This window comes from Myotis yumanensis, unplaced genomic scaffold (assembly GCF_028538775.1).
Source record: "Myotis yumanensis isolate MYYU_CA2020_CCGP unplaced genomic scaffold, mMyoYum1.0.hap1 SCAF_2, whole genome shotgun sequence".
Taxonomy (NCBI): domain Eukaryota; kingdom Metazoa; phylum Chordata; class Mammalia; order Chiroptera; family Vespertilionidae; genus Myotis; species Myotis yumanensis.
In genome coordinates, this window is record NW_027223753.1 from 140798607 (window position 1) to 140942785 (window position 144179).

A 144179-nucleotide genomic window follows, 5' to 3' on the forward strand; every position below is an offset into this window, starting at 1 on the left:
TTAATGTTGCTTGAAGAAAGAGGGTTGACAGGAGACTCTCCAATCAATGTATCAATCAGTCTTGTGCTGATACTCACAAATAATCTAGGTACCTCCCTCAGTCATAACTTGTAAATGAGTAGAAGACTGATAAGGTATTTTAAGGGTTGAAGTCTCAAATTTTCAAAAGCAGGGACATTTAGAATTCTTATAAGGTTCCTTCTACTCTGTCCCAAATGGTGCATCTCTAGGTCTGGTTCAGCTGCAGGAAGTTCATGCCAGTGACTGCTCCTTATTGCTGGGTGAATCTAGAGGATGGACTTACACTGTCCATCTGGATGCTACCTTACTCATATTCCCTTATTTGAATGCACACTGGAGCTCAATGAAATTATAGCAATATTTTACTAAAGCATCTTAAATGACTTGGTGTTTTGTTTTCATAGGATAGGCTATACTCTTTGCTAATCACCAAGGCTTTTAAATTCTCCCATTTTGGGTTACAATACTTCCTCTTAGGTATTTGTAAAAACCTTTACTTGCTCTAAAAATATGGTAAACTGAATGATAGTTTCTCTTTAGAAGCATTTTCTGCAGTTGAGTTAATGGTGACAGATCACTTCCAACCTGGAGACAAATGTGTATGTGAATGTACACATGTACTACATAGACACATAGACATTCAGGAGGGCAAGGAGGAAAATTTTGATGTCATTTAAATAAAAACCTTTCATTTTAGAAAAATGTTACAAATTAGAGACAACTCTCAAAGAAGGAAAAACATTTTAGAACTTGGGAGAAACCACAATTTTTGCCTTTCTCTGACTATTGGTATATTATTTATCTAGTAGTGTGCCTCGAACATTAATATTTAGAAAAGTTCATATGAAGAGCCAGATTCATGTAGTGTATTTGAATAATGCATACAGCAGTGTCTAGAGAATTTGTGTACTTAGCTTAGAAAGCCTGATTTTTTTTCAGCCTAGTCTCATATCTGCCCCTGATTTGTTGTTTGACCCGAGGTGAGCCATTATTTTCTTTGTCTGTAAATGGTGATAAAGAGATCTCTTCTTTCTCTTTCTAATATAGATGTTGTGAAGAATGCAACAATCTCACAACTAGTCCTTCCCCTTTATATACTAACTCCTAGAACTACCTATCTACTACTGCTTTCCTAAAACACTGCTGGGCATACTTGCCCACTTCTCATAAATCCCTAGATCTTCCCCTATGGTATGATATTCAAGATTATACCCATTTTTATCCCAAGAAATTGATAACCATTCAATGTACTAGAAATTGTACTGTGCACTTTTAATATTAACTCTATCTTCATACCAGTATGTAGCTATGAATATTCATACCCTGTTACATATAAAGAAAATAGTTATCTTTAAAAGCACAAGTTTGAAGTCAGGTCTGTTGGATTTTTGGCTTTTTGCTCCTTCATATGCATATTCATGCTGTTGCTACTTAGCTTTTACCTTTATATGTACACAGGCACACAGGTAGACTCTCTCTCTCTCTCTCTCTCTCTCTCTCTCTCTCTCTCTCTTATGTAAAACTTTATATTTATATCCCACCTACTTTCAAAGGTGAGAGTAAAATACAGGTGTAAAATGACACCATTACATTAGAAATAAAAGACTGTTATGTAAAGGAAGAGGAGACCAGCACTTTATCTCTAGAATGTTTCCCCAAGCAATTTACTCCACAGATTTGCATTGCCTGCTCGCCAGGTCTCCTGCATGAACTGCTGCAGTGGCCACCTATCGGTATCCCCACTCCACTGCCAGCCCTGTCCAATTCAAGCTCCATACAGAGGGTAGAGTGACTATTTTATTTGTGTGGGGTTTTTTTTGTTGTTGTTGTTGTTGTGTTGTGTTGTGTTGTGTGTGTGTATTTTAGAGTGACTATTTTAAAACATAAACCATGGCCACTGCTTAAAATATTCTACTGGCTCCCACTATAATTAGGATACAGTGCCACTCTCTACCATCACCTTCAGGGTTATACATGATCTGTTTCACCTTTAGACCTCTATTTTCATCTCTTCATCCATCCCACTTCCGTCCTTGGTGGCCTTCTTAATAGTGCATCCCGCCCAGGTTGTCTTGCTTTTGCTGTGGCCTAATCTGGCACATTCTAACCCTTCAGGTGAATAGCTCCTCCTCATGGTTCAGGTGTCAGCTCTTAGTTTGCTGGTTCCAGATCAATATTATATGGCATACACTGCCCTTTCCTTATTGGCTACAGGGTACTATTATCTGGATACAACTTAATTCACTCAACTTGTCTTCTGCCAATTGGCATTAAGATTCTGCCCAGTGTTTTACAGTTACAGAAAAGAAAAAAAACCCTGCAATATGAATGATCACCTGTACATATGTACACACTTAAAGGAGGTTATTTATAGGAATAATTGCCTGAATTGAAACAATCAGATAAAAGGATACAAGATGGTCATTTTTGCCAAGCCAGAGAGTTTAATTTTATTTTTTTCTGGCTTTATTGTTGTAAAGTTAACAAATAAAAATTATATACATTTATGGTGTGCAACATGATGGTTCAAAATATGTATGCATTGTGAAATAATTACCTCAATTAAGTTAATTAACACAACCATCAACCCATCACCTCACATAATATCACATTATTATTATAATACTAGAGGCCCGGTGAATGAAATTCATGTACAGGGGTTCCTCAGCCCTGCCTCTACCCTCTCCAACCTGGGACCCCTCCGGGGGATGTCAGACTGTCAGTTTAGGCCCAATCCCGCAGGGGATTGTGACATACCTCTTACAATCCAGGTCTGCTGGCTCCTAACCGCTCACCTGCCTGCTGGCCTGATCCCCCTAACAGCTCTCCCCTGCCAGCCTGATCCTCCTAACTGCTCTCCCCTACCAGCCTGATCACCCCTAACCACCTCTGCCTCGACCCCGCCACCATGGCTTTGTCCTGAAGGACGTCTGGAAGATGTCTGGCCTAATTAGCATATTACCCTTTTATTAGTACAGATTTTGGGTGTGTGTGAATGCTTAAGATCTATTATCTTAGCAAATTTTAAGTATACAATATGTATTGTATCAACTATAATCACCATGCTGTACCACAGATCCCAGAACTTGTTTATCTTATAAGTGAGAGTTATACCTTTGACTAACATCTCCACATTTGCGCCACTCTTCAGCTGTTGGTAACCACTGTTCTACTCAGGGAGCTTGATATCAAGGCATAATTCAGTGAAGGACATTTTAGAGGTGAAGCTAAGGTGTCATGAAATGCAACTTTATGAAGCTCTAACTTGAGCCAAGATAGAGCTCAGAAAGCCTTCAGGAGTGGATGGCTTTAATGATTTTCCTTGATTTACACTTTTCTCAGCAGGTTTTTAGTTAGGAATTTTTTTCTGAACACGACCTCCTGCATTCCCTTGTGAACTAAAGGATGAGCCACAGGCTCCTGGTACTGGAGCTAACACAAGAGTTTAGCGATCTCCTGCTATGCCCACTGGAAAGCTTGACCTGTATTTTTGCCTGGATGGAGGGTCCCGAGCTTCTCTGCGGAGACGAGCCTTTACTGAATGCCCACCCTTTGCCTTCTCCATGCTCTGAGAGCTAGCACCAGGGTCGCCTCTTCCAGAATGTCCCCCTTACTACACCCAAAATTGCTCTCTTTCTTTTTTCTTCACTCCTTCTATGCTTACTGGCTGCACTATTTAATTGGTCCAAAAGTATGCTGTACTTCATCATTTATTATTTATCTCTTTCATGTCTTCCTTCCCTCACTTGAGTGGTGCTCAGAGGCAGAGATGTTGCCACACTCTTTTTCTCCTTTCTAAACCTAATTCAGCGACTCACACATTCTAATGAGAAAAGTAAGAATGACCATGTTACGTTACTGACTGTTCACCTCAGCTGAGGGGATCTAGACCTCTCGCCACTCTTCAAACCAGTGTCCCTTTGGCCTAGGATATTCCAGCAGGAGGCTACTGACCCCGGGCAGAGCTGATGCCAGGTGGGGAATACTTTTCTTTCATATGATTTTATACCAATGAGCCTGTGACCTTGACTTCATTAGCTGTTTTCTAACCAACTGAACTCATGTCTAAATATTTTTAGGGCAAAATTTCCATTACAGTTCATTGTTAAGCTGACTCTAAGAAGAAAACAAACCATAGCCTGGAAGGAAAAACAGCATCAAAAAGTTCCAGCGAGAGAAAATTGGGGTTATATGGTCAGTTTGCATGCCTTGTCAGCTACAGTATGCTTCCTCTGTAATGAGCTATACAGATGTGTATATATATATACACACACATATATATATATATATCCATACTGCTGAAATCAAATTTCTAGATGCAATCATTATTGATATTTTTATGTCCTGGCATAGTAACATAGTAACATTTGAGAAGCTTGCACAATTTTATGCTTCTGCTGCTCTGAAACTAAGTGTCTTAACAGTTGCATATGAAGTGCATACAATGCAAGGAAGCTTTTGTTGTGATCTTTTCTGAATGTTTTGCATAGTATGAGCACTCCGTCACTTGATTGACAGGTTGTCTTCACAATATACTTTAAAAAGCTGGGTACTTTCTCCAGTTCTTAGAAAGAGAGCATTGACTCGTGCTCTTTGAGATGAGAGATCAGGCACTGCTTAGGCACCAGGAGTCATGACAGGACCCAAGCCAGCTAATTTTGCCTACATTTTAATTTGGTAAGGTTGGCCTTTGACACTGCTAATTATTGTATTGCTACTGTTTGTTATGAAAAGAAAACCACTGTGTAGAATGCCTAGTCCAGGTTTGACATCACTCCTTGATTATGAGCGGTTACAATTATCTAAGCCCTCTGTTGCAGTACAGGGGGATAAACAGTGAAGGAGAGATGAAAGTAATTATTCGGGTAATTTAGGCTTCACAAACCTTTTTGTCTCATTTTAGGTTTCAAAGGTTAGATTTTTTGGAAACCAATTTTAACAAAAATCCAACTTAAACTAAAGTTATCCCCATAATAAATGTACTGTAGGGAAAAGCAAGTTTTTCCTAGAGATTTGACTACTTCTCTCAGCAGCTCTTCAACCTATGATCCTTCTTAGAAGTAAAGAGCATTATATGTAAATTTTTAAAACCTCAGTGTATTGTGGCATTTCTTGGCCTGCAATATCTCCATAAATGCTTTCCAATGACAATTTTAAAATATTTTCAAATGCTCTTTTTTTTCTCCTTAAGTATTTTACTGGTTTTCTTTATTTCTGCCTCTGAAGTTCATTATAACATACTTTCATTTATTTAAATATGTCTCTTCTACCATTCATTCATTTAATACACATTTATTGAGCACTAACCCTTTCTTGTTTAATATGAAAACATGCCTGCTTATAAAGCAGTTTTATCTTTCCTTGGGATGGTACCAAAGCTTGAATATCAAGTAAACATTTATAGGAAGACTTTAGTATCTATATGTTGGTACTTTAAATGGGTTACTGTGTAATCGTACAAAACCCGAGGATTCCTAATATGAAGACATTGGAAATAGTAGAATACATAAAAGCTAAGTCAGTAGTGAAAGGACTTTGATAAATCTACATATACTCTGTCTCTACGGTGTAAAGAAATTACATATAATGCTGCAGACCAAGAAAACCCTAACTGTGCAGAGTTGTTCACTTGGTGCCCTGGGCTGTCTGAGGCGATAGAATAGTATTTGATGATTATGAGAAAGCTTCTTTAATGCCCCATATTTATTCAAGCAAAGACCCAGAAATGAAAAAAATGTCAAGCTTTTTCCTTCAGGTTGGGTTGTGTGAAAGTGATATCTTCAGCTTGTCTTGTGAAATGTCAAACATATGAGTGGATTTTAAACATGATTTTCATATCAATAAAAGTTGTGGCTGTGGGTTTGTGATAAAAGTGAAACAATTAGTATTTTTAGCCTTTAGTTGTGGGAAATTACAAACATATACAAAAAAAATAGAATAATATCATGAACTGCCATGTCCTATTGCCCAGCTTAAAATATTTTCAATATTCATCCATTCTTGTTTTATCTTTACTTCCACCTACTTCCCGCCCCTACTGATTATTATTATTTACGTTTTTGTTTTGGGGATATAAATTAAAGACATTGAAATGCAATAATCTTTATCTGTAAAATTTTTGCAAATAAGTACACTTAGCTCCATCTATGATCAGCTGGGGGATTTACATTTATTATTATGATGCTATAAATTCTGTAGTATCCATATGGGAGAGAGGGAAATTCTCCCTTCATCTACTCCCTGATGCTCACACCTGGTAATTGTGTCTTATGTAAAGGTTTAAAGGACATTAAATGGGTAACAGGACCACCAAGATGGTGGCATAGGTAAACACCGGAGACTGCTGCCGCAAACAACCACTTCAAAAATACAACTAAAAGACGGAACGGACATCACCCAGAACCACAGGAAGGCTGGCTGAGGAGAGACTCTTCAACTAGAAGGAAAGACAACTCAGAGCAGGCGCAGTGTGGAAAATTTAAAGGTGCGGAGGTGCGAGTGCAAAGTGGGCTGGTGGCTGAGGGCACGGTTGTCCTTTTCAATCAGGAGGGAGTCTCAGACTCTGAGCTCCAGATCCGGGCGAGTCTCTAGGGACTCAGACTCAAACGGGAGAAGCGGGATTGTCTAGCAGCAGTTGGAACGTGAGGGCAGCTTTTTCCCCGAGGTTTGCAGCAGTTGCTGGGGTTCTGAGAAGCAGAGCCTCTGGGAACGGGACTGAGAGCAGCCATAACTGCTCCCTTCACCCGCCCTGTTGATCCCACCCCGCCCAAGCCCTGCGCAGAGCCATTTGCCAGATCGCCTCAGGCAAAGGCTAGATTAGCACCTCCCCAGAAGATAGAAGTTTTCCCGGGCAGACACAGCTGATTCTTACAGCCAGTTGGCCTGGTGGTCAAATCTCTCTAGTATTAACTACAACAATCAAGGCTTAACTAGAACAAGACTTTGCACAAAGACCACAAGGGGGGGCACCAAGAAAGCATAAAAAATGCGGAGACAAAAAAACATGACAGAAATGGAGGATATAGAGCTAAAAAACGCAATTTTGGGGGCTTGCAATAAACTTGAGGAGAGCCTCATGAAAACTAATGAGACCCTCGATGCTATGATAAAGAACCAACTAGAAATTAAGCAAACACGAACAGAAATAAAGAATATTATACCCAATAGCAGACCAGAGGAGTGCAAGAATCAAGTCAAAGATTTGAAATGCGAAGAAGCAAAAAACACCCAACCGGAAAAGCAAAATGAAAAAAGAATCCGAAAATACGAAGATAGTGTAAGGAGCCTCTGGGACAGCTTCAAGCGTACCAACATCAGAATTATAGGGGTGCCAGAAGATGAGAGAGAGCAAGATATTGAAAACCTATTTGAAGAAATAATGGCAGAAAACTTCCCCCACCTGGTGAAAGAAATGAACTTACAGGTCCAAGAAGTGCAGAGAACCCCAAACAAAAGGAATCCAAAGAGGACCACATCAAGACACATCATAATTAAAATGCCAAGAGCAAAAGACAAAGAGAGAATCTTAAAAACAGCAAGAGAAAGAGACTTAATTACCTACAAGGGAATACCCATACGACTGTCAGCTGATTTCTCAACAGAAACTTTGCAGGCCAGAAGGGAATGGCAAGAAATATTCAAAGTGCTGAATACCAAGAACCTACAACCAAGATTACTTTATCCAGCAAAGCTATCATTCAGAATTGAAGGTCAGATAAAGAGCTTCACAGATAAGGAAAAGCTAAAGGAGTTCATCACCACTAAACCAGTATTATACGAAATGCTGAAAGGTATCCTTTAAGAAGAGGAAGAAGAAAAAGGTAAAGATACAAATTGTGAACAACAAACATGCATCTATCAACAAGTGAATCAAAGAATCAAGTGAATAAATAATCTGATGTACAGAATGAACTGGTGATTATAATGAATCAGGGACATAGAAAGGGAATGGACTGACTATTCTTGGGGGGGAAAGGGGAATGGGAGATGCGGGAAGAGACTGGACAAAAATCGTGTACCTATGGATAAGGACAGTGGGTGGGGAGTGAGGGCGGAGGGTGGGGCGGGAACTGGGAGGAGGGGAGTTATGGGGGGGGAAGAGGAACAAATATAATCTGAACAATAAAGATTAAAAAAAAATAAAATAAAGCACTTTAAATGGATGAGCTTTTGCTTCCAAACTTTTTCATATTCTTCTTAATTATTGACTCTGAAATATCTTCTCCTGTGCCTCTTCAAGGTATAAAGAAGAGGAGGTAGTTATTGTGAATTAGAGAAAGGGTAAGTAGAGGAAGAATCTCCAAGTTCCATGTTAATTTGCAAGGTTTTTCCATTGTTACAAAATATTTGTGATTAAAGTAAAATTATCTATCTGAGGTCTTTATCTAAGTGAGACTATATTTGCTGTTGCTTTGATCCCTAGTAACTTGTTTTTGAGATACTATAACTGAGTAGCTTGATCATACGCTTAGATTTCTAAAACTTCTTAATGAATCAGGAATTGATATAATTCTAGTTCATTGTGGTATGTTTTAGCTGTGATTGTTGAAGTTGTATCATTGTGGTTGAGTGGAGGGCGGGACATAGAACCTCTGGGGGCATATTGGGATCTGTGAGCAGCATACAGTGTGGCTTGAAAAGGTTCTAATCTTCCTGTTTTCTCCTCCTGACTTTGTTCAAAATAGAAGTTTCTGCTGATGAATAAGCCCTTAATTCTATGTATCAGAGATATTCACAATATTTGCTCTGTTGGCATTGAAAATTACAAACACAGGGATATTTTTTAAAAGAAGTCAAAATTCTTCACTTATTTTTAAGATATTGTTATTTATTCATACTCAGTAGCTATTTGAAAGACTGATCGTTATAATTCTGCAGAAAACTGCCTATATTCCTGTGTTACTCTTGAATAATCATAATCCAGAGCTTCAATAATGGTGCTCCTCATTTACAAGGTTAATTCCTTCAATAATGATGTCTATACCCTCACACACATTTCAGAGCTGATGATGTATTGCATGGGGCACAAACTCATTGAAGATGCAGTGCAAATAACCTTATCAAGAATGCAGTGAGAGGGTATACATTACTGTTCTGTTGGGTCAGAAGGGTAAACGCAACAAGAAAATGAGGGATTTACCACTAAGAAGTCTAAGTGATTTATTTTCCTGTATCTTTTTTTTATTGTGAGCCTTTGAAGCACAGATTGCCTGAGTACTCTGCCCTCACTGAGGCATTCATTTAAAAATTCTAAATTCTAGAGAGTGTTGGGACTGTCCCAGAGAACAACTCCAGGGACTATGTGTTAACCACAGTGAGAACTGAGACAACGTTTCAGGTAAGGGTGAGTTGATAGTAAATCTGCTTTTGCTCTTGTGCTCCAGGTGTTTCTGTTAGGATTCATTATAACCTATGATGAAGAATTTCTCCCTGCCAGTGTCAATAAAACTCTCTTGATCTAGATCTAAGCAGTGACATGGCTCTAAGTAGAGACCAGAACCAAGATGAAGCAGGATGTACTTCAGCTGCCTCCTACATGGTCTGTATTTCCAGTTCAATTCTAAATGCTTTGATAGAAGAGAGTTGCTATTTACTTTTTTTTTTTTTGCCAAGAGATGGCACCCAGTATAGCGGTGTGCCAATGGGAGGAAGAGCTCCCTCAGTCAAGTGGTCTTCTGAGACATGAAGTTACATTTTATATAACAGAAAATCCCATATCAGAGCTATAATATCCTCAGGATCCTTTACCCCAGGGCCATTTAGCTTAGTAGTATATATTTTTCCTAGTCCTTGCAACAGAAAAAAATTTAAGTATATTAGGAAGACATCAGTGTCTTTCATATTAGTAACAACTGCTCTAATATTTATTTATCTGACAATTCTAATGATTATAGATTCTTATTTTCTGTATTACAAATGCCATAATCTGGAATGGACTCATAAGAAAAGCATTTGGTATTATGATGATCACAAAATAAGAGTCATAGTGAAGGCATCTCATAACCTGTATGTTTCTCTAAGTAAATAGAAAAAGCTTTTTCCTTACCTTTTGAACAAGGGGTCCATATTTTCATTTTGCACTAAGCCCTGCCAATTGTGTCCAGCCCTTGTCCCTTGTCTCAGGCCTTTATAAACTTTTTTTCCTTTTCTTTTTTTTTAAAGCAAGGATTAGGAATTAGCAAGAGCATCACTCTTTCAATATTGCTTTGTATACTGTACAACATATAAAATATGCAATGTATAATTATATGTATAATGTAGTGCTATTTATGTTAACATTATAATCCCAAATCTTATTTCTTGATTTTTTTTTCTCTGTAGGTATTAGCGTCTGGAAGACTAATTCATGTCTACCAACCTACAAGAATCTCATGAATTAGTTCATTTTGAATTGATAAATGGTTGAAAATACTGATATTGAGGGGTCAGTACCCTTTCTTCTCAGAAGCGATATCTGTTTGGGAAATCAGATGATTTTAAGAAAACTGAGACAAACAGGATTTAGATTATCTTTAGAAACAATGTTAATGGATTGGTATGCACCCCTCTTTATTGCAATGATATCACTGCTGAGAAACTTAGAGGCCAATCTGGGTGTCCTGTTTTATGAGGTATTCTAGAGACACAGCTACACAATATTTTATGTTCAACTCTTATTTTCCCACACTTCACCCTTCTGAAGGTATTGGTTGTTGCAATCTTACAATGTCCTATAATACAGTTTTTCTATCAGTTATATTTGGTGGGTATGCTCCCAATCAGATTTTAGTCTATACACCATTATCCACAGTTGCAAAACACTTGTAAATAATCTTTTAGGATGGATACTTTTCTAAATGGTTGGGTAAATATGTAGGTTCTGATTAGCTTCACTTTCTAAAGTTTACATTTTGCTTGCTTCCTCCTCAAATTCTAGGTCATTTTGACTAGCTTTTTATGATAGAACTTTAAAAAAGCTGCCACATTTAGCATTTCTTAAAGAATAAATTATTTTTACTGTAAGAAATAGTTAAAATTAACGTTTAAAGTTGAAAGAGAATGGCTAGTTAATTCTAGTCATTTCCTAAGCTCCACCATAATTCAGATCCTATTTTTCCCTTTGAGTGGATCTTTAAGTATTACATTTTCCAAATACATATGGTGTCAATATATGTATTTTATTTTGACAATGGGATGGTCAGCTTGAACAAATGGTGCAAATATTATGAGAAGTAAGTTCTCAATATCGACTCCACAAAGATGAAAATTATTATTTGAAGATATTTTTCAATATTCAAGTGAATGGTACTTAACAAGTCCACTCTGCAGGTTCTGCAAAGAGTATTTTGGGAATAACTCATCTTCAAATAAATATCATTAAGGTGTAGTTATCCACAAATTTAAATTATTGTCTATAATAGAGATTGATAATTACTAGTGTATGCTCCTTTAAAGTTTTCCAGCTAATGTGTAATGCAGAACTCTGAGGATTTAATTGTGAAAAAGGGGACTTATGTAATACTTTCAACAATAAAGATTAAAGAAAAACTTTGGGAAGAACTAAGACTGCTTTTTGAGAGGAGTCTTGTGTCTGCCCAATTTAGTTTCTTGACAGCTGGGCATGAATACAGATAAATTATTCAATCTATATAATAAAGAGCCGGGGTCCTTAAGATGGAAGGCTCAACCAGACCGTAAGTCACTGCGGGTGCCCCACCCAGCACTGACTGCTGAGGGGGCTGTGGATCAGGCCCAGAGAGAGGCCCTGCAGAGAAAGAGGCAGGGTCTGATCCGTAGCCTCTGTGGCAGCCCTTGTTCAGAACTTGCCTCTCTTTCTCTCCCAGCCTGGCCAACAGCTGCACCTCCATTTCTCTCCAGGCCTCCATGGGGCTGCTGATCAGCCACACCTTTCTGATCAGGCCTCATTGATAGGCCCAGAGACACTGACTGGCATAGAAACTGACCAATCAAAACCAAATCTGGGTGAATGGAAAGAGCCAATGGCTGCCTAGGAGGCAGAGCTTTTGAGGCTGACTGGCATAGAAACTGACCAATCAGAACCAAATTGGCCTGCAGAGAAGGGCAGTTGGGGGCTAGATCAGACCTTCAGGGGAGGGCAGTTAGGGGTGAGATCAGGTCGGCAAGGGAGGGCAATTAGGGGTGATCAGGCAGGCAGAGGCAGTTGGGAATGGGATCAGGCTGACAAGGGAGAGCAGTTGGGGGCTCGATCAGGCCAGCAGGGGGGGGGGGGGCAGTTAGGGGCAATCAGGCAGGCAGGCAGGTGAGTGGTTAGGAGTCAGCAGTCCCAGATTGTGAGAGGGGTGTCCGACCGCCGGTTTAGACCCGATCCCAGCAGTTGGACATCTCCCAAGGGGTCCCTGATTGGAGTGGGTGCAGGCTGGGCTGAGGGACCCCCCCCTCCATGCATGAATTTCATGTACCAGGCCTCTAGTATTTATATAAAATATAAATACAGTGGAACCTCGGTTCTCAAATTTAATTTGTTCCAAAAGGCCATTCTAGAGGCCATTTGTTAAAAAAAAACCGAATCATTTTTTTCCACTAGAAATAATGTAAATTGAATTAATCCACTCCAGACCCCCAAATTATTCCCTATTTTAACCTTTCTTATATACAGTACATGTTTATTGTACTGTTTAATCTATAAATTAACACTTATTTTCTTAAATTTATCAAACCACTCCCTATTAGCCTTAAAGGAGTCACTTTTAGCACTTGGTCCAGTGGTGCCTTTCAGGTCAGTATGTAGCATCTTTGCTTGTTCATAAATCACTGCCTCTGAAATGGTTTTCATGGGCTAACTGCTTTTTCTTTTATCCAAATCAACAAGAGTTATTGTACCTCTTCAATTGCCTGTGATCATTGTTTCTTTCGCACCCTTAGCAACATTAGCACTCTTGATTGACCTCTTTATGTTTTAAAAGTGTGTTAATCATTGATTTCCTCAGCAACAAAAACAGTCTCTCTTTTGTTTGTTGCCTGAGAGATACTTTTTGTTATGCTGAGGTTTCAGCTTGAAAGGGTTGCCAGTAAGAAAATCAAGTCTGACCCACAACAGAAACATTATTTCTGTGAACAACTTGGTCCAGAACTGAATTGTTTGACATGGGAGATGTTCAAGAACTGAGGTTTGACTGTGTCATTAACTCTACAACTAGTACCTAAATCAAGGACATCAATTCGTTAAAAAGACAAAATGTCTTCATTTCAGGCATCTATAAAACCTTAATTTTCAAATATATGGTTACATACATTATTGTTTCAGAGGCCATCTGAGATAAACAACAATTTTTCTAAAATTTATGATCTCCCCTCTGCTATAAACTAAATCAGTATAAAGCTATACAATCCCATTCTCAAAAAAATGTCTTTTAGGGATTTATTTATTTTTTTCATTCACCTCCTACTATAAACTCTTTTTGGTACTAGTTATAAACATAGCAAAGATTCTGAACCCCTGGACCACCATAGTATAATGTGCAATACCCAGTAATAGATGATGTCAAGAATGATTTAAAAAATAAAGGAGATGTTAGCTTTTAATACTATATTTATTAATGTTATTCATAAGGTTTCTGGAGCAGAGCACATTTATTATTTTTTACTTATAACAAATAATGTGCTGGTTCCCTTGTGCTACAATGTCCTCCTTCTGGGGCCATGCAAAGAGAACAGGAGGTCACTCTACTCATACTGTGTCTGTATCAAAGGTGAGTAATCTCCCTCCCCAATCCTCCCCCCCGCAAAAAAAAAATGCTAAACAATAAATCTGGGCATTTATACATGAACAAGAGGTAGCTGTCTTCCATCACCTTCTGAGAGAGTTTTTTTGAAAAGTAATGGGAAGGATCTTGGGTTCTCACTGTTTGGAATATCTCCATGGTCCTTGGTCTTATGTCCCCTTGAAATGTAAACAAATACGTCTGGAATTCACATTATATATTCAGTCAGAAATTACCTCCTAAGAATTGTGGTTCAGCCAAGGTTTCAAGGTTTAGTAAACAATTTCTCAGAAAGCCCTAATTATGCAGAAACAGAAATATTTTCTCTTCAGCCCCACAGGAGAGTTATGGGGTAGACGCTTGATGAGGTCTTTTAGATTGAAGCAAAAAGCTGTCAGCCATGTGAAAATCTGTGGAAATGGAACATCTTGCATAAAGATCATAAGGTGAAAATTAACTTGGAATGTTTTAATAACTGAAAGAAATCTAATGTGACTGGAGTGTAATGGAGAGAAGGAAAGGAACGATATTCAAAGTAGAGCGTAATCAGATCATGCTAAGCTTTACAGAACATCAAAAGGATTTGGATTTTATTCTAAGTGCAATGGTAAGGGATGGAAATATTTTTAAAAATAATTTGTTTCAATTACAGTTGACATAATATTATATTAATTTCAGGTGTACAACATAATGATTATACATGTGATCACTTACAAAGGGATCACCCAATAAATCTACCCATCTGACACCATACATAGCTATTACAATATTATTGACTATATTCTCTATGCTGTACTTTATATTCCCACTAGAGGCCTGGTGTACAAAAATTTGTGCACTCGGTGGGGAGAGGGGTGCCCCAGCCCAGCCTGTGACCTCTTGCAGTCTGGGACCCCTCGGGAGATGACCTGCTGGTTTAGGGCAGATCGGGAGGTTGCGGCGCCACCCCCTGTCACGCACAGAGCAGGGTCGATCGGGGGGTTGGGGAGCTCCCCCCTGTCACGCACAGAGCAGGGCCGATCAGCGGGTTGAGGAGCTCCCCCCTGTCACTCACAGAGTAGGGCCTATAGGGGAGTTGGGGCACCGCCCCCTGTCACACACAGAGCAGGGCGGATCAGGGGGTTGGGGAGCTGCACCCTGTCACACTCAGGGCAGGGCCAATGGGGAGGTTATGGCTCTACCCTGTCACACACAGAGCAGGGCCCATGGAGGGGGGTTGGAGCGCCACCCTCTATCACCCACAGAGCAGGGCCGATCAGGGGGTTGGGGCGCTGCCACTGTTACACTCAGGGCAGGGCCGATGGAGAGGTTATGGCTCTCCCCCGTCACACACAGAGCAAGGCCCATGGGGGGTAGGGGGCGCTGCACCCTGTCACACACAGAGCAGGGCCGATCAAGGGGTTTGGGCGCTGCCCCCTGTCATGCTGATCCCGGTGCCTGGTGCAAGGGTGGGGGCCGGCTGGTTTGCCCTGAAGGGTGTCCTGGATCAGGGTGGGGGTCCCCACTGGGGTTCCTGGCCAGTCTGGCTGAGGGGCTGAGGGCCGTTTTCAGGCTGGTGGGTGACTGAAGCTCCCAACTACTCCTTTTTTTCTTTTTTTTTTTTCTATTCTGGGCCGGCTTTAGCTCTGAGGCCTCGCTGCTGAAAGCAGGTTTCTGGCCTTTACCTTCTGTATTTGATACAATGTTGTGGTCAGGCTGGCTGAAGCCTGGTTGACTGAAAGCCGGTTTCTAGGGTTTTGTTTAACTTCTATATTTGCAACATAGTTGCTTAGAGTTGCAGCTGAGAGGCCGGCAAGTGAGGCGGGGAACGTTGGAGTCCGCAGTCACTGGAACAAACAAGCCTCCCTGTTTGCTTCAGTGCATGGCTGCCGGCCGCCATCTTGGCTGACAGTTAATTTGCATAAGGATATGCTGATTAGCCAATGGTAAGGGTAGCGGTTGTACGCTAATTACCATGTTTCTCTTTTATTAGTGTAGATAGCTGTTCTTATAACTGGTAATTTGCACATCTTAATTACGACCTCTTTTTCATCTATCTTCCCAAACCCCTTTCCACTGGCAACCATCAAAATGTTTTCCGTATCTATAAGTTTATTTCTGTTTTATTTGTTTATTTTATTTTTTTGGATTCCACATATAAGAGAAATTGCATGGCATTTGTCTTTCTCTATCTGACCCATTTCACTTAGCACAATACCCTCTGGGTTCATCCATGTTGTTGCAGATGGCAAGATTTCATTCATTTTTATGGCTGAGTAATAGTCCATTATATATATGTGCCACCTCTTCTTTATCCATTTGTCCATCGAAGGACACTTAGGTTGCTCCCATACCTTGGCCATTGTAAATAATGCTGCAATAAAAACAACACCCATACATATGTTGCCCACAAGAGACGCACTTCAGATGGAAAGACACACAGAATGAAAAAAGGAATGGAAAAAGATATTTCAGGCAAATGAAAGGGGTTTGAAGCAGGGGAAAAGCAGGGAGAACCATGAGGAAGCTACCTCAGTAGTCGAGATAGAAAAAAAAAAAAGAGGGATTTTGGACTCTGGTGTTAGTGTAGATGTAGATAGAAGTGGGCATTGTACTTATTCAATAATTTCTTTGTTATTCCCTCATTCAACAAATGTTTTGGGACCTTATTATGTGCTATATAGACATGACCAAATTTCTGGGGACATGATTGATTGAAAGGTTGACATGATATCACTTTTCCTGAAATTTATGGTGTAGTGAGGGACAGAAAGTATTGTGTTTAGGATTCTAGGAGATGCCATGGAAACAAGGAGGAGCACCTAAACCAGAGTGGAGCTGAGACACATAGAGGAAGTCTGAGTTACAGTTGCATTCAGCTGTATGTCATAGAAATTTGAAGTGCTTTATTTCATCGTATTTGTCATGAGTTTACAGGCAGATAGTAGTGCAGAGTTGTTATGGTGACATGATGACATCGAGGTCCCAGACTCCCCCTAGTTTTCAGCAATGTCTTCCTTAGTGAAAGTCCATTCTCATATTTACAAAAATGTGATTGCCCTTCTAGATATCACTTTTCAACTCTATGAAGGAGGGAAGGGAAAAGGGAAAGAGGATAAGATATAGTTAGCAGTTTTGCCCATTTTTTCAGGAAGACAATAATACTCTGAAAAGCCCAATTCTTAACTGCCCCTTATACCTGTTTGCCCAGAACGGGATCATAGGACCATCTTCAGATTCATGGAAGTGTGGAAAGCCCAGTGTTTTTAAACAGAAGCATTACCCACCAATGTTTAAGTTGTGTTCAATTAGAAAGAGGAGTGGAGTGAATCAATATTAGGAGGATAATTACAAATGACTGGCAGAGTGATGATTTCTGAAGAAAGTGAGAGCAAAAACTTGAAAAAAAGAAAAATTCTCAGAAAGCCATTGAGAGATTAACAGGCAAAAAAAAGTTCCTATCACTTAACGTTTTTTCTCATTTTTTTAAAAGAGCAGTGGTAAGACACAATATAAAAAGAATGTATGTGCTCTTTATTTTCTGTAAAGTTGCTATTGAAGATACTATTTAACTTTAGTCAATTGTCCTTTAGACTGTTAAACTGAATTCCCCTTTTATTGTCCTTTAATTTTTTATAATAGCTTTATTATATCTATTCCTGTTACTTAAATATCCTTTAAATCAGTTTAGAAGTAGGTGAAAACCACCTGCTTCAGCCATGACTAAAAAGAAATAAACAAATGTAATAATATTGTGAACTTGATGGAAAAAAAGCACACATTTGAACATTATGATTTTCTTAACCAAATATTTAGTACAATGGACCTTGAGTTGGTCAGCGATAAACAGAATACATGGCTATTAACAAAAACAGAGCCACATATATCATTGGCCAAAATATTACCCTTGTAATATAGAAATCATGCAAATTAAGACAAATTTAAAAACATACTCAAATATAAAAGATATTCATCTTATCTATTAATTTCATATTATGTGAAATATTTGTTTCCTGACCCATCTTAATCTTTCTAGCTTGCATTTCTTTAAACTTGAAAAGAAGGAAAATGATTTAGGAAAAATATCAGTAAATAACTCTTGCCTATGGATTTCCACATCTTGCTGAAATAGTGATAATAAACTGATCCTCCCAACATTATTTGTTCCAGCAATGATCCCCCCTCTTATTTTGAGTTAAGAGCTCAACGGTAGGTTTAAGCCCAATGTATTTTTACACATGATCTTGAATGATCACATGATTTAAATGTGGATATTCAGCATTCCCATGCCTCAGAGAGCACAGAAGATGCTGGGCAATGCTTAGGACAAGAAATCACTATGAATATGGCAATAGTCAAGGCTTACACAAGCCTAACAGCATTGGTGGGACTTTGCACAAATTATTATTGGGGATTCATTATATCTGTATAAAACTCATTTTTCAAGTGACTGATTATATATTATAAACACAGTAGTTTTAGTGTTTTCTCTCCTGTTTAATTTCACATTTGATAATTTGGTGAGTCCCCTATTCAAGTGTGAGTCATGTTTCATTTTTATCTTGACTATATTTATCTAATTGAACATGAATATGTGGAAGCATTCCCACAATATGGCCTTTGGCATTTATAGACTGGACATTCATTGGTGCATTCCCACCCTGAAGACTTTTTTCTCTTTCAATTTAGTTCGTAAGTAAATATTTACTTAGAATGGAGTTGAGAATCCATATTGGGCAAATATATGTATTTCTTTATTTTTATCTTTATGTTACTATATTGATTATTACTTAAAAGTACAATAATTTTTATGTCACATTCTTTCTTTAAACATGACATTTTAGAACATCACAGAAGAATTGTTTTCAAAAGACAAAAAGATGCTCAAAAAGTGTGTATGTGCCTTTAACAGATTGCTAGCTACTCCAATATTTTACACACACACACACACACACACACACACACACACACACACAAATCATTACATCACTCACTCAATTTCTAAAGCCTCTTAGGCTCTGATGGTACAAATGAAGTGAACATTCAGCAACCTAACACTGGACTTCAGAAATGGTGAAGTTGGGGAGCCACTTAGAGTTTAATCCCCTCTCTATTAAGAATTCTTTTGGAGAAACATAAGAGTTGCTGTCTGGCACCTTAACATGCATAGGAAACCTGTTGAGTGGAAATTGGCTCAGGTATCCAAGTCCTGAATGGATTTCTTGTTCCTAAAAGCCTTGCTACAAATGCCTGTGCCCAGAAAGAGGGTAGGGGGATCAGATGGGTGGTCAGATAAGAATACCCATGGATTTCTGTGACATTTCAAAATCTAACGTTCACCTTCCAAAATAGTAATTGGGCAAAATGGAAATAATCATTTGACCTAGTAATTGTTTATATTAAAGTTAATACATGTTTCAGGAAATAATTTTTAAAGGACATCATATTCTGTGGAAGAACTGTGTCTGTTTCAACAATACTCTTTCAGTGTTCTTAATATATCCATCTATGTTCATTGTGGGGAAGAAGTACATTGGGTTCAAATAACACAAGGTGGTTGCAAAAGTTTGTGTTACATAGTCAAAGTAATTAACTGTGGGATGAAAAGATGGGAGCTGGAGGAAAATTGGATTCCACTTCTCCAAAGCTGAGAGATGTAGAAGCCTTTGCCCAGCAGAATGAGCAGATGGTCTAAATCCCCTTGGAGTACAAGGGCTCAATTCAATACTTGGAATTATTTGGAATTATTCATTTAAAAGGTTTGGTCTCCTTTGAGAATGTAATAAGCCAAGTAAGAATAAACTGTGTCATTCAGTTTTACCATTATAAGTTGTCTAGTGCAATTCAAAATAATTATTAAGGGAGCTTTTTATGCTTGGGAAAAACAGTAACAACATCCAACACTCAACATTTGCTGTGGCTGGGGTAGACCATTTTTTTTTAGAATGCCAAGTAACTTACATTGATTTGATTTAAAAAGCTAGCCTGGATGAAGCAAGTATGATTCTATTTGAAATAAACCTGGGCAGACAGTGAAGACGTGGGAAACCAAAAGAATCATTCAGCCAAGAATAATGAGTTGGCTCTAACAAAACAAAGTTTATTGTAAATAAATACAAATTCCTTAATTTCCAGTGTGGACAAGTAAATACTAAAAAGAAAAGAGTGTGTTAAGTTATAAGACAGAGGAGAAGGTATTTAGCAGCAATATGTATAAAATTAACTTGCTATATTAATTCTGGGTTCTCTGAAGAAACAGAAGGAGCTTTTCCTCTCTCTTTCATTGTTATATTTAATGCTAACTATATAAAGAGTGTTAGAAGGTAGACACATTTATTTTTATCTTCACCTAAGGATATGTTTTTGTGTTGTGTTTTTTAAAATTGATCTTTAAAGAGAGAGGAAGGGAAAGAGAAACATTGATGTGAGAAACATTGATGTGATAAACATTCTTTGCTTGCCTCCCATACATGCCTTGACCAGGATTGAACCCACAACCTAGGTATGTGCCCTGACTGTAAATTGATCCAGCAGTCTTTTGGTGTATGGGACGATGCTGCAACCAACTGAGCCACTTGGCCAGAGAAATATAGAAACATTTTTAAATGATGATGCAGAAAAAGTTATTAATATTATTCCGTTCTTGAAGAAAATACAGGGAGTGAATACTTTTTCAAATGATATATTTCTATAGTTCAAAGCTGTATGTGTAAAAAAGTAGGAAACATTAGTTTTGTTCTTAATTTCCTACCCTCTGTTTTTTATGATGCTACCAAATACCTTTTGAATGTGCCAAAAATTAACTATGATGGTATGATCAATCTACTTTGAAATAATTACAGTAAAACTAATATCAAGGGTACATTTGGACTTACCATTTTTTCCCTCCAATGTATTGTACTTTTTGTTACAATAAAAATATATGCATAAACCTGTGATGTTGGGCCTCATAAACATTTAGTATTACCTATATATACTAGAGGCCAAGTGCATGAAATTTGTGCATAGGTGGGGTCCCTAGGCCTGGCTGGTGATCAAGGCCAATCAGGTTCCCTGCCTCCCCGCCTCCTCCTTCCTTCACTGCCTGCATCTGCTGCCACCTACCCCTGGTTCCCTGTCCCAGCCCAGGGTCTGGTCCTGATCAAGCGATCAGGGCCTGCTGCCTGGGGGGAGAGACAGGAAAAGGAACTAGGAGGTTGGCCGCTGGCCCCAAGGAGGGAGCTGGACCTCGCCCCCTCTGGGAAAGGGGCCACGTCCACTGCCAGCCACCCCCAGTTCCCCATCCCAGCCTGAGGGTCCAGCCCTGATTGGGCAATCAGGGCCTGCTGGCCAGGGGGAAGGACCGGGAGATTGGCCAGCAGGCCCCATTCGTGATTGGGACCTGTGGGCTGGGGGCAGCTCCTGCATTGAGTGTCTGCCTCCTGGTGGTCAGTGCGCATCATAGCGACTGGTTGTTCTGGTTGTTCCAGTCGTTCTGTCGTAATGGTTGCTTAGACTTTTAAATATATAGATAAAAGCCTAAGTGACTGAATGACCCAATGACCAAATGACCAAATGACCAGATCACTATGATGAGCACTGACCACCAAGGGGCAGATGTCCAATGCAGGATTTCTGCCCCCCCCCCCTCTTCCCAGTGGTCAATGCGCTCCCACAGCCAACCTCCTGCAGCCAGCCAACCTCCCACGGTCCCTCTCCCCAGGCCAGCAGGCCCCGATCGGCCCCCATCACTGGCCAGGCTGAGGGACCCCACCTGTGCATGAATTCGTGCACTGGGCCTCTAGTGAATGTATTAATGGACATAGGAAATTCACTCGTGATTCACGAAAATGCCACTACTGGCTAATTAGTCAGAACCACCCCAAAAGAACAAGATTTTAGCAGAAAACTAGCTTATTTTTCTTTAGTAATAAATGGTTTTGACTTTTCAGACTTCTAGACAAGGTGAAAAACTGGTTTTTCAAAAGTTTAATCCAGTCCAATATGTGCAAATGATTTAAAAACATGAAATGATATATAAAATTAGGGTGGTTGCAAATAAAACAAATAATCACTTTTCTTAAAATACAGAAATTTCTGGCAATGTTGGGTAATCTATTTCTGCATGACAACAACCTCCTGCAAGAATGTAGTCATTGCTGCCTTCAGGCAAGCTCTGTGTTCTGTAATTGACCATGACTCCAGCTATTCACTTGATGTGCCCACATGTCCATTTGCCAGGTGGCTCCCATCACTTACATTGCCTTCCAGCCCTTGTAGTTCTTGAAGTTTGTTTTCTGTTCAAGAAAAAGGTGTTGCGCAATTTAAATAAGGAGTTCCTGGCAAATTCCCACCTTTTTGAATGTATACTGAAACTATTGTAATAGCCTGAGTTTCTGTCTTCGAAATTCCTTAGAATCCTTGATTTTAAAAGGAATAGGCCTATCTTACTATGACAATAGAGATATGATTAAAACAATTTTCCTTACCATTATCCAGTTTGTGGCTTTCAACAAAGATTTGCTGGAAATACAAACCACAATCTCAGTGCTTTTATTGGTAAATAGGGTTGTATTGGTGAACCGATACAGTAATTGCACTTTTATAACCATCAACACTCCAACTTACAATTATTTTAAATTTAATGCTTTTGGCTAGGCATTTCCAGAAATGAGTGTGCTTATGTAATCCAAGAAATAAGGAAATGCCTTATAAATCTAGGGGTGATTTAAAAGCTTTCTTAAAGTTCTTCAATATCAGATACCTAGTTAGTTCCTGGAATTGATCATCTGTAAATTAATAGCTACCAACCAATTAGGTACTATAAATACTGTAATAACCATGAATTCTTCATTGAGAGCTTCTTGCATATATCAGTAAATCTTGTATATAAGGGGAAATTTCTAAAAATACCTGAAAAAACAAACAAAGGCTTAGGTATCATGTGATATATGAGCAGCAATATATCAGTATTTCCACTGGTGGTTATAAGCTAATAAATTCAGCATTTCTTTAATAACATTTTCCCCTTTTGTGGTACAATAATACCTTCAGTACAATAAAGCTTTACTCTTATATCTGCTTGCTAACTTATCAACTAACAATTTATGCTGATCAGGCTAGTTTATTCCGTTTTGGGGCTCTTGAGATTAGAAATATTTGGTTAAATTACTTGCACTACTGAGAAATTGATTGAACTTATGTGTAAAGCTTGTTTGGGCCCTCTTTTGAGTGTAGCTGAATCTGTTTTTACAATTTATGAACAATGCTGTGTGGCCTGAAATTTCATTAGAACACAGACTCAATCCATTTGTGTGTAAGAGTACATGGCTACAGCTGATCCTGTAAGCACCTGAAAAACCCACAGTTCTACAGTCTAGTCTGCAGTCATAAAGCTGTTAGGCTGTATCTAAAATATAGCCACAGATTGGTGAGAGAAGATTTATGAGGTCAAAATTATTTTCTGGCTGCTGGATTAATTGAGCGATCAAAATTAAAATCAACATCGATGTATTTTCTGATTTTCTTTATATCATTGGGTTCAGGTCCATTTTAAAACAAAAAGGAACTCTATGAGTGAAGCTAAACATGTGGATGATACAAACTTCATCAATCCTGAAGGTATAGAGATACAAATTTTTCATATTTTATAACATAATTTTTAGTATGAAGCTAAAAGTTTGTTTAAATAGAAAACTATGCTAAAACTGGTCTTACCTACCTTTTCCTTTAACTTTATTTTACCACTTTCATATTGTATTGAAGCATTATATAAACCTTCTGTAATCCCTTATTGTCTTTCTTCATTAATTTATTTATTGAAATATTATTGAGTGCCTCACATGCCAGGCAGTCTTCTGACTACCAGGAAAGTATTAGGGAACAAGGTGAACCCACACAGGGATTGCATTTAGGTCTTGTCTGGAGGGAGAAGACCTATAAACAAGTGCATCATGGAGTACGTGGGAAAATGGTAGGTACTACAAAAGCCGATGAGATAGAATCATTCCGGAAGTAATTTAATATCAGATACCTAGTTTATAGCAAGGTGAAGAAGGAAAAGACAGCTCTGAGTTCCATCACTGAGAGGTAACATCATGAGACGGTGGTGGAAATCTATCTTTATTCCTTACCCATTGTACCAACTGCCGGTGAATGTCAATTTCATCATTCTAGGTTTGATTCTAAAAAAAAAATCTCACTTTCATGTCCCATATTGAAAATATACTTATATTGCATGCTGGAAAAGATGTAACTTTCCTATAAGTAAGATCCTAAAATACAGACTCATTCACTATGTTTTATAATGGCTGCATCTGACCAAGAGGGCTTTTTACGTTCATTTTCTAGCTGGGGCAATTCAGTCACTGTGGCTTAGTTACATGATTTCTAAAGGAAGTTACGAATGAGCCAGCTAGTATGAGTCAGGGTGCCTTCCTAGTCTAAATTCGTTTTTTTTTAGGAACTGAAGGACATTGGTCGCTTTCCTTCAATTATGAAACATTACGTCCTTTCTGGGCAGGATAACTGCTTAGATTTCCACTTCTGGTTGTATCAGGTACTAATGAATATTTTATATGGCTAAAATTATTTCCTGATAATAGCATATGCTGCATGTACCCCTAATCGAACACTCAGCCAAGTCACAAAGCCTGTAAGACAAAATATCCTCTAATAAAGAACTCAGAATTTTCAGAAAGCTGGTAAAATTTTCCCTTGAAAGTTTGTGGAAAGTAAGACATGGCTGTTCATCACATTTTAAAAATGAAATAGTAACAAATAATGTCAGTTACTTTATCTCAACTATTTGATCTTTTCCTTGCTGAAAGCCTCTAATGGAATTACTATCTTTTTAGCTAACCAACTTGTAGAGTATGTGGGTAGAGGTATTCAATATTTATGAAATGTCCATTTTCTCAAAGGATAGAAGCGACTGATATTTTTCATAAATGAAAGAACATATCAATTGCTACTTGAACCCGTTACATTTTCATTTTAATTCAAAGGTAGTAGAGGACGTAATGGCCATGCTTTCAAAGTAAAAGCTGAACATTTCTTGAAAGCATCTCGCTCAAAAGCTTCAGAGTCAAACAGCCTCTGGAAGAGGAAGGAAAGCTGCAGTTCCTGTCAACACAATTAGGAAGAGGCTTCCTAGAATCGTTTTTATGTTTTTAATAAGAGTGCTTAACCACAAAAATGCAAGGACATTTTCATTAGTGGTATTCAAAAAATTGGTAGGTTCAGGTATCTCATATTTACTCGAGTAGAATGGTATTATAACTACGCTTGTTTATGGAGCTGACATGCCCCTGAAAAATATGAGCCTGGATTTGATGGAGAAAGCACTGGAAATCTCTCTCAACACTAAACAGGAGGGTGGAGGCAATGTAAATGGCCTCTGGCTACTAGTCTTTTTCAGTAGTTACATCAGCTTTAAATTCACCTACCCTTTAGGGGAAGAGTTTGGTTAAGGGGGATTGATTAGAAATCTTAAAAAGCTGAAAACTCTTGTATTTTAATCTCCATTCACAGTAGCCATAGGCAACTTGCTTCTATCACAGAAGCAATTCAGAATGTAAATGTTGTTCAAGTTTCCTAAGCCTATTGAACAAACAACAATTTTATCAAGGTATATTCCCGTGCCTTTTTAGGGTAGCCATTCTTATTAAACAGCAGGGGGAGTGATATAATGGGTTCCAGTCTTCCCCCACAGTCATCCCTAAGAACGGTAGGACATCAAATAAAGCCTTAGTCGGATCAGAGTATCTCAAAAAGTTTTCCCTGTGGCACCTGAATCCCAGCTTCCCACTTTGCTTCCCAATGAGAAATTATAATAGCTATTGGAGTGGAATCCTTAGATGACGTCCAAACTGGGTCCAAGGCTCCAAAGTCTGGTGGGGTGAGAGTCGTTTGGAGGCCTCTAAACAAAAGCCGAGCTCATGAAGCAGGTTCAGTGCCTAGCTCATTCTTCACAATTGGGTCCTGTTGAGTTTTTTGCATTGACAGCCTCTTAGTCATTATTTTCTCAATCAAACCCGTTTTCACGATGATATTCCATATCCCATTTTCATCGCTACATGAAATGTAGTATTGAAAGGACCAGGCATCTTTCACAAAGCACAACGGGACATTGATAACTGTGCAGATTAACTCTCGGTCCAATCTCAGGCCTTGTTTCTTACTTTATAATTTTTTTTTTTTAGACCAGCAGCCTTTCCCTCATCAGGCTGACGGTGGCTCGCTTCACACATACCCCTCAAGACTTCTGTACAGTATAAAATAGAAGATCAAAAACAGATAGGAGAAAAAGAGTAAGGGAATGAAATGAAAACTGAAAGAAATGTAGTGGGAAGGAAACAAAGGTCTGTAAAAGACGAGCTCAAGTTTCATGTTGGTGATGATTAGTCTTGCAAACCCTTCTGAGACCTGTGGAAGCATTTGCCTAGTAACCAGTTTTTTCTTTCTTTTTTGAAGACTTCTAATAATGAGCAATTATTCTCTCATCTGAAGGGTTGAATCTTTTCTGAAAACGTTTGCTAAGGCCAGGCATTTGGACACTCAGTCACATGCGGCAGAACCAGGCACATGGAGGACAGCTGACTCCACAGAACCAGGGACTTGGGTAAGTGCCCAGCACTGAAGCCACCTACAGTGACTGCAAATGCTGTCTTTTTAGTAAGCACAGAAAACTCATTTTGATTTAATAATGTTTTTATAACACAAGGCAACTTCTGGTGACTCTTCTGGTGGTGTGGTTCCAGGAATGGGTAAGGGTTGGGCTGGGAAATACCTTAAATATAGCAAAAGGAAGAGAAAAGAATCTTCCCATATTTGGATATAGAAAGGTAGAAACGAAATTTTGCCATGCCAAACATTTTGATTAAATTTGGAGAAAGGACGGACTCTTTTGGTAGCTTCTTCAATTTTTAGGTCAGAGCTTGAGGTCAAAGTTGTGTTGGATTCACCACACCATTGTATTTCTGTCTTAAGTCCTATCCACAGTCCACCTCCAGTCAGCTACAGCTGACAGATGCTCCATTAATGGAAGCAAACAGATAGTTTATATTTGAGATTTCTTATCAGGGTTCCATCATACCAGAAAAGCTGGCTGAATGTGTGGAGCATCATCTCTAATTACAAAGATGGTATGATCATTGAAAATAATGATTTGATTTCCTTTCAAATGAAAATTATTTTAATGATTAACCTCGCATTGTTACAAGTGACATGGCGCTCACCTAATCTGGGAGAAGTCATCCATGACTCAGAGGAAACATTGTGATTTTCATTTCTCAGGGGATCTCTAAGGCTCCTTTCATTCCAAGATTGCCCCTTGATAAAATCAGTTGTTTTTGATATTAAGGAAGAAACCTTGCTTCGTGGTTTCATGTACTTAAGATAATAATATTTTTGGTTCTTAGGAGCATGACATTATTCATTTGGCTATTCTGAATTGGCCTCTTATAATTCATTTTAGGGAACTAAGAAAAAAATCTAAACTGTCAGTTTAAATAAAATTGGTAGCAACAAAAGAAGGCTTGAGTATAGTTAAAATCTAATATTTCTTTTACTACACAATAGAAAATACCTATTATTTTATTTTGCAGTCACTAGCTTTACAGTATGAGACACATATCAGAACTATTATTTGAACCATTGCTTCTGGTTATACATTTTTAAAGTCCCTAAGTGATTTTTGAGTTTTCTTCACTGACTATTATAATACTTAGATAAATATAAAAATCTATACTTTCATTTTAGAGATTTTTAGAAACAGCCTCAAAATAAAATATAGTAATCATTATTGTTAACAGCCACATAATATAGGAGGAAGATCATGCTGGCTATCAGGGCAATTCCACACTCCTTTCAAGACATTTAAAGCTTCCTCCACCTGTTTCAAGAAGGGCTATATTAATGATGCAGAGGTAATAAACAATTGAATTTTCTGCTAGGGAATCTTATTTTAAAGGTAACTTTTGAAGCATGAGCAGATGCTCACACTATAATCTATTTAGTTATGGCATCATAGAGTGAATTACTGAAGATTTATGTTTCTGTAGCTTTTTCAATAGCTTGTGTAGCATTAAGTTCACTGATAATGAGAATGATAATCTTTTGCATCATTTAAATGCCTATTAGCAATGTTTGCTTTCAAGGAAATCATTTTTTTTGGATAATTTACCAAAATTTCCCTTTTTTTCTGTATTTAAATTGTGTCAAGACTATGAGTTAAGCGTGATATGGTTTTCTGTGTTTTGTCTTTGTTACAAAATGGTGTAGCTTGGGAGCCAGGCCTAACAGCTTTACCAAGACATGACAAAGTAAACATCAAGCTGTTTTACACATTCAGAGTCATTGTTGTTTGTTATTAGATGTCTATGTTGATTTCAAGTGGAAAATTATAGGAATTCCAAACTCTCAAGATTTCAATGATGCGGTGAAGAAAGGTACACCTTAAAAAAGTAAACGATTGATTTGACCAGCTTCTTAATACTTTTCCAAATATTGAATGAACATCATGGAAAGTATTTTATTCTTGCTGGCCAATGGCCTTTACTGAAGCTTGTAGAAAAATATATTAATGAGAAAATAAAAAGACGATATTGGCTAAAAGAAATCCTCTTAGACATATATTATGTCCTCTCCCCCAGATGTACATGTTGCAGGTGGATATAGTCATATGCTAATTGTTTAAAGCAGGGTTGGCAAACTTCTCTGGAAAGTGCCAGAGAGTAAACATTTTAGTCTTTGTGAGTCTCTGCCATGATTACTGAAGTCTGTCATTGTAGCTCAAAAGCAGCCATGGGAAAAACATCCACAAGTGAGCATAGCTGTATTCCCGTAAGATTACATATATAGACATTGATATTCGAATTTTATGTAATGTTTGCTTTTCATGACATTTTGTCCTTTTTTTTTACTTTTTTAACTATTTAAAAAATGAAAACTGATTTTGCTAATGCTCTATGCAAAAATAGGTGATGGATAGAATTCAGCCTGTAGGCTATGGTTTACTGATCCCTAGTTTAAAGCATTAATTTTCTAGAACTCACAAGAAGATATACTAGCACCTCAAGAAATATAAAAAAATAAAATTACATACATGGATCTTTTTTTTATTTTTATAGTGACAAAAATATCTAAAAAATATAGAGCTAAACTATGAAAAAAAAGTGGCTAATCTTCAAGAACAGCAAAATTAAAGTCAGATAAATATGACCATTTTGTTATTTCTAGTGCTATATCTGTGAAAAATCCAAATAATATATCTGAAAAAATATTTTTTACTTTGTTTAAAAGATTGTTGAGGCCAAATAACAATGCCTGTGGCTTTGTTTATAAAATTAAAGTTATAAAATGAGATTAACTTGAAATTTTCAATGACATTATAGTTACATTTTCAATTACTATGTATGGATGCAAAAGTTGGACAGTGAAGAAAGATAATAGGAAAAAAAAATTCATTCATTTAAAATATGGTGTTAGAGGGGCTCTATGACACCGTTTTACCGCCAGAAAGACAAACAAGTGGGCCCTTGGGCAAATTAAGCCTGAAATACCACTGGAGGCAAAAGTGACGAAACTAAAGCTGTCCTACTTGGGGCACATCTTAGGAAAGCAGAGTTCTTTGGAAAAGACAATAATGTTGGGAAAAATAGAAGGCAGCAGGGAAAGAGGGAGACCAAATAAGAGATGGGTTGACTTCGTAGAAGAAGCCATAGATGTGAGTCTACAGGAGCTGCGTAGGGCTGTTGAGGACAAGACTTTGTGAACATCACTCATTCATTGGGCCGTCAGATGTCGGAGCTGGCTGGCGCTTAACACAATATAAACTTGCATCATTAGAGTAAGAAAGAATGAAGACCACTTATTGTCATGTATTAGAATTTAAGGCACTATATTTGCTCACAAATGCTTATTTAATAAATAGCCAGAATTCATATAACTACATTGTCACTCAGTTGAATACACCATCTCATCATTACACTACTGAATAAGTCTTATGTAAATTACATGAATTGTACTTTCAAACTAAACCATTTTTCTTTAGATAAAATATATTGTGGAATTGGAATTCATGGCTATTTTTTCTTTCTATTTCAAATGTAATTTATCATAATCTGGATTTAAGAAATTAAAATAATTGCATAATTAAAAATACTAATCTTTTAGAGATTTTAAATCATTATCTATAGGATATATACATTTTAAAAATGTGTGTATATAAGTGAATTATGCAGATTTTTGCACATGTATTTGTATTCTGGCACAGCAATTCTATTTAGAAAGTTATTTTGAAGAAGCGTTTAAAATTAAAGTAATATACAGTATTTTTGGCTTCTAAAATTTCTTGCTTTATCAATTCTTTCTTAGAAATGTTTGTCATCAGTGCTAGTAGAGTGAAAATGAGACTTAGCAAAGGATTGAATTATTTAAGCTTGATGCTTTTTAGTTTTTTAGGAACTTTAAAACTGAAAATATTATTTACAAGGCATAAAAAGTACTCACTAAATATTCTTTCTAAAAGTAGGCAATTAATTAAAGCCAATTAGAGAACATAAAAGTACTGACTGAGCATTTAACAAAACAGAACAAACCGACTAAATTTAAGCAATTTTTAATGCAAGTTTTACATATGTACCTGTAATTTCAAATAAAGTTCTAGACCCCAGGTTCATTTTATTTTGTATTAAAAACATATAAAAATCAATGTAAATTATTTCTGGCAATGGGTGGGTTAATTTGAGGATTTTAATTGTTTAGATGGATTTGGAAATTTTAATTTCATTAATAATGTCATCTTTAAAAAGTGAAGCACTATCCTGACCAGGACTAGATGTTGACACACTTGATTTTCTGCATTGTGATAGTATGGTACCACCCCTTTTGTATCATGATAACTATTCAGTTAACAAATTTATCTTCAGAATTTACTGTGGACCCGTCACTCTGCTAGATCCTAAATACAAAGTTGAATGCAATATTCTTGACCTCATGAATATTGAGGTTTACAGGTTTATCAGGGGAGAATGAAGATGTATATATCAGTCAACTGGGGTGATTCTGGCCCCAGGAGACATTTGAGAGTGTTTGGAAGAGATATTTTTGGGTGTCATAACTTGAGGGAGAATGCTCCTGGCCTGTAGGAGGTAGAAACCAAGAATGCTATTAAACATCCTACAATGATGTTAAAACATTCTACAGTAAAGAATTATCCAGTCTAAAATGTTAGTAGTGCTTGACCTAAGTGTAACACATTTTTAGAACTACTATTTTAGAATGATGCACAGACTCTGATGAGAACATAGAAGAGTAATTGGTCAATTTGACAATTCAACAAAGCAAGCAGGGTTGTCTTAAGAGAGGAATCGTTCAAAAGAAAAGCTATGTCTGAGTTGATTCTTGAAAGGCTGAAGGGAGAGATGTTCCTGTGGAGGGGAGGAATTGGGAACAGAAGCTTTCCAGACTGAAGCAACAAAGTGCGCAAAGGTGCGGTTGTGGAAAATAACTTCTTATCTTTGGGAACTATAAGAAGGCTAGGCTGGGTAGACTGGGTATGGGAGTATAAAGACCTGAAGTTGGGAGGGTAATTAGGAAATTTATCTTGGGAGCTTTTCTTGCTATGTCATAGAAGTAGATTTTCTCCTGAAGATGGGGGAGAGATTGAGGTATCTTAAACACACACACACACACACACACACACACACACACACACATTTACTCATGGAGCTGTGCTATGGATACAAAATATTAATCTCACGTTTTTAACTTGGCTTTGCAATGATTTTAATTTTAAAAATTTAACCAGAAAACATACCGTTTTATTTTCATTAATAGTTAAACTGCATTTTCATTTTTTGGAGCATATATCAACTTTCAAATAATGGCTTTCTGACAGTGTTACAGACCAAGAGGGAACTAGTGTACAATTTCTTGTAAATTTCTTACAAATTTACAAGTTGGCTGAGTCTCACTCAGGTAGTAGAGAAATAATTAGAAATTTGAATATGGAGTTTTGAACAGTAATGCTTATACTTTTAAAAGGTCTTATTTTATTTGCCCAGCTCTGTGATCGGTTGGTTAATGTGACTAGTGAGAATGGTGTGATAAAGGAAAGCGTAGGAGTCTGATCTTCCTGTAGCCCATTCCCTGTTCTTTAGCTGTAGACCATACCGCCATCTGAGACGGCCGCCTTGAAAATGTAGGCGCTTTCTTGTTAATGTGCCACAGGAGATTGTACTGTGCTACTGTGATTGTATCAACACTAACTCATTCTTGTAAAAAGTACTAAAATTACTAGTCTAACACTTTATTTAACAAATAGTTATCATCTGTTTTATGCAAGGGGTTGAATTTTTTTTTTCTTTTCATCTATCAGGAAACAGAAAGGAAACGGATGTTCAGTCTTAATTCTCTATGGGTTGTTTATAACATTGTACCAGTGAGCAGAAGAGAAAACACTATTGTTATAAATTGTCTTCTCTCTAGGCCCTTGAATATTTTCCTTTGCATTTCTCTTCTCTGCCATCAGTGTTCTCTTTGTGAAAAAAAAATTTTCCTTATTAATTTTTTCAATTCACAAACTTCCTTAAACAAGTATCTAATGCTTCTACTTCCTTAATGTAAATTTTTAACAAACATCATCCTAAGACATAAAATAAATAATCAATTAGACTCTGTTATCCAACTTTGAGTCATTCCTCAGAACATTAGAACTTTCAACGTTATGCTTGTGGGTAGTTCAGTCTGGGAATGCTGTTTTCTTTTTACTTGCTTCCTCTGTGAGGACAATCAAAACATGCTTGTGGGTAGGGACATTGAGCCCATGGGTACCATGTTGATACCATGTTCTAAACCAAGTGGGTTTTACATTTTTTACTATAACTCACAGTCTGATATCTTACATTATGATCTAGTATACATATACCCATACATACAGTACATACATAACACTTTTGCATTTTACAAAAACATCCTATTCCATTCAAACCTATAAAATACCATCCTATTCTATTTCATGAGAAGTGATATTTTTGACCTACTAAACCAATATCCTAGCACAATAATTATTTCAAAAAGTTATTCTAACCTAAATCCATGATTTTCAGGTCCTATAGGGTATAGCATCCTTCTAAGGGGCTCAGTAAAACTCTCAAGAATGTATAGATAGTTTGAAAACGAAGCTGTTATTTTATTCCATTGCTTTGATTTATGTTTAGTAAAGAGAGTTAATTTACTTAGATTTTCAAATATCACATATAGGAGAAAATGAGACTATTTTATGTTTTTTAAACACTTAATCCCTACTCTTCAAGTCCAAATTATATTTTTTTCATGGAGTCATCCAGTGAATGAACCAGACTAAACACGCACTGAAATTCACTTAGCAGTTAATTATGTATTGCTTGGTAAAACCTTTTGTGTAAATCTTTGGGTCAGAGACATTTTTATTTTGGTTATGATAAGCCTTGGATTTTATACTGTTCTTTTTTATTTTATTAAAATTTTCAATGAATACATTACTGCAGGTGTCCCCCTTTCTCCACCCCCCACTTGGTCCACCTCCATCCACCCCTGTCTCCCCTTCCCTTGGCCTTCACCACACTATTGTCCATGTCCATGGAGTATGCATATACATTCTTTAGCTAATCCTTTCACCTTCTTTAACCAGTCACCCCCAAATAAAATAAAATAAACTCTAAAGAAGATGTGGGATTCCCAAATGCCTATAAAATTAATGTTCAGATTATCCAAAGGCCCTGATTTACTAGTTATGATACAATGGTTTCTGCAATCTCTCCCATGATAATGCATCCTTCTGGTAACCTCCTTCCCTGCTCACCTCCTTACCTTTGTCTGAGATCCACTGTAAGGACAGCTTACCTTGCCTGCTGTAGCCCACAGCCATATCTAGAGCTTGTTTGGTGCTTTGGATCCTGGAGACCATTTGTTTTATGAGACAGGAGCTGAAAAGTTGTGTCTAGAGTTACTTTTTATATTCCTAAATCTGGCTACTACAGGTTTATGATTTTGTTAAAGTTATGTTCATCTTAACCAAGACATAAAAGCTCATAAGCTATCTTCTAAGAAGAGGTAGCTTTCCTCCCTTTCATAAATCTCATTCTCCAATGTCTTAAACCATTGTCTTTGATCTTATAAATAAGTTAGGCTGATTTCTGCCTCTTTTCCCTAACTCTACTAGGTAAAAGATGAAATGTCCCTTAAAAAGATTCTACAACTAGGTCTGCTTTGTTATGGTTTTTAAGTCACTTAGATCATGTAGGTCCTTATTTTATAGATAACAAGAGGACCTTAGAGAGACAACGTGAGTTATTTAGGTACCACAGTTAGAATAAGTTACCTATAGGTCACTTGATTTCGAGTTTTTATTATGATAAATGTAAAATATACAAGAGATTTAAATAATATGATATTTTGCCATATTTCCTACATACATAAACACACACACACACACACACACACACACACACTGTTTGATGAGTTATTTTAAAACAGAAATATTGCTGCTACTTGAAAGTCAGGATTAATGTTTAATACCTACCTTTTAATTACTGATTTTCAGAGTAAGGATTTGATGTGATGATCATTTCAATTTATAAAATAGAAACTATTATTATGGTGCTAATTGAAATGTTTAAATATAAGTATTTAAAGTTTAGGTTCTCCCTGATTTGAACATCAGTTTTTAAGTCATGTGTTTGTATATATACTACTTGACCCAACTGCCTAAAACTTTTGTGAAACGGATTTAATCATTCCCCAAAGTATCATATTTTGTGGATGTAATTTTGTTGTTGACCAACAGCTAAGTTAGCAATATTAGAAATTATTATTCCAGGACCTGCTTTTGGTTATCTTTTTTAACATTATCTATAATGAGTTTGCACTAACTGGGAATATATTTAGCCACTTGGAATCAATTCCCACATCTAAAAGCAGAGGCAGCTTCGTTGGCTTCAGTGTATTTCTCAGAGTGGTGAAAGTTAGTATTACGTCCCCCCAAAAGCTCAAAAAATAAAAAAAATCATGAACATTAATGAGAACAGGATTGAGAATGTATTCGAGGGAGAGTGAAGTGCTATTTTACATTACCAGCAGCCTATTTTATTTTGTGATTATTGCTTCCTAAAGACCTTTGAAGCCTTTGAGAAACAAAAAGAAATATAGACACGGGAGGGGGCGGGGAGGGGATAAAAGTATAAACCAATAGCAACTTACTTATGTTTCTTTCATGTAATTTTAATTTTGCCATTTTTGTCTGTGGAAGGACAAAGCCATCTGAAAGTGGAAGGGTTACAGCCTTCCTTTAACACCATTTAGATTAGCCTGTGGGACCGCTTACTGATTTTATTTCTTATTAAATGACAAGACATAGATATGAGGGTGTTCCAGATGCACCATTTCCCACCTCAGTGATTGTCAAGGAGAGGGCAAGAAAATGGTAGAAGATCTCTAAAGCCTCCTGATATAGTAAAGCCAGATTTCTGAAATGGAGGTGATTTTAGAAAGAAGACCTCGGGGAATTTATCACTATTTCCTCCTGCAGTTATTAAAACGTCATGGTTTCATTGGCTCTTTATAGCTGGAAGTGATCTTAGTCATCTTCTAGTCAAGCACTTCATTTCACACATGAGGTAACTGAGAGCAAGGCACATTATGTGACGTCCCAAGACCACACAGATAATTCATGATGGAACGAGAACCAGAGCCCAAGCCTATGGTTTTATTTATTCAAGGATATACTAGTTTACATTACATAAATGTCATGTTATGTGATTAATAGACAACATGAAAACAAAAATATCTCAGTGAGCATCTAGGAAGGTGTTGGGAGGCCTGGTCTACAGTTTATACTGATAAAGCAATGTTTTTTTCCAAGGAAATCTTTCATTACCCCAAGATCATAAAGGTACTCCTATAAACTAACTTCTAGAAGCTTTAATGTTATTAATGTTGTTATTATGAAGCTAAAGTTTTCCTTTTGACTAAAAACTTTTTAAGGACAGAAATTTGTATTCAGAAATGTGTATTCTGTGCATTTAGTGAAGTCACACCAAACTGACATTTATCATCAAAAAATCAACTATATAATCTTGGGAGGAAAAGAGAATGCAATTAATTAAATAATATATGTAGTCTTCCTGTTATTCCAGTCAATGAGTTTATTTATGACTCTGTAAATGTGAGACAGACCACATCAAACCAATATCCTTCAGTTGATATTGGTTCCCCTGTAACTCTCTGAGTGTAAGCATCTCAACGCATGGTGGATGATTTTAGTGTTTACAGATGCGGATTCTATGACTAACACGGCTTTTGAAGCATGACAACCATGTATTCTGTGATTAATGTGAGGTTTCCTTGATGCTCTATATTGAATAATTTGAAAATACATTCTCAAGTTTTTAAGGGTTAATATTCAATTAAAGCAGTAAATAACCAAACCTAGCCATTCTTAAAGATTTTAAGTTTAAATTCAGACTTTTTGTCTATAAGTCTAGTAAATTTTACCACTTATTTTTATGGGCTTTTAAATTATATTTGGTTCTATATGCAAAAGTAGTTAATGTACTGAAAGGAAATAAAATATACTACATTTTAATTAACAGATGTTTAATATGTTTGAATGAGTTTAATTATCTGATATAACAAGCCATCTCAAATATTTAATGCTTACAAATTTAAAAATATCTTTTAAATTTGTTTAACCTATATTTCTGTATTTCAATATTACATCTAATCTTGGTAGCATGTCAATTTCTCAACTTCTGATAATGTAACCCCGATAATATATATCTCATCTCTAAAGATAGCAATCAATTCAACTGTGAGAAGAAAAAACTAGCTCTGAAGAGCTTGTGGATCATGTGTGTCTCTGTACATAAAATTTGTTTGTATCACAGATACATCTGAATGAAGTTTTTGCTATTTCTCATTAAGTGAACTCAAATTACACAAGAGTCTGCTTTTTGCCCCTGGCAGGAAACATCTAATCTTTCCATTTCAAGATAATGCTGATTTAGAACTTAGTCACTGCTGGTTTGAAATTTAACTTCTTTGGGGTTAACTATTCAGTTACAGTCAAAATTTACTTTATCCCCCTTCTTTTAACCTCCTCATGTTTGATGTGTAGAAAGGGAAGGTAGGGAGATAAGGTAGCAGAGGTTTAAGAGCATGGATTTTGTAGCCAGATTATCTGGGTTCAGATGTTACCTCTACCTCTTTGTAGGGAGTGACATAGAGTAAGCTACTTAACCTCTCTGTGCTTCAGTCTTCTCACTGTAAAATAGGGACAGTTATAGTACCTATCAGATAAGGTTGCAGTAATAATTAAAATAATTGACTTAATAGTTATCAATAATAATTATATAAATAATAAACTATAACACATATGCAAATAAAATAAATCGTACTAATTATTGTTTATATTAGCTATTTTAAAAAATTGATTGTCCTGGCTTTGGTGAGGGTATTTGGTTCACTTACCATCTTGTGATCCTATTTGGGTTTAATGGATAACTAACTCTTAGCTGTTTGATCTTTAGATATCACCATTGCTCTTGCTGTGTCCACCATGGCTGGCATAACTTATGATTTCTTTTCTCAAAAGGATGAAGGCACAGTGGTTTATCCTATCTCCTACCACTGACTATACCTCCTCCCTTATTACACATAATTTCTCATTGCTGCTGTGGGACTCAGACTTCTGACACATTTCACAGCTATCCCTGGCTTTGGACCATCCATCTTGCAGCTCTCCACCACCTAACAGCTTTCCAGCAAGATATACCACATTTTGATTTTTAATTATCTTCTCTATCTCTCTTGAAGGGTTCCGAAAGCTTTTTAAGGTATCTCCAAACCAGTTGGAAGATTGTATGGAGATTGTATGTGAAGCTATTTTAAGCCTTCTCTTTTTCTAGATCTCTCCTATCTCTGTCGCCCTCAATTCTGACTTCCTAATGTTGGTGCGGGTACTCTGGCATGTGTTCTTGCTTATAGATTCCATGTACCTGCCTGGATATTTTTATCTAAAATGGGGAGCAGAGAAAAAAAAACCCACATCTGAATCTAAACACTCTTGCTTTCCCAGTTCTCTCCAAGCTCCTTCCCATGGAACAGAGCATTTCATCTATGGCATCCGCTATCTCACATCTCCTCTGTGGGTTTAGTGTCAACTAAGTGCTCAGGTTACCAAGCTCTACACATTAAAGCCTAGATGTTGGAGACCCCAAAATCTCCTTTGTCTTTAGCATGCAAAAACAATAATTTTTATGGCTATTTTCTCTAATTTGAGTTTAAAATAAGGATATTTAGAAGTCAGAATTAGGCAATATTTTCCTTTTCATTCTATTCTCATCTTCCTCAAAGAGTGGGCCATCATAAATGATCAGGAGGAAACTTACCCAGAACATTATTCTATTACCCATGCATCTCACGTAAAGATGGGAAATTTAAAAAACTTTGGGGTTAATTTTGACTATATGAGGTAGCTATAGACTCTAACTGCTCAATAAGATGCTATCCCTCTGACTATGTTAGAAACCTTCTCCTATCAGTATATATTATATTTATACTAGAGGCCCGGTGCACAAAAATTTGTGCACTCGGTGGTGGGGGGCGGGGGGGGAGGGAGGGAGGGTCCCCCAGCCCGGCCTGTGCCCTCTCGCAGTCTGGGACCCCTGGGGAGATAATGACCTGCTGGCTTAGGCCTGCTCCCGGGGGGCAGAGGGCAAGCCCAATCCCTAGGTACAGCCCCTGGTCGGGCTCAGAGCAGGGCCGATTGGGGACTTGGGGCGCCGCCCTGTCATTCAGAGAGCAGGGTGGATCGGGAGGTTGCGATACCACCCTCAGTCACTCTCAGGGTAGGGCCAATTGGGGGGTTGGGGCACTGCCCCCTGTCACACTCAAGGCAGGGTCGATGGGGAGGTTGCAGCGTCACCCCCTGTCACGCACAGAGCAGGGCCCATTAGGGGGGGTTGGGGCTCTGTACCCTGTCACACATAGAGCAGGGTCAATCAGGGAGGTTGGGGCTCCGTACCCTGTCACACACAGAGCAGGGTCGATCAGGCGGTTGGGGAGCTCCCCACTGTCACACACAGAGCAGGGCCCATCAAGGGGTTGGGGAGCTCCTCCCTGTCACACACAGAGCAGGGCCGATCAGGGAGTTGAGGAGCTCATTCCGTCACTCACAGAGTAGGGCCGATAGGGGAGTTGGGGCACCGCCCCCTGTCACACACAGAGCAGGGCGGATCAGGGGGTTGGAGCGCTGCACCCTGTCACACTCAGGGCAGGGTCAATGGGGAGTTTATGGCTCTACCCTGTCAAACACAGAGCAAGGCCAGTGGAGGGGGGTTGGGGCGCCACCACTGTCACACTCAGGGCAGGGCCAATGGAGAGGTTATGGCTCTACCCTGTTACACACAGAGCAGGCCCGTGGGGGGAGGGGGGGAGTTGGGGCACCTTCCCCTGTCATGAACAGAGCAGGGCAGATAGGGAGATTGTGGCCCCGCCCCCTTTCACCCACAGAACAGGGCCGATCAGGGGGTTGGGGCTCTGCCACTGTCACACTCAGGGCAGGGCCGATGGGGAGGTTATGGCTCTACCCCATCACACACAGAGCAAGGTCCGTGGGGCGGGGGGGGGGGAGTTGGGGCGCCGAACCCTGTCACACATAGAGCAGGGCCGATCAGGGGGTTGGTGCGCCGCACTCTGTCAAACACAGAGCCGCAGGGCGATCAGGGGATTGGGGAGCTCCCCCCATCAGGCACAGAGCAGGGCTGATCAGGGGGTTGGGGCGCCTTCCCCTGTCACAAACAGAGCAGGGCGGATAGGGAGGTTGTGGCCCTGCCCCCTGTCACACACAGAGCCGCAGGGCAATCAGGGGGTTTAGGCGCTGCCCCCTGTCACGCTGATCCCGATGCCGGGAGCCTAGAGGCTCCACTGATCCTGGTGCTGGGAAGCATATTACCCTTTTACTATATAGGATAGAGGCTTGGTGCCTGGGTAGGGGCTGGCTGGTTTGCCCTGAAGGGTGTCCTGGATCAGGGTGGGGGTCCCCACTGGGGTGCCTGGCCAGTCTGGGTAAGGGCCTGAGGGCTGTTTTCCAATTGGAGGGTGACTTAAGCTCCCAACTGCTCCTTTTTTTCTTTTTCTTTTTCTTTTTTTTCTATTCTGGGCCAGCTTTAGCTCTGAGGTCTCGCTGCTGAAAACATTGATACAATGTTGCGGTCTGGCTGGCTGAAGCCCGCTGAATAAAGCTGGTTTCTGGGGTTTTGTTTAGCTTCTATATTTGCAACATAGTTGCTGAGAGTTGCAGCTGAGAGGCCGGCAAGTGAGGCGGGGAACGTTGGAGTTCGCAGTCACTGGAGCAAGCAAGCCTCCCTGTTCGCTTCAGTGCATGGCTGCTGGCTGCCATCTTGGCTGACAGTTAATTTGCAAAAGGATATGCTGATTAGCAAATGGGAAGGGTAGCGGTAGTACGCTAATTACCATGTTTCTCTTTTATTAGTGTAGACTAGAGGCCCGGTGCACAAAAATTTGTGCACTCGGGGGGGAGAGGGGGTCCCTCAGCCCAGCCTGTGCCCTCTTGCAGTCTGGGACCCCTCGGGAGATAACGACCTGCTGGCTTAGGCCAGCTCCCGGGTGGCAGAGGGCAAGCCCAATCCCTAGGTGCAGCCCCTGGTCAGGCTCAGAGCAGGGCCAATTAGGCAGTTGGGGTGCCGCCCCCTGTCATGCACAGCGCAGGGCGGATCGGGAGGTTGCGATGCCACCCCTAGTCACTCTCAGGGTATGGCCTATTGGGGGGTTGGGGCACCGCCCCCTGTCACACTCAAGGCAGGGTCGATAGGGAAGTTGCGGCGCCACCCCCTGCCATGCACAGAGCAGAGCCCATCAGGGGGGTTGGGGCTCCGTACCCTGTCACACACAGAGCAGGGTTGATCAGGGGGTTGGGGATCTCCCCCCTGTCACTCACAGAGCAGGGCCCATCAAGGGGTTGAGGAGCTCCCCCCTGTCATGCACAGAGCATGGCCAATCAGGGGGTTGAGGAGCTCCCCCCTCTCTCGCACAGAGTAGGGCCAATAGGGGAGTTGGGGCACCGCCCCCTGTCACACACAGAGCAGGGCCCACGGGGGGGGGGGAGTTGGGGCACTGCACCCTGTCACACACAGAGCAGGGCCAATCATGGGGTTGGGGCGCTGCCCCCTGTCATGCTGATCCCGGTGCCGGGAGGCCACGCGGCTCCGCTGATCCTGCCTGGCAGGGTTACAGATCCAGGTCCCAGACCGCAGACAGCCTTGCCTGCTGCCACCTGCCTTCAGTATGCAAATTAGCCGCCATCTTGTTGCTTCAGGGTGGGGTTCCCCACTGGGGTGCCTGGCCAGTCTGGGTGAGGGGCTGAGGGCCGTTTTCAGGCTGGCAGGCGACTGAAGCTCCAAACCTCTCCTCTTTTTCTTTTTTTTTATTCTGGCATTTATTTACCTTCTATGGCTGTCACTGGAGCTGAGAGCTGGCTTTCTCTCTGAGGCTCGGCTGAAAGCAGGTTTCTGGCCTTTGTTTTCTGTATTCGAAACAATGTTGCGACTCCAGCTCTGAGATCCCGGCTGACTGACAGGAGGTTTCTGGGGTTTTGTTTATCTTCTAAAAATGTTACAATGTTTCCAACTGAAGCTCAGAGGCCGGTAAGGCAGGCGGGGAACGTTGGAGTCCTCTGTCACTGGAGCAAGCAAGCCTCCCTGTTTGCATCAGCTGCTTGGCTGCCGGCCGCCATCTTGGCTGACAGTTAATTTGCATATTTCCCTGATTAGCCAGTGGGAAGGGTAGCGGTCTTACGCTAATTACCATGTTTCTCTTTTATTAGTGTAGATAAGACCCTCTGTGATGAGCAACAGAGGCTTGCCCTGGCAACTTAAAATGAGGTTGTTATACTGCCTCTTACTATGTGTTTCATCTTTTATAATATTTCAGTTTCTGTACAGAAAAATTAGACCCCCTTGAATTTGGCCCTAATCCACTGATATCTTGGTCCTTCCCCAGCCTGGTTCCTTCAAATTTTCTCCATCTCAATATATGTACTGCTGTTTACCTGCTTGACCAAGATAAACTTGAGAGATACCCTTGACTCATTTCTCTTACCTCTGCACTTAGAATTAAACACCACGTCCTGTTATTTTTGGTTAAAAAGAACTTTCTAAATTTGTTCACTTTACCTCACTCGGGATATTATAATCCTAGTCCTCAACTTAAAGGCTTTCAATTGCTTCCTATTCCATTTAGGGAAAATGATGCACCGTGGTCTCCTTGTCTGTACCTGCAGATTTTCTCCTGGCCCGTTCCTCTTTGCTTTCATCATGGACCGACCTTCTTTCAAATTTAACTTCCCCTCTTCCCCCCGCCAAATTAATTGTTTTTATATATTGGGACCCATGGTTGTGCAGTGAGCTCTACCTGGAGTGCTCATTTCCAGACTGCGTTTAACTCAAATAATCCTTTAATTCTTGTCAAATATGATACTTCTAAGAAAGTCTTTCTTGACACCTTCCAGCTAAATTAGGTGGTAAGGTTTACTTTCTTGACGCACTGTTTACTTTTCTTTCATAGCATTTACCAAACATTGTGAGAATATTTTTATGTATGTAATTACTAGTTTAATGACTATTTCCTCTCTAGTTTGTAAACTCTGTAAGCGTACGGATCATGCTTGTTTTGTTAGCCACTGGGTCTGACACTTAGAAAGTGCCCAGTAAAAATTCCAGAATGAATAAATAATTGAATACATTAACAGAAGAATATAAAATAGTGAAGTACTAATAGATAGGTGCTCTTTTATTCTTAAGCAAGAGCCAACAAATATGAACTTATCTTTCCATTATCATTACACATGCCTTTGATGTTTTGGAAGTGAGTTAATATTCAGCCAGAATATATCAACATGGTATCCCTTCTTGCCGATTCTTATGCTGTGGTGGCTCATCAATATTTGTATATCATCTCAATTGAGAAAGAAATATCTTCACTCTGTAATAATCATAGTAATAGTTAATTGTGAAATTAATTAAAAGTAAAGGGACATTTAAGATAGTTACATTTTTAATTTGTTATTGCATTTCATGAAAGGAGGAAGTCAACATATTAACATCTTCAGAGCTGCTTCAGAAAGATGAAATATGCATGTATCTTGAGAATGAACCTGGTGAATTATTATAAAAAAGCATTTAGAGTGACTTAGTTCAAACTCTCAGTACTCCCAAAACAAGGTGCTAAGTAAATGTTCTAAACTAAACACAGATCATTTAAATGTTACTCAGGAAAACCCTGAACAGACAAGTGAGAAAGACAGGCAAAGGGAGAGAAATGAACATTCACTTTGTGTCAGAGAAAATTGGAGTAGGTTTTTTTTCTTAGGAACAGCCTTTAGCATTTATACTTGCTTTTGGTATACATCAGCAACTTTAGAGTTATAAAATTTCTGAATGTCTTCTTGATGGCTAAACTTATTTCCTTCTGTTTGAGGCATTATTCTGAAAAGGACAAGTGTCTAGCAAGACAAGAACATGCTCTGTTAGAGGACGTACATAATGGGTATTTCCGATGAAAGTTTTATGTTTTCATTTTCTTTTGAATATATACGTTGCCTCTAATGTTCAAGGGCAACATGGGAATAAAGAACATAGAGCAGCCGTGGGCAAACTACGGCCCGCGGGCCGGATCCGGCCCGTTTGAAATGAATAAAACTAAAACAAAACAAAACAAAAAAAAGACCATACCCTTTTATGTAATGATGTTTACTTTGAATTTATATTAGTTCACACAAACACTCCATCCATGCTTTTGTTCCAGCCCTCCGGTCCAGTTTAAGAACCCATTGTGGCCCTTGAGTCAAAAAGTTTGCCCACCCCTGACATAGAGCATCATTTACTCCATTAGAAAACATGTTTCTTTATTAAATAGTCATGGTTTGTAGCACTTTAAAACTGGTGATTTTGGAGGGTGAGCTAATAGTATTTTTTTCTGGAGGCAAGACTGTGTAAAACCATGAGACTTAAGTAAGCAAGACAGCTGCCAACCTGTATAATTGCAATGCCTTTTTGCTCCAGATCTTTTCAGGGCCCTGTTGGTTGCTTTGAAGGCGAGAGTAGGGCTTCATTCCTTAATGTAAACTTTGATCTCTGTTAAAATACATACATTTCTTCTCTTCCCCTTTCCTTAGAACTTTAAAAAATTTTAGTCATTTAAAGCCTAGTGACCTTTTTCTGATCTTTTCTGAGGATCAGTCTTGGTTAGGTGATACAGAAGAACCAGAAATAAAAGTTATGCCCCTTGTAGGGCAAGCAAGGCTGTCTGAGTAGCTAGTTGGTCAATAAATACAGGGGAAGGCTGGGAATGAGAGGACTGGGGCCATCGCCAGTGCCATACAGTCAATTCCATAATTTTGTGAATCTGTATGACAAGATAAGCAGATTTAGTTTAGTGGGAAAATGCACAAATCTTAGATAGATGATTAGACATTTGAAGAATTGCTGTTTGGTTTGAGTGTTCTATTTTTCTTCCCAACTAGAGCAGCATGATACAGATGGGCCTATATGAAGGCAATAGAATTAAAGAAGTATGAAACTTTGATAAATTGTTGAGCCCATTTGTTTTTGCAAAAGTTATTTCTCAAGCTAGATAAAGGCACTTTTGAACATGTTCTCTTTTTTTCCTCAGGTCACAGGGGTGCTATTTAATGAATTACTTTTCTTGGGCACTAAAAGCTACCTTTATTCATTTGAAAAGGTTAACATAGCTGTTCAAAGTATCCAAGGTATTCCCAGAGAATAATTTATGCATTAAAAGTCTATTTTAATTGGGAAATGTCTAAATGGAAAAAAGTAAAGTAAAAATTAAAGACAAGTTGATATGATAGTTCATAACTGAATTTTTTTTCTCCTTGAGCTTCCTGTATATGGATTGATTTATAATCCTGGGCACCTCATTTAAAATTTCAATACTCCTCCTTTACCCCAGAACTTCTTCTTATTATTTTTTAATTTATTTATTTCCATAGCACTTTTCACAAATATAGTCTGTACTTTACTTTTATAGTATGTTTTCTTTTGACTGCCTTCTAGAATGTAAGTTCTATGCAGATAAATGTTTTCTAATGGCTGTTCTTCAATTTCCCTGGACAGCCCATGCACATGTAAGCATTCAATAATAATAAATAAATGTAGAAATAAATTGTTATTGATCAGATTTAGCAAGGAATTGACAAATTACATATACTTCCTCTTATAAGAATCATTTTCTGGAAGGCAGTACCACTTCATAGTTAAGGCTGGTTTCTGGAGCCATTGTGCATTGAATCTTGATTTTAACAATGGTTGTCTGTTTAACCTTAGACAAATAAACTAACATCTCTGTGCTTTAGTTATCTCATTCCTGGGATAAGGATAATAATTTACTTATCTCATCTATGAAGTGCTTAACAAAAAGTCAAAAGTACATTTTCATAAACTGTCACCCTTTAACATTCACTGATACTGTCATTAAATCAATTTGTGCAAAGAACAATATTATTTTTTTAAAATTTTGTTTTATTGCTTAAAGTATTACAAAGAGTAATACATATGTCTCCTTTGTTTTTTCCTCTTGACCTTCCCCTGGCCTCCCCAAGAACAATATTCTTGATGCACTCATTGCCTAAGTGAAATAGAGCCATGACAATTATGTAGAAATTAAAAATATTTTGCCTCAATCATCTAAATCATTTAGTTCAAAGCATATTTTAAGCACACATTATTCATATAATTTACTTTCTGAAAGTTAGCAGGACATTAATTTTATGTATCTGACAAATTTCAACTAAGTCAAACAGTAGAGTTACAATTCCAAGAATCAGGCTTGGCTTTGAAGTCTGCTCTGCCATTTCCTAGGTATGTGGCCCTTGGTAAATCAATGAAAAACTTTAGGCTCTGTTTCCACATTTTTAACATGAGTAAAAATTAAATTTATGTTAACAGTTGAATATCAACAGAGTGCAGTGCCTGGCACATAGCAGATCTCAATAATAGGAATGTTAAAAAATTAAATATATAAAATCAAGAGAACCATGTTTCTGACAGAACTGTATAATTTTGTATAAAATTAAGTGAGAATCAAAAGTGAAATTATATTTCTCTGAATCCAAGTTTAATCTTAAGGGAATACATTAAAAATTCATGTTTTGGAAGAAGCTTTTTTTATAAAGAAAACTTAATATGAGAAATGTTGATTTATTTGACAGCAAATTATTTAGTATTTCCTTTGTTTTACTAAATATAAAACACAGAGCCCATTAGTACCAGTTTAAGAGATGAACATGATTCTTTTTAAAATCGACACCTCTGAATTCCTTAAAATTTAATGTTGTATATACAACCCCTCTCCTCCCCTACCCACATTGATTTAAATTTATGGAAATTCTAAGTTAAGAAACGTACAAACACTTCCCGCATACACATCTTCAAGGTCATTATTATCCAATTATCTATTATCTAATTCTCTGTTGTTGATATTTTATAATTTGGCCGTGTTAGGCAGCCTTGTACACTTTGTTAGCACCACAGTAGGGGTGTTGGTTCCTGCACTTAGTTACTGTGGAGAAGAGGGGAAATGCTTCTGCTCTAGTTCTCTAACCAGAGTTTGCTGGAGCCACAGTGGAACAGTGGGCACCTCAAGCCACCCCACAACAGACCACAGAAATCAGAGTCTACCTGTGACATGAAGCCCAACTAAGTTTTTTGAGCCAGAAGCTAGGGAGTCCGAGCAACCAGGACATCATGCTTTGAGGAGTGTAAAGAGTTTCAACATGCTACTTTCCTTTCTTTAAATCCCAAGTGATCCTATATCAGAAAGGAACTTTCGGAACTGTGGCAAGGTAGCATCTCCAAGTTTGCTACTGTGAATTGATGCCCAGATTTTCTATGTTCAGGGGAAATGATGGAGATAGGATTGGGAACAGGAAGTTTGCAAGTTAATAGTTCATCATTTTGTTTTAACTTGTAGATGGGATATAAAGAGCCTCCCAAAGTCTTAAAAATACCGTAAGTACTGCTAATGTTATAAGGGACCAAAATGTAGATGCTGCCTATACAAGACATGTGGGTGTCCTTTCAAAAATGCCCTCCTCAATTTTTCTTAATACTAAAATACAGACCAGTGCAGATCACATTATAAATAGAATAATGTGATTCAACTTATCAGAACTGCCCCTAGTCTATGGACTCCTTTGTGTCGAGCAGTCAAGCTCCAGCGCATGTGGCTTAGCAAAGGAGAACAGGCCCTGTCACCATCTCTTTCCATTGGATGCCCTTGTGCAGGTTACTACTTGCACATCAATGTGTGGTGGCCCTGAAACTAATATTTTAATACCTTCTGTATATCCAGACTGACTATGCTGTGTTCTGATCATCACCTTGATTTCTAAATGACGACTCTAGAGATTGACTGAAGGGGGATATGAATCCATTTATTTGAATCTGCTTATTTCAAAATCAATGTATTTTCTGTTAAAGCAAGCTGCCTTCTACTGCTACCTTCCTTTCTTTAAAAATATTTATTAAGGGTTTTAATTTCCATGAAAGTGCAGGAGGTCCTATTCATGGTGTGAAGGGGAGAGGCATACCTCTTTTGGACAACCTCAGATCAGATCTAAAGTGGTAAAGCTAAGACTTACTATTACAGTCAGTAGACTCTTTCAAATAGCTTGAATTTCTCATCCATTTTTGATAAACACAGATGTGTCCAGTTTAGTCTATAGTAATAATTCTCACTCTTTTCATAAGGGCTTCCTTTTCCTTATTAAAGACATAATGTTTTCCCCTTATGCCCATATTATAAATACATCTGTTGAACATATTACATTCACTACATAAGAATTTTTAAATTATTTTCAGTTGAAAAGATAATATTAAAGAGCACATAATTCAAAAATCTAAAGAAAGCAACTGATGATAAATGGCAACCCCCGCCCCAAAAAGAAACAAGCAAACAAAAAAAATTTATTTAGTAACAGATATTTAGATAATTTGTGCAGTAAACTCTGTTATCAGAAAGACCTGAAGTTGAACTCCAGTTTCTCTATTTGTTTTCCATGTCATTTAAACTTCCTAAGATGTATTTTTATTTCTCTGTACCTGTATCATCCAATTATGATAAGGAATATGAATGAGATACTACAGGTAAATGGTCTGGTACTCAGTGCCCTCTATGTGTACAGTGTGTACTCAGTAAATGTTATTTTTCTCAATTGAGAGAATATAAAAGCTAGGAAGCATTTCAGAATAATAAAATAACTCATTGTTGAAAACTCCTGACTCTGTGAATCCCTAGGAACGGGAGACATCTCCAAAGTGAAAACGACAGTGTGGGTGTAGAGTCTCAAGGGCACCAATCATGAGAAGGGAGGGGCAGGGCTCAGATATGTGTGTGTGTGTGTGTGTTTGTGTGTGTGTGTGTGTGTGTGTGTGTGTGTGTGTGTGTGTGTGTGTGTGAGGTGGAAGGTACCATTCAGAAACAAGCTGCTCTTTTTACTAGTAGTCATCCAAAGTCTCCAAAAGAGCAGGGAGGACTTAATCTATCTGAAGGGTCTCCAGGAACTAGACAATGAAGGTGTAGGTGTGGCCAAGCGAGCCCACCATCGGGGTCAGCGATTGTGTGAGCCTTTTGTTTAGGGACTGTCTTGGGGGAGCAGAACTAATCAGACATGTGGCTATTCTCCCAAAAGTCATTAGGTTTGTGCCTGACTGTTATGTTATAATGATGAAGAAAGGAAGCTCCTGTTGAGTTAATATTTGTTCAGACTATTTTTGAGCGTAAACTCATGCCTTCATTTCCCACATCCTCACCAAAGTGACGTCGCTCACCATGAACTTGTTATACTAAAATGATTATTCAAAAACAAGATGTATTTCCTTCCTTTTGCTAAAGACTTGAGTAATCATCCAAGGGCAGATTTTAAGGACATCTAAAACATCATTTTCTCCCCCAAACCTCAAGCTTTTAAAGTGCACTAATTTATTTCAACCAACCATTTACAATTTTATTTTATTTTTGCTTTTTATGCATAAACCAAAACGACCAACCTAAAAGATTTTTTTTAATTTTTTTTTTTTTTTAGTGAACATACTACACTCTATGAATAAGTTGGGCACTCCTGGAACATGTTTTAACTTTATCAGGCCAATAAAAAGACATTGAGAGGAAAACAATAATTAAATACCAGACTGACTGGTGCTTAAGTATTAAAGTCAATATATGTTTGTTTATTTAATCCACATTGACAACTTTAAAATATCACCTTCCATTACTTTTTTGCAAGAGTTCAAGGTTTTCGTATGTCTATAGCAATCCTTATTACCCACCAATGAACAGCCATTGGAGGAACCATGGTGTTGTTCCACATATAGTGCCTTTCTAGTCTCCCTTTTGCTTTCTGCCTGTGTTTCCCGACAAAATGACATACAAACCAATGGTTTGGAGAAGTAGTCTGGAATTTCTTTGTTGAGGGGAAATTTTTCCTGACATTATTTGGTCATTGAGAGTATTAGAATTCTCTGAGGACCGAGTATTAAGTGTTACATTTCTCTGCCCTTATGTATATGGGTATTTTCAAGTGCAGAGCTTTCTCTAAATTGGTCAGTTTGCCTAACTATGGTGTTCTAATCTGCCAAATACTAAAATTTGAGTTCTTCCTATTTCTATTGAAGATTTTTTTTTCTTTTACAAACTTTATAACTTATACCTTAGCTCTTCTATGACAAAAGCCTGGCTTTGTCGCCCTTAGCAAACTGAAGCCAAAGGATGAAAATAATCTTGACATATTGTAGCCGAAATCTTTGCCTTGTTGCTAATAATTATTTCTGATAATCTTTGGGCCTTTAATGAACTTTGCTTGCAGGAATATAGACTGCTTGCCGATCCAACAGTGAGTTAGATCAGCCTCAGTATTTCCAGCAAGTAAGAGTGAAGGCTGGTGATAACATAATAGGTAACTCTTTTCTAGGTTTTGCAATGGAACAGATATGGTTGCTGTTGCTTCTAACAATAAGAGTACTTCCGGGGTCTGCTCAGTTCAATGGCTACAACTGTGATGCCAACCTCCACAGTAGATTTCCTGGTAAGTCTGAGCCTAATCTTTTCTCTAATTATATCTGGAAAGAGTGATTATGTTTGGAAAGTAAATCATTTAAATACATATGGAAAACGATGTGGGGACCCCTCTATATTAAGTGGATATTAACAAATGGCAAATGACAAAAGACATTTTTCTGGAGTTGTAAATTACATCCACATTAACATACAAAGTGTTCATCATAGTTAATATCATTATAACGGCTGCTCACAGATGTGAAAAATATTGGCTAGTGGGTGATAAAATTGGGAAAGGATAATTTTATTCCAAATTTGCCTAATTTATGCCTTTTCCTCCTCATAAGTTAATTCAGACTCTCAAAACTGCTCATATATGCTAATAGACTTATTAGAAGTAACACTTAAGAAAATAATTGTGAAATATTATGCAATACTCAAAAAATACTATTTCAATAAAATGTTGGTCACCATTAAAATACAAGGCCAGTTTCAGAGTGCATTTCACAGCAACCCATCAGTTTGGTGACAGATAGGAGATTTTGACCATATTGTTAAACATGTCTCTCAGGTTGCTCAAATCTGCACTCAGTGAGATGTAAACCCAACAATTCATTTAAGTATTTGTCATTTCATATGAGATAAAGTTATAGAACCACAGTTCATCATTTTCAAATTAAAGGTTTGACAATCTGAAACTACTTTTTCAAGTCTACCATCCAAATTGAAATATCTTCTACCACATTTTACATTTTTCCATACCTGTCATTATTCCTGTGTCCAGAGCAGGCTGGGGTAACAACACACGCGAACAGAGCAATCAGTAGGTTGTTACATAGTTGATGTGAGATTTCTAGTTTATGTGCAGAAAGGCAATCTGGCTCTCTCCAGAGAAAAGACCAAAGTGTGTGGGAATGTCTTCATGAGCTCAGACCTAGGATGCAGATGTTTGGCAGGTTAAGTAAAACATGGAGGTCAGGAAAGAGAATGTGTAAAGGTAAGCATGCAAAGGCAGGCTTGTTAATGGTTTTGAATACCAGAAATGATGTTTTGCTTTGGTTTGTTTGTTTTTATTTTTTTTATTATGGAAAATTTCAAATGTATACAAAAGTAGAGATTAATAAAAAGAGCACTTATATTGATTATCAGCTCCATCAATTATCAAAATTTACAAATTTTGTTTTATCTTCCTTATCAATCTGGAATATTTTAAAATAAATTCATAACAAAGAATAATTTAAAAATCATTATACTTCATGTGCACATCTAATGAACTCAGTAATTACTTAATATTATCTAATACTTGGGCATTTTGTTTTTAAAACATCCACATTTATTAATATGTGTCTTAAGTCTAATTTAATTTATAACCGTTCCTCTCTATCCTTTGCTTTTATAAAATTCTATCTATCTCTTTAAGTAATTTGGTCATTCGTTTTGTAGGATTCTGACACTCTGGATCTGGTTAACTGCCACTCTGATGTGTCATTTAATATGCTCCTCCTTTCCTGTATATCCTATAAACTAATTAGAGATTTGAGTAAAGTCAAGTTCATTTTTTTTGACAAGAATACTTGGTGTGTTATTTGTGTAATAAAAGTGTTTGTCTCTATTTTATAGGCAGTGAAGACTTATTTGGTCTTTTTAAACATGCCTTCTGACGAGTTTGAAAAGTCACATTTTGTTGTAAAAAGCAGACATTGGGAAAAGTATAGACATAAACAGACGTCAGGAGAGACTAGAGGCGGAGAGAAATAGCATGAAGGCAGTGACAGTGGGAGCGTAGATACGGTGCGGTGGACTCCCTCCATCACTTAAGGACTGATTCCATTTGGGAGGTGAGAGAAGACTAGAGGATGTTTTGAACATGGATAACTTTATGTTGATACTGCTACCTGACAGCAAAAGTACAGGGCACTTGCATATTTTAGAAAGAAATTTTGGGTTTGGAAAAAATGAACTTGAGGTGCTTTAAGAACTTAGAGTAGCAGCCTCTGTCCAGTAGTAGAAAATATGGCCCTGGACCTCTCTCTCTAAGGAGAGAGGTTGACACTGGAAACAGCTATGTGAGAGCTGAATCCCTGTGCAGCAAGTGAGCAAGAAATGGGGGAACAGGGAAACTAAAGTTATGAAAATAGACTACTAGCTAAAATCAGTGGTTCTTAACCTTCTGGCCCTTTAAATACAGTTCCTCATGTTGTGACCCAACCATAAAATTATTTTTGTTGCTACTTCATAACTGTAATGTCGCTACTGTTATGAATCGTAATGTAAATATCTGATATGCAGGATGGTCTTAGGCGACCCCTGTGAAAGGGCTGTTCGACCACCAAAAGGGTTGAGACCCACAGGTTGAGAACCGCTGATAGATAATTTTGGTGGTAAAGGAGAGGAAGAAGTAACTTAACTCAGCTATTTAAATGAGAAGAATTTTAGGATTAGAGGACTAGAGACAACTGAGTATACATGAGTAATGGGAAAGTACTCAGAGATTTGAAATAATTGAGATAACAAGGAAATAAAATGTGGAAGAGATTTAAGGTACAGGTGGAGGGGTTAACCTTGAAAAGTGGTAGCTGATTCTTTGGTGTAGGAGCAAAGGATAAATAAGACACAGGCAGAGGAGTTGAGAGATGCTAATTGTCTTTACCTCTGCAGTGAGGTGGGAGGCAGAGGCTTTCTTGAGAGTGAGGGGCCAGGGCGTTGGCCAGGGCCTGAGAAGGATGGTCAATGCTTTCTTACTCTGTTATGGATGAAAAAGAAAGCCCAAATGCAAAAAAGATTGCTTAACAGAGAGGATCTAGCTGCTGTTGTAGTTACATATTTGTAAAGGTCAATAAAATGTATAAATGAGCCATGGAGTGATTAGGACAGTAAAAGGAAGAATTTTTCATATGGTAAATTTTAAAAATTATGTTAATACATCTATTTACAATGGTGCCCACTGACCACCTGCACCAAAATCACCTGGGCTAGCTGGTAAAGTCTGGACTCTACTACTTCACCCAAAATATGTAGTGGCAGAATCTCTGAGTATGGTGCTTGGAATCTGTATTTTAAGTCCTGCAGATGAGTCAAGTACACATTTATGGTTAAGAACAACTGACAGAGTATATTCTATTATTCTCCCAAGTCCATTATTCTAATTAAAAGCTCAGTCATGTGTTGGGGAAACAATTAAAAACAAAATCTCTCAATCCAGAAATCCTCTCCACAAAGACAGTGGAGATAAAAACACTTTTATCATTGAATAAACATTAAGCTAGAATGTGGTGCTCATCACAGGCAATCTACTAAGAGGTTGCAGAGACAGAAAGAAATCTCACTCTTTTATATAGCCAAGCAGATGCAATCCATTACGGATATGTTTTCAAGATAAACAATAACAAGACCTGAAGTAGGAGGACTTGACACCACCATTTTTCACATATAGTTTATCCTAAAATTACATGATAATTCTGTTAGCATATTGGCTTTATCCAGAGGAAAAATAAAATTCTCATGTCTTTATGAAAGGAGGTACTTTTGCCAACTTGAAGCAAGGATCTCACTGAAATTAGGCTCCCACCCTCCCACGGGTTGCTTTCTTTTTTTGCTATTTACATTTTCAAGAGATGCTTCCCAGGTTGAAAAAGACATTTCTAGGTTATAGAGCTGACAAAAGACCTGTCTAATTTTCCACAGGATTTATATACATTTCAAAGAGAGGAGAAAGTACTTACAATTATGTTTTCTGATGTAAATGATTTAAAAGAGGAAGAAGTCATTTCCTTTATTTTCAACAAGGATAATTAAGCCTCTTATTTTTAATTTCTGTTTGTCTTTATAAATCTTAGCACTTTTAGTATTGTCTGGCTTAGACGACAAATATCCAAATTTTCTAAACACACACACACACACACACACACACACATTGTTGCAATTTAAAATTTCTATTGAAAAAGAATTTGTAATCCAGATAAATCAGGAATTCCAGGAGAGGCTTTAAGTTTATATGGGTACTTAGAGGTCCAGTGCACGAAAATCATGCATGGGTAAGCATTTGTCCCTAGGCCTGGCCAGCGATCAGGACTGATCTGTGGGGTGACCTGCAGAGTGATAAGGGGGCCCCTACTGGCATCTGCCTTGGCCGGCCTAGCACCTCCTGCTCGCTGGCCCCGCCTCCCACCACCTCCAGCCACCTCCCATGGCTGGCCTGGGGCCTGTGGGCTGGGGGCAGCTCCTGTGTTGAGCATCTGCCCCCTGGTGGTCAGTGCACATCATAGCAAACAGTCATTCCACTGGTTCTGCAGTTTAGTCGATTTGCATATTAGGCTTTTATTATATAGGATTATTTTCAAGTAAGTCTACTTTTGCAGATCATTTGCAAAAGATCAGAGTGAGCTAATAAAGCCTAGAGGTTAATTGCTCACTCCCCTCTTGACTCACTTTTCCATATCAAGATCACCCTTGATGTCATCAGGAGCTTCACAGGCAGCTCAGCTACTGAGCAGTGGGCTAGAATGAGAATAAGTCTGGTAAAGGAGAGGGGCTATCTAAATGCAAAGTAATGTTAATAATGAGAGTAATCATCTCACCCTATCTGACCTTTGTGTTTCATGGCATTAGAACTATTTTCTTTAATTTCCATGGTATTTTATCCTTGAGCCAAGGGAAATACCATGGTCTAATTCATTTCCAATTTAAAGGGATAACATTTAATTTTAAGGTGGTTAACTATTGGCTTTCTAAGCTAATAGCAGGGAATAGAAATATGCCCAACTAACATTATAGTTGTGCTCTTCCCAGAATAAAATTCAAACCACAGTTGACTTTGAGGGTACCAAGAAATTATTTGACCATAGTGAAATACATAGATAATTGCATTTGACCTCTGTTACTGATGGGAACTAGCTCCTTTTGCAGGGAAGATGACAGTTTATAAGGGTTAATCTAGACTTTCAGATTTCTAAAGAAGTCTTTAATGATAAAGGCACAACCAAGGAGAGATTAAGTTTATGGCATCATAACCTTTGTGGCCTGACACTGTTTTATGGTGACTAACCAGTTATGGCAAACTGAATGTATATCAGTGTTACATTACTTATCATTAATAAGGAAGAAAACATATTGAATGCTAGGCACATTACATAATTCTCTCTTTTATTTTTTAAAACAAGCATACAACACCATTTTTTGAGAATTTTTAATGTTCTTTTGAGGAAAACTAATAACATATGCCAGGGAGCAAGATCTCAAATGCTTAAGAATATAATAGTTTTGCAGTTTCTTTTATACATTTGAAATTGAGGGAATGCCAGGAAAGTAAAACCATTTTTTTTTCAACTATATTTTTTTGATTTCAGAGAGAAAGGGAGAGGGAGAGAGAGATAGAAACATCAATGATGAGAAAGAATCATTGATTGGCTGCCTCCTGCATGCCCCCTACTGGGAATCAAGCCCACCACGAGGGCATGTACCCTGACCTGGGATTGAACCGTGATCTCCTGGTTCATAGGTCGATGCTCAACTACTGAGTCATGCCGGCTAGGCGCAATTTTTTTTTAATCCTTATTTTATGATGAGAAAATTGAAGAATAGAATTTGTCTAATGCTGCCAAGTTAGCAATTGACCAATAAAAAAATTAAAAACTAAAAACTAGGACTTTTTCAATCAAACAATGATGCCTAGAAGTGAATTTTAAATACTTAATTTAAATAATGATGTATACAAACCACCAAATAATCCAATTAAAGATGGGCTCCTGAATAGGTATGTGAAAATTGTTGAACATCAGTAATCATCAGGGAAATGCAAGTCAAAACCACAATAAGATATCATTTTATACTTGTTAGTATGGCTATCATAAAAAAGACAAGAGATAGTAAATGCCAATAAGGATGTAAAGAAAATTGGTATAGTTGCTATGGAAAACAGTATGGAGGTTTTTTAAAATATTAAAAAATAAAACCACCATATTATGTAGCAATTCTACTTCTGGGTGTATATTTGAAAGAAAGAAAATCACTATGTAAAAGAGATATCTGCACCCTCATGTTTATTGCAGCATTATTTAAAATAATCAAGACATGGAAAAACCTAAGTGTGCATCAACAGATGAATGGATAAAGAAGTTGTGATATCTATCTATATCTATATCATCTATATCTATCTATATCTATATCTATATCTAATCTATATCTATATCTATATTTATATCTATATTTATATCTAAATCTAATCTATATCTATATCTATATACATACATACAATGGAATACGATTCAGCTATAAAAAAAGAAGAAAATCCTGACATTTGTGACAACATAGATGAACCTTGAGGGCACTGTGCTAAGTGAAATAAGTCAGACAGAGAAAAACAAACAGACAAATATTATATGATTTCGCTTATGTGTGGAATCTTTAAAAAACACATAAAAAGACACTAGATTTGTGGTAATGAGAGGTGGGAGTGGAGGGTGAGAGAATTGGATGAAGGGTGATTAAAAAGTACAAACTCCCAGTTACACAATAAATAAGTACTCGGGATGTAATGTACAACATAGTAATGATAGCTAAGTGAAATCTAAAAGCTCTCATCGCAAGGAAACAAACATTTAAATGAACACTAGTGTTCCGCAGGAAATAAAAGAGAGAATCACCTATTTAATCAATATAATTCATGGGTGGGTCAAGCAAAATGAACTGTCTGGTTTTGTGTTTGGCTTTGCTTAACCTTTGCAATGTTCTGTACCCAAAAACAAAGTAGGAGAAAATACTGGAATAATTACCCTAGGGAATATGTTCTGGACCTCTGTGTAGATAAGAAAGGGCAGTTCTCCTGCCTTCTTCCTCCGTAGTGGTGTTTGGTCTCTTAGGTTGTGAAGAGGTTGCCTGCTTCCACTGTGCACCTGTGACTGCAATTACTGCACCCGATGGGGCAGAAGATCTGATCCAGGCAGCGATTGTTGATCACATCCTGATTAATCTACAGTGATAAAGTGCAGTGGAGAGAAGAGCAATTAGTCAGCAAGTTCAGTGATTGAATAATTCGGTCCCTACCCTTCTTTACTTTAATAACAAAGTTCTTTATTGGATGAATTTTTCACTTCCTCTACTTGTAGAAGCAAAACCCATTTTTTTTTTCTTCCTGAAAAAGATGACCAAACTCCTCCATTCTGGGGAAGCCAGTGTGGGTATGCATGTGCCCAGTTTGCCTCAGTGTTCCTGCAGCACTGAAAACAACAGCTTGCATTTGCTAACAAGAAACAGATGTGAAAAACTGAGATGGCAAGAAAGCTGTTCAATATAGAGAGGAAACCTGAATTTCGAATCCACTTTAAATTCTTCATCAGCTACTGGCATTTCATGTAGATGAAATATCAATATCCCTTCAGGACTTCTTGCTCTTTTAGCAACAAAACCTCAATATTGTATAAAAACTTAAGAGGAATAGTAACTTTAAAAAATGAGTTAAAGAAGCATACATAGCATCTGTTCTCTAAGCAGTTTTTTTTATGCAATGCCAAATATTGCTGCTTTCCTCTTACAGCAATAGAAACAGAAATGGTATATAAATTACTCTTTAATCTGCTTAAATGGTATACATTAGTTTTGGGATGTCTACCAGGAAGTAAATTGTTTCCAGGTGAGGTTTCTATGGCAATACAAAGTGATTCGCTCCAGCATACCAAAAGGCTCCTCCTATTAGATTGGAGAGATTTTGGTTCATACTGTCAATTTTAAACCAATGTTACTATGAACTATGGATACAGGTGCAATCATATGTATGCGGATACCTGCATCTGAACTGCACAGAGCCTCACAATAGACTCACCTACCCTTCCCCCATGTCTGACCATAGTTTCAGAGAGTCCCAGGGCATGTCTGCTCTTTGAGACGGACTATCTCCTTCCTTCCGTTATTAAGCTGCTATGGTTTGTTGAATGGAATAGAGGTGGGGGTAGGAGAAGACAAATCCTATTCCCAATTTTGTTTCATACATTGCCACCTGAGCACTAGAATGAACTTATTTGGGCTAAGTCTCACAAAGTTTTTCATGAATCTTTATTCACTGAGGTTCAAATCAGCTAGTTCCTCAGACAAGGAAGAAAGTCAGGTGAAACACATCCATCTGCTTCATGACTCATTCTCTCTGTCTCTCTCCTGTCCCTTATCCATATAAATTTCTCCCTTATAAGCATGTGAATCATACAAATAGATAATAGATATTTGGTGGGAGTATTTAATCTCACCAGACAGAAGTCAAAATATATAGTTATGATTAAGGAACTCAACTGGTTAAATAAGAGACTTGATATTTTGGCCTCACCTGGGAGCCTTTGAGGAATGCACCAATCAGGCCCCACACAGATCTACTGAATCAGAATATGCATTTTAATAAGACTCTAGTAATACATATGCACAGTAACATATAAAAAAGTGCCAGTTGGACATGGTACTCATAATGATTTGTTAGCTCTGTGTTACAATATAGCCAAGGTACTTATGTCAGCCTCAGAGGCTGTCATGCACTTGCTTGCTACTAATGACAATATGGATTAACAAATCTATCACTATTAAGGGGAAATTATTTAAAAAAACTCATTAATAATGAGGGATGATAATTGTCTCTAAGACTAATGCATTTAAAAAAGGTTAAGTAATTAAACAAATAATGAAAATCCATTATATTCATATTATTTAACGGGTTGAATTTTCTTAATTAGAAGTCAGAATGTACCTGACATTAAGGATTTGAATTTTCATCTAAAATTCTGAAAACAGGAATCATCTCAGGCAGTTGGCGGAATACAGATAGGAAATACGAGTTATAGATGGACAGTCTAGACAAATCCCTATTAATTGTGCACATTTTTTTTTGTCTGTGAATCTTAGGACTTAATATTAAAAAGTTAGAAAACATGCATGCTGTTTGTGAAAGAATTGAATCAAGTATATTTTAATAAACATTTGCTGAGTATTTCTTAGGCACTCTGGGGAAACTCGGAGCTTTCAATGAGTTCATAATTTAGCGAGAAAGTAAATATTCATTCCTAGATAGAATGTAAGCAATATAGTAGACTCATAGATAAAGTGATATGGAGAATCATTATGTTCCATCAGGGAAATGAGGGAAAGTCTCATTAAAGGATAGTGTAGATAAAAATTTTTTGTTCTCAGCCTATTTCTCTTCTTATCTGAGTGCTCTCTAGGGCAATTCATCTATTGTTATTGCTTATTATTGACATCTTGAGTATTTGGTGATTCTTAATTTTATATTTTTTACTCTGTTCTATTATCCAAATATTAGACTCATATTTCCTACTACCTGCTGTATATTTCTGCTTGAATGTCCCATATGTACCCCAACCTCTCAAAAACTGAGCTTATCTTTTTCCTTCCTGTATTCCTTACTTCAGGAAATAATCCACTCAGTCATGAAAGCTAGAAACCTGAGTATCATTTTGACATCCCTTTCTCTTAATGCCATCATTTATTCAACTTTTTATAAAATTTAGCCAGTTAGAACTATTTTATTTTTTCCCCAACAATTCTTTCCAAATGCCTCTGTTCTACCAAACATCGTTGTATATAACATGGTATACAGACCTCTGTTGTATCATTATCAGGCTGCATTATAATCGTCTGGCTTTCTTCTATCTCCTTTACTCAACAATAAGCTCCGTGCAGTAAAGGAACCTTGTTAATGTCTTTATCTTCAGAGTCCAGCACAGAGACTGATACATAATATGTAAACTGTACATACTTTGCTTGAATTTGTTGTTGGCATGAAGTAGCATGTAGTTTAGATCTTGAAGTAAGTAGAACTTAATTAAAGGGGTGGCACTGATTTTGTGTTTTCAACTCCTCTTCCTGTGAAACCCATCCTTTTTTTAATATTATGCACTGACCCCCAAGATTGCTTTTTATACAGATTTTTACATTTTTATATAATTGGTGAAGGAACATTTTGATCCACTGCACTGCAGTGCTAGCTATAAGCTGACAGCCCAATTTGGGGGGTGTTACCATGTTTGTTTGTATTGCAGAATATGTGTGTGTAAATTATTTGAATAATTGCATTGATCTGCACTCTTATTATTCCAGGTAATAATAAAAAATGTTAAAATAAATATTCTGACACTAGTGAAAGGAAATGTTCTCAAACTTAAAAGTATTGACATGAGTTGAAAGTCATTCAGTCTATCACCAGCTAGGAATACTTAGCCTCATTCAGATGCTATTAGTTTTAAGCCAGTTGAATATGCAATTGTTGAGAAAAAAAAAAAACAAAGTTAGATATACTTATTAGATATGTGAATGATATGCTGCAAATATATTGTCAGTAATTATGTCTAAAAGGAAAAGTATAATTAGGTGTCCTAGGAATGGAACTTTATTGTGGATAAAGAAGTAGAGTGATATTTTTAAAAATCTTAATTGTTGAGAGTATTATAGATGTCCCCTCTTTTTCCTCCAAGAATTGGATCCATCCCCTCTTAACTCCCATTTACATGGCAACCATATTATATAAACCCCTAATCAGAACACCTTTTTATACGTAGGTAGATGGTTGACAGTGTGACAGTATATTTAAAATGTAATAATTTTAGATAATCTGAGACAAATATATTGCCTGATTCATAGGTGAGAGGAGTGCAGGACATTTCTTTAACCTGAATTCAATTAAATACTGTATTTTTAAAATTTCTATGAAAAGGTTGGCTTGGATAAAATATCAAGGGAAATATGCCATTTTGGCAACATATTGGCACATAAATTCTGTAAGCAAGACTGCCATCTTAGACATATTTGGTATCTTTAAACACAAAACACTAAAAATCCAACATCTAAAGGCGTTTATTCATTGATTTTTTGTTGATGTTGTTTAATATTGGGTTGTTTAATATTCAAGTATTGTCCCAAGGGATGTCACAATTCAGGCCAGGGATTAAACAATAAGAAGGCTTAAAAATGTAATTATTGAGAGAGACTGTTATTCAGTATCTCAAAAACAATTATCTGCCTTTGTCAGAAATTGCTCATTGGCGACTTGAAGTAACTCCCCCCCACCCAGAACCTCACAAATGGACAAATTGTGCTGAATGGATGTCTTTAGTATCTACAATCAGAAAAAAAAATGTGTTCCTTGGGAGAGGCAGTGAAAAGTCTTTAGAAAACTGGGTTAGGATGGGTTTGAACAGATCTCTTTTCTTACACTGCAAAAAAGCCTTCAGTTTGTTGTCATATCTCCATGTGGGATCAGCCTGTAGCAAATTCAGTTCCATTGCAGGGGCTACACCTCTTCCGTGATAAAGCAGAAAAGAGAAGGGAGCTCTACATCTGGACAAAGTAATCACCGCCATGTGTAAAGCTATTGTAAACATCCATGAATTCCTCTGGAGCAAAGGTGATAAAGCTCAAGTCTTCAGTTGGGTTAAGCTAAGAAGAAGGCTATTTCTCTTTTGTCACATTTAATGATATGTAATCACTTCGATACATTTATGACATGCCAAATAATGCAGTGATGCTTGCTCTCTATTTCCCTGGGCATAAAGAGTTCTTAGTGAACCCTCCAGTAGCTGAGAATTTGATGTGACATTCAGGTAGACATGGTGTTATTTTAGAGTCCGTTTTCTACATAAAGGTTTCCGATGATCTTGCCTGCATGCTTACCACTTGCTCTCATTCCCTGCCATTTCTTCCTTTGCATTTTATATCCTAATGAAAACCAAACTCTCCAGCTCCCAGCCAGAGCATGTTAAACACTTGTGTCATTATTTACACTGTCCCCTCCATGTTATACATTTTTCACTCTGTGCAGCTAACTCCTAGTGATACATCAACATTCAGCTCAATGCCATCTTCTCTAGGAGGCGGCTTCTAACCAGTGGGTCTGGGTGAGGCTCACTTTCTACGCCCCCCCATACCTCTCTGCCCAATCCTTCGGATACTCGCCTTATGGACTGTGATCCACTTGACAACAAGGGCCACTGCTTTGTAAGTACTCAGTGCAGTCTGTGGCTCCAGCACTGTGTGTAATTGATTAATTAATTCATTGAACACTCATTGGAGTACATTGATGAATATCATAGTTTCCTGCTTTTCAGGACTTTCAGTTTAATGAAAAGACAAACATATAATACATATATGATTCTAAGACAATATAAAAGCTTACAACAGAGTGGAATAAATTATATTGGAAATCATGGATGTCTTTGGAAAAAGAACAATGAAATCTGAGACCTGAAGAAAGAATAGGAGTTTCTCAGACAAAGGCTGGGGGTAGGAGGAGAATCCCAAGCAGAGGAGAGAACACATACAGAAGACCTTGTATATGAAACCTGAATTAGGACTTTAAAAAAGCTTGATGTAGGTTATCAAGGAATACTTCACATACAATACTATACAGTTCTCAGGGCACATCTTGAAATTTTAACATGAACATATGCTCATGCAATCACTACCCAGATTAAGATAGAGAACATTTGCATCACCCCTTAAATTTTTTCTTATTTTTTCTATTCTAGGCAGCTCCACTCCAGGAGGTAACCACTATTCTGGCTTCTATCGCTCTTAGTAATGCTTTTAAAGAATTGAGAGAAGTTCAATGAAACAAGTATAGGGAGCAAGGGGGATAGTAAAGAGAGGGGAATGCAGAGGCAGGTGGGAGGCAGAGCATAAGATCATGGAGAGGCTTGAGAACCAGGTTCAAGATGTGAACTTTTGACCTAAGTGAGTAAGCTATGGAAGATCTGAGCAAAGAGGTGAGATGATCAGATTCATGCATTAATGGCTGTGTTAATGAGAGGGGTTAAGAGTGGAAATAAAGGGACCAGCTAGGGAGTTGATGTAATGGTAGCAAGGGCCAAGGAATATCCCGAGGATGAAGAAAAATCAATAGATTGAAGATACATTTTGAAGTTAGTAGGCATTCACTAAACCTCTGTTAAAATTAACTCTATTCTTTTAGTAACGAGCATAATTTAAAAGCCATGTTGGCATTTAAATAGTTAATGTTGCTGAAAGCTAATAGAGATGCTGTCTCAACTGAGAGTTGTAATTATTTTTTCTATGTTAATAAAGTGTACTTCACAATGAATTCATTTTCTTTTTCTACCTACAAGGGGAATATTGCTTGGAATTTTCCATAATAACTAGCTGGATATTGCCTTTTGGACACGAAAAAAAGATTTTCTTTGTTCTGTAAAGAGTTTAAAATTATTATCAAACATAGGAGTTTCCATATTGACTTATTCAGATACTCAGAATATGATTCACATTTCCAGCAAAAAAAAATATGCCATTGAACACCTTTACCCTTATATTAGAATTGAAGTATTTAAGAAAATTAATTCTATGCCCAAAATCCCTGAATAACATTTACCTTTTCTTAGGTGAACATCCTATCATTTAACAAAAATATTTTTAATTTGCTTGTTTTCTTTTTTTGAACAATCAATTGCATTTCTCCACAGAGCCTATTCTGATTTTGTTGGTGTTCACAGTCTGAAAACCTGATTCATGCTTTGGATTCTTTATCAAAGTGTAAAACAGAGTGTTAAAAAGTGGCAAAGTTACTGCATTAATTTCCTAGAGCTGCCATAATGAAATGCCACAAGTGGGGTCATTAAAACATTGGAAGTGTATTGTCTCACAATTCTGGAAGTCAGAAGTCCAAAATCAAGGTGTCAGCAGAGCTATGCTTCCTCTGAGACTCTGAATAGAATCCTTCCTTTTCTCTTCCTAGCTTCTGGTGGTGGTTTGTTGGCAATCTTTGGCACATTGGCTTATAGAAGCCAATTCTCTGTCTTCACATGATGTTCCCTCTGTGTTTCTGTCTCTTCATATGGCATTCCTTAGGACACCAATCATATTGGATTAGAGATCCCCCTACTCCAGTATTACCTCAGCTAAACTACTTATATCTGAATAACCCCCTTTCCAAATAAGGTCACAATCTGAGGTACTAGGCCTTAGGGCATCCTTGTACCCTTTTTTTTTTTCTGGATGGAGGGCACAATTCAACTTTTAACAGTTACCAAAACCAATAAAAGTAAATGCCTTTGCTTCTGGCAAATTACCTTGCAAGAAACCTCTTCATTTTCTACATATATTTTCTTTATTACACGTAGAAAAATAACTAGAGATATGAAAAGAGGGCGTGTGTGTGTGTGTGTGTGTGTGTGTGTGTGTGTGTGTGTTTACCTCTACAAAACTAAAATGGATCTCATCACTGCTAACCCACAGTCATGGAAAACTGCAAATTGTGTTTAACATTTCCATACCAAGTTTCTTTTATTGAGGCATAGTTATTGGCAAACTTTTCTTTGACTAGGCTACGCATTTCTTTGCTATATCAGAACACTATTTTTTCATTTTCTTTCTCTATTGGGATTTAATATAGGTAAAACAAAATGGAATTCTAATGGATGGCTTTTGTTTCTACATCCTGGATAACGTAGGTTACAAAATATCAAAGTACTCAACAATTTTGGCTTAGGATGGATTTTAACTGTTTCTTCCTTATGATGGGAACATGCATCATGTGGTGAGCCTCACTACTCTAGACAGGAGATCTGAATAATTCAGTTACTTTAGTTCTGGATTTCCTCAATAGCCTGATTTTTTTCTACTAAATTCTCTAATCATTTGACATCACTCAACCAACATTTAATGCACATCTTCTATGAGGGAAACAGAGATGAACTAATCTCTATACCTACACATCGTTCCCTGAATATCTAAATCAAAGATTGTTTTTCCTGGCTCTTTTTCTCTATACCTTTCCCATTGGATTATGGTGTATTCAAATACAGGAGTGAGTTAAACAGATTGAGAGGCCAAATAAATACATCAGGGAATGTTAAAGTCATTCTTGTATCCTCTATTGTGCTTTTATGACTTATATTTGTTTTTTATGTATTTGTATTTCAGCTGAAAGAGACATCAGTGTCTACTGTGGGGTGCAGGCCATTACAATGAAGATTAATTTTTGCACAGTACTTTTCTCCGGTTATTCTGAAACAGATCTTGCCCTGAACGGAAGGCATGGGGATTCCCACTGCAGGGGGTTCATCAATAACAACACCTTTCCTGCTGTGGTTATTTTCATCATCAATCTCAGCACCTTGGAGGGCTGTGGCAATAACTTAGTGGTAAGATTCGTGTAAAATAGTGTGCTAGGTTTGAGGTCATAACTGAAAAAAAAAAATCCCATTCCATGAAATAACCAGAAGTTCAATCTATCTTTCAAGAGAAAATTCCAATAAAACTGAACAAATCACTTTCCTTTGCCTGCTTGAGGCATCTGCTCCCAAACATACAATTTTATTTTTCAAAAATGGTTTTCTTTATTGTAGCCAGGCAGTTGAGGGGCTGGAGATGGGCTGTGCTACTCGAAGCAACATTATTTTGTGTGAGTGACATTGATGAATATTTCTCTCCAGTTTGTCATTAGCCACATTCCTCATGCTTTTTATGGAAGCTTCTTATCATTCACAAATTATTTGTTCCAGTGAATTTGGCAATGAATCCCTTGGCCTATTGCTTCTTAGTGACCTCATTCAGAAAGAAAGATGAAGGATAGAAGGGAATTTTTAGAATTGTCTAAGTTTTTTGTTTGACATTGAATAATCCACACCAATGTTTTGTAAAAGAGGGCTGTCAGCATAGCCAGCGTGAAATTCTTCATTGTGTGGGACTGTCCTTTGAATTTCATAATGCCTATCATTCCCAATCTTACCCATGAAATCCCAGTTGCACTCTTTCTAGTCATTGAGAATATCAAAACATCACTTCAAATATCTCCACCCAGAATAAGAACTACTAGTATGAGTCTATGCTATCCTTTTACTTACTCATGTATTGAACACCAAAAATAGAATTGAATAAACCATTGACTCTCCTGGGAATTAAAATTAATTGAAGCAAAAATGTTATTATCTGGGGAGAGTTACACTGAGATTCATTTTGTACTGGTTTTTTTTTCATTTTGCTTATTTAAATAAAATATTATTGATAAATCCTAGCAAAGACAAAAATGAATTATGATGAGCAAGGTCACTTAGCCTAGTGAAGAAAGAGAAGTTGGCTTTTCCTCTTCATAAATTATTGTTTGGGATTATGGGGGAGGCTTGCGTATTCTGAGGGTAGTTTCTAAGACTTGGTGAGAGAGGGCGACAGGAAAAAGAGAGTCCTTTATCTTTTCCCGGGGGTCAGTTAGAATGTTGTGCCCATGACCACCCCAAGCCTGCAGCTTGAGTATTGTTGACTCTTTATTAAAAATGTTTATTCACATCTCTGAGTTGTGTGCAGAGAGGTTATGAAGTGGCCTAAGGGGCAGCGGTGCAGGTTGATTATTACATGTCTGTTTCCTGGTGGAGAGAGCAAGCCCATGTGGAGAGCAGCAGCCATTCCTCTCCCCCACCACACCCCAAGGCCTTCCTTCACTAGCTTTCTTCTGTGGGTTGGTCTGGCCCTGCTGCCTACAAAACAATTCAGTTGGAATTCCAGGCAAAGCGTGTGTGTGTGTTTCACAGACAGAACTGGTATGTTTAGCGAGGGGTCAGATAAGTGGTGAGAGGAGAGGAAAATTTGCTTGTTTTCTGTTTTTGTCTTTGATGTCACCAGTGTTGGAGTCTATTCCAAGGATAATCCTTCATGGGAAAAATTAAGTAGACTAGTAATTTCTTGAATTTGAATCAAAGTGTTCATAATGATTCTGGCTCTGTTCATGAATTATTAGCACATTAGCTTTGCCCATGTGCTCCTAGGTTCATGTATACCTAAAGTTTATTCTGTTGCCCAAAATTAAGTATTACAGGTCTCCATAATATCTGCTAAAAATATTTAGTGAGTGTCATATAGGTATTTGACATAGTGAAAGAGGCTGCATTCCTCTATGGTATTATGAAGGTCAAGAACATTACCTTATTAAGATTATTCTTAATATGGTATAGTAATTCTTAAATTTTAGTGGGATTGGAAAATACAGTAAAAGCTCATCAGCCCCTGGAAAATACACACATGGCCTATACTTTTGGGAGTTCATGATCCCCCTGAAACCCATGTATGAACTATTGCCCTGGAAGGAGATAGAATCTGTATGTACCACAAAGGAAGACTGGCTGAGAAGATCGACACTCAGAACATTTGTGACCTTACATCATTTCTTTAGAATTTATCTTGGGGGCCCCAAGATGCCAGCCTCACTGTGCTATGCTGAAGATGTGAAGGTGAACAAGGGCGTGTGACTATGGCTGAGCAGCCTGCCAAGTCAGGAGGCTGCTCATGCACTGTGACCACTACTATGATGGAGACAGGCATTGCATGTGCTGTGGTGGGGGGGGGGTGTCAGAAGTTTCCTAGGGAAGATGAGATGCAGGGCAGGAGTAGGACATGTCACGGTGAAGTGGGGAAGGAGGAGGCAGAGGAGTCCGCACAAAGCCCTGAGCAATAAGGGCCTATGGGGCTGGGGCATTACTATTAACCAAGAGTGGGAGCCAGGAGACATGAAGCTAAAGTGGAAAACAAGATCAGATTAATAGGGATCTTTTAAACCATGCCACAGAATTTGGAATCGTCATGAACATTTTCAACATTTCCAATTACTTGTTATAGCACTATGAACATATAATCTCTTTTTTATTTATGAACTGTCTTTGGTGGTAAATATAAAGTTTCATTTAGTTCAGACACATATAATCACTTCAAGATAGCATTATGTTTGTTTAATTTCCAATCATGATATGTTATAGTTGAAAGAGACCTTAATAATGATCTGGTCTAATGTTTTATTTTGCATATGAAATGCTGTGATTTATATATAGCTATTTACCATCCCAACAGGTATCCACAGTTCCTGGAGTCAGTGCTTATGGAAACACAACTTCAGTACAAATAGGAAATATTTCAGGATACATTGATACTCCAGATCCACCAACAATCATCAGCTATCTACCTGGGCTTCTTTACAAATTTAGTTGTAGTTATCCATTGGAATACCTGGTTAATAATACACAGCTTGCTTCGTAAGTTCCATTTTATCCTTGGTGTCTCATATTGCCTTTATGTTTGAGTCATTTTTTATCCTTAAAGGAATTATAAAGATTTATAAGGATTTATTTAGAAGAATTTGTTTGTTCAGACTAGCCAAACTAATGTAATGGAAACCCTATTAAACCCTATTAGGTCTTATCTATCTATCATCTATCTAAATTGTTATGGTCCATATCAAAAGATCAAGAGATAAAATATATATTATATGTTTACATACTTACTAGAGGCCTGGTGCATGAAATTCGGGGATCGGGCCTAAACTGGCAGTCGGACATCCCTCTCACAGTCCTGGACCACTGGCTCTTAATTGCTCACCTGCCTGCCTGCCTGGTCACCCCTAACTTACCCCCCTGCTGGTCTGATCGCCCCTCACTGCCTTTGCATGCTGGCCTCATCGCCCCTAACTGCCCCCCCTGCTGGCTTGGTTGCCCCTAACTTGCCCCTCACTGCTGGCCAGGTCACCCCCAACTGCCCTCTTCCTGTTGGCCTGGTTGCTCCTAACTTTCCCCCCTGCCAGCCTGGTTACCCCATACTGCCCCCCCGTTGACCTGGTTGCCCCCAACTGCTCCCTCTGGTGGCCTGGTTGCCCCTGATTGAACCCTACCCCTGCCAGCCTGGTTGCTTCTAACTGCCCCCCTCTCCAGTCTGCTCGCCTCTTACTGCCCCCCCCTGCTGGCCTGGTCACCCCTCATGACCCCCCCGCCATCCTGGTTGCCCCATGCAGCCTGCTTGTTCAGTCATTTGGTCATCCATCACCAACCCCCCTGCCGGCCTGGTCATAGGCAGCCAACTTGTGAGGGCATGAGGGTTAATTTGCATATTACCTCTTTATTATATAGGATTATATATATTTCCCTCCAAATTAAACCTCAAACTAATCAGGTGTCTGCCTCAGGTTCTCCTTGCACCTTTCAAAATAGCCCAAGAACCTAAGAACTCTGGGTGCTTGTGCAGTCCAGAAGGACCTGTCATATTTCTAGTGTGTAGAACATTCAGTAATTACCTTGTTGGGTTTGTGTGGCTTCAGTCTCTGCCATATGCTCATTGTATTCTGCTGTCTCAGAATTTGAGGTGTCACCTGCCCAGATGCTGATGATTGGCAAAGAAAGGTGGCATGGCCCAGAGCCAAAGAGCTCCAGCCATAGACTGAGTTCATAGCCTTTGTTTATAGTTATGAATCCATTCATTTTTCCAAAAACACATATTCCAAGACAGGGTTATATCTACATCCTATATGATAAAAGCCTAATATGCTAAGTGTCTGGTTGTCCGGTCATCTGTTCAACCAATCAAAGCATAATATGCTAATGATATGCTAAGGCCACTCAACTGCTTGCTATGATATGCACTGACCACCAGGAGGCAGACAGTTGACCAGTTGACCAGTTGCTATGATGTGCACTGACCACCAGGGGGCAGATGCTCCAACCAGTAGATTAGCGTGCTGCTGGGGTCTGGCTGATCAAGACTGAGTGAGACAAGCTGGACATGCCCTGGAGCCCTCCTGTGGTCCCTCCCTGGCTGGCCAACCTCCTGCATCCCTGCCCAGCTCTGATCATGTACCAGTGGGGTCCCTTGGCCTGGCTTGTGAGATCAGGCCAAAACCAGCTCTCTGACATCCCTTGAGGGGTCCTGGATTGTGAATTCATGCACCGGGCCTCTAGTTACAACATACAAGTATCTTTGACAAAATGGGATGATCTATAGGAAACTTTCCCTTTCCAATTTCAGGGTTTGCTATCACAAAGGTATAGTTGTTGTTCAATCTTACTTACAAGGGAATGTGAAAACACATTTTGCTTTAGATAAAAAACATTCATAGCTGATTTTAATGGCACAATGATGTTAAATATTTTAGTCAAAAAGAAGTTTTTAATATGGAAAACAAGACAAGAAAGGCCTTGAGTCTAATGGATACAGGTGTAGAGAAAAGCAGGTCTTACTCTGCCCACACTCTATCTCCACACTAAACATATACCTGAGCTCCACTGTGCATGGATATTCATCATTCAATTATTTAATAAATATTATTGGTGTATAATAAATATTATTATACACCAATATCCACCATGCCATGTTCAAGTAGTGAACAAAGTAAAACAAAATCCCTGATTTCATGAAACTTCTAATAGAATTGATGAAAATATATGTGCATCAGATTTAAATTCTGAAAAAAGCCTCATATAGGTAATGCAAAATGGGGGGAAAGATGCTTTTATAAATAAAAAAAAATTATAAAGAACAGTTTGTCTTTACTTTTGTCTGTTCTTGCTCTTTTATTGTCTATCTCTAGTGATTTAAACCATATGCCCACTCCAATTACGCCTTACTTAAAAATATGTCAGGCCTACTTAAGAATTTTACTGCCTTAAATCTAACATTAAGGTATAGCCAGAACTTTTAGTTTGAAATTCTATCAATATGTTGGTTTCTCCCTCCCTAACTCTATTTTAGGTCCTCAGCTGCTATTTCTGTGAGAGAGAACAATGGTACATTTGTCAGCACTTTGAACCTGCTCCTTTATAACGTAAGTTGATGGGTGAAGGATGTTATTTTCTCTCCCACTGTTCAGAGGAACCATTTATGCAAATGGATTTTATATAAAAATCTACTGAAAGCAACATTAACTTTGTTATCCTTTGGTACATTTATCCATCTTTCCTACCATTTTCATATATCTTGGTGATAAAGGTGTAATAAAAATTTATTATTTCCTAAAAGTTGATAAATGACTTAAATTTATTTCATAAATGTGATTCTGCAGTTATTCTAAGTGTCTCTCTACTTTTAAGTGTATATGTTTATTTACGTGTGTGTGTGTGTGTGTGTGTGTGTGTGTGTGTGTAGCCACAGTCAGGGTCAAGATTTGAAGAAGAATAATTTTGTATTAAAAATAAGGAAAAATCCAAATGACATTTCTCTTGAACGCATGCTTGGTTATAAATGTGTTAATATATTTAACATGGCTTTTGATTGATGTCAATTCTGTCACATTTGAAATAATTTGGGTTGACTACATAATATTACCTAAATGTTCATCATGTAAATATCAACAGTGGCAGCAAAATATGAAAAGTACTTGAGTTTCTATTTTTAGCTATAACATTAATCCTTTAAATGATATTTTCATGTTGATTAAAAAAAATTATTCATACATTTTAAATGCCTGATTTAAATATCAATTTTTCAATCTATCAACCAACATTTCTGTAAATTATGAATCTGATTTTTACATTATTATTCATGTCATCATGGCACTGAGTTATAATTCACGCAACTGATTTAAAAGTCAGTGCTTTATACTTCGAATATAATGAGCTATAAATATTGTAGTAGGACATTTTCCAAAGGCATTTTAAAAAATCATGTTTATAAGTTTGTAGTCTGACAATACAGGGTTATAAACAACAAATTAAAATCTATTGGAATGAAGATTGCTTTTGTTGGTATGATTTTCTGTCATTTCTAAACTTTCTTATGTAAGAAACTAACAAGTTACTTGGTTCTATAATTTCAGCAAATATGTGCCAACATCCATTCCCAATATGACCAAATGTTTATTATTATTGTGAACAATATTTTAATTTGAAAAGTTTCTATTTGTTGATTTGTATGTGTAAGCTCCCTGAGTCAAAATGACTGGTGTGGATTCACTATCATTTGCTATAATTGAGTGAAACAAGAATGATAATTTCTGATCTTAAAAGAAGTGAAAAATATATCCAGATGACATTTTATATTCATACTAGGGGCCCAGTGCACAAATTTGTGCACCTTGATAGAAACTGTGGGCTGAGAGGCTGTGATGCTGTGGTGGGCACAGGGGTGAGTCTCGGCCCATCCTCTGATCCCCTGCCCAGCCCCTCCTGCTGTGGCCCCTGGTCCCCTCTCTGGCTGCAGCCCCACTCCCTCTGCTGCTGCTCCCATGCACTGATGGTGCTGGCCCCCTCGCACCCACTGACAGCGTGGAGCGTTTGGGGCCAGTGCCAGCAGTGGGTGCAAGCAGCGGCTGCCAGCCCCAATCACCCCTTAGGAGCAGGGTGAGGTGGAGAAGCCCTGAGGGGCATTTGGGGCCAACAGCCACTACTTGCACCCACTCATGGTGCTGAGAGATTGGGGCTGGTGCCGGGTACCAGCAGCAGGTGCGAGCAGTGGCTCCAGCACTGGCAGCAGGTGTAAGGAGGGCTGGCGTGGGCAGCAGGTGCAAGCACCGGGCAGGACCGCGGTGAGCAGGAGCAAAGAATTTTCCATAACCACCAGAGACTCATCCCAGTAACAGCAACTGTCACCCTGCCTTGGTCTGGTGCTCCCCGCTCACCTGCTCCACCATCCTGCTGTGGCTGACACTACCATGTTCTGCACGAACCCCGTGGTGGTCAGCACACATCATAGCAACCAGTTGTTTGGTGTTCAGTTGTTCCACCATTCAGTGTATTTGCATATTAGCCTTTATTATATAGAATATTCTGTGAAATTAAACTATTTTCTCATTGGAAAAGCAGAAAATCAAAATTTAGACATGATAATTTGAGGAAAATTGTTAAAGTCTTCCCTTTAGCATTAGAAATAATGTAATAGTACCATTGCTAACTAGACATAATTTTTCAAAGAGTTTTTAGAATCTTAATGCTAAACAAAAGCCTATGATTTAATGATAACCTTAAGATTTTAATTCCATGGTAAAAAGTAAAGAATTGTTGGATATCAGACTATCAGTGAAATACATAGTGCCAGAATACTTCTCATTTTTAATCAGTTTGAAATAAAAATATTACTAATGGTTGAATTAAAAATTAAATTGAATTTTAAAAGTTATTTAATAACCAGTTATTTAATAGAGTTCAACCATTTCCCCCAAAACTTTTATTTTTTTTAATTTTTATTAATGGACTTTATTTTAAGAGCAGTTTTAGGTTTATAGAAAAATTGACCTGAAAGTACAGAGAATTCCCACAGATCTCCTCTGTCTGCAGCCAACTTCTATTATTTTTGGGTATGTTTGTTACAGTTGATAAATCAATATTGATATATTATTAACTGCAGTCCATAGTTTACATTGACTTTCACAGTTACTTAATGTTCTATAATCTGTGGGTTTTGACAAATATCTATGACATGTGTCCACCTTTACACCAGAGTTTCACTGCCCTAAATTACTTAAAAACAAAACAAAACATGGGACCATAACAATATTTTTCCAAGTTATAAGGCATCAAAAAGCTAGTAATTTGAAATAGAAAAATGTTTTAGTATACTTTCACTAATTAATCCCAAATCATATTTATTACTTGTTGGAAACACTAACATTTAGCTACCCAAATGTGATTTTACTGTAGCACTTCAAATTAAATAGTATTTTAAAACCATGAAGATCCCTATCTTCCTCTTCCTATTTCACATGAAGGCACTTATTTCTAACCTTTAGGAATGATGACAAGTTGCATTATATACTTACTACTCTTATTCTCCAGTTAGTCATTTGGAGAGGAAAGTTATGCTTACCCAATTGGGATTCAGTGCAATTGTTTATTTCTATGTGTTCTGGGATTCAGTAAATATTACTTAGAAAAATTTATTTATAAAATAATGACTATATGGACTATGCTATTTTCATATATGGGACTTTGAGTTGAACTGTGGCCTTATTTCTGTGCAATATAAATATATCATTTTCTCCTATGCAAAAATAGAAAGTGAGGTTGACCTGTGAATTTAAATCATACCTAAATATTAGGTGTCTTCTGAGCAGATACAAAAACAGTAAATCTGAAATAATGAATGTTTTTAAAAGTTGAAGAAAAAATCTAAAATAAATGCAATTTATTTTAGAGATAATATTGTACTGACAAGAGTAAAGACATCTATCCAAAATAGTCAGAGAACTACCTTTTAGAAGCAATTTTAGGATGAAAAATGTGATGATTCATGGTTAAACCGCATTATTTGCAAATGATTTTGCAGTATAGTATTTATAAAGAAGTTTCTTCTGGACATTATTGATGCAAGTATAAGAGAAAAATGCTGCATAGTTAGAGAAAAATTACTTGAAAGTTGGAAAAGGGAGGATTTAGGGTTTGGCTACTGACATGGGTTGTGCAAGAATTCAGAACTGAAAGAACAGATGGAGAGAGAAAGTTTATTTTACTTTCCAGGAGAGGAAAGGGCCACGCATTGCTAGTCAATACAGCGCAGGGAAGAGAGAGTGGCCTACTCTTTTAGGCAGTGGCTATTACTCAGTGACAAGGAAGGAAGGGGGATTCTGTTGAAGTTGAGCACATACCAGGGGTTATCTTGAAAAGTTACCATTTGATTGCTTTCTAGGAGATAGTACCGCAGATGTTCTAGGGAGGTGTCATCTCAGTATTTCTCCCAAGCCTGTAAAACAAGCTTAGAGAAAAAGTTATAAATGATTTAAAAGAGTCTTATTTAAAGGTTAGGAGAGAAGGGAAATTTTCTACTAACTAGAGATAGAGACTCCTTGGTGTGAATTATCCTTGAGTTGTGGAAACAGCAGGGAGGAGGGGGATGCAAGAATGTAGCCTTGAGAGTAGCTTATCTTGTACCACAGTATAAACAGAAGAGCTAACAATCTTGGGGTTTAATTACCAGGTGTTTTTCATAAATTGTGGAAGGCCACAGAAAAGAAAAGGAAAGGTCTTTTTCTGTCCTTACAGGGAGCCAGAAAGATAATTAAATAAAAATACTACCTATCTAAAATGGCTAGAGGAGCTATTACCATTTATCACAGAAATAAAGGAAATAAGTACAGCATATAATCTCTCATTTATTGAGCTTATTTGGGAATGAAATATTCCACATGATTGCAACTTTTTAAAAAGTTAAACATACAAACTATTACTGTATTATTTTTGCTACAAAATAGCAATATCTTCAGAGTTACTGAATTTGGGGAAACAATTTACCTCCACACTAAATGATTTGACAGTTTACAACTCTATGGCATACATTTTGACAACTTGGAGAACATGTTGATCTCTTATTTTGGTTTTCTATTAAATTTGGTAATTTGAAATTGCCAGAATAGTGATTTTGGGTAAATACTTTCCAGCGTATAAAGACATTCAACTCCCATGGCAAAGGTCTTAAACTAAAGCAGATGTTATTTAAATAAACTTTTTAAATAAATGGAATATTAGTTTAAGTAAACTGAATATTGACAATTGAATATGAGACAAAATATTAACCATTGACTATTAACAATTAAGTATAATTTAAATTCACTTACTATCATATATTGCAAAATAGGGAAAAAAAGATTTATGCATGGAAAAGAATTTGTTACTTCGATATGGTTTAAGACAGTTTTGACAAGAACTAGAAGATTAACTAGGTCCTTTTTGGAGTTGGTTTGGTAGATTTACATTGATTTGCCCCCTTTTCGATGACATTACTGTTTTAAATGGTAAATATGCTATTGTTGGAAAGGCAATAATGTATTGTTTATTTTTTTCATCATTAGGATTCAACCTACAGTCAACAGTTAATTATCCCGAGTATAGGATTGCCTTTAAAAACCAAAGTATTTGCAGCTGTGCAAGCCACTAATCTGGATGGCAGGTACTTTCATACTCTTCTCTCTTGTTGGTTAAAACATTTTTGTTGCCTAAAACCTCATGAATCATGAAGCTAGCTCTCATTCCTTTTTAATTTCAAAAATACTGTCATTGCCACAATGTTTAATCATGCTAATAAACAGAAAAAACAAATTACAAAGATTAATGGTTAACACTAATTTTTATGTCATTAATTGGAAAACAGCAAGTCTTCCTATAAAGAAGGAGGGGTAATGGCTGGAAGAGGACATGGGAGATCTTCTGAGATGCCAGAATGTTCTGGGTTGTTGTTTTTTTCTCCTGAAAGATGATTAATCAGATGCTATCATTTGTGAAAACTTATGATTTGTGTGCTTTTCTATTTGTATGTCACTATTCAATAAAAAATGTTTATTAAAAAACCAAAGCACTCTCTCCACAAGAATCTGGACCAAATTTGTATAAAACAATCCTCAGAAACATCTCTGTAAAGAAAAACCACCAAAAAAAAACAAAAAACCATTCCATTTCCATCTGATACTTAGAAAATTTATAATGATCAAAATTGAAAGAGAATTCAAAAGCTAAAAATCCAATCTTGTCCTATAAAAATTTAATATGTAAATGGCTTATTTTGGGTTTCTCACATATTATTACTTAAACTTTGTATCTTAAAGAGATTATAATACTCTAGAAATTTGGTTCTATGTTAGCTTCTCTGTCTGTCTTCTTTTATTGGCATTCAATTCCCATGGACTAGTAATTTTTATAACACCAGAGTAGGAATGAAGTAATGTATAAATGTAGGCACAGTCTGGCCTTGTGGAGGAAAGCTGTGTCTTTGCCTCATGGCTTTCTTTTACCTAACACAGTATATATACATATGTATATATATATATATTCCCACTCCCACCACTACTGATTCTGGCATAATGTAGAGTGTGCAATTTACACACCAAACTCCTTTGCTGTATGTGGTATTATAATATTCTTGTCATCTGTTAGAGACAGTAACTTTTAGAAACAAATGACCATTGTTCACAGTGAATTTAGAAGCATCTATGCAGCTCACTTTTGGGTTTGTTTCCTCAGGCTTTGGCCATTCAGTTGCCTTGTACACACATCCATTTGATGTAGGATGGCAACTTATTACAGATTTTAAAACACCTTTGAGTTTAGGAGAATGTCTTAATCAATAAGAATCTTCTGCAAATAACTAATAAAAAACTATGTTTCATGGAGTAAGACAGTTGTCAATATTTACTTGCCCTAGATTAGTAACTAATACCCAAAAGGAGTTGTGATTCTAGATTATGTTTGCCTCTTCCTGCAGATGGAATGTCTTAATGGATTATTGCTACACAACCCCATCAGGGAACCCAAATGATGATATTCGGTATGATCTCTTCCTTAGGTAGGTGTCTAAGTCCTGCATTGATAGCAAAAACTAAATTGTAGATAACTAAATTGGAAAATACAAGCCATTAATAAAAATTATCGGGTACTTTTATAGTTTTTAAATATAAAGTTTTACATTTTGAACTTTTAGTCCTTATAAAGCTGTAAGTATAAAAGTTGAGAACAGTTTTCAACAAGAAATGCTGATAAGGCTATTGTTGAATGAGAGTTGCAAGTAAGTTAGGTTCATCAAAGATGTTTTATTCATGTTTAGGATATATGGGAATATTTCACTGTCTTAGCAAAAGCAAGGCTAGGCTACTATTGTCAATAAGAGAAAGGCAGTGGGAAGGTACTATTTATTCACAGCTAGACTGACTCATCGCAAGTCAAAAGGAGAGTAAAGTTAAAGTAATGGTCTAGATAATTTAGACCCCAAAATGCTTTTCTCCATCTATCAGTATTTAATATGAAAGTATAAAATAGCCTCCTACTCCTTTTTTATTAGAGTCAGTAACTTCAACTTCATTCCCCAATAGACAGTGATAGAGTGAATGTAATCTAAATTTGGGGAAAGGGGACATTGATCATAAAAACATTCAATCATCTCAGTTCCCTTTCAGCATTTTTATCTGATAGCAGAACAGACTTGAGAGTCAAGCAATGGCTTCTAATCATCCTTATAAAATTCAGTTGGCTCAGATCACTGCTGCTTATTGACACATGATGGGAGTAATATGATGAGAAACCAAAAGAATCTGTTTATTGGCTAATCAAGGTGAAGATGATGTTCAGAGGTTATGGTCAAACTGATACTCATATCGTATTGCTGGAAGTGTTAATTTGGGCAATATTATTGAGAAAATTTATCAAAAGCCTTAAAAGATTTCATGTTCTTTGGATCTATTTTTTCCAAATTGGGAAGCATATTCTAAAATATTGATAATTTCCTGGTCTATCAGTGCTATTTAAAATAGAAAACATGGGAACAAACTGGATGTTCAGCAATGAGGAAATGGCTAGGTGAATTATGGAGAACCAGTAAATTGAGAGCTCACCCAGGCAGTGCAATCATGTAATTATTTATAAAATAGAAAAAAAAAAGGTTGGTTATATTTTACTTTTTCCCTTTCTGTCTTCTCAATGTTTCTATACTTGAAATATAGAGTTCTTAAAATTTAAATGTATTAAATAAAGAGTGAAAGAATCATATCTAATTATATATACAATTAACCTCATTTATGTTATAAATGATAGAAATGAATGTAAGGAAATACATAAAATTGTTCACAGAGATTACTAATGCATGGTGAAATTGTGAATAATTTTGTTTTGACATTTTTCTTTTTCCAAAATGTCTATAATAATCACAAATTGCCAATGTGGAGTACAATTATCAGACTTCTATCTGGTATGACCATGGCTTCAGCTTAGTTCTCAATCTTTTTCGTTTTCTTGTTGGAAACTATAGAAGAGTGAAATGCATAACTAAAAGAAGTCTCCAAAATGCCATTTTCAGTAAAACTCGGAGGAAAGAAAGCCCATTGAAAGCCCGAAATGTGTTAGTGTTAATAAAAGCAGTTAAGATTAAAATAAAATGATGGGATGTGCTCATGAATAAACCTGAGAAACACAGGGCTGATACCCTCATGAATATAAATTTAGAAAGGCAGAGAAAATTCAACTGCACAATTACATTATTAAAAAATATTTTCCTGTCATTGTAAAACAGGAGGATGGCCCATGAATTGGGGAAACCATTGAGGAAAGTCATTAATATTCTACACTGCCCTATGAGTCCCCAGGGTAAAACAAAACAAAACAAACAAACAGGTCTGGGGAAATCCAACTCTTTCAGATATGAATGGTCAATAAATGAAGGCATTTCTGACAATGTTCCTATATACTACAAGAGAAATGTGAAAAATATCAGAAAAAATTGTTAAAGATGAATTAAACTCATTAGGAAAAATATTGCCATGTACTGGTTGGGTAGCTCAATTGGTTGGAGTGTCATCCCGTACACCAAAAGGTTGTGGATTTGATCCCCAGTCCAGTTGCGTACTGGAGGCAACCAATCAATGTTTCTCACATTGATGTTTCTCTCTCTCTTTCTTTCTTTCTCTCTCAACATATCCTGGGTGATGATTAAAATCTATACTAATAAAAGGGTAACGTGCTAATTAGAACAGGAGACCTTCCAGATGTCCTATAGGACAAAGCCATGGTGGCAGGCCGAGGCAGAGGTGGTTAGGGGCGATCAGGCCAGGAGGGGAGGGAAGTTGGGGGTAAGCAGGCCGGCAGGGGGGGGGGGGGCAGTTGGGAGCGATCAGGCTGGCAGGGGGGCAGTTGGGAGTGAACTGGCTGGCAGGGGAGGGCAGTTGGGGGCAAGCAGACCAGCATGCAGAGTGGTTAGTGTTCAGGCAAGCAGGCAGGTGAGCGGTTAGAAAACAGCGGTCCCGAATTGCTAGAGAGATGTCCGACTGCCGGTTTAGGCCCAATTCCACAGGGATTGGGCCTAAACCGGCAGTCGGACATCCCCCGAGCGGTCCCAGATTAGAGAGGGTGCAGGCCGGACTGAGGGACACAGTACAAATTTCATGCACCGGACTACCAGTAGTAATAATAATAATGATAATAATAATAAACGTTGCCATGAAACAGATAGATTTGTAATTAAGCAGTCTAACAATAATTTTGTTTTACAATTTAAGAAGTAAGTATAGTTATGAAGATACAGTCAAAAGAACTCAGGTCAGAAAGGACAGTAAAATGGAAGGCCATGAAAATATGAAAAGAGAATTGGGAGAATTTTAGATGAAATAGAAAAAACAAATCTATTGCAAATGGAGGACATAATTAGAAGGTGTGCAGAGGAGAATAGACACAGCAGACAGCACAGTGTGGGATAGGGAAGATAAAAATAGCAAATGCAATTACAAAGAAACATATGTGAAGGAGATGATAAAAAGGTTAGAGTAGAAACAATAGAAATAAAAGATAGCACAAGGAACTAAATTCATGTATAATATGTGTAATTGGAACCCCCCAAAGAAACCAAACTAATAGAGTAAAAATATATAGCCCAAGAATACTCTCCTAAATTAAAAGAAATTTATACCAACATAGTGAAAGGGTGCATTGGATAATATTGAAGCTTTCACAAAATGGAAACTAGAGGAACTATAAAAAGACATAGTCAGAAATATAATAAAAGTGAAAGACTAATTACTCTCTCTCAGGAAACTTAGTTCTGGTGGCCAATAATTAAGTAAGGATATAGGAGATTAAGTGGCATAATAAATAAGCTATATATTGATAGCTAGCAATTTAAAACAATATCAGAAAACAGAAAGTTCTTTTACAAAACAAAAAATAGAGAAGTACAAGGTACTCAAATCAAGAAAAAAGTGATAAAGTACAACTCCATAAAAACAACAACAAAACATGGAAATAAGAAAGGTATAGCCCTACCAGAAATTATAGTTAATAAAATATCTAAAATTATTCAATAAATGTGATACTATGCAAGACTAGACACATAGATGACAAAAATTTTGGAAAAGTAAGCTGAGAAATATATCCAAAATGTGGGAATTTACTAGATGGTAGGCTGTGATATCACAAAGCAGTGGGATAAACAGAGATTTTTTAAAATAGAGCTAGATAATGGATAACCATGAGAAAATATAGCACTAGATCTATACTTCACTCAATACACCATAATAAACTTTAAACAGATTATTAACTTAAGTATAAAAACTACACCTTTAAAAGTGGTAGAAAAATGTATTAACATAGAAATATTTTTAAAACTTTAGAATATGGAAAATCTGTCTTCAGCCCCAAAATTAGACACCATAAAAGAAATATTGAAAATATCACATAAAAATAAAAGTGTGTATGTGTACACACATGCACACACACACACACACACACACACACACACTGTGAGGAATGTCCAAAGCCAAACAACAAAGTAAAACAATATGGGACTTATATAACAAACAAGGATGCCCTCTTCCTAACGTTTAAAGAACTTGTAGGAATCAGGATGGAAAGGCCAATAATAGAAATTTGGGCAAAGGACATAAGCAGTTTTCAGATTAAGAAACACAAAGTGGCTCTAATGTATATGAAAAATGTAAATAATAATTATATGGCAATAGTTTATTCTTCCTATCAAATAGGGAACAATCCGAACATTTTTCCATAGGCTTTGTTCCTGTAGCTCTGGGGGAAAATAGGGATTTTTTTCATATATTACTGAGGAAGTATAAAAAATAACAATATCTATAGAGGGCAATGTAGCAAATCTATCAATTAATCTCACAGATATATTGCATAGATACACTGCACATGTTCAAAATGCTGCATTATAAGGCAACCTATTATTTACTCTGTTTGTAAAAAGCAAAATATTCAAGGATACACATTAGGTAACTAAATAAACTCTGTCAAATGGAATACTATACAGCTGTGGATAAAGAATGAGGAGGCTCACCAAGTATTGATATGGAAAGATCTCTTATGGTACATTGCTACATTTTTAAAAAGGCAAGGTCCAAACATATAGATTGTGCAAGAAGGAAGGAACAATAAGGATATGTTGCTTGTGCTTCTCTTTGTACGTTCCCTGGGAGGACGCAAGGCAAGTGGGATCACCTCTGGCAGGTTTGTACCTGGATGTGACTGGTATGGACAGGGTCAAAGATGGGAGGAGACTTTTCACTATATATACTTATATTTTTTGGATTGTTACCATGTGAAATTACCTCTAAAATGTGACAGTAATGTCATAATCAGGAACTGATCTATTTATGTTCTATGATCAAAGTCATTCTTATCATATCTGTTGAGCTCGCTTATTCTCTTATTAAATGTCTCTAGCATGGCATGATTTTTTTAGCTCTTAATGTAGTGGGGTACTTTTAAGACTGCAGAGATTTATTTACAAGTCCCAGTGGGCTGGTAATTTCCAATAATATCCTGTTTTCACATTTCCTAAAATGCAGCTGTGACAAAGATCCACAGACCACGGTCATTGAAAACGGTAGAAGCCAGCAGGGCCGGTTCTCCTTTGAAGTGTTCCGATTTGTGAAACACAAGAATCAGAAAATGTCCACCGTCTTCCTGCACTGCGTTACCAAGCTCTGCAGAGCTGACGACTGCCCCTTCCTTATGCCAGTATGTTTCTGAGCAACTTTAGTCTAAATTGTCAAATTGATCTAAGCTGAAAGGTTATCAAGTGCTCACTGATTTCTATAGTGACAGTGGGTGTGCATCAGGTCAAACTGTTTGCGGTAGGATTTATTCGTTCATCCAGTGGAGATCTATTGAACGCCGACTTTATGCCAAGCATTGTACTGGGAATAGAGATGCATGCATGAATTCTGAATTCACTGAGCTTATCCTTTAGAAGCAGGAAATAGTGATGAAATGAAACAAGAGAAAAATGTTATGGCACAAGGCAGACGTAGATATGGGCTGTGGTAAGAGGCAGTGCCCATCATTGTGAGAGAGATGAAGCAGAAGATATTGGGAGGGTTGGTGGAAGAGATGAACCTTGAACTGTGCCAGAAGATGGATGAACCCAAAAGAAAAAAAAAATCAAGACTGCGAGAGACCCTCCATGCCAAAGAATGGTCAGAGTCACAGACACTTAAACAAAATAGCCAGGGAACCTCCAGTACCACAGTAAGGCTGTGGAGCAGAGTGGAAGATGATGGAAAACCTGAGGAGGGGGCAGGACTGGCACTAGAAAGGGAGATTGGGGCCAGCTGGCCCAGTAATCCCTTGGATTAAAAATGAAAAGCTATAAAAGGTGTGACTCTGAAGTGCTTAAAGCCATCACATAAAATATAGATCCATTTACTAGGGAATAAAAAAAATTCTATTGCTGACAGACCTTCTTAGGGTCACGTCAATATTAACCTGAGAAAAATACAGGCACATTTTATAATATGAAATGACTTTAGTATGTTTATATTTATGTTCAAATTCATGAATTTCTTTATCGTTATAGACTAGTTTAGTCCTAACTAGCTATATCAGATGGGGATAAATAGAGAGTCCACATTACCTGGGCTCTGTGCTGACCAACATTTCAGGGAAAGATTTATTAAAGGCTTGAGAGAAATAAAAGAGGAAAAGTTTGATAAACACTGCTCTTTTTTTCAGGGGAGCCACTGAGCTGTGTAAATTAATGAGGCAATGCACTGCTATAATGGGAGGAAATAAGAAATGTGGCCACGCCAGGAAAAGAAACACTGTAGCAGTTATATGTAAAGTAATTAAATAAATGCACAGAAGTAAATGAATAAAATTAAGCATGTGGTATCTCTTCTAAAAGAATCTGCTTTCCAAATGGCCATAAAGAAACAATTTTGTGCCAGTGTGGAATTTCATTTGTTTTCATTAACTCCTCAGAGTTGCAGCCACAGAGAAAGGAGAGATGCAGGGAGGAGGACCACTTGGAGCCCCCAGAGCACTTCTGGAAATGCCATCCTCTCTGCGGGGCCCATCATTACTCGGAGCGGTAAGAGTGCCCCTCCTTTTGTGTGTAGTAATAGTCGGTTACAAAATGGCTTGTTAGTTGGCTTCTAAGGAGAACACAAAGTGGTTCCTAAAGAGCGCTAATTAACTGTAAGACAAGATAAACTGCTAAACAACTTTAATTTCACAGTAGTTTCCTGTTTACTCAACTTACACAAAGGGCAGGATTGTCTTTATCACATTTCCCTTTACACACACACACACACACACACACACCGAGAGAGAGAGAGAGAGAGAGAGAGAGAGAGAGAGAGAGAGAGAGAGAGAGAAAGTATACCATCCTGGACAGTTTCACTTGCCCTTCCCAATTCACTCTACTTTCCCCGCCCTGCCCTCTGCCCCTGAAGACTGGCCTATAGGCAGCCTTGCCATCCAGTTTCTGGTTGGGCTTGGCCAATAGGTGGCGCTGTCAGAGAATGGGAGTGAAGTCCACCCAGCTCCTGCCAGACAACTCTCTCCACAGAGCTGGTTTCAGAGCTGGTCCCTCCCCTTCACCCATTGCCCGATTAACTTTACTTTCTCTTGTGAATTCCCTACATTTTTATTAATAGTCCTACTAAACTCTCCTTAAATTCCCCAGTTTGAGTACCCTTTCTTTTCTCCCAGGATTCTGAATGTTACATAACCCCGTCTAATGTACTCTTTCATACTCATGAATCTACTAATACATCAGCATGAAACCAGAGACATCCAGAATAAAACAGACATGCAGTGTAAACAAAACAAATTAATTTTTAATTAAAAAAACCTGGGTAGTTCCATCTTTTGTCCTAACAAGCTTTGTGACTTGGGAATTCTATTTCAGTTCTGTGGGCAAATGTTCCTTCATTTTTTAAATAAAGGTTTTTTAAATAAAAGTAGCCTTAAAGATTCTTTCTAAATCTATAGTTCTAAATTTGTCTTAAAAAGCAGAATTCTGATTTGGGTTATATTGTAATATTTTTTCTCTATTTTATATTAGCCATAAGTCTATTGCTGTATTTCAATTAGATTATCTTTACCTTTTCTTCCATCCCACAGTGAAAATTTTTTTTGCTTGAAGTAGGTAATTAAGCAAAAAGTGGTTTGGGCTTGAAAAATCCACATGATTGCTTTATTCATTCCCCTGTGTTTGTATTGACATAGCATTAAAAAAAAGCTAATAGGCCTTTTAAATAATGCATACATTTATTAAATATAAAATTTCAGACTTAGTCCACATTCCTGAGGGTTGGTATGTGTTTTGAATGGTTTGAAAAGAACTAGTTGGTGGTTTATAAAAGGCCCAAATCTTATCTCTATTTAGCTGTTTGAAATAATGTCTATAATCACACTGCATGGGAACTCAGTTCTTGTTGCCAATGATTAGGAATGCTTTGGGGTTGGTACAATAAAAATATTTTTATTTCTATAGAGTGTGTCTAGTGTCAGTTTGCTGTAAAAAAAGAACCTTGAAAGTTGAGTAGATGGCTTTTCCTCTTATTAACCTCCTTGCCTTCCCTTTTACTGGAACCAAATTGAATTTATTTATTTTAACTTAAATATTACACATTTCAAATAATTTGCTGGTGTAAGATAATTTTCAAAAAGACCAAAATTTCTATAGATCACCAAGTAGAAGTTTCTAAATAGCTAACCAGCGATTCAGGTTTGCAGGTTTAGTTATCCAAAATATCTATGTTAAAAACTCAACGAAGTAATACCTTTAATCACAACACCACTGATGCCATGCTGGTTTTCTTCCTTTCTAAGTTCAACGTGCTTTTACCTCATGGGTGATATTTATTCCCAACACACTGAGGTTGTCTCTTAGCCACCTTGGGCTCTCCACTGGCAAAGCTCCCAAAGGATTATATTCAAACATTACAGATCCACTTCCTTCCTCTCTCACTCTCCGTGGATTAATTTTTCATAAGTTAGATAAATGGCAATAGGATGTTTCTTATTTTTTGGTGATCATGGTGGTCTCACTGTGTAGAGGACCATATATAACAATGTTTCCTAAATAATTTAATTAGTTACTAAATAATATTTTAAATTCCACGTAAACCCAGAATTCAGGAAATCAAGCTGTATCTATCCTCAGGCAAATCCAATATAAACTTAATGTCCTGCTTAATGACCAAGGCAACCTTCCTTCCTTAGTTTCACTCTATTTTTACCGTAGGTCAGCTAGAATTTATCTCTCCAGATCCTATGGCCGATTTTATAGAGAGAAGTCCAATTTCAGGCTTGATTTGCTCCGGTCAAACCTCTCTGATACTTGCAAGTTTTGCTTTTGCTTTTTTTACTCATTGAACCACTCCTTTCCCCTAGACATTTGGCTTAGGTCAAGTTTAATAAGATGATAAACCTCACAACTTTTGTTTTGTTTTTGTGTTTTAATGAGATCAAATCCATTCTGGTTATTTTTACCCAACGTTGTTAAATCATTTTGTTAGTTGATTTAGGAAAATATTTACATCCTCAAAATTCAAATACCCACAAACTTCCTGAAGTGTTATTCTTTTAAGTTCCCAAATACTAAAACTATTTGGTAGGAAAATGCTTATCATGTGGTACAATTCTGGAAATTTAGACATATCATCACTGAAAAACAATAGTGACAAATAGTTTATTTACATAAATTCCAATGGAGAAGTCCAAGACAAACCCTTGTTCAACTACTCTCACTGAGTATTTTGGGTAGTTAATAATTCACCTAAGTGAATTTATTTAGCCCCTATAAGGGATAGGCACTCTGGTAGGAATTTGGAATATAATAGAGAACAGGCCACCGTCTTTGCTCTCAGTGATCTCAGAGTTCAAAGGTAGAGATAGACTATGAACAAACATAACAGGGTGGAAAGTAAGAAGTTTGAAGGCTCTGAACTTGAAATATGTGGTTCATTTTACTACATAGGTAATTGAAATTTTTTTAAAAAATAACTTGTGCCCAGTTGGTGTAGCTCAGTGGACTGAGCATCGTCCCATGGACCAAGAGGTCCCAGATTCAATTCCCAGTCAGGGCACATGTCCAGGTTGCAGACTAGATCCCCAGTAGAGGGTGTGTAGCAGGCAGCTGATTGATGTGCCTTTCTCATCGATGTTTCTATCTCTCTCTCCTTCTCTCTTCCTCTCTGAAATCAATAAAAATATGTTAAAAAATAGATTGCTCTAAGAAAGAAAACTATTCATTTTGCATATATCTTTGTACTAATGTTCTTTTTTCCCCATTTATTTCAACTACTTATATGAAAGAAAATCAGAGAATGAGAATTTATCTGCCACTTGTGGCTTTGGAACACCTGTGGCATTGCTGTGACCACTTTTCTCCTATTGGTCCTCAGCTAACGTTGTGTTTTTGAAGAACCCATCAAGTTTAGTATTCTAATGTGATCTAATTCCAGAAGGTATATTTTGGCATATATGTCTATGTTAAGAACAAGAAGACATGAAAACAAACAAACAAACAAACAAACAAAAAACAGGAGTGTGGCCCTAGCCTGTTTGGCTCAGTGGATAGAGCACCAGCCCGGAGACTGAGGGTGATCTGGGCATGTGGGGGAGGCAACTAATCGATGTGTCTCTCTCACATCAAGTTTCTCTCTCTCTGTCTCTCCCCTTCTCTTCCACTCTCTCTAACAATCAATGGAAAAATATCCTTGGGTGAGGATTAACAAAAATATAGAAAAATAATTTTTAAAAAATACACAGGAGTGTGTGGTGACAAAAATTTTCTGGAAAATTTCTACCTCCCCTTTCTGGGCTCAACGGTGCTTTGATTTCTTTTTTTTTTTTTTTAATTGCAATGATACTAATCTTGCTGGGCATCAGAAACAGCAACCAGATCAAATTATTTTCTCTACATTTTTCCACTATCAAATACAATTCCATACACTGTTCAAGTATTACATGCTTTGATTTCAGCCATCTGCCAAACATAGGATGCTTCCGGTTTCAGTGTCCTAGAACCTGGAGCTGGTATGGCTCATGTGGCCTTGTGTTCCCACAGATATTTTGTTCACAGCCAAGTCTCCGTGGGTGACACCTGGGTGTAGGGTGCAGCTATAGGGTTAAGCCTCGGACTGACCTGTTGGCAAAGCCACAAACAAGTCCCAGCTTAGAGGGCACAGTCCTCTTAGCATAATTAGGCTTGACCTTATGACCTCCCTATATCCTTCCTAGGTAGCTAATGGGCTGTGGGAGGTGCAGCAAGTGCTGCCAAAACAAGTGAAACTCACAAGAACATTGTAACTATGGTGACCACTACCTTGTTTACCTCTGGCTGTAAAATAAAGGCTCAGCTTGCCTCTGGATCTCTCTCTGTGGCCTCAGCCAGGCACAGGAAGATCCACCTACACCCAGCTTATTCTCTTTGTCATTTCTTCATCCTTCACCGCCCTCACTCAGGCTTGTGAACCCTTGGCTGAGCTGGCTCGGCACACTGGGATATTGTTCTTATAGAAGTGTTGGAGATAATGTGGGAGAGGAGAGGATATTCTGATTTTTCTTATTAACCTCAGGATGCAGAAAGTAGTTGGGGTACTTTTGCTTAATTTGGAACATATAGGAGAAAGGAGCTTTCTATTTTTTTAAAGAAACATGTTTTAGAGCCAACGAGTTTGATTTCTAAACAAAGAATAACTGTTAGAAAAAATTTTAGAGTGTTATATATTCTCCTCCATGTTCCAGGGAGGCAGTTTGCCTTAAGAAAGAGTCACATGGACCCTTTGGGTGAATTGATCACAGTTCCTTCATCCCATCTCTTTCCATGAAAAGAAAGTGTCTATAAAATGGTGTTGCTTGGAGGTTAGGATTTTCCTAAGGGTGCCTTATAAGGAAAATTGGAGCTGTTTTTCTTTTTGTCCTATAGCAATGCACCGCACCATTCTAAAGATTCCCGAGAATGTGTGCTTCATTAATTTTGGGCATTGCTCTTCAGGGATCAAGCAGAGGAACCATCATTTCTGCCAAGACTCACATGTCTGAAAAGAAATGGCATCAGATATTTTATAAATATCTCACCAAGTTCTCCCATCAATGGTTTCAAATGCTAATCCTAGAGTTTTGAAGCTTGAGATTTTCATCTCTGACTAAAAATATTTTTTCATACTTGGCTAGTTTATATTATTTTAGAAAAAGGATGCTGAAACTGAGCTTTTACTTAAACGCATGTTTACTTTATCAAAGAGGCTGAGACAGATGGAAGTTTCTTCATTTGTAAAGTGGGGGTAGCAATCACATCTAAACCATATGATTATTATGAGGATTAAATGTGATAAAATCCAAAACAGCACTTTGTAAACTGTATGGCACTACATACACATTAAGTGTCATAATATTTATACTCCAAAATCTGTCAACTGCACTCATTTTATGGTTCAAGTAACAAACAGTTACAGATGCACACACAACCACATATTTAAACACAAATACAAAGTTCACTCATTGTACAAGCTCCAAGGGCTAATTGCTATATGATTACTAAACAGGTGATGAAGCCAAGTGAATGTGTTCATTGCATCTATTATTATGTTTGCCAGGAAAAAGTGAAAAATCAACAGCTTCCTAGATGCAAATTAACCGACAACTCAAGCTCAGACTTCATGTTTCCCTTTCAGTTAGTTATTAAGTGTGAATTTATCTTCTTGGAACGTAAAATGATGTTTTTGCTGATTACGATGGGCAAATTGGCAACACTTAAAATAGAGCAGCACTAAATAATGAATATTTCTCTATAAGCGAATAACAAATGGCAGGATATAGGGCTATAAAAAATGTAATAACTGTTAACAATTACTGCCCCCACTAACATGACTAAAGAGATAATGATGAGACAAAGCTGGCAGAAAAGAATACAGAACAGTATATTTTGCAATTATATTTGTGGCAGTGTATGGGCTTGGGAAACAGATAGATGATACAATTTTTCACATGTGGAATGGAAAATTGGAAAGCAGAATGGTTTAGGAGAATTTTTATTATCGATTGCCTTCCCCATGGAGCTTGTGGGTGAAGGTGAGGAGACATGTTGATAAAAAGTAATTATAGAATTATAATAAACATAGATAAATATTTGGAGACATAATATTGCTATTCTTTTTTTCTTTTTCCCCTTCCAGATGAGACTCCAACCAACAATTCACAGCTTGGTAAGATAATTAACATATACTGAAACTAAAATTATGATTTTTTTTTAATTTTAAAGTTTTTTTGGTGATCAGTTGCAAATTCATAATCAAGTAAATATATTATAAGTTTGTTATATTTTAAATAACAGTTCACTGAGGCTTTCTGAATTCGTATGTGACCTATTGGTCAATTTTTATTGAATTTTATAGATGACCTATTACTTTTTTTGTTACCCTGTGGCTACCAAGCTTCTAAACAATATAATCCTTTGGTTATTGAATTAAAAAATAGTCACATAGATTGTTGCTTGATCTAGTGTCATGCTGTTATTCTATAAGATACTGATGGCAGATGTTTTGCATATATATCGGGATAAGATAACATGAATCTAACATTGGGCTTTCCATGTGTTTGTCTTATTACTTACAGGTTCTCCAAATGCACCTCCTTTCCAGCTGAATGCTGTCACCAGCGCACTGATATCAGGAATGGTCATTCTGGGTGTCATGAGCTTTTCCCTACTCCTGTGCTCACTGGCCCTTCTACACAAGAAGGCACCCAATAGTTTGGTGTTGAATGGCATAAGAAACCCAGTCTTTGACTGACTGTAATAGGTTCTTGCCCTGGAGAGAAGGCTCACTGTGAGACCGCAGTCAGTGTCCCATCTGAAATGAATGTGAGCCAGCACTTGATATTTGTAGGTTTGGTAGATTTCACAGTGTAGCTCTTCAGCGTGATGCTAGTGAAAGAATTTTGATTATATTGCTGTTGTCTCTTATGGATGTGGTCAGCCATATTTGTATGGCACCAATGATTATACTGACAACAAGCAAATAATATTCAGGATTTATATCTTACAGGATAAGTCATATTTTATTTTATTTCAATTTTCTTTTGATTATTGGTTATAGAGATAAAAGATTGGAATAGAAGAAAAAAAGAGGAATTTTTTTTACATTTTGCCCCATAAGCATTAAAACCCAATGCACTGGCATTTAGATTTATAGTCCTGAAATGAAAATTGTTTTTGTTTTATTCCAGATAATTTCAGCTTGGGGATATACTTTCATTGGATTGGCCAATTTAGATACCTGAGATATTTTGGACTGATTTCCCAAATCAACATTATTTTCTAGAAAAACTTTTGGGAAATGTTATTTTTTTAAAAAAATTATTGAATTTATTGGGGTGACATTGATTAATAAAATTAAATAGGTTTCAGTTGTACAGTTCTATAATACATCATCTGTATATTGTATTGTGTGTTCACCACCCCTAGTCAAGTCTCCTTCCATCACAGTTTATCCCCCCTTTACCCTCTTCTACTTCCTCCACCCTCTTTCCCACTGGAAATCACCATACTCTTGTCTGTGTCTGAGTTTTTTGTTTTTTCTTTTCTTAATCCCTTTACCTTTTTCTTTTCTTTTTTTTTCCTAGTTGGGAAGGAATGTTGTGGAGTATCCATTTCTGATCAAACAGTAAAAGTAGTTTTCAACCTCTGAACGATACTCAGAGACCATAGACCATTATTCCTTTGGCTTTGATCAGTTTCCCTAAATCAGTGTGTGTTGGCTCTTCTCCAGCAGCTGTGCTTCCAGCAGTGAGACAACTGCAATGATTATTCTTCACTCAAGGACCACTATTTGGAAAAGCAAGCTGTAGTTGTGAGAAGAGGACCTTGTCCCCAAATATAAGCATAATGTTCTTGGGTGGGATTTTAACGATCTAGGTCTTTTTTTAATTTTCTTCCCTAGAATAAAGAGAGAATGGGTTAAATGTATTTTGCATATATTTGTTGGAGTCTCCAAAAATATTGTTCTTTCCTACAAATTTCTGATGCTGACAAAACAAATAGCATGGAGGAGGTTTTATTTTAAAGGTGTCTTCTTGAAAGTGTTATAATTGCTATTAAATAAACAGTATTTTCTTTAATAATAAGCTGCAAGAAGCATTGGACACTTTACCAGTTTTGCTAAAATTTTAAAAAGCCAAGTTTTAAGCAGTCTCTGTTCTTACAAGAAGAAAACACAAAAAGCAACCTTCCCTTTGTTCAAGATATCCACACAATTGAACAAATAAAATAATTCAAATACCAAAACCTAGAAATGCTGTGTTAACTATAAACATTTCTGTAGAAACTAATTTCTACTCAACATTTGTGACCCATTTTTCAGTACTTAATTTACTATACTACATGCAAATCACTATGCAATTTTAGATTTGACTCAAATAAAGTATCTGAATTCTTTTTGTTGTTTTTTTATTAACATTTTTAATGTTGACATTATGGCAGGTATCCCCCCTTTTCACCTTCTTTGTCTACCTCCACCCACCCCCACATCCCCTACCTTGACCTTCACCAAATTATTGTTTGTGTCCATGGGGTATGCATATATGTTCTTTGGCTAATCCCTTCACATCCTTTATCTAGCCACCACCTCCTCTTAGGCATGGACCAGTCTGTAAGTACCTACACTCTTAAATTAATAATTAAATCAATCATCAAATCAAAAAAGCGCCTTTCATCCAGTTTGGCTGAATAGTTCAGAAGAAAGTGTTTATGTTACAATATTTAGCTATATAATGGCCTCAACTTTCTCTTTCAAGGTATAGGCATAATCAGATTGACATGGGATCTGGAAAGTTTCTGGATAATTTCTTCAATATTCAGTCTACTACTTAAAGAGCAAATCTCCTTTGTGATACTTCACAGTAACTTTGATGTGGCCTTCTGAACTCTATCTGCGTTAGCAAATTTATTTTCTAATATAAAGGGAAAATTGTGTAAAAAGAAAAATATGGACAGTGGTACTCATGTGACCCTAAATATATGTAGATCATATTGAAATATTCTGGAAAATCTATTTCAGATGCTTTAAGTGAATTGTCATTGGCCTGAGGATGAAATCCTATGAATAGGACATAATACCATTGCCACTAGCTTGTCAGTTTGATTTTTGTGTTTTAGGATGGCTACTGTTTCAGCTGTTGACCTTTTAACTTATGTACACCATATTGTAAAACTGAATAACAGGCATATCATTTCACAAGCAACTTAAATCGCATATTATTTTTTGCCACCCTTTCTGCATAAGTGGGAGAATCAGAGCTATTATGAGACAAAACAGATCTCTTTTGTATACCTTTGTTCTTACAAACCCGCAGTTGCTTATAGTATGTAGCTATGCTAAATATTCTGGTTACTATAGTGTGGAAACCTTACAGATTTGTGCAAATGTTCCTTCAGTTTTAATACCTCAGACTGTTGTTTGCACTTCAGGGGTAAGGTGTGATGACATGTAAAAAATGATTGTTTAATAAAATAATTGTAAATGAATTTTGTTAAAATAGTGACTCTTTCAAAAAAGATAATTCTCCTTTCTATTCTTTCAAAAACATTGAGGAAGATTAAATTTAAAATAAAATGCCTAATGCTACAGGGAAGGGCAGTGATCTCTGAATGTAGCTACACGAAGCCCACCTCTCCATATTGAGCTTCCTTCCTAGTCATGGCCCTGTGTTGGGAGACATATCTATGAGGTCAGCAGAGGGTAGAGAAAATAGTACACTTTACCTTGAGTCTGAGCTCTCACTAAAACAGACTGCAATTTGTCAGACTTTGAGGGCAAAGTCAAAACTGAATAGACAAGGAACTCAGCTTCTGCCCAGAGTTGCAGAGTCACTCGTGACAGTTTCATCAGGCTTGAGCTGTCATCCCTTGTTTGGGATGTGACACAGAGTTAAGGAGAAATCCTTTTCCCAACTCAGGGAGAATTCAGTCTTACAGAAGTGAGTACTACTCTGGATCCTCAAGAATTGGCAATTAGCTTTGGGAACATATAGACATGATAGTTCATGAAGGGGCCTTGTCAGCTTGTGGAAGATGTAAAGCAGTAAACTTCCTGAGTCATGAGCAGGAGAAGGCCATGGGAGACGCTTTTTTGTGAAAACATATGAGTCATCGTTTGAGGGTTTCCGAGAGCACTTGGTGGGAGAGAAATGGAACAAGATGGAGAGCCTTCTATCATGGCAGTGGGGGCTGTTAGGCCAACACACATTTGCTGTCATTCCATATTTATAAGAAAAAAAGGCAAGCTGTTCACAGATCGATTGCTTTTGAGAATGAAATTCCTCAAGTGTACTAGTCAGAGACATTTAATATGAAATCATCTAAATTTGTAATTTAGAAAACAATATACTTGGGTAGTAAACAAAACAAATAGCAGAGTTAGCTGATGCTTTAGTCAGGATAGTCCAGAGAAGAACGAACAGGACACATTTGAAGAGACTGATTTTAAGAAATTGCTTACATGATGACAGAGGCTGACAAGTCTCTGTTCTGCAGTCATCAGCACCCAGGAGAGTAGCTGGTGTATTTCTGGTTAGAAAGCCAATGGGATGAAGACCCCAAAAGAGCCATCCTTTTTATTTGTGTCCAACACAGGAATAAACCAGTGTCTCATCCTTCTTGTTCATGGGAGGGTCAGCCTTTTTGATCTGTTCAGGCTTTCCACTGATTAAATCGGGTCTGCCCACATTAGGGAGGGCAATCTGCTTTATTCATTTATTCAAATGTTAGTCTCATCCAGAAAAACTCGATAGACCTACCCAGAATAGTGCATGACCAAAAGTCCGGGCAAACTATGGCCCAGTCAAATCGACACAAAATGAGCCATCACAGTGGGCAAACTTGCAAACACACCATCAATATGTGTCAAACTGCTGAAAACCAAGTGATAAACAACCCAGTAATAGCAAGGGAATGAACAAATTAAAATGTTGCAAAGTTTGACAGTCTACAAGTAAAATGATTTTGAAATATTTACTGTTTGGAAGTAGGGGCTTATGAGCATAGGGTTCTCTTGCATATTAGCTGGCAATATGGCTCAAACAGAGAAAAGACAGGGGCAGAAGTCCACGTGCAGTGATGAGCTTCAAAATCACACCAAATGATCACACACCATTAGGAGAAACAGGGCAGGCGGCTGGCACCCAAGTGCTGATGGCCCCGCATCCTGCAGTCTGGTCATTGGAGCAGAGTGAGCGATGACATCAGCGGTGACAACAGGCCAGAAGCAGTAAAGAGTATAAAACAGCAAAGCAGAGATAAGAGGGGGCAAATGCAGAGAAGGGATGTGCTTGACACTGGGAGGAGAGTCACCTTCTTAGTGGAAACGGGTTCACAGGAAGGAGACAGAAGTAGACTCTGGTAGGTGTTGCCCATATTTCTCATGATGCTGGCCTGTCTCCTCCAGAGGCTCGAAAGAAGTGCAAACTGAATAAACATCAATCATATCTCCATGTTTGTGAGAGGCTCTTGCCTGATAGCCCATTGGTAAACACAGGAGTCTCTGCAAATTTGAATAACACAGGAGAACTAAAACAGCCTCCATTAATGCCACTTTTTACTGAGATACCAAGGAGAGAACTGATTAGGGGGTTTTCTACTCATGGGTTCTAGACATAATATTTGGAAATCTCTGTTCAGAAAACTTCATTTATAAAATGCTTTGTATTCTTGGCAAAGTGAAATTGAGAGCTCAGCTTGCTCTCTGCATAATTCAAGCCTCCCATTCCCTTTCACCTCCCTATCTGGGATATTCTGTTTTACCAAAATTGTCAATATAATGTCCTCAGTTTTTCCTTTCATTTTCTATATTGAAAAGAGAAGTGCCGTCACTGTATGGAGGGTTAGTCAAAGGCAATGTGGCTTAAATGTTGAGCTGTGTTTTCATCTGGAGCCGAGCTGTATTAGCATTGCCCAGAGCGAAAACAGTTCCTGAATAATCCTCAACACCTGAAGCTCCTGAGAGAGTTGTTGTTTGACAATTTCACACAACTCTGCCTCAAAGTTATACAGATCCTGAAGCTATTTCTCCTCCTGTATGTAGTTTGTAACTTTCTTTTTTACAGTAGTGAACAATCGACTAAAATGAAAAAATTACCCTAGAGGAGATACAGTACTTTTTAGAAATTATTTTCTACTTGGGAACTGGACTGATTTGTTTTTTAAAAGCTATTTTTTGCTAACATGTATTTTGTTGTTGCTAAAATGAGGAGGCAGAGAATGATGCAGAGTGCCCACTGAGAGAGAAATTAAACCCAGGAATCTTTCTTAAATCCTATGAAAACAAATCATATATATATATATACCATAACCCTCACTTGAAATACAAATGGAACAAAGGTGATTCACTATCATTAAAAGGTGTATTACAACTTTAATACTTTCTTTCCAGTTTGTCAATAGATATCTAAGGAGAATTTCTCTTATTTCACACTCCACCATCCCTGGATTGTAGCCTTATTCCAAAAGTAGAGGCAAAGGGCATCAATAGTCTACAGAACTTTCCTAGAAGCTGCAACTTTGTCTCATATTCCACTAGCAAAAACTTAGTCACATAGTCATGCTACCAGCAAGGGTGTCTGGGAAATATTTTTACTGTGGGTGTCCACATGGTCTACGATCATCAGAGGTTTCACTTACATTCCTGTTACATAAGTAGTGCCGTCATTTACTCACAGCCTTAAAATGTTAGATACACTCATGTACAAGGATGTTTATCATTGTACTAGAGGACTGGTGCATGAAATTTATGCAAGGGGGGGGGGGCGGGGGGGGTCCCTCAGCCTGGCCTGCACCCTCCCACAATCTGGGACTCCTCAGAGGATGTCTGACTGTTTGGGTGCAATCCAGGACCACTGGCTCCTAACTGCTCGCTTGCCTGATTGACCCTAATCACTCTGCCTGCCTGCCTGATCGCCCCTAACCCCTCTGCCTCGGTCCCCGCCACTGTGGCTTCATCCAGAATGATATCCAGAAGGTCGTTTGGCTGTCTGTTCTAATTAGCATATTATGCTTTTATTATTATAGATTATTTTCTAGTAAACAAATATAGATGCAGCTTAAATGTTCACAAGTGCAGAATTCTTCTATGTATTATGCTATTTTTCTGTGATACTAATAATATGTAGACACTGAAAATCAGTTATAAAAAACTTTACTAAATGAGAAAATGCTCATGCTATAATAAGAAAAGAAAGAAACAGAAGACAGAACTAAATATATAATATGAAGTCACACAGAAAAAAGACAGGAGGAAAATTGATAGAAATGATAGCTTTGGTCAGTAAGGAAAAATAATTAGTTTTAATATTAGTCTTTTTACACTACTGCCCTTGTGTGTTCTCCTTTTTAAGAAAATATCCAGATAATTTAAATCAGAAAGCAATTTTAGTTGTCTGGTAATATAGAAGTTGAGGAAGGGTTTTATCTGTATTATTGAGGTAACTGCAGCAATTTTCAACATTATGTAATTTATCAACTGAAAAAATTCCTCTCTACCTAATCTAATAAGCATATATACAAAGAAAATAAAAATCCAAACTTTCCTGAGAGATGAGAGATAGTGAAAATGCAACTGCTTTGTTTATTCCTAAACAATTCTAACATTTTACTCAACATGCAAATGGCCTGCAATGCACTTCAGAATTCACAAAGGCAGATACTAAGCAGAGTTTTGGAAACTCTGACTTCTATTGGCTGCAATGAATGAGCTGTCTGACTCATTGTTTTTCATTTGTGCATTTGTTTTTCTCACAGTGTAATGGCCACATAGCCAGGCTCACACTGAAAATGAATTTATGCTCTGGGAAACGATTAAAAAGCATCATCATCCTCATTATGCCAACAATGAAAATTATGTTTGCTCATGCTCTCTGGAGTTGATGGCTGGAATGTTTGAAAACAATATTCAGGCATTTTCCTTCTCACTGGGGAAAAAAAATCCTTGCTGCTGTTATTTTTTTATTTTTATTTTACAAATAATCTGTTTTTCTCTTGCCCTTTAGAGCTCAGAAAAGCTGCATGTAATGAATGCTGTTTGTACATAAAGGCAATTTCCAGAATGAGTATAATGACACTGCCTGTTGATTCTTGAGAGAAATAGCATATAAAAAAGATACAGAAACGCTCCAGATTACCCCTGTAGTCCAACACTACCATATTTTGAAGTAAACAAGTAACTATTTTCTATGCATTGTTACCTCACCCCATCTCCCAGTAAGAGCAATGATAATTGCTTTGTTGACTCTTCCTGTTCTTGCCATTACCCATTAAGTATCCCTGAGAATGGGTAGCCAGGACTCCATTGTAAACAAAACTCTAAGTTCCAAATTCCTGCAGTTTTCCTCCAAAAATGGACCTTTCCTCAAAATGGCAACCAGCACAAGTAACTGTATACATACCCGGAAGGCTTGAAATAATGCCTTGAAAGGTGTGTGGCTTTTCCTAAATTGTCAAGTGTGTAGTTCAAAAGGAATCATATTTTGCTCAGCTTGAAATCAACATTTTTCTTTCTTCATATAGGAAAAAGGGAAGAACAAAGCCAAAGATAGCAATCAATGTGTATCTTTTGCTCTTCAGTTAAAATACTTCCCCCAGTATCTAAACTCTGTGCTAACTCTAAATGGAAGTCAAGAAGCAAAGAATAATGTGCTGTTTTAAATGTAGATGGAAGATAAGATGTTGAGACTAAATTAAAAAAAAACAACACACCAAGATATATTCATTCCACTCTCACATTTAAATAATGCTCACATTAAATAATTGTTCCAAAGGAACTGTCAAAATGAAACAGTCCATCATAGCTTACCCCGCTGAGCTCTGACAACTATAAAAGTATAATGCTTACAGTGAAGCTGTGAGAATTATTTTTTAAAAAATCATTTGCAAAACAGGAGCAAAACCTTTTATTTCTATTTGATCATTGGAAGAAAGTGAAAAAGTCCTACCTTATTGATTAGGTGAACCTTTCTAGATTATATTGATTATGCAGGGCTCCCCCAGGGAATCTAAACCATGTAGGGCAAAATTGAGGTTTGAGGAACTATGCATAAATCACAAAGGTATAGGCATGATTGTTTTTACCTTTTCTCTTTCATCTACGGCTGTGCTTTCTATACTCAGGGAAAATCTGGAACATACTATGAAATGCATAAACTCTGCAAATTAGTACTTAGAGCCTTACTTAAAATAAAGGAATTGAGCACTTTTATTATAAAGCAGATTGCTTATTCTTGAGAGCTCGAATCCTAGCCAACATTGGTCTGGAATAAAGAGAAAAGAAATTGGAAACTTGCAATAACTCTAGAAATACAGTCCTCAAAGTGTTATTGATGAGGTGCCCTCTGTGTCTCCTCCTGTTACTGGTGAAAGTGGAATTTTTTGGGATGCGATGGGGAAAAGAATTTCCTGAGGTCCCCATGGGAGGATGAAGTATCACGGAAAGCTTTATCGATGATGTAATATTAAGGGGGTCCCCTTCCAAGGTCCCATTTCCTTCCTCTCATCTTGCCAGGAAAGGAGTCCTGCCTTGTCTTCAGCAGAGCTAGATTAAAGCCACTATCCAGAAATTCTGCTCCATTTCAAAGAACAGTCCAGTTCACCATCTGGCTAGCTTAGCTTGAGTTCCCAGCTGCAGTCCATTACATGTGGGATCCTCATGGCCATGGGCAGCCACATGGCAGGCTAGGGCATGGGTAAGTGTGAGTCACAGAGCAAGACATTGCAAAGGAGTGCAAGAACAACAGAGAGAGAGAGAGAATTCTTTAGGGATTATATATTCCCAAATTTTCATGAACTTGCCTTGGGGTCCTAGGCAGTAATCTTTGTCCCCAGGTTAGATTGACAGACAAGCACCTCCCATACATCACCCTTACTTCACCGCCCATGTTCCCATATTCCTCTTTGTTGAACTCCTTCCACCAGTGATCTGTAGGGAATGGTCCAGTGGTTCCCTGGAGAGTGTAAAGTTGCAGCTTCCTGGTGAAGCTACTCAGATGACCATGCTTAGACTGTCTGGCCCCCCTTTGCTCTCTTTCTATTTTAATATTAATTAGTCAATTATTACTGTAATAAAAGTGTAGGTCCCCTGACCAGCACCGTCAGTCTTACCTGGGCATTTGTTAGAAAGGAAATTTCTCAGAAGCCAATCCAGACCTACTCAATCAGAAACTGAGGGGGAGGAGGCATATTTTCTATTTAGCTAGCCCTATGATTGATTCTGCTGCATATTAAAGCTTGAGAACTACTGTCCTGGAATAAGATTTAAGATAATTCCAGAAAGTGGAAAAAAGGTCCCCATACACATCTCTATATCCAAAAATAGAAAGGAAGAGCCATACTACCTAGTGTCTAGAACTGGACATACACCTCCATTATGAAATCAATCTGTATACCTTTTTACCTGATTGATTACACTTTTACTTATTGATCACCAGAGCTGATTCAGCCAACCTGCCTGTTGCAGGTGTGTACTTTTCCCATCAATCTCCTCATTTATTCTTTGGATGTAGTAATTTATATGCTTGGTTAAAGAGAGTGAACTTTTCAGATGGGGACTGTTCTTTCATCAAGACATACATATACCAGAAGTCCTCCGCTCTTCTATATTACATTGCTTAGGAGCAGTGACTGAGCTTGCCCAGGGAAAGTCCCTATTGTCTAGATTGTATAGATTCTGTGTCTGGCAATCCTATATAATAAAAGTGTAATATGCTGTGTCCAACCATTCATGCGACCCTTTGTTTGACTCTTCTACCAGTCACTAAGACATGAACTGGCCACCATGGGGCAGATCCTCTGACTGGTAGGTTAGCTTGCTTCTGGGGTTCGGCCAATCTGGACTGGGTGAGAGGTCTAGACATACCCTGGAACCCTCCTGTAGGCCCTCCCTGGCCAGCCTGCCCCTATCAGCCCAATTGGGACTGGGCTAGAGGACCCCGATTGGCCCAGATCGCCGGCCAGGTCGAGGAACCTCGCCTGTGTACAAATTCATGCACCAGGCCTCTAATCATATATAATAAAAGCCTAGGTGGCATCAAGCCCTTGTGCAACGCACTCGCTCGATGTCGTCACAAGATGGCTGCCACAAGATGGCCGCATGCACAGCGGAGGTGGGGCCTGGTGGCTGCTCCATGTGGTGAGCTTGGGGGTCCCATGGCTCTGCACAGAGCAGAGGAAGATGGTCCCAGAGTCTTCACCGCCTCGCGTAGAGGAGGTGGGTCCTGCTGGAGGAGGTGGGTCTAGGCAGGGAAAGGCAGTTGTGGGTGATCAGGCAGGCAGGGGAGCAGTTAGGCATCAATCAGGCTGGCAGGGGGGTGGTTAGGGGGCGATCAAGCTGGCAGGCAGAAGCAGTTAGTGGCAATCAGGCAGGCAGGCAGGCAAGAGGTTAGGAGCTAGCAGTCCTGGATTATGAGAGGGCTGTCCCAGATTGGAGAGGGTGTAGGCCGGGTTGAGGGACACCCCTCTGTACATGAATTTCATGCACCAGGCCTCTAGTATTGTATAATAGAAAATAATATATGCTTTAGAATCTAGACCCAATCACAGTTCTGTCACTTGTTAGCTGTATGGCCGGGGGGGAACTAATTTAACTTATTTGAACTTCCTTTTCTTATCTATGAAGTGAATATTCTCATAACAACTTTTCAGATTAATTTGAGGACTAGAGATAATCTAAATAAAGGCCTGGAAGTCAGTGAATATTAGGTCTTCCACCTTTCCATTTTCCCCTTACTATTGCACCTGCTCCTTGCCATTATCATGACTTCTGGCTTCTTAATTTGTTTCTATGTAGGATGGTAGGAGATTAAGAGCATGGGTTATGGTGTCAGCCTATCTGGGTTTGAATCCCAGTGCTGAAACACATTCTGTGGTTTCTTCATGTTTAAAATGTGAAAAGTAATACAGCCTACTTTCACAAGTTGTAATGAATAAATGAGTATAGGGTACTTATCCAATGGCGGACAGATAGAAAGCATGCAATTAATGTTAGCTAATTTCATTCTTCAATATCCCTGTTGTGACTTTACTTTTCTTCCTTGTGTCTTAAACATAGTACTTTGGTGGAGAAAATTATCTCTTCATTCATTCATTTAGCAAATACTTTTGAGAATCTACTATGTGAAAGAAATTGAGCACAGATCCTGCCTGAAGGTTTTAAAGCACAGATTTATATTTACCACTTACTACTTCTCCACATTAGTTTGCTAATCTCTAAAACAAGGAAAATAATCCCCTCTGTATCTATGTTTTAAATAAGATGAAATAATAAATGAGACTGCAAAAACAGAAATGAAAAGCTTCAAGGCCATATTCAGATAATCACACTGTGAATACCTCCCCAAATAGCAGAGCCTCAAGACAAAGCAGCACAGCTACTGCTCCTCCTTCCCAGACATATCCCCCACCCCCATATCTGTATTTTCTTTGGTAGCCTTAGTGCTTTTAGGAGAATGAGATGAGGGAGAAAAACAAGTAATTTAACAAGTAACAAATGAATAAAAGGACCAAATCCATAAGCTTTTTCTTTTCTGCAAAAGCTTAAACGAAAGCTCTAGGGACTGCTTTAAATATGCTGTGTATTATCAAGGTTATTTATTGGAAAGAATATTTATCTACCAACAAGGCTAAACTCTAGAAACAAGAACTTGATTTTTAAGTACTGAATGACATTTGAGCGCCCATGTCTTGGGGTCACTGAATAACATTTGAGTGTCTGTGTGTTGGGGTCACTGAGTAACATTTGAGTCACTGAATAACATTTGAGTGTCTGTGTGTTGGGGTCACTGAGTAACATTGTTGGAGTCACTGAATGGCATTTGAGTGTCTGTGTTTTGGGGGAATTGCTGGTCCCTGCCTGTTGCAGGCTGTAGAAGTGCAGGTTACTGAGGATCCAGTTTGGAACCACAGAAGACGAACCCAGCAGTGTTAGGGGCCCCTTCTCAATCCACGGGTAACAATAGATTGGGTCTTAAGTTGTTCTTGCTACTTCTAAGACCTTTGCCATTGGGTCTCTGGAAATTCTCTGGACATCTGTGTGTGCACCAGGCTACACTCTTGCTTGTTATTTGTCACCTCTCATGACTGGAAGTCAGTTTTCATTCCTGATGTGTTCTCCCATTATCTAACAGCCGCACAGCCCCTTTCTCTGCCTCTATCCCTATCAATTCCTACCCAGGTCCTGTTCTGCTGCTAGAAGATCCCTCTTTCGGGACCCTCTACCACTTTCCCCTCATTGACTTTTATACCAGAGCAGAACCTAGGTCTGCCTGAGGGTTCATTTTCAATGGTACATGGTTGGGTTGGCCACTCCCCTGGTATCTGGTGCATGTAGTTCTTATCCATGCTTATTCTCAGTTTACCTCTCTTATGCTATATTCTGCTGAGCAGTCTCAACATCTGGATTGGTAGGTTAAGATATAATCTCTCAAAGAGAAAAATAGTAATTTCAAACTCCCCTAGACAGAAATTTGAGATTCAGGCCATTTAAATCACAAAATTTTAAGAAGGCAGACAAAAATATTGTTAATTAAATGTTTAATTATTATTATAACTAGCATATTAATTTTAAATAGTTTTACTTTATAGTATAGCACAATCTTATTTAGGTGTAGCATGTGGAGTTTATAGCATAGAGTGCCCTCTAGTATAATCAATGTGTATAATCAAGGATGTTTACACTCTTTTTACTGGACTTGGAGCATAATGTTACTATTAAATATATTTTAAAATTTTATGATTGCTTTTATGGGCCAAATTTAGGGTCAAATTTTTTTTAAATATGTTTTTGTTGATATTTTAGAGAGAGAGAGGAATAGAGAAGGATAGAGAGATAGAAACATCAATGAGAGAACATTGATCAGCTGTCTCCTACACACGCCCTACTGGGGATCAAGCCCACAATCTGGGCATGTGCCCAGACTGGAAATAGAACGAGTGATCTCTTGGTTCATGGGTCAATGGTCAATACCAGCCAGTCCAGGTTCACTTTTATGCCAAGTCTCTTGTCAAAAACACAGCTTTTAATTTCTATGGGGAATATTGTTTCTTTGGGAAAATACATAAATACATTACCTTTCAAGTACAACTGCTTGTCGACTATTTCAAAAAAAGAGACCCAGTTTTGTTTTGTTTTAATTTCTATTGGAACTTTTTTCCTATGTGTGTTTCCATTTGGGGATAATGATTTCCCTTGAGGTTATGTGGTTGTGTTATATGGTGGTCGAGTCTTTTATCATAAATCCAGCACAAGGAGCTAAAGTTTTTAAAAGTGCATGTATGTGTGTGAGGATAGGGAAGGTTGTATGTGTAAATGTATTACAACCAAAAAATCTTTAATTAGAAAATTATTTCAATTTAAAATAATGCTATTGAAATAGAAGGTAAAAATTGAATTTACCCATATGCTTCTTTTATTAGTAGTACTTTATTCTTTCAGTGTATTGTATTTCATGGCCTTGTTCAGAAATTTAGATTTTATTTCACCAATGAGGCCTGAAAATCCTCTTCCTGGTCATCTGGATCAAGATGCACTCTGACAGATGCAGAGGTGGTGCTTCAACAACACAGGACATCTGGAGATTGGCAATAAAAGTAAGTCGTGCCCAGGGCTGAAGGTAACGTCCAGAGTAGTGGAAATCACTGATCACTAGGAAGAATGTTGAACAAAAAGTTGGGAGACCGTCATTCACTTTGGTGAGTCATAATCTCTCTAGACTTTTATTAGATTCCTTATTGTTGGGCTTTATTAATCTCCTGTAAGAAAAGCAAACAGCATTTCTTCTAAGTCATGTGTGTCTAACTACTTTAATATATTAACCTTTTAATAAAAATAGTATAATTACATATGAAATCATACTTTGCAACTTTACCTTTTCCAGACTTGGAGAGAGAATAACTCTTAAGCCTAATCATGCAGCCTTAGGTTAAGACAGCAATAAATGTCATTTGATCACTTAGAACTCCTGTCTTAAGACTTTGTGTAATAAGTTATACATGCTATGATAATAAGAGCTCATAAACAGCAAATACCTAATCATCTTTTGTTTGTTATTGAAATCTTTTAATTTCATGCCAGTTGTTCTTTGTCATTACATATTGTAAGATGCAAATCCTCACAACCATATTTTAATACAAATAAAAAGCCATATAAATTTAGAAACTATTTCATTTCATCCATGCAATGTTCATTTCAATTTAGAATAAGCAAATATTTCACATGCACACAGTAAATCTCTTATAATCCCATTTTAAGGTTGTCAAGTATTCTGATTTCAATCCTATTTGACCAATTTAAATTGCAATTTAAATGGTTAGATTCTACCATTAGATTTTAATTATCTTCAATTCTATCAGAGCGGGTTCCAATCCTTCATAGCAAATTCATTTCCTGCTTAACCAAAGAGACAATACTCTTTAAGTAGGCTCCCTCTTCCCCTCCCCCCCAACTGCTTGTACTTTTTTTGGAAACAGTTTTAACACAGACTGTTGTTTATTTCCTCTCTTACTCTACAACAAATTGTGAATAAAATTAGTAACACACCAATATAAGGGAAAGATGAGATGAGAAACATAATAATATTTGCTTTGTGAAAAAAATGCTCATTTCTTTCATATTTGTGACTGAGTGACTTTATCATTTTAACTAGGAACCCTAAATACTCATAATAGTATGACTCTGCACCTGTAAGCATTTCTTTGCATAGGTCATCTCAAATACAACCTTTTTCTAGAGAATATAATTAATGACGTACATAGAGATAAAGAGTTCCTCCCTAGGTGGCCTGTGATTCAAGCACAGCACCTGTAAAAATCATAAAGAATCCATCCAAAGTGTACACATATATATTGTACAAGATTTAGCGTTAGAAAGCCTCATTCTTATTCTTGATTTAAACTATTTGTGACTGCATATGGAAACTTTGGGAGCAAAAGGAAAATGATATTTTTCACTTGAGACTTGAAGATTTTTAATGTAACCAGTGTTTAAGAGTGAAGGTGACTCTATCATGATGCTACGGTATCTTGGCAGAAAAGCTTCCCATTATTTGTACATCCTTTAATCAAATTCTAGTGAGGCAAGAGATTGCCAAATTTCTTTAAATGGGATCTGTTGCCATTATAATCAAATCTGACAAGCTCCTGGCTCATACTTCAAAACAAAGTATTGTTTATCCTTGAATCAAATAATGATTAACTTAAAGAAGGCAAATTAAATTTTTATAAGATTTGCATATTTTACATAAAACATGCAGATATAAAAGGAATTTGCTTCTATGCCTGTCAGTGACCGGTATTAAGGAAGGTTGCTAATGTTGGTTGTCAGCTTCGGATTCAAAGAAGTCCTGGCTCTGTCACTTTCAAATTATATGACCTTGGACAAATTTCTTAATATCTCCATAGCCTCAGTTTTCTCATCTGTAAAGTAGAATGGCTACATATAGTTATGGAGAAGATTAAATAAGATCAGCTAATATAAATCCTCAGCACAGGGCCTGACACTTAGCCTGTCCTCAACATATCGGTGGTGGTGATGATGGTGAGTGGCCCTCAACTCACACTGAAGTCTTTGACAGTTTTTGCATTATCCATATTCAAGCAGTTGTCAGATCCTTCTGTATCTAAAATATCTCTAACATATTTCACCTGTGCTTTATTGTATTCCTGCCTTTCTGCATTTATATCAGGCAGAATTCAAATGTGAAAATGTGTGAAATAACTGTAAATTCTAGCACACTATAGAATTATTAGTTATTTTTAACATTTTATTGAAACTTACCAGAACTATAGTAATTAGCTGGCATCCGCCATTAGTCACTACACATTGCAGTCCATTCGCCACGGTGCTACCAAAGGTGCCTTTCATAGCACGTCTTTCAGATTAGTCCTTTCCTCAAATATTTCCCAGGGCCTCTCAGCACGATGCACAACACTCTACCTAAGTGGGTCATTGCCTCTCTTTTTAACCTTAACTTCCAATATTTACCCTCACATCCCACCAACACCAGCTCCCCAACACTTCAGAAAGATGCTCTCTTCAAATTTGTTCTACATTTGCCTTATATAAGTAGTTAACTTTTTAATTGAGTACGTATTGATTAATTTTTTTCATATGACTTCTCTCTGTACCAAATGGTCTAATTCTCTTTCCATTCTTCAAATTCTATCTTTCCAGGTCCTACTTAAAGTTTTTTTTTTATATTTAGCCTTCTTGAATCTTTCATGTGAGAATCAACCTCTCCCTCACCTGTTCCCCATGTTTTAGACTACATCACCCTTCTACCTTAGTTTGACATTTACAACATAATCTGAGAAGTCTGGAAGGCTAGGGCTGGATCAGCATTTTCCCTCTACCCTCCATGATGCCTAGTAGAACATCTTTCACAAGGGAGGTACTAAATCAGAAAAAGAAATATTAAGTCATTTTCTCTATGGTTTTATTTGCTAATACTGAGCTGTAGTAAATAAATTGAAGAACAAAAGAGCTGGATAGAAAAAAAAATATTCCCAAGCCTGGAAGGGACAGAGCTTGGCTTTGATCTTCCCTTTTCTTTTTTGTGTACTTGTTAGGCTGCACATTATTTTGATATTTATTTTAACCAGAATTCACTAAAATAAAAATGTTAAGTGAAGGTCATGGATACAAAGGTGGAGAGGGAAACAGAATTTCTCCCCAAACCAAAAGTGCCACTTTAGACCCAGTCTTTATTCTGTTTTACTAAGACCTATGACAAATCCCTGCTGTCATAGAGCAACAACAAAAAAAGTACATCAAGAACTCACTGATATTTACCTATGTATGTATGTATGTATGTATTTATTTATTTGTCATTTGATAACAACTTGTCTTAGCTTGACCTGGTCAGTTTCCTATTCAGAGTAAGGTAAAAGTTCATCACAGAAAAAAATTTTTAAAAAAGGCATTTTATCAATGGTCATTCTCCTTATTTTCTGTATCCTATCTCCATCCCAGTATTTTATGGTTCTCTTTAGCCCTGATTTGCCTTTCTGGGTGAGCTGTTAAAGATTAAAAGGCAGAGCTAGAAACTACTTTCTTGGCCTTCAATACCACCAAAGTGTAGGATTACCAATGTTTATACATCTGTCAATCAGGTAACATAGTGAGTATGGCTTCAGGCTCCTCAAATCTTTTTTCATCCTTCATGTAAATCACAGGACCCTCCTATGAACTGTGGGAAAGGTATCATAAAGAGGGTCATTTAGGGAGACAGTACCGATGGCCATGGACAAGATACTGTTATAAGTTTTTGCCATACCTTTGGTGGAGTAATTAAATGGGTAAATAGCATTGACTCGTTATGGATTTTAAAATCCAGCCAGAGCCATCCATCTTTCTAAATAAATGAATGAAATTGGTCAGCAGCTACAGTTGCATCTGGCCTAGACAATGGAAAACTAGTCATCTTTTACTCTGAGGAATACACTATCTTACTCCCTCCTGTTTTTAATTCCAATTTAAACATAAGAATAAATGGACTGAAGGGAAAAGAAAAAATATTCATCCTCAAATTAACAATTATACTGAGCAAAACAAGCAGATTTGTTGTTGGCTGATTGCCTGACTGACAAAGTAAATCAGAGTGGAGAAAGCATTGCCTTTTGTTGTTGTTTTTTTTTCCATGTGTCAAATATTGTTCTGGGCTCTGTGGTTCCCAAAATGGCCCTTCAATGATCGCTTTCATTCTCCTGACATCCCATGAGTCTTGCTTTGCATCGGATCTAGGTGAGGAATGTATTGAATGCTTTGTTTCTGAGATCGACTCCTCTACTTTCATTTAAAGGTGCATTAAACACGGTTTACAAGGATATTCAAATCACACAGGTTTTCCTTTGAAGGTTTTCCACTTGATAGAACAGAGCAACCATATCATAGCTGCATTGCTGTTTGTACAGAATCCACTGTTTCAGAAAGATATTGCCTCAAAACTGCTGCTAGCTATAAAATGAATGAAATATTAATGCTGATCTGCAAGGTATACACCAGCTGTAACCATGCTTTTCTGGAAACTATGCCCACCAACAGGAGCCATGTGAGAAATTGGCCCTGAGCTCTTTCAGCCTCATAAACAGGACTCTAATTAGCATGCTGATAAATACTTCAACAACCAGCAGACAGAGTAAGCATTCTGTGCTCTAATTTATACAATTCTTCTGACATTCTCTGGTATAAAATGATAAACCACACTGCTGATACCAGAGATTCATGAAAGTAATAACATTAATTCTATTTACAAGATAATCTTATTACACCGTAATCTTGACTATCACTGCAAATAAAGAAAGGGATGGCATGGATAAATGCAATTTGTAGATACTCATCTCAGATAAACTTTTAGTTTTAGATCCCCTGACCTCTCATCCCTTTACTAAAACTCTACTAAAACCTAAATATAGATTGATGTGAACTTTACAATCACTTCCTTCTGCCTATACTTACTGAGATACACTAGGCTTTTCCATATTCAGGAATGAGCCAATTTGGACTAGATAAAACGGGTAAATTTTATTGAAGCTCACCTATGTCAAGCTCTTTCAGATTGTAAAAACCAGAAAGGTATACAGGCTTTTTTTTTTTTTACATAATATGATTTTTTGGTCGGGATTCACACAGAGGAGTCTGTAAGCATTGAACAAAGTCTCAGCAGATACATAATCGGCCTCATGGAGAACTGGAACACAGTAAGAATTTAAGCTGCTTTAGTGGTCTAACAATTCTATTAAGGAATTATTCCCCCAACTCAGTTTCACACACTCTCTGTAATACTTTCCCTACTTCTTTTTTTTGTAGTAATTAATTTTTATTGAGGTGACATTGGTTAGTAACATTATACAAATTCAGGTATGAAACATTATAATTCAATATCTGTGTACTCTATTGGGTACTCAACACCAAAAGTCTAGTTTCCATCTGTCACTATGTATTTGACCCCATTTCCCATTTTGCCCTCCTCCTACACCCATTTCCCTCTGGTAACCTCTATTCTGTTGTGTGCATCTATGAATTTGCTATCTCTACTCTGTTTCTGCTACTGATTGAGATCAGGCTACCATCTAGATTTCATTTATTCATGGTTACTCCTGTCTCATGGCTCCTGTTTAATGTAAACTCTCCATGTGTTTGCTTCTGTGCCACTGTATCTGCTGAGCCTCTCTATTCTCTAAATTCAAGTTTCTTAGGAAAAAGGATCTAATCAAACAGATAATCATGCTTCTCTATAGAGCACATACAGTTAATAACTGTTTAACTCTATGACACATAACAGTCTGTGTAATTCATCTTAGGGTTGAGTGCCTTTGGTTCAGGGGTTCTTCAACTATAACAAAGGTGTTGGGGTAACTTTATCCAAAGCATGTATAATAATAAAAGCTTAATAAGCTAATTAGACTGGATAGCCAAACCACCTTCTGGATGTCCTTCTGGAAGAAGCAGGGGCTGCGAGGGCCCAGCCCCTTGCACGAATTTCGTGCATCAGGCCTCTAGTGGTGAGATAAGCATTGGAGTCTTTGGAGTTGAGAATGTTTCGTTATGAGAAGCCACTTATTTTATTTATAAGTATTTAATTCTGAGTAGACAATTCTAGTAAATTATTGAAAAGTAATATGAAAGAAATGTAATGACTAAGAGGAAAAGGAAGAGAAAATGGCTTGGGACAAGTACATACAATTAATGCTTGTCACACTGTTTATGTTTCATTGGAAACTGATAATAAGAAATGTAACTTTCTAAGAAGAGCTCTTTTTCATCTCTTGAAGAAACATAGGTGTTAAAGAAATTGTCAACTAAATTGTCCACCATAAATATAGCATACATTTGAGAACTGTGCTTGCATGAGATTGACAATAAATTTCATTTTATTTGTATGTCTTGCTATTCTAGGGGTAGTCAGGTATAAGGATTCCAGAATCACATAATTTGATTTTGTAAGACACTATACAATCATCTTACCCAAATCTCTTATTTTCCAGTTGAAGAATAAGGCTAAGCGAATGGTCTAAGATCTCACAGATCATTAGTGTCTAGGTGCTGTACCACATTATGAGGAACAAGTTTAACGGTGTAGGAAAACATTTCCCGCTAGACTCTGTGTTCCACTGGAATGCTGTGAGCAGCACTTCTGCATGCCTCTGGGGGAATTCTACCCATGTCCAGCAATTACTCCATCACTTAAAACCCCCAATCCATAGACAAAGAATGGCCATACAATTCATTTGAGTTACTCACCAATGGCTGAAATAGCTATTTTCCTCCAGATCCGAATACTCAAGTTCATTTTTTCCTCCATGCTGTCTATGTAACACTAAAAAAAATTTAAATGGCATTTTACATTTTTAGAGGATGTGATCCTGTGTCTGCCACAGCATCAATACAATTCATGATTATTTTTCGTTGCTGGTTTATTTCATGGGCCACATTTGAAGCTTTGCAAAGATACCTACAAGGCTCTAGGCCAGGAATTAGTATCACTGGGTGAGGCTCTCATACCTTCTGATCACCCTTATTACAGACATTTCTATTTATGTCTGTAATAACAGATACAATCTTGTAATTTTACCTTCTATAGGCAATAAGTCACACTAAGCCAACTATATAGAGAACAAGAAATGAAATCAGTCTGAGAAATCCTGGAGTGTAAATTATGTCCATTTGGGCACTTTTCAGGTGCCCAGCTTAAGTGATAAATGTCTTACTCAGATTCACCTTTCCTCATCCTTATGGTTGCTCAGCTTTCTATTCAATTCCAGGTCCTTGAGAAGACAAAGCCAACCTTTCTGCCTCATTTGGGGGGTGGGAACAATACTAGAGTAAAGATAAAATCATTTTCCATATTACTTCCTAACACATAAGGTGGGCAGAGGAGAGTAGGACTTTAAGAGGATAAAAGCAATAGTTGAATTTTATTGCCAAGGAAAGAAAAAAAATATAAACCTGTTGGAAAATAAAGCAAAAAACCCTCACCCATCAAATAACTACTCCAGCCAGCAGTGGAGTTTAAAGTGCTTCATAGAACTATAGTAAGTTGGCAACAGTAAATTACTGGCTTCAAATACACTGTTGGTATTCAGAGTCTCAAAACAATCCTCAAGTCTCAGCTTTACTCCACTTATGCTCATATTTTCAGTAAGTTATGGCCAACAACCACCTAATATGTTTTGACTATCAAACTTTTATGCAATTGGTAATGATCCATTCAAAATGGTTTCTGTGGCCAATGAAGCTTTCACCCATAAACCAGACTCAGGAAGAAAACAGGAAATGACCAAGGAATTTTGTGTTTACATTTGTATCACTTGTATACAGACCCATAATTCCTAATGGTGCATCCTTTCATTCTTTAAATGCTTCTCTTAAATTCTCCAGTAATGCATATGGTTCTGAATAATGCCAAGGATTTAAAAATACAATTCTTCTCCTTGTCAAAGCTTAGAATATGATTATATCAACTTTAACCAGTTAGGAACAAAGACATGGGGTCAGAAACTCCCAAACCTAAGGATTTTCCCCCACCCCTTCTCTTAACATTATGGTAAGAAGACTAATACTCAGCAGGTGTGGCCCTGTTCATCAGTGGATAATTCAGTAAAGCAGTTCTTACCAGGGAAGTCAAAGAGGTGATATGGCCAGCAGAGCCTAATTACTGGAATCTGGAAAGTAGGAAGAAGGCAAGAATTCAGCATCAATCATTTGGATTATCAGGTAAGAACCCATTGATTACAAACCAGGGCTCATGAATAGAAATCCAGCCTGCCTCCGGAAGATGGGGTTTAGCTGAAAGAATTGTTCAAAGTGAATGGGGGCAGAAGAGTAAGTGGATTTCGGTAGTGGTTGCAATAGTAACACCAGCCAACAATGATAGCTGGTATATTTAAAGCTCTTACTATGAACAAAGTGCTTTGTAAGACACTCTTCCATAATCCAGCTCATTTATATATTATAATAATTCTATAACTATTGTTATTCCTATTCTAAACAAAAATAAGGAAATTGAGGTCTTGATCTAGTTACCACTGCTTGTTTGCATTTTTCTCTATGGTTTCAGATATTCCCCTATTTGCCCCTTGGGTCCTTCTCTACCTTGCTTTCTGCCCTAAGGGGCTGACAGAAAGAGATTAAAGGAAATTTAGGGAGAGAGGGAGATTGGTGAGGTCAAAGTATTTATTACCCCAGGTCCCTCCCTATAGGGTCATATCAAGGAGCCTGTGTCCCTTGTCTCACTGAATATCTGGAGCACTTGATGGGGATGCAGTCTATAGGGAATATGAGAGGCCGGGCTCTCATACTCTTGGAAGAGTTCAGAAAGAGAGCTGCAACAAGGGGTACAGAAACCCAGAATGTGGGGCAAGAACTTAGATGCAGGTTTGCTGGATCTGCCTGCTGGTAGAGTCAACTGTCTCATCTGCCAGATCAGCAGAGCACCATGGGCGCAGGCAAGGCTCATTAGCAATTACGCTTTTCTTGACAATGTGAGAGTTTGACTTGCTACTTAGTAAATGCTCCTCAAAATCATTTTTATCTTATTAATTGTTCTTCTATCTAATTGTTCTTATGACATCATGATACAGGGGAGCTTCCCATGGGAACTTTGAATTGAGGTAAGCCTAATTGCTTTCCCTGCTCTAAGAGTAAAATTTTAATGTCAATAGCTCAAAACTACCAGAGAAATATATTAACACAGATCTTAAAAAAATGAATGACTCTATCAAAAGAGAGCACTAACCATATTCAGCACAAATAAAAAGGAGAGTGAGTGAGGTAGTGGGGACCAGACCCATGCTGGTACAGTCTGATGAGTAAGAAAGATATTTGGCTAATGAGATTGACTATTCTTGCCTCTTTCGTCAAGACCTTCCTTACAATAAGATGGTGGTTTTATGGGAATATACAATTTTGCCGTTGTATTCTCATTCAAGAACATTTTGACTACAATTGTACTTTCCATATATTTTGTCTTCAGGGAGACAATGTGCCAGATGGAACTTAGAAACTGAATCAAGTCAATTTTATGCTAAAATAAATCAGTTATCACTAGGGTTTTATCGGTTTTGTGAGGTAAGTTAATGTGAGTCAGCATCCAAAAGACAAAGCACTCTATGTGTGCTGACAAATAAGCCTTCACCTCTTCCAGTTGAAGAGCCAGATTATGTACCCTGGGAAAATTGTTAAAATAAATCTCGTCTAAACTAATTTTGAGAAGAGAACACAATAGTCTACCACAGAGGTCCCCTCCTGCTACAGTAATCTGGGTTTGGTTGTTTATTTATTTATTTAAAGGTATTAAGTATGCCTAAAGTGTCAGGTACTTTGCTTTGTACTGGTAACATAATGATGATCAAGACACCGTCCTGGCCCTCAAGGACTGAAGTCTGGTGAGGTCACAATCAAGCATCTCTTCACCTCTTCTGTCCCAACTGCTAACTGGCTGAGATTGCAAACATTGAGGGCAATTTAGATGCATGAGGTGGTCTGAAACCCTGTGTAGATAAGTTGCTACGACAAGAAGAACATCTCTGTAAGAGATCAACTGAAGGACTTGTATGCATGCATATAAGCATAACCAATGGACATAAGACACTGGCGGGTAGGGGAGGTCAGGGGATTGTCAAGGGCAGGAAAAAAAAGGAGACATACGTAATACCCTTTGTAATACTTTAAGCAAAAAACAATTTTTTAAAAAAAGAAGAACATCTCTTGGTTAAAAAAACAAACAAACAACAACTACAAAAACTAAGCTTGGTTGACAAGCTTCTCTTATGACTGGAGTATACACAGTTTTGTTGTATCTAGGATTAATGCCTGCCTACTACCTTAGACTTGGATTTTCAGGATTTGCCAGGTTTCCTGAACTACCCTCACCTGAGACTGGGACTTAGTTCCCACCTTGTTCTTTGCCATAGCTAACCATTACCCCTACCTTCTCCTATACTCAGGCCTGAGTAGATCCTCATATATTCTTTTTTCTAGAGGGGAGGCCAGATAATATTGTCAACTATTATAACTGCTGTTATGTAAAAATTAAAAAAAATAATTGTCTCCTTAGTTAATGATTCCTAATTAATTTATCCATTTGTTCAATCTATATTCTTTGAACAAGTGCTATATAAAAGTCCAACCAGTCCTTTCTCTGTACTGCTTCATTCTACAAAAAGAGGTAAGTCACATATTAGAATTGTATGTAAGACATTCATACAGATTTCTTGTGGGAACATCAGGACATTGGGGACTTTGTGGAGTGAGTGGTATTAAGACAGTTCTCAAAAAATAAAGTATGCTTTTACTGGAAGAGACAGCAAGGACTCAGGAAAAGGTAATTGAAATAATGGGGATAAAGAAAAAATGCTGTATTTGAAGTCCAATTGACCTCTGATCCCAGCTCCACCAATTAACATATATTTGACCTTGGAAAAGTCAATTTATTTCTTTTAAGCTTCCATTTTCCTCAGGAGAAAAATGGGATAAAAATACCCACCTTCACACAGTTGTGGAGATTATGTGTAATAATATATGTTAATGTTTTCTATAACCTTTAAGTGCTATGTACTAGGGGGATTTTGTTTACACACAGCTAGTGAAAGAAAAACTCAGAGGAGTTATGAGATGTATTCTAGAAATTGCAGGTGCTTTGGCCATGAATTTTACTTCGGTATTTATGCCCTTTCTCATTTGAGTGACCTTGGAAAAGTGACTTACTCTTTTTTTTCAATTACTCAGCTGGAAAACAGGAATACAATCTTCTATCTACCAGAGACATTGTGATTACTAAAATTAGATTATTAAAAAATGCAATAAGCATTTGGAAGTGAAGAGCTAAAGTAAATAAGCTCAATGAGTACATGTTTCAGCAAAGAAATAACATTACAAAGAGGTGTCCTTTAATGTGCTGCTGCTCTACTTTTACTGGGAAAATTGGAAATGCTTGATAAAGCTCTTGAAATGGTGGCAGACTAAGTAAATGCATTGAAATTTGATCTATCTAATGTGACTGTCTCCTTTTAAAAGTTGTCAGCTTGGTTTTTTAAAATTGCTGTATTCCAGTACTTGATTTTGGTTAATTACCATCAGAGACATTTGGAGGTTTGGGTATAAGTTTCATATTAATAAACAACCTTAGCCTAATTTGAGAATGACTTTCATTTCAAAACAGAATTCCTAATGTAAATGTCTAAAAGAGGCCTCTATAAAACCCACAGCATACATAGGAGTTATGTCTTCATAATGTAAACAGAGCCTAAATTTGCAATAAAAATATAAACACAAGGCTTTTGGGTGACTGTGGAATTTCTAATGTTTCATCCCTTTGTTTTCCAAATGCTGCCTCTAGACTCTCCTTAATCTGTTCCTCTGACATTTGGGGGTGGGAGCAGTGTTCTGTGACACCTACGGAATTATTTTCTTCAATATTGCTGCTATGAGCAGCATCTTAGCATATAAAGAATTCCATGAGCAATGCTAATTCGAATGGTTTCTGAGCCAACATCAACATTGCTGACACCATGACCTTATGTATACCAAACCTAATCATTCTAGTAATATGATGCCTCAGTAAATCTGTGAACATTAACATACAGTCAGATAAATTTAACACTGCCTCTTGCTGCAGTATATTCACACAGAAACAAGCAGAATGGTTCACGTGTAAGCACATATAATGTATAATTTCTTTAAAATTTTTAATGATCATAATCTCTGTAATCTGATGGCCCTCTTTTTTCATTCTTCCTATATTAAAGATTCTGTAAATACTATTTCAAAACCAGAGGTGTCCATTTTGAAAGAGGTGGTTTGCTTTCTTTATGACATTGAGACATATAGACTTAACTTAGAAAATATTATCAACCTAATTTCAAATGCATAAAACATATTAACTAGCCAATAATTATTTTCTTTCCAGGATAATTCTTTTCGTGGAAAATAAAATACCTGTAGGGCTCAAATTTCCTTTAGATACACCCTATATAATAAAGAGGCAATATGCAAATTGACCACCATACCCTCACACAAGATGGCTGCCCCCATGTGGTCACAAGATGGCCATGCCCATGTGGTCACAAGATGGCTGTACCCATGTGTCACAAGATGGCCATGCCCATGTGGTCAAAAGATGGCTGTACCCATGTGTCACAAGATGGCCGCCCCAATGTCATCACAAGATGGCCACCACAAGATGGCTGGCAGGGGAAGGCAGTTGTGGGCAATCAGGCCAGCAGGGAAGGGCAGTTGGAGGCAAACAGGCCATCAGGGGAGCAGTTGGGGGTGATTGGGCCAGCAGGGGATGGCAGTTGGGGGCACCAGGCCAGCAGGGGAGGAGAGTTGGGGGTGACCAGGTCGCAGGGGAGGGCAGTTGGGGGCAAACAGGCTGGCAGGGAAACAGTTAGCCATCGATCAGGCTGGCAGGGGAGTGGTTAGGGAGCAATCAGGCAGGCAGGCAGGCGAGCAGTTGGGAGCCAGCAGTCCTAGATTGTGAGAATGATGTCCGACTGCTGGTTTAGGCCTGATCCCTGTGGGCCTAAACCAGCAGTTGGACATCTCCCGAGGGGTCCCAGATTGGAGAGTGTGCAGGCTGGGCTGAGGGACACCCCCCCATACTAGTGCACAAATTTTGTGCACCAGGTCTCTAGTATATAGAATAAGATTTATAAGTGTTCAGAAAAAGAAAAACATTTACACCAGCAATCTTCCAATATGCCTGGTGTTAGTAAATGGCATACAATATATCCACCTGGAATTCCTGCATATCTAGACTAATTCCTCTTTCCTGCTTTGCTCAAGCTGCCAGTTGAAGGAAAGACACATGTACTAGTATAAAACTAGACAATCATAATAAAACACAAGGTGACTAAGTCACAACTGTGGTGCTGGCAAAGGATTTGCTGCTAATATTCTGGTTCTTGGATCAAAAGAGCAACTACTAGTAAATAAAAACCAACTGAGTACATGTTTCTCTAAATTAGCAAACATTTCTTTAAAAAAATCTAATAGAATAGCATCCACTAACTGTATTTTTGGGACAAATATATATTTTAAGGGATTTTTCTGCTGTTTTGATAACTGTCAGCAGATAGTTGTAAGTCCATATTACTTTGATAATAAATATTGGAAGAAAAAAACCCACTTTTGATTCGTAATCTAAAATTAGATGATGTTATGTTTAGATTAGTAGGAAGACTGGGGATGGAGAAGGCTTTCACATCAGGCCCACTGCAGTCACAAACCACACATAATTCTAGTTATACCAGATGGTTCCAGTTATACTAGATGGCAGAACCAGGGATGATGACAAGAGAGATGCTATTAATAAAGATTAGCAACTGAAAGAATTGGCTCCACAGTCCAGAAAAACCCTTCAGCATCTCAGTGTGGTGGTTTTATCGTTATGGCAAAGGGTGAATTTCAGATTCTTGTAGTTTGTCATTTTAAAAAGCAAGCTATGGGGAAGATTTTCATTCCAAAATGCATGGGTAATTTCCACGGTCATTCTCTTAACGATATACTCCTTCTACATAGGAAATTCATGTGAAGTAATGATCAGTAAAACTAATTGTAGAGAAAAACTACTGTGTGATGTACCCTTTTTGATGTGCATATTTGTATTATTTTAAACTTGGAATTCCATGTCTCTAATAGTTGAGTCCTTTTTTTCTGAAGGTCCTTACTGCCACTCTTAGTGTTTGAATGGTTATATTAGTGTTGACTCATCCCCTTTACTTGATGTTAATGGCAGAGCAAGCCAGGAGACACAATTCAAAGATACCTCTATTTCAAGAGTATGCAAATGATTTTATATATAGTGAACTGTCTACATATTGCACTTTTTTCTCTACTTCGTGATTTTTCTGCCTATTTATAAAGAAAAAAATAAAATAATGGAAAGAGTGAATCCAATTTGATCCTTATGAAATTAAGTTGCTCAAAGTAGAGAATAAAGATGAAAATGCTTATATATTTGGTGAAATAGTATAAGTAGAGCAGGAACTTCCTGTCTGTTTGAAAGGGCATGAGTTCTATTGGAGGATTAACAATTGTCTCTTGAAATTTCTTTGTAATCAGTTAACATATTTCAGACTGAATCATCCACCTTTATCTGTCATGGACAACAAATGCTAAATAGTCCAAGGTCCAAACTGGCTTTTTTCCACAATCTCAACTCACTGAAATATTCAATTACCAATATTTAATGTTGAGTTGATGCAAGAAAGGAGAGGAAGATGCAGCCCTTCAGAACAAAATCCATCTGTCAGTCAGTGATAACATGACTTTCCTTCTCTGCCCTCTGTATTTTAGCTCTTTGGGAGGAAGTCCATTTAAAAATTGTCACACTGTCAGAAATGATGCAATGAAAAACAAATTGCATGAACTTTGTGAGGAGATAAAGGGAAAAAGTAATAATATATGGTACCTCCCAACCTTGACCACATCCTGTGTATCCAATAGGAGTGAATGGAGTTTGGTGATATTTAGCTTTGTAGTAACAATGACTAGAAATGTTAACATCAATGACTTATTACTTCGTAAACTACATTTGAAAAATAATCTTTTTGAGACAATATTACTTGAGCTGTTATTAAATTGAGCAGGAACAAATGAGGAATTTATGCAGGTTTTTTCCCTACTCAAATCAAGTTAAATCTCATTAAGAGATGATTCCATCAAAATGGGTTACTGCAATTAAAAATAACTTACATTGTAGCTAATGTATTTGACAAAAAGCATATAATCTATTTTCCCTTATTTTATTCTATAAAACAAAAGTCAATTTTCTGTTAAGGGTCTTTCATTCATAACTGAAACAAATTAAATCTAATTAATGCAAAGAAACATTTTTTTTTCTATGAAGAAGTTCTATCATCAAACAAGAAAGTAGATTATTAAAATCTAAATCTATGTGATTCAAAAAAGAAATTTCCTTCTCTTTTCATGTTGCTCATCCCAAATATGTATTTTAAAAAATATATAACTGTAATTTAGCTGTCAAGTATCTATGAGTCAATTAGAAAAATTAATATGCTATTTTAAATCAAATACAGGTTTAGAGTGACTCAGTGGATTAAATCAAATACAGGAAGCTGAGCAACTGCAATACTGATCTCAGCTTTGCCTAATTATCTGTGATCTCTTAGCAGTCACATTGATCCTTATGGCAAAATCTTTGTGAGAGGGTTTCTCTACCTCTCATTTCCAGCTGCTGCTACTTGGAAATGATGAATGTTTTTTCCCGATAATATCTTAATTTTATTAAATTATGTTGGCACCTGTGTTGAAATTGATTTATATGTGTTGATCTATTGTTGCACTCTTTATTCTTTTCCATTGATCTATAGGCTGATTGTTATGCTAATACCACAGTCTTGATTACTATAGCTATAGAGTAAGTCCAATAAGTCATCCAACTTTGTTGTTTTTCAAAATTGTTTTGCCTATTCTAAGTCTTTGCATTTCTACATGAATTTTAGAATCAACTTGTCAACATCTGCAAAAAAAAGCCTATTAGGATTACATTTGGGATTGTGTTGAACCTATAGATCAATGAAGGGGAATTGATATTCTAACAACATTGAGTTAAGCCATGAAAATGTCATACCTCTTATTTTATGCATATCTTCTTTACTTTCAGCAATTTACAAAATTTTCATTGTAGAGGTTTTAAATACATTTTATTAAACTGACTGCAAATATTTTTATAATAGTGTTATTTTTCAAATTTTAAATTCCTATGTTTATTGCTGGCCAATAGAATACAATTGATTTTTTATATTGACCTTTTATACTGCAAGCTTTCTAAAATTTGTTTATCAGTGCAAGTTTTTGAGATTTTTTTTGAAAGAATATTTTATGTAGGTAATTGCCTACAAATAAAAACTTTAAAAAAATATTTTTTCTTGATTTCAGAGAGAGGAAAGGAGAAGAAGAGAGAGACAGAAATATCAATGATGGGAGAGAATCATAGATCAGATGCCTCCCACACCCCCTCCCCAATCCCCTCACTGAGGATCAAGCCTGAAACCCAGGCACGTGCCCAACTGCGATGTCCTGGTTCATGGGTTGATGCTCAACCACTGAGCCACACCAGCCAGGCAGAAACCTTTTTTACTTATTGATTTTTAATATGTATGCCTTCTCTTTTTTTACCTTGTTACATAGCTAGGACCTTCAACACAATGAAAGTGATGCCCGTTCCTAACCTGAAAAAAGCATTTAGTCTTCCACCATTAAGTGTGATGTTAGTTGAGTTTTTTAGAAAATGCTTTTTACATGTTATTGATGTTTTATGTCATTATTTTAGAGTATACTCTTTCTACTTATAAAAAATTGCTATAAAACAGTGTGTGTTATGTTGGCAGCAGCCTCATATACCTCATGTTTACCTCATCCCCTGATTAATCTCATGTTAAATCAAGCTTGTAGCATAGGAGCAATAGGCTATACATATATAGCCTAGCTGTGTAATGGGCTATACCATCTAGGTTTGCATAAGTACATTCTATGATGTGTGTCTAACGATGAGTTTCTCAGAACATATCCCCATGGTTAAGTGGAACATGACTATTATCTTTTTCCTGAAATGTCTGATAAAATTCATCAGTGAAAGCAACCTAGTTTGAAGCTTTTTTTTAGGGAGGAAGGTTTATTTTTTTACAAATTCAATTTTTAAAGAATTTTTAAAAGGAATATAGGGTTATTCAGACACTATTTCTTATCTCAATTTTGGTAAATTGTGTTTATCAAATAACTTTATATTTAATATAAGTAATCAAATTTATTGTCATGAAATTATTCATAATATTCTCTTATCTGTTTACTGTTTGTAATATCTAAAGTAGAAACCATGTTTTTATTTTTGATATTGGTAATTCTTGTTTTATTTTTCCTAATATTCTTATGAAGAGTTCATCTGTAATAAACAGCATGGTGACTATAGTTAATAATATTTTATTGCTAAAAGAGTAGATGTTAAAAGTTCTCATCACAAGAGAAAAATTTGTAACTATGTATAATGATGGAAAAAATAGTTTATCGATTTTTAAAATATTTGCTAAGACCCAAGATTTTACTTTTTAGATATTTCATATTTTTTGTTCCTTCCTATTTATTTGTTTTGTTCTCCTCTTCACTTTTTTCCTCTCATGTAATTTGATTTCAATTTGCTTATTTTTACAATTTTTAATGTAAAATATTAGATAATTTTAAAACTGTTTTTAATAGATGCATTTAAAACCATCAATTTCTGTCCAGGAGGCTTGGCTCAGTGGTTGAGCATCGACCTATGAACTAGGAAGTCATGGTTCAATTCCTGGTCAGAGCACATGCCCAGGTTGTAGGCTCGATCACAGTAGGGGGCCTGTAGGAGGCAGCTGATCAATGATTCTCTCTCATCATTGATGTTTCTATCAATGATTCTCTCTCATCATCGATGTTTCTATCTCTCTCCCTCTTCCTTCCTCTCTGAAATCAATAAAAATATATTTTTAAAAATTATGGGTTTCCTTCTTAATGTTTTCTTAGTTGATATGTTGTATTTTTATTACCCTTTAATTTGATATTTTCTTTACTTTTCCTTATGATTTTTGCTTTGATGTATCGGTTATTTAGAAATATATAAGTTTCAAATAATTTGGGGATAGTTTTTATGTATCTCATTATTTTTATTAACTATTTTATTTTAATGATTAGAGAACATACTCTATGACTTAAATGTTTTAAGATTTATTGAGACTAATTTTATTGCCCAGGATATCAACTATCTTGATACATGTTCAATGAGCATTTGTGTAGTGTCCTATAAATATTAGTTAGGGCAGATTGATAGATAGTGTTGTTAAGAATTGTTTATCTACTTTGTGATTTAGTATTGTTTTTTTTTACTTTTTCTACCCATTACTGAGAGGATATGTGAAAATTCCCAACTATGGTACGGATTTGTTAATTTCTTCCTTTAGTTTTGTATGTTTTGCTTCATTGATTTAGAAATTATTTTACTAGATCCATATATATATTTTTTTAATATATTTTATTGATTTTTTTACAGAGAGGAAGAGAGAGGGATAGAGAGTTAGAAACATCGATGAGAGAGAAACATCGATCAGCTGCCTCTTGCACACCTCCTACTGGGGATGTGTCCGCAACCAAGGTACATGCCCTTGGCCGGAATCGAACCTGGGACCTTTCGGTCCGCAGGCTGACGCCCTATCCACTGAGGCAAACCAGCCAGGGCAAGATCCATATATTTTTAGGATTTGTGTCTTCCTTATAAATTACCTTTTATCATGATCAAATATCCCCCTTTATTTTTTGTAATATTCATTGACTATTATTAATTTAGCCATTCCAGCTTTCTTTTTTTTCCATTCCAGCTTTCTTAAGCTTAGTGTTTTCATAATGTACATTTCCCCTCATTTAACTTTCAATCTATATGTATTTTTATGTAAAGTGCACCATTTGAAGCCACTATTCAGTAGAGTCTTGCTTTTTTCTAGATTGACATTTCTGCCTCATAATTGGAGTGTTTAGTTAATTTAATTTAATGTAATAATTATTACTGTGGTTGGACTTATATCTATGATTTTTCTATTTCTTTTTCCTTTTGCTTTTGAATTTTTCTCTTTATTCCTTCCCTGCTTTCTTTGAGATTAATTCAAGATTTTAGCATTAAAATTTATTATTTTGATTTTTATTCTTTTTTTAACTATATATATTTTTTGTAGTTGTTATTGCTCTAAGCCTACCAATATGCAACTTAACTTATCAAAGTCTATGTAAAGTTAATACTGTATGACTTCCCACTTTCCACTTCATACCTGACACTTTGACTTCCCATATCCTACTTGATAAATTTAATAAACTTATAATAGTGCATTTTTATTTACCCACGTCTCCATTTTTGAACTATTATTTTTACATTGTTTTAACAAATGTTAAAATCATGACCTTACAATGTTATTGTTTTTTGCCTTAGAGTCAGTCACCTTTTAAGAAGTTTATGATTAGGGGAAAAAAGTAGTGTATTAAATTTACTTATTTACCATTTCCAGGGTTCTTTATACCTTCCAATAGATATATTTCCACCTAGTACTATTTGCCTTTATTCTGAACATTCTTTTATATTTCTTATAGTGAAGTCCTGCTGGTATTAACTTCTACCAGAGTTGATTTATTTGAACATGCCTTTATTTCATTCTTGTTTCTGAAGGATATTTTCACTGGATATGGAATTCTGAGTTGATAATTTTTTTTTTCTTTTAGCACTTTAAAAAATGTCATTTCATTATCTTCTGCTTTCCATTATTTTTCATAAAAATAAGCTATAATTTGTATCATTGTCAGTTATAATTCATTGTTTTATCCTTGTAAGCAACTTGTTTCTTTTCTCTATTTTTAAGAGATTTTATTTATATTTGCTTTTTAGTAGTTTTGCTATGATGTACTTAGATGTTTTCATTGTATTGTTTCTCTTTGGGATTTCCTGATTTTATGGGTCCATAGGTAAATGTTTTTTATTAAAAATTGAGAAAAAATTGGTCATTATTTCCTCAAATACCTCTTTTCTACATTTACAATCTCTTCTACTTCTAGGACTCAAATTATATACATATGAAGACCATTTTCCCATGATTTAACTGGTCACTATTGCTCTCTTCAGTTTTCTTTAATATTCTTGCTATTCTTCAGATTGCATAGTTTCTTTTTGTCTATCATCAAATTTGCTGAGACCATTTTCAATGATTTCCCATCTGCTGATATACCATATAAGTGAATTATTTTTCCTTTCACTTACTTTTTTTTAGTTCTAGAATTTAATTTGGTCCTTTTATTATTTAAATTTCAAATTTCTCCTCAGGACTCCTTTCAGTTAACTTTTTATATCACATCTTATTTAATTCTTTAAATATATTTCCTTTGAATTCTCAGAATGTGTTTATAATACTTCCTTTTATATCTTTGTTTGCCAGTGTCAACATTAAGATTATAACAAAGCTGGTTTCTATTGACTGCTTTCTTGTGTGATTATAGATCATATTTTTTTTCTATTTCTTTGTTATCTTATAATTTATTATGTTATAGTAGGTATTTTGGATAATATATTGTAGAATATATGAATTCTGTTATATTCTTGTGTCTTGATTTTTGTTCTAGTAAGAAATTTAGTTATTCATTAAACACCTTAAAGTTGCATAAGTGTGGATTTCACTTGGTTAATGCAGATCTGACAAAGCATAAAGTATTTCCCAAGACACTCCAACTTGCTAGAATTAAAATTCTTCCAAATTGTATATTCCATGAGGCTTTTTTAAGGGCTTGTTTTTTTTTTGTTTTACTGGGCAGGTCTAGAATAATCTGCACTAAACCTTGTGATGCCTCAACTAGATTCCTAGGGCACTTCCGGTCTTTAAAAAATCTACACTCTGTCTGGACCAAACTCCAACTTCTAGCACTGTTAAACTTTTAATGTTGAGCTCTTAACCCTATACCAGCTATTTTTTGGTAAGTCTGATAAAGTCTCACCTTGCACATGTGCAGCCCAGTTCTTAATGAAAGACTTGCCTCAAATCACCAAACAGACTTCTGCCCACCACCAGCACAGTTTCTTCCTATGCGATGCCCTGGCTGTCAGATTACAGCTCCTTCAGCTCCCCTACACCATGATTCCTACCTCATTTCAGTAGAACATCCATATTCTCTCTTAATTACAGTTCACTGTGCCAAGGTTGGAAAATTGTCTCTAGCTGAAAATGAGGGTGATCACCCAGGGGCTTTCCCTTTCCTCACTGTTTGTAGTATTACACTGCCTGTCATCCAAAGCCTAAAAATAGCACCCTCATACATTTTGTCCAGTTTTATAATTAATCATGTCAAAAGTAATTGATTAGTATTAGTTACCTGGAAGCAAAAATCTCCTCTACTTAATTATTTAAAAGATTGCAGTATTCTTGCACAAGCCTCCAAGGATATATTTTTTAAAAACCTGTTTTCCTTGTTCTATTAACTATGCTTATCACAAGTACAAGTTATTCTTTTTTTAAAATTTGCTTTTCCTCTTACATGCCATTGCTATTTCTGAAATGTAGGGTGATTCTTGGTTGCATGCTTACATCAGTCAAGGTCACAATAGGAAACCTATAGCATAGTCAAAATAGGATAATCAGATGAGAGTTAATTTACCAAGGTGTGAGCATAAGGGAAATTTAGAATATTTTAGTCCTAAAGAGAACAAATCTGTCTCTATAATGATACCCATAAGATACTTAAACATATGAATTGTTGCCACCTATGTTTTCTGCCATGTGTAGTGAGGAAGAATAATTGAGCCAGCATTCATAAACATGGAGAGAGAAAAAGAGAGTGATATATATATATATATATATATAGAGAGAGAGAGAGAGAGAGAGAGAGAGAGAGAGAGAGACCTTATTGTGATTAACAATCTGATTTTAACTGTTCTGGCATATGTATATTTCTTGTGGATTGTTGGTTCAGAGCAATTGCTGGTGTTGACCAATAAATTATCCCATTTTCTCTCGAGTTAGTTTAACCTGGGTTTGTCACTGGCTATAAGAAAAGTTCTAACTAATACTGACAATAAAGTGTTGAAGGAAATTAGACTGATTCAAGAGTGCTTATTCAATCTGAATAGGGCAATTTAAGTTTTACTAGTTAGGTTGATTCTCTCTTTTTAAAAACTTTAAGTCCTGTTTTACTTTTTAACTTTTAAAATTATCTCCCACACCCACTAAAAGGAAAATTATATCTGAGATAGGCCCATTTTTTTCATTTTCGTTTACTCCAAACTTCTCAGATTTCAGTTAATCAACTAAATATGAATAGAATGTATCATTAAGTATGCTGGTTCCCCTATTAGTATTTCATTGTTTATTTCCTATCTCATGCACTATGGTCCAGGGCTTTGCTTGATTAAGATTTTTAAACATTCTACATATTTTAAATAATTATTTTAAAAATGATTTCACTCATCGTGTTATAGGCAAAATGTCTGTATCTCAGCTCTTTAAAGAAACCACTTTTGTCACTAAAGGGACAAGAGTTAAGGTGGTTAATGGTTGTCAAATGCATCACTACTAATAGAACAAAGGACTTTTTATTTCCTGTCCAGGAGTTAAAGGTGGTTAATTATTACATTACCTATCTTCATACAGAATAATTAAAACTTGAAATAGAAGCTACCGCATGAACTAACTGCATACACAGAGTTTTAAATGTAATTATATGTGTTAACATAAAAGGCATAGCATATTCAAGTTTAATACTTATTAATTAGCTATGTTTAAATAAAAACTTACACAAGTTGAAGTCATAAATGTAAAGCTCCCTTCTTTTTATATTTTTATTTATACTGCTTATATGAACAGGATATGGTAATGAGATGAGGGGATGCATTAAACAAGACAGAGCCAAATTTTATAGCTTGGTTAGGGGAAGGAAAACACTAGAGCTTTTAAAATAAGACTTACAATGAATGTTTATGGAACTAGATTCAGGCCAGGCCGTTAAGTAACTGAAGGCCTTTAACTCACCAAAGGGAAATAAATAATTGTATACATCATGGTGAAAAACTAGCAGATACAAATATATATTCAAATCATTTGTTACTCATGACTTTAATCAGAAAATTTATATATATTGTGGATTCTGGCATCTGATTCGTGTCTTATTTTGGTGAGTTTGCAGGGAATTAGCAATTATGTCATATGAAAAACAAGTACGGTTTCTATTGATGTTTGGGGGTTGTGTACAATGTGCACCTGCTCCACCCACATTTCCTAGCACGATGTTCTCTCCCTGTAAGCCACTTTTATCTCTTCCTATTTTTCCCTGCGATATTGAACAATGAGAACAAAAAGATCTGTCTGAAAAAATATGTTTCAGAGAGGTTTACAAGAGGCAAGTTCATCCAAGCATAGTGTGTTATTTACTCCCAAGACATTTTTTCTACTTTGTTTTGATTCTGTCTTGACGTGCTGTACTAGGTTTTTGGTTGCATTATGCAAACCTTGATTTGTGTATGTGTGTGTGTGTACGTGTGTGTATGTATGTGTGTGTGTGCGTGTGTGTAAAATTGAAGAAAAGAGTGATTACAGTATAATAAATCACTTTTTATTGAGGAAGTACATAATGCTGAACTCTTGAGATGCTGGCACCCACTCCAATAGCATCCCATCTAACCAATGCCAGCAAACTTTCCTCCTGAGATCATCCTGTCTCATACTCACCCACCCTAAACCCTCCCACCATTCATACACATCACTGCTGCCTGGACCTCAGCAGCCCTTACCTGGGTTTGGGAGGAATAGGGTTACTAATCCTCCTTTACAGTTGCCCTATTTGGAAAACACTTTTGGGGATAGGCTTCAACTTAAACCTAGGATCTGCACAGTGTGAATCAGATGCAGGCGGGTTCCTCATATCCAGCCTTCCTCCTTTGTCAGATTTTTGGCTTCCATAGTTTTCTATGTAAGTCTTAGAGGATTTTGAGAATTCCTGATCTTTAGGAGCATTGGAACTTTGACATTTTTTGTAGTATTCCTATAAATGACTACTGGATAGACTTCCACCCCAATCAGAAGTTGAAATTAATGAACTATTCATTAAATGGCCCAACAAGCCCCTGTCTATGTTAAGCCTCTAAGGGCCTACCCTAGGCTATGACATGGGATATATGAGTGAAGATGCAGAGATCCTTCCCTTCTTTTCTGACCACTTCAACTTCTCTCCCACCAGCAAAGTCAACCTGTCCCAGGCAGTCACAAAGGACCATTCTTTTTACCTTCTAACTTCACACTCTTGCAAGCTCTCATCCCTCTGACTCACTCACTAGTAAACCCTGATTCTTTCTCTGGCTTTCCATACCCATGGCTGGTACCCAAATGTGTTTGCATACACTTGCCAACTGTCACTTTTCCCTATTCACCTTGCTTTCCAAACTCCCTTGATTGTGGTAATTTCTAATTAAAACAATCTGCAGCACTCTTCTCTGCAGGGAAGAGAAAATGAGGAGTGACTCTTTGTAGCTCAGGAGGAAAAGAAGGAATGAATACTTGCAATTATTATGTGTCAAACATATTATTTCATATAATTTAGTTGCAGAAATATATAAAATGGCAAGTGAGCGAAGTACAAATAGCATAAAAGGGTAACATAACAGAGAGAGTTATTTAGTCTATCTGAGCATTGAGAGGGTGTCTAGTTGCTCTTCATACATGAGGTAAGTGTTGACTTGGCAACACATGAAGATGGTGCTGGCCAACCACAGGGTCATCAAGGCATGCTGACTTATCTACACCTTGCAGCCAGAGAGTATAAACCCTCAGTGATTTCCCATTAGATTGGGACTCTCAGATCATTTTAGTGGTGGATATAGACCTGGCCTATCCTTCCAAATCTGCCTCTGGTCACTCTTCATTCACTCACTTCACTCCAGCCATGTTGGCCTTCTGGGCTCTCAAAAATACCAGGTGCTTTTCAGGCTGGGGAGCTTTTTACATGCCTCTGTCGAGCATGTCCACCCTACTCTCTCTTAAGAAAAGGATGCCCTCTAGGAGTAGAGCTTGTGCATCAGGCTGATTACCAGATTGGGGCATTTCAAACAAGTTCTGTTTACCAAGTACAAGAAATTCTTATCTGATAACCTTGCTTGGTAAGCAATTTTATTTCCTAAAGCTTTCTTTGTCAATTATGACCTGTTTCCCTCAGAAACACTAGCAAGTGAAAACGTTGAGTTTACCCTAGAGAGTGGGTTTGCTTATGGTTGTGGATATGTCAGCTTTGTTTTTTAGCTTATCTCTGACTATTTAGATCTGAAAGTTTCCTTGATTACATTATGGGTGTTATGCAAGTAACTTGTTATGGATCTTGCATTTTTGATCTCTGATCACTATTCCCATATTTTGTGTAATTTTAGTCGTTATCAAATAGACAAAAATAAGTGAATCAAATTTACCATCATGACAAAATTAACATACAGCTACCACCAATCCACTTCTCCTGAATGGCCTCAATTTTAGAGATCTTTTTCTCTTGGGAAACTTTTAAACTGTCGAGGATTTTAGCTGTGCTGTTTCTCATGTGTTATGTACTATCTGTTTAGTCTTGCTTGAAAACACCAGTGGCTATTATTTTGGTATGTACCAAATCTTGGGATGAAAGTTGGAAGATTAAGGAGATGATTAATATAGCAGGTGATTTTTGAAGAATAGGAGACTGTCAGACAAATTTGCTGGGCAAAGTGCATGGTTACCTGATGACTGTGGGAGTTTGGGATTTATGAAGGCTGATATCTGGGATTCAGTGATGGTGAGAGCAGGTGGGCTGGCCTACGTAATCAAACAGAAACCAAGAATCTTGGAGGGTTGCTGGTGGTTGGGGGCGGGATGGGTAGAGCTGAATCAGTCAAAGCACCTTAAAATCCATAGCCCTTAAGTACAAACTCTCACCTTCCTGTCCCTTTCCTTGTCCTAACAAAATATTAAAAGCACCAGAAAGCCATGTAAGGCAAAAGAAGACTTCTAAGAATTTAATATTTGTTTGTGTGTTGGAGGGATGGGCTAAAAGTGGGAAACAGGGATGTTATTGTTTTTTGTAAGACATAACAAAACAAGACACCTGTTCTTAAAAGATTGTGCAGTGATAGGTCCTAATAATATCAGGAAAGGTCATTATCTGATAACCAGGGAATACATATTTGGGCCCATTTTGCAGCATTTAAAAAAATTGCATTGCACTTCAAAGAAATACTGTGTACAGCAATATTCAGTGGGTGATTCTTAATAGGCAAGATGGAATAGTGGGAAATGCAAGTGCTGTGACATCTATGATAAAATAGACTGAGAATGCATTGAAGGAGCAAAGAAAAATCACTCTCAGACCAAAAATGAACTTTAGTAGAAAATCATACACCAAAAATATTATTGTCCAATAAAACTAGATCTCAGGAAAGTCAAGTCATCATAACTTGAATTCATTTCAGATAATATCCAGCTCTACCTTCTTGTTTCTTATTTGCCACATTGTTGCTTCTGGTAGTAAAAGTAAACCATTCAGAATCAACTTGTACAAATGTATACTCACTCAGTAGAGACCAGTAGGCCTGACACATCAGAAGCTCTGGAAACATACAAACAGATGGGTATAGAGCTGAGAGTAGGCAATTGAAGAACTGCATTTGTAGGAAATCAACACTTTGAATTTTGTTTGCAACTAAAGCTGTGAATGAAAAACCAACTGAGATTAAGGGAGGAAATAGCTGAGAAAGGAATTAGTATGGATAGCTGATAAATACAAATGACATAAGCCTTTTGTTTTTTGGTTGACTATATCACAATAAAATGAACTATTATCTATATTGTTTATTGCCCTCATGTTTTAATAAAATATATCAGGGAAATGTGTTAAAAGTCCATTTTGGGGGCTATGAAACCAGCATTCTGAATCAGACTCTTCATGGAACATGTCCAATATGTATTCTTTATAAGAGTCATCATACTGTCTATATGAGGAATCATTATGCAGCTTGATGATGACCTGAAAATTGATGAGTGACAGGAGCAGTTGGTTTATATTTATCAGAAAAATAGAGGCCCGATGCATGAAATTCATGCACAGTAGGATCCCTAGGCCTGGCAGGCAATCAGGGCCGATCAGAGCCTTAAGGCTACTGGCTGGGACCTTCCTTCATTCTATGCCACCCCTGGTGCTCAGTGCATGTCATAGTGAGTGATTGCAATCCAGTCTCCCAGTTGAACTCTTGAGGGGACACTTTGCATAGCAGCCTTTTATATATATAAATGCCTATTTTCATAAACTGAATTAGGGATTTCTTGGGACCAATTGCTACCTGAATTTCTATTACTTCCTTTACCTTTTACTGGAAGACATCCTTTTTGTATACACATTTTCTAATAATTTTAATCATTAAAAAAATGTCACATATTGCCCAGCTTGTGTGGCTCAGTGGTTGAGCATCAACCCATGCACCAAGAGATCGCTGGTTCAATTCCAGTCAGGGCACATGTTTAAGTTTCCCATTCAGTCCTCAGCAGGGGTCATGCAAGGGTTAATTAATTAACATTAATTAATGTTAATGTTTCTCTCTCATGGATGTTTCTATCTCTCTCTCCCTCTCCCTTCCTCTCTTACTAAAATCTATTAAAATATTTTTAAAATGTCAAGTATCCTTATACAAGTGTTAAACCTAATGCCCCTCTGTTTGATTTCACCTTTTTTTAAATGTGGCTTTTTGGTAATTCTGGCTTTGTTCTATGATATCATGCTTTCCAGAATCATAAAATATGAGGTTATAAAGGGAACTTAAAAATAACCAAGGGTAATAGTTCTTAAATTTGGCTTCTTAAACATAATTTATGCCAAAGTGACTGAATTAGGCTCTGGAGATGGAACAATGCCTATATCTTTAATCACTCCTCAAAGTGATTTTGAGGCAAACAGTGTAAATTAGTGGCCATTCTGCAGAGATACCTTGCTTCTAGAGAAGTTCAGCCAAGGTCACAAGAGTTCCTTTGGATGAGCAAGAACCAGTACTCAGAACTTGAGATGCTCAGTGAGTGTTCTTTCTAAAGCATCAACATGTTGGACAAGTTAAAATATAAAGTTGTCCTTGTGAATGTGGCAACTAACTTTTATACTTTAAGTGGTTAGCTTTCTGTTATGTGAATTTCACCTAATAAAACAACATTAGAATGTACTAGTTTTATTTTATCAGCATGATGGCAAGTTAATGCATTTTCTATCACCTAGAAAGGGAATCATATATTATGTCTGGATAATGTTATAGTTAAGAGGGAAATTGTTGATACGGATCATTTAAGCTACTAAATCAGTTTTCTGGTTTGTAAGGTGGGGGAATGGAGATAATAATGTAATTTATGTTGGATTAATGTAAAGCTTTAAAAGAAGATACATGTAGTGTGCCTGGCACATAGTAGGTGGTCATTGCTAGATTTTGTTGAAAATATGTAGCATGTAATGCTTTTTTCTCTTCTCATCTTGTCCCCCACAATGTCTTATGTATAGTAGTTGATTAATAATTTATTTATTAACTTATTGATTAGTAGACACACAGAAATCACCATGGCCTCTTACAGGGTGCAAAGAAATTTCCTTGAAATCTTATTTTGAGAGAGGGCTCAGCAAATTCCATTTACTCCATATGTGTATGTTCTGCTTTCCTGAATCTGATTAGGTTACAAGTTGTAAGGGAAGGGCTTGTTTTTTAGGTAATTAGAGCATTAAACGCACCCAGAAGGCTATTATACACTGGCCATAACCAATGCATATAATAAATAGTTAATTGGACAAATAAATAAATAAAAATTATAGCTCATAAAAGCTTCTCATTAACTTTCCCAGTACTAGTCTGGCTCTTTCAATTAATTTTAAACTCTCTTGTTTCTCCTTATTAAGTAATCTGAAATGAAATAGAAATGATAGAATTGTTTTTGCTTTCTCATTTGGAGAAACACTCATATAGGCTCTGTTCTCACAGCACACAGAAAATGAGACTAGATGAGCCCCATCTGATACACAAACAACACGATTCATTTGGGATATATATATACTGAGTGGCCAGATTATTATGATCACCTGACGTTTGTAGGCAAATTAGCCGTACACTGCATTGTATGGGATATGGAAGCCGAAGGCCTGTTCGAACACCTTTGCTGTCTGCAGTTACCAAGATAAAATGTCTCTAATTCACACAGGAACACAAGGATTGGACAGTAGAGCATTGGATAAAAGTCATGTGGTCCGATGAATCACATTTCCAGTTGCATCATGCAGATGGCAGAGTGAGAATTTGGCAGAAACAGCATGTACCCCACATGCATGAGTATAACCGTTCAAGCTGGTGGGGGCAGTGTTATGGTTTGGGGCATGTTTTCCTGGAATGATTTGGAACCATTAATTCATGTGGAATAACATACCTAAGTATCATTGCTGATCAAGTTCATCCTATCATGTTGATCGCATATCCCAATGGAGATGGCTTCTTCCAACAAGACAATGCGCCATGCCATGGTGCTCGTATTGTGCAGGAGTGGTTTCAAGAACATGAGGGAGACTTTACCTTGCTTAGGTGTCCCCCACAATCACCAGATCTCAATCCAATTGAGCATTTGTGGGACAAAGTTAAAAGAGCCATCAGGCAGCTAGTTCCACAACCATCAAATCTCACAGAACTGGACAGTGCTATTCATCAGGCATGGTGTCAGATTCCTCGCATCACCTTTCAACATCTCGTGGAGTCAATGCCAAGAAGAATTGCCACAGTATTGAAGGCAAAAGGTGGCCCAATGAAGTACTGATGGGGTGGTCATAATAATCTGGACAATCAGTGTATATATGCATATATGATTCCCATGAATTTATAAAAGTAAAAATATGTATTTTGTTAATGCCTTATTCAGTGGGAGGTAGATAGATGATAGATAGATAGATAGATAGATAGATAGATAGATAGATAGATATTTCCCATGATAATACTTATTTGGTTAATGTTTAATCTTTCCAGGGGAATAATTATAATGTACCCTCTTTTGTAACCACTGTTTTATAAAGTTTTCTTGAAAGTAAGCCCATATTCTCTCTATTAGTGGGGGAAAGTGCATGTGGGCACAGCTGCTATGCATTCACATTCATATCTTGGTGAGATCTTGCATCACCCATCCCCAAGTTCCTGGTATTATCTAGTCAGAGGATAGGCCATGAGAACCCAGGTTTGAAATTTACCAGTGAATTTTACAAGGAAAAATACTGAGTGAATGATTCTGTCTGTTTTGTGAAGGCCAACTAATACAATCTTTAATAGACGTGGTACAGTACTGTTTGGGGGGATTTTGTAGATCTTAAGGATGTGTGGTGGTGGAAGTGAACAGTGCTTGAGAGATACCACTCTCTTCTGTACTTGTTTTATAAACTATACTACAGGAAGTTATGGATACTGAGACAGAGAACTCACTTTATCCCACCCCTGACTGTTGATAGATCACTGACTATATCTGCAGAAATACCTCTTCTAAGGTGTATCAAACAGAAACAGAACAGATTATCTGTGCAGGGATACCTCTCCCAAGGGTTCCTAAGAGCTTCAAGTACAATTAAATAATTATTACCTTTCTAATCCAAATGTCAGTAGAGTGAATAATGTCCCACATAATTTATCTAAAGGGATCTTGACTTGATTAAAATGAATTGCTCAGGCTTATAAAAATTCCTTACACATAATTTCATTTTGAATTGTCATTGTGGCATAGTACAGAAAGAACTAAGCTAAAAGTCAAGAGAGCTGGTCAAGGCTAGAATCTTCTCCAAAAGCTGTGTGTAATGTTTAATGTTATGTGTCTATGTGACTGAGCTACAGGGTGCCCCAAAGTTTGGTCAAACATTATTCTGGGTATGTCAATGGGGAGTAGGGGGAGGGGTTCTGAATAAGATCAGCATTTGAATGAGTAGACTGAGTAAAGCAGATTAGATAGGTGGGCCCCATCTAATCAGTTGAAGGCCTATATAGAACAAAAGGGCTGACCCTAACTCAAGTAGAAGGGAATTTACTCCTGTCCAAACAGGCGCTGAGACATTTTTTTTTTACTCATGCCTGTGGACTCGAACAGAAACCTCAGCTCTTCCTATTTCTCTAGCCTGCCAGCATTCACACTGTGACTATAGCATTGCCTCTCCCCAGTTTCCAGTTTATTGACTCCAGATCTTGAGGCTTCTCAGTCTCCATAATTGTGTAATTCAATTCAATATAATAAATAATCTATCTATCTATCTATCTATCTATCATCTATCTTTTTTCTATTTCTATCTTTCTCCATATATAGATCTTATTGGTTCTATTTCTCTGAATAACTCTGACTTATAATACACTGCTTGACCTTGAGAAAATCAACACAGCTTTCTGAACCCCAGTTTACCTTACTTGTGAAGTGAAAGAGTTGGACAACGGAAGGACCACTACAGCCACAAGGCCCAATCTAGCTCTTAAATTTATAATTTCTATAACATTTCTGGGCTCCTTCAGAAGAGATATTTTTGTCTCACTATCCCTGGGAAGAAAACGGAACACCCTTTTTTTCTTTCATCACCCCATTGGTCAGAGGCCTTTAAAATAATTCCTGTCTCCTTCTGCTTAATGTTCTGTACTAATGGACAGAACAATATTCTCAGTTGGGGAATGATGATTGCCTGTACTCACCCTCTCTCTAAGTTGGTCTGCTAAGAAGAGGCTTTCTCTCAAATTGAATAGCTAGTAATATGTTAGGTATGTTAAAAATACAGGAAACTTATACAAATTGCATGGTGCTCAGTGAAGGAAGCAGTGAGGTACCACTGTGCTGTGGATATTACCTGCATGACTGTGAACATAAGCTGTCCCTGATAGGGACTGCATGAGCCACCCTGACGTCGTTTCTCCTGGTTGGCAGCTGTGAAGTGCAGTGGAACAATCAGTACCTTGGTTGTCCTCCAAGGTGAACGAGGTCAGTTTTAAACAGCTTTGCAGTCAGGCAGCCTCATATTTTACTCTTGTCTCCTGACCTCACAAATCTCCAGGCTGGCACTGAAATCATGGTGTCCTCTACAGCCCAGTTCTCCACAGTGACTTCTCTCCTCTCACAAACAATGTCTCGCTCGGCTCTGCTACCCCCCACAGATTTCTAGGGAGCAGGACTACCATTAGTCAGGGCAGTCATAACTCAGCTGTAATACGGTAGTTGCTTTCACCAAGCATCCTTCTTGGGCAGTGCCAAATTAAGCATCCACAAAAGGAAAACTGCCCTTGAGAGTTGGTCCTCAGTGTTAAATCACAGAGCCCACTCTGAGCTTTGTCAAATGGTTGCCACAGGAGAGGGGGTGACTACACAGTCATGTGCTGATTGGCATTTCATTTAAAACATTACCATATCGAATTGATTTATTTGTCTTCTGGGTATAAATATTTAAATTTTCCAAACTCTCATTATGTTCTTTGTCCCTATTTTATTCTTGACATAAGAAAAGGAAATGAACATGATTCACAGAAGTGCCTGCTAATATTAAGGACAGTAGGAGCCAGAGGAGGAATGGTTCATGAGATGACAGATGTCCTAAGAAAGAAAATATCCCCAAAATAAAACTATTTCAGGTCCTATTTCCTTAAGTGACAGGGATATTCCCAGCTAAAATTGCCCAAGGTACCATGCTACCTAGGGACAGGTTACACTCCAAAACTTAGGGGTCCAATGTCACAAGTATTCATCATCTTTCACATTTCTGTGGGTTTACTGAGTTCAGCTGGCTAATATTCTGCTGGTTTCATCTTTTAAAAAAAATTTATTGATTTTTTTTCAGTGAGAGAGAGAAACATCAATTGTTGTTCCACTTAATTATGAATTCATTGGTTGATTCTTGTATGTGCCCTGATCAGGGATTGAAGAAGAAACCTTGGTGTATGAGAAGGATATTCAAACCAACTGAGCTACGTGGCCAGTGCTCTGTTGGTCTTCCTTTAGGTTTCTCAAGTGCTTGCAGTCAGATGCTGGCCATATCACTGACTACAGGCTCATAGAATCATGTGGAGGTTTGCCTAAGATGCTGGGATGGCTGGACCTCTTGCTTTCTCAGGGGTTCTCCTCTATGCATGGCCTCTTTATGTGGTAGCTGTACCAGGGGAGTTGACTTCTTATGTAGCCTCTCAGAGCTTCCAAAAGCAGGTAACAAGAGGCAGAAGTTGCCAGTCTTCTTCAGGTCTAGGTACAGCATGGTCACAGTGTCTCTTTGCTGCATACTCCGGGCCCAGTGCAAGAAGTTGTGCACCTTAAAAGGAACTGTGGGCCACGAGGCTATTGTAGGCACAGGGGTGGGTCTCAGCCCATCCTCCACGCCCACACCTGGCCCCTCTCCCGTTGCTGCCACTTCCATGCACTACCCACTGAAGGCACAGAACTATTGGGGCCGGCGCCAGCAGCAGGTGAGAGCGGGGCTGGTGCTGTCAGCAGTTGTGAGTGGCAGCTGCTGCTCCTATCTCCCCTCAGGAGCAGGGGGAGGTGGAGAAGCCCTGAGGGGTGATTGGGGTTGGTAGCCACCATTCACACCCACTGACAGCACCTAGCGATCAGGGCCAGTGCCAATGGCAGCAACCGGTGCCCCGCTTTGGTCTGGTGCCCCCCCTCACCTGCTTCACCATTTTGCTGCACTGTCAACTGCCATGTTTTTCTCACGTTCCCTGGTGGTCAGTGCACATCATAGTGATCAGTTTTTCGGTTGTTTGGTTGTTCCAGTTGTTCTGCTGTTCCATCTATTTGCATACTAGCCTTTTATTATATTGGATGATTGATTAATGGGAGTCACAGGACAGCTCAGATTCAATGTGGGAGGGGCTGCACAGGGGCATGGGTAATCTGAGGCAGGTTCCTCAGGGACATCTTTTAAGACTAGCTAATTAGCTGCCATGGGATACTTGCATTTTAATAAGCAAAAGTGTTTTTTTTATAATAATTTTAAGCATTAAAACTGCTGTGTTCTTTTCTTCTAAAACTCCCTCCCTTCTCAATTTCCTATTCTAATTTTCTCTTAATCACTGTCACTCAGCACTCTCTCCATCACTTCTATTTCATTACTTTACTTGTCTCCCTCACTTTTATTGGTTCTGCTTTCTTTGCCTCTACCCCAAATAATGGGCAAGACCCAATGCCCAAGACTGTCACTCTCATTAATCTTCCATTGTCTCTCCCCCATGGAGTTCAACTTTTAAGACAGTCCTTTCTTGATTTCTCCTTTTATTTTTATTTTTAAAAATCTTTATTGTTGAAAGTATTACATGGGACCTTTTTTTCCCCATTAACCTCTTCCAGCCTGCTCCTATCTCCCTGCCAGGCCCTCACCACCCCGTTGTCTGTGTCCCCGGGTTATGTATATATGCATACAAGTTCATTGGTTGATCTCTTCCCACCCACCCTCCCCTGCCTCCCCTCTGAGGTTCAACAGTCTGTTCATGCTTCTATGACTCTGAGTCTATCTTTAATCATCAGTTTATTTGGTTCATTACGAGTGAGAATGTGAGATACTTATCTTTCTCTCACTGGCTTATTTCACTCAGCATAATACTCTCCAGGTCCATCCACACTATTGCAAATGATAAGAGTTCTTTCTTTTTTATTGCTGTTTAATATTCCACTGTGTAAATGTACCATAGTTATTTTTATCCACTCATAAGCTGATGGGCACTTAACTTGTTTCCAAGTCTTAGCTATTGTAAATTGTGCTACTATGAATATGGGGGTGCATATATTATTTCTGATGAGTGTTTCAGGTTTCTTAGGATATATTCCTAGTAGGAGGATGCCTGGGTCAAATGGGAGTTCCATTTTTAATTTCTCCTTGATTTTCTTTACCAGGCCCATCTCCCACCGCTCCTTCTGTGCAGCCTACACTTCAGGCATTTTAAACCTTAGCACATTTCATATTGCATTAGCACAGCCACACATTCTCTTTCCCTCCTAAATGTCCTCATGTCTTTCAGTGAAACCACCATTATCCCAGTTACCAAGACTACCTTTGTTTCTTTCATCCATCCACATGGAGTCAGTTTTAGGTTTTGGTCATTTTTTAAATATTGTTATTTTTATTTCATCTTATTTTATTTTTTGTTTGTTATATTAATCCTGCCACTCTCTTAGACATGTGATTCTTGGGAACTAAATTTTTCCAGGCCTCAGTTTTCTTCCCGAGGAGGTGGGGATTATAATAACTAGCTTATAAGGGGCTTTTTGTTGTTGTTAATGCATTCTTACTGCCAGTTTTCTAGCTTAGACCTTTCTCCTCTCCTATCTGAATGATCACCTTGTTATTCTGTCTGATTCTCTGGGTTTATCTGTTTCCCTTTCTAATCCCTCCCACTTTCATTGCCAGGCTAATTTTCCCAAACCACTCATTAAAGTCTTGCTGTGGTACTTCCCAAACTGTGACCTGTTTGCTGTCAAATCAAATGGACTCTTCTGCCTGGTTCTCACTACCTTCTCCGACACACACCCAATTTTCCGATCTTACTTTGCTCCCCAAGACTAAGCAACACCCACTCTCATCTTGAATTATCTCCTTTCCTCATTGATTCTGGCTCAAACACTTGCTCAATCCCAAATGCAAGGTTCACCTTCTGGAAGCTTCTCCTCGCCCCTTTCCTTTCTCACATGTCAAAATCTTCCCTGTTCTTCCAGGGCATGTCCAAGTTTTATTCTCTTGTTTTTTTCTTCCTACTTACTCCCACCCAATCTACTCTCTCCTTTCTCTGAGCTCTAATTGTGGATATATTATGTCAAAGCCACTTGTAACTAATAATTTTCATTTGTTTTACCAACATATGTGCTTCTTGAAGTTAGACACCATGGCTTATCACCCTTGCTGATTCTCACAGGGTCACAGTGCCCAGCACAATGCTGACCATGGAGCAGGTGCTCTGGTATTAGTGGGTAACTTATATGAACTTGTAGTGGTGGCATTTTATGGGTCACTGACCATGAGCCAGTGGGTATTTCATTAGGACAACTAAAAGTAGCATGGCTAGAGGAGGTTTCTCAATATCTCAGAGTCCCAGGTAAGATATTCCTACTTTGGTCCTGAATATTAGAAGTAGATATTAAAAAATAATAACTAACATTTTTATGCTTTTCAACTGTTTATAAAGTACTTGCACTGATATTGAATTACTCATAATTCTATAAGGCCTTCCAAAACTGTTATGCACTTTGGGACTAGAGGTACAAGGTATGAAGATAGAATAAGTGGAGGAGGTAGGAGTGAGGAATTTGGATTTACAAAAATATTTGATAGTGGATTGCCTTTTTTATTGGCCATAAGAAGGCCTATCTCTTGGAATGTTAAGAAATAGGTGTATGTTTTCTTCTCTAATGTTTCAGCGAAAAGAGAATTCCAGTTATAAAGATATATAAGGAACAAATATGAATGTTAGTCAGCCCTCAGGAACTGGTGATAGCAAACGACTGAAGATCCTATATTCAGGTCAGACTACAGAGAGATTTTGATCTTGTCTTCCTCAAGCCAGCATATATGGTTTAATAGTATTTGTCTGTTAGAAGAATGGATCAGATGATACAAAATTTCAGTGAAAGATAACAAATATGAAAGCAGGAGAAAGGAACATTGGAAATGAAAAAACACATCCGTAAAAAAATGAAGAGCTGAACCGGTTTTCACCAGAATGTGAATGCTTATTTTTAAGATTATATCGCCACCTAGTAAATCAGCATAGAAATACATCCAGGGCTAACAGCAATGTCAGCCTAGTGCTGAACTGTATTCTTCTTGTTAGCAATTCTGGAGGGCACCTTTCACTCGAAGCCTCTGCACATGCAAGGAAACAGACTGCAATGTACACCAGCCTCTTAAGATCTTTTATTATTTTTTAAATATATTTTTATGTTTATTTCAGAGAGGAAGGGAGAGGGCAAGAGAGATATAAACATCAGTGATGAGAGAGAATCACTGATCGGCTGCCTCTTGAATGCCCCCTACTTTGGATCAAGCCCGAACCCAGGCATGTGCCCTGACCAGGAATCAAACAGTGACCTCCTGGTTCATAGGTTGACTCTCAACTACTGAGCCACACTGGTCAGGCCAGCCTCTCAAGTTCTTAACACTCTCACAAGGCTCATATTCTCCTGCTCATCTACAGTTGTGTAATGAAGAAACCAACAGCACACATTTTTGATATGAAATTGTGTCAAGAATTTATTTCAATCAGTGTTACCTACACTTGGAAAATAATTAGCTAAAACTATGCTTATTATCATTTTTTTGTTTGAAATAATTTAACTCTGGGCTGTTCACCAGTGATAACATTCTGCATTGTTAACTTTCATTTCTGCCTAGTAAAAAAAATTGGTCTGGTCATGATAATTGAGAGGAAGCATTGGAATCAAGCAATTAAAAACACTGAACAGATAATCCTATTTGCCCTCCCAACCCCCCCCCCCCACCACCCCACACACACATCTTTAGTTCTGTTATTTTAAACAATCTCTTATTTCTTCTGCAGTGGTTGTTTGTACTGAATGCTTGATCACCCACTCTGGTTTTGTTTCTATAAAGAGATGATTAGCTTAATGAAATATTGTGCATGGTTTTAGGGCTCAGTGCCTACATACAATTAATTACCAGGGGTATCATCCTGGCTATATATACACCCCTTGCTAGTCCCAAATTTTTCATCTGTAAATGGGGACAACATTATGTACTGCACTGGAGGCATAAATTAAGCAGAGGTGCTAAAAATGTTGGCTATTATTGTTAACAAAAATATACTTGATTAAGAAATGGTAGAAACAAAGAATAGAAACTAACTCTATCTTGCCATTCACAATAGATAAAAATGCCTTAGCCAAACAAATAGGTACAGACTATTCTGAGAAGAAGAAACTGTCCATTTAAAAATTTCAAGTGAGTAAATTTTAAGTATTAATTTTTAATAATCATAAAATTGATTAAATTCAACTGCTTAAAAAACCTTGAAAGTGCATCTCCATGCTTTTTTCCCTATACTTTCTTTCTTCCTTTTAGAAATATATCCTCACTTCAGCCCTCCAAATGATATCTCCATTGTATTTTAAGGAATGCTTAGAATATTTTGACTGAAGGAATTAACCAAGAGTTTATATTAGAAAGTATGGGAGGGAATATTTTTGTTGTGGGAACCTTTTTCATGGGGACTGTCATAGAACAATCAACTTATTTCACCCAGACATGGTGGTCTGCCTTTTGTTTTCTCATAGCCATTTTTTCTCCTTACGGTAATAGAACTTTTGACTAACACATAATTACACAGCTAGCTATGTTCCAGTTTCTTCCTGAAAATTGGGGCCTTCATACTTGTGATGTGTGTATAACATCTGTCTGTCATGCCTTTATGGGGAACACTCATGTGCTTCCCCCCTTGCCTTTTTCTCCTTCTCTGCTGGCTAGAATGTATTTATGATGATAGGACTAGAGTAGCCATTGTGGACCAAGCTAAGTTTTAAAGAAGAGCAGAGCAACCAGATAAAAAGCAGGCTGCTTTCCAGCACTGCCACCAGCCCTGAAATACCTAGCAGACCTGCATATGAGAGGGAAGTCAATTCCTATCGTGTGTGTGTGTGTGTGTGTGTGTGTGTGTGTGTGTTGATTTGAGAGAGAGAGAAAGGGAGAGGGAGAGAGAGAAAGAGAAACATTGATGTGAGAGAAATATCAATCCCATATACACCCTGAGTAGGTATTGAACCCACAACCTGGGTATGTGCTATGTCTAATAATGGAACCAGCAACCTTTTGGTGCCTGGGACAATGCTCAACCAACTGAGCCACAGCATCCAGGGATAGCTTATATATTTTTGAGTCTTTTTGTTACAACAGTCTAAGCTATTACAAATTTTAATTATAAAAGGGTAATGAGTCCTAGAAATATGAACCTAAAATTGCAGATTTTAAGTATGAAGAATGCACCCAGCAAGACACGACTTCCCCAAAACTGGCCCATTATGAATGTTTAAACAGAAAAAAACTGTTCATGTATGCCAAAAAAAGATTATTTTCTTAATGGTTGGTAGGAGAATTGTATTGGGGGTGGGGTCGGGGATCCTGCTTTCTTAAAAAGAAGCTGTGAAGAAAATTAACTCAGGGTAGAAGTACTAAAAATGTTGGCACCAAGTTTTATGCAGAACAAAGAAACAGCTCTACATAAAAAGAAGATAAAGGAAGGGGTCTATAGCTGAGTCCTGAATATAGAGACACTCACAGACCAAAGAAGGCCTTTGGGAGAAGATTAAAAATATTAATAGTGTGGTGAAGGCCTGTGATGGGGAGGTAGTGGAATAGAAAGGGTCAAAGGGAGGCAAGGGGGTATCTGTAATACTTTCAACATATTTGCTACCTTGATTACAATGTAATTATCAACTCCTCTAACAACAGCTGACCATTATTGAACACTTCCTACGTGCCAGGCATTGTTCTAAGGAAGTGGTTCTCAACCTTGGCTGCATATTAGAATCACCTGGGAATCTTTTTAAAATCCTGATTTCTGGGCCTCATCCTCCAGAAATTTTGTTTCTTTGTTATGGGGTGGGGCACAACAAATTAAGAAATGGTAGAAACAAAGAATATAAACTAACACCATCTTGCCATTCACAATAGATAAAAATGCTTAGCCAAACAAATAGGTACAGACTATTCTGAGATAAAGAACTGTCCATTTAAAAATTATGGGGTGGGGCCACTGTCCATTTGAAAATTATGGGGTGGGGCCACAACATTAGTAACAAAGAAACAGAATTTCCAGAGGATGAGGCCCAGAAATCAGGATTTTAAAAAGATTCCTAGGTGATTCTAATGTGCAGCCAAGATTGAGAACCACTGGTCTAAGGACTTTTACCACTGTGACATATGTAATTCTTACAGAAATTTCTGAGGCAGGTGATTTTACTATTATTTTGCTTTCCACTTAGATAAACTGAAGCACAGAGAAGTGAAATTACTTGGCAAAAGTTGTACCTGTAGTAACATTTGGAATTTCAACTTAAGCATTTTGCTTAAACCAACATGCCTTACTATCTTTATAAAATGCTTACTATATTCTCCCTGGCTAACTATTATTTTAAAACAAGTAGAATTTGGTTATATAAAAGCTGGAGAAAAAGGACATAAATGGACACGTTGTTAAATTTAGTTAATCAATACACATTAGCATACTGAAGGCTTCACAGTAAATAAATCTGCTTTCCTCTAATTCAGAATTTCCCAAATGCACTTGATCATAGAACTAATGAATTACACTATTAACATCTCAAGAAGTTAGT

At 37.4% G+C, this 144179-nt stretch overlaps 1 protein-coding gene across 2 annotated transcripts; it reads left to right on the forward strand.

The window, feature by feature from the left end:
* The first annotated feature begins 46657 nt into the window (after positions 1–46657).
* ZPLD1 (zona pellucida like domain containing 1) lies at positions 46658–90081 on the forward strand. 2 transcript variants are annotated; one of them, XM_070403523.1, is made up of 11 exons: positions 46658–46688; positions 49747–49863; positions 64755–64975; positions 67668–67849; positions 70332–70404; positions 75358–75455; positions 76764–76844; positions 81844–82015; positions 83258–83366; positions 89467–89496; positions 89906–90081. In XM_070403523.1, exons 1-11 carry the CDS (start codon positions 46670–46672, stop codon positions 90079–90081), a joined length of 1278 nt encoding a protein of 425 aa, XP_070259624.1. In that variant the 5' UTR covers positions 46658–46669. The 2 variants fall into 2 exon arrangements, with proteins under 2 accessions (XP_070259624.1, XP_070259622.1); XM_070403521.1 differs by lacking the exon at positions 46658–46688 and having other exon boundaries at positions 49758–49863.
* Positions 90082–144179: the final 54098 nt, after the last annotated feature.

What these genes read in the sequence shown, in the direction of transcription:
- ZPLD1 (XM_070403523.1), top strand. An exon ending in CGGTATGATCTCTTCCTTAG is followed by an intron (nt 76,845 to 81,843) that starts GTAGGTGTCTAA and finishes CCTAAAATGCAG; the next exon opens with CTGTGACAAAGATCCACAGA. An exon ending in GCCCATCATTACTCGGAGCG is followed by an intron (nt 83,367 to 89,466) that starts GTAAGAGTGCCC and finishes TTCCCCTTCCAG; the next exon opens with ATGAGACTCCAACCAACAAT.